The following is a 107215-nucleotide window of genomic DNA, read 5'->3' as shown; positions in this document are numbered from 1 at the left end:
TTTAGCTCTGATCCTGCCATTCCAGCAGAGGCTGTGGAAGGGTAAGAAAGACCTAAATTTCTGGAAAACTCTGTGAATTGCAGCACATAAACAGAAGGAGCACCAGCAGAGATCTTCCTTTACCAGGGCATCAGCCAGCTGTTTCTGGCTCGAGTGCGTTTCATTAGTCCCCCGCAGGACAGCAAAGCTGTTCTGTGTGGGGACAGGGGATTTAGGGGGAAGCCCCTTGCTTTTGGTTGTCCTTTTTCTTCTTTTTTTTGTTCTTTTTTTTGGTCACTATTTCCCAGCTTCCCGGGTCAACTGCCTCCTTCTTTCCTCCATGAGCTAGACGGGAAGCTCGAGGCCCCTGCACAGTTTGGGCCAGGAGCAAGCATTCCTGCTTCCTCTCAGCTTCCCTGACACCTCGCAGCCTATTAACAGCATCCCACAGCTCAGCCCCCGCTGCAGGAGGACCTCCACCAGGAAGCACCGAGTGCAGCCCTGCCCATTGTGCACCCTCCCCTCACCAGACCAGTGCAGGCACTCTCTGCACCCCGAGCTCTGCACTGCAGCCTCCCCTCTCACCGGCTCTGTCTGGGTGCCTACGCTGGCCGCCGCCGGGGCAGCCAGAGCAGAGCTCCCGCACCGAGCCCTGCTCATACGACGAGTGCTCACCGTCCCGCTCGCCTGCCCGCGCGAACGGCTCCAACCCGCCCTCTTCGCCCGCTCTGTCCGCCGCGCTCCCCGGGGCAGGTTTTTACCCGCTGCTCCTGGCTCCGCCCCGTGTGAGTCAGCTGCTCGCTCTCGTCAGCTGAGCTGCCGGCTCCTGGGCGGGGCCTGGCGAGGGCTCGGGGCTCCCTCAGTGGCAGGCTCTTGTCGCTCTGAGTTGAGGCTCCTGGACGCTGATCTCCCCCCCCTGCTCCGGTGTTGAAGGCGTCCTCTCTCGGGCTACTCACCTCAGCAATTGTGCTTCTATGACTCCTTGAAGAGCAGTGTTGAATACTAACATCTATGTTCATGATCTAGCAATTTTGCATTAAGACACTGGTAATGATTCAAAAGGAAAGAACTACTAAATAGCCTTAGATGCTACCAAACACCTTAAAAGAACTATCTTGCTTCTATCTCCTGTCTTGTCCTGTCATTAAGCGCTGTCTCCCTCAAACCACTGCATAGCCTAAACACACATTTTTTGGCATTAGAGCTATTCATCCAGTTTTGAGATATTATCAAGGAAGAAAACAAAGCAAAAAAGTAATTTCTGTCAGAAGAGAGATGCCAGCCATGTAATGTAATCTTATTTATAATGTACTAATACAAAGAAAAGGTACTGAAGGCACTGGGGACTCATAGGTGGTAACAGTAAATGACTACCTGCTCGGTCCTGCAGTTAAACTCATTCCAACCCCAATGGGCAGAAGGTAGGGCACACTCATGGTGATGCCTTACTTATTTTAGTGAAAACTCCCATGCCTTGGGAATTACAGAACCTGCCCTGCCCATTTGCCTCTCAAGCCAGTTCCTGCAGGCAAACATTGTTTATGGCATAGATAATTCTGCACCATCCTGCCTGGAGACCCTACACGTCTTACTGGAAGAGGTGATGCACACAGCCTGCTGGTACTTGTTCAGCACGCAGCATGGCCTGACTGCTTTTATCTGGCCCATACTGTCCCATCTGTGCAGTTAACAGTGGCCCTTGGTGGAGTTAAAAATAGCACCTACCTCACAAGTCACACATCCATTCACTGTGTGGTTCTGAAATGAAGACAGTGCCTGAACAGCCTGCTCTGTCACCTCAGCGTGTATACAGCTATGGTTAAGAAAGCAAATTGCCATCTTTTTGGTCAGTAGATTGTATCTGACTGGATTTAAGTAAGTGAAGTATAACTGAACTTGCCTATAGAGGACCGTAATAGTTCTGTGGATAAAACATGAATAATATAAAAGAGAACTTAACACACCTTTTGTTTGCATAGAGGGGGCTCAATCTGCTCTTTTGCAGGCACCAAAAGCTGTAGCTTCTTTTAAAAACTCATCTAGGCAAGGTAATGGAAGTATATTAGTAGAGACTAAGGGATGCTACTGCTTTATCTGACTGACAGCAGAGAAAGCTTTGGTTTAAAAAACCCTCCCCATACCCTAATCTCGTGTGGCAACAGGAGGGTATAATCTTGTAAATTTCTTAATAAGCTCCCTTACGAAGCTGGGAGCAGCTCCAGGCTTGAGAGGACCTTGCTCCGCTGCCCTTGGCCCTGCCCTGCTTGCCCGCCTCACGCAGCCCTCGCTCCCACCGGCCACCGGGGGGCGCGAGAGCGCCTTTGGCCCCGCGGGACGCCGCCTTCTCTACCACCTCCTCCTCCTCTGCTGCCGCCGCCCTTTTGCTTTCTCTTTCCCGCAACTGGCAGTCGGCGGCGGCTCGGCCATGGACAATGGCAACGTCTACAACGAGACCACCGAGCCGCAGGGCAAGCCCTCCCGTTGCTTCGGATGTACCCTGCAGCACCTGTGGGGATGGCGGCTGCCGGCCAAAGCGCTCCAAGCGGTGAGTCGCCCCGCTCCACGCCGCTGCACTGCTCTCCTCAGCTCGGAGGGAGCGAGGCCAGCGTGGCGGTTGCGGACGGGCTGCCCGCGCGCTTCCACAGGCGGTGGCTGGGGTCGTGCCGGGACCTTGCGCGCAGCGAGCACCCACTGTCAGAATGGCTGCCGGGAAGGCGGGGAGAGGCCGAGAGCCTCAAAGGGGTGCGCGGGGCCGGGCGGCGGCGGGGTGCGGGTGGGGAGAGCAGAGGGCGCGGTTCCGCTCCGCCGGCTGGGCGCGCTCCCGCCGTATCATCGCTCCCACCCGCCTGCTCTGCAGGTCTCCCTGCTTGCCCACAGGGTAGCGCTGGGACAGGAACGGGTGAGTTACGGAGACCTCCGGCTTCAGTGCAATCTCCCGCCGCTTACAAGTGAAACTCTGCCCTGGCAAAGTGCAGGCCGGTAAAGGTGGACGTAACTTCAGGTTGTTAGTTGGTTATGTGTGTCAGGAAAGGGCTCGCTCCACCAGGAAACCTGACTTTAGGCGTTGCAGAAGCAAAGCCTGCCGTTGTTGTTGGTCAGTAAAGCTGAACAGACTTGTAACTTAGATGGAAAGCAGATGTGGTCTCTTACAGTGCCGTCATCTCTACAGGTTCAGATTAGGTTATGGTGGTGAAGTAATGGGCTTGTTCCTGTTTCATGTTCTAGCTACCAGAGCAGGTGCTGACATCTGATGGTTGGTTGACTAAGGTTCATGACATTTGATGGTTATTTGCACAAGCTGCGGTGCAGCTGCCTGCTGTCATAGTGGTTTAAATGAAAGAGAAACCTCTCAGGAAACTTTGTATTTTCTTCTTGGGGCCATGTTGGATTCAAAACAGAAGCGTTTGGTTGAATCTCAGGGTAGGACAGTAAAGCTAGGAAAAGCTTGCTGAGTTGTCAGATCCTAACCTCCCTCTCTTGCTGCTCCAGCACCCCATTTATAAGCTTTTCATGCTGTGCTAGCCCTGCTAAAATCAGAGCACTCATTTCTGCCATGATTCGTGGTAGAAAATTGCTCTAGAAACGTGCAATGTTGATGGTGGCCTATTGCATGAGACTTTGCAGTGCCTCACTTCATGTTGGATGGTCCTGTGCCCACTAGGAAATAGAAGACTTGCATCCTGCTTGCGTTTTGCTCAGGAATGTTATTCCTGAATGGATTCAGCAGCTGGGCACATGATTCAGACTGCTGTCTGTTCGGTGCTCAGCGGTGGGCCAGTGTGACTGCTGGTAGGAACACAAGGAGCATCATTCTTGAGTACTGGGGGGGGAGGCAGTGAAACCTACAGCAGGAAAGAAAGGGCAGTTGACCCTAAGTTATCTGTTAGGATACATTTTTCAAGCAGCAAAGTGGCTTTTTAGTCAGATGTCTCATGTTCAGGGGAATCGTAGGTGATTTCCAACCCTTTCTCGTTACTGCAGCGTTGCAGAAAAAGGGATGTTTGGTTTTTAAACTTTGTCTCACACACAGTCAGAGGCCTCAACCAGAAACGTAGTATTCTTAAATCCTTGTAAAAGTAACAGTAACACTGCCAAGAAAATGTTGTCTGAGATAATAAAAAGAAATCACATTTGAGAATGATTTAAATATGTAAATAAAATAGGACATAAACTTTTACATCAGGTACTGGAGATTCATAAGGTAAGATCTGCAGCTAGATAGATCTGTTGCTCTCAGAGCATTTATGTAAGTAGGCTTACCAACTAAAACTATCACACAAATGTACTGGTGTACTAAAGTCTTAAACTGTTTACCTGAACAGAGGCATTACCTAAAAAGCTTTCTGGGTAGGAAAAAAAGGAAAAATATGGTTATCCTAAATAGGATGAATAGGTGCTTGATAATGCTTCTAAAGAATTAGAAATAGCACTTTATGGCCTATACCTATGCTTCAATGAGAGGAAAATGAAAATGGAGTTATAGTCATTCACCTCCTAATTTCCAACATTTTCCCCCTCCTTTTTTGTATCCCTCTATCAAAATGCACAGATCTTGGAGTTCTTGGTCAAAACACTTTAAACATCCTCAGAAATTCCTAAAGGTGGAAGCCTCACTATCTGCAGTCAGAAAAATGTTACTGTTTTGGGAAAGTGATAATTTTTGGAAATGCCAGCAATGATGCTGGTCATTAAAATCTATTAGCCTTGTGTCACAAGAATAGTGGCAGTTATTGTGATTATGCACTCATAATCACTCATGTGGACTGTGGAACAGGGCATTGCACTCAGAAAATCAGTGGTCCTCATTATAGATGTGACCAAACCCATGTTTTCTATATTGTTTTCTTCTTTTTTTTTTTTTAAATAGGTGAAATGTTTTTGTTAATCCATGTCTGGTTCAGATTGTGCATAAAGGTAAATGGCACAGCACATATTGTGCCAAGATTGAGGTAGAAACAAACTCTTACCTAAAGCAGAAATCCTTGTCATCAACTATTGTTTGACTTCACCTAAAATGCCCTAACTGGAAAGGAAAATTGTAATTCAGTCTTAAACATCTCTTTTTCTAAGTTATTCTCTTCCTATAGTAGGAAGTCCTGATTGTGGAGACTTACAGGATTAGTATGTGCACCCATCTGAATGAGACGATTCTGTACTGGGAATAGCACTGCTGAGCATTTTCACAGGCCTGCTGGAAAGTTCATTGATATGCTTTATTTCCATAGCACTCATTTATAGTCTTTCACTTGCTAAATCTACTTTAGAAACTTGACACTTGTGTAGAAACTTCCAACATTAATGTCAGTATTAATGAATAACTTCTTGCTGGTAGGGGGCAGATAAAGATGGTTGATTTCTGGTATACATATTGACAGGTAGGACTAAAAACTGTGTCTCCACCCTGCAGCCTGGGCAGGCTCTGAACTGTGCCCTGACCCATGTGCTGGGTAAGCTCTGCCTGCCCACCAATGCTGGTAGTGCAGGGCTCTGGGCAAGAGGGAAGGAAGGTGGCAGCTGTCAGGTCTTGTCTTCAGGTCTTGCCCTGGGCTTCAGGGTGAAAGAAACTCTGCCCAGGTTTTGCTCTCAAGAAAATGAGGAGTCGCTGACCTGCGCCTTTTCACTCTTTATTGGCAGAAGCAGTAGTGATATTCTGGGCATTGCCTGTTATGGCTTCTCTATGGGATTGGTGTGGAGAAGGCAGATAAAAAAAAAACAACAGAAGGAGCTTTGGCTGCTTCATGTAAGCCTGTAGAGGCCTGCACTCATTCCAGGACTAATGCTGATGGACAAAGTTGGATCACTGGCAGAACAGTTCTTGGGAAACTGAATGAAATGTGGAAACTTCTGGCTTGGTTAAAGCAGCAGTATATCTAATAGCAGGATGTAACTAAAATGCAGATGAGTACTAATCAGAGACATAATCTTCTGGCTAATACTAGTAAAAACTTCTTGCTATATTATATAGCTGTAAGCATATAAATTGAAGTTAGGAACTATTCTTTTAGTGGTATTTGAAACTATTCTTTTGTTGTAGTAGAAAAACAGTAATCCCTTTTGTTTCTCATACTGGTATCAAGAAGCAAGTTAAGAAACGCAAGCAGAGCTCTCTGGCAGCTTATAAATGTGCTGCTGATACACTACTTTAATCAAATTTCTTGAAGCCAAAGCTTTTTAAGTATGTACTCTCTTTTGTTATTCAGCTTATCAATGCAAAATGAATATTGACTTGGACAAGTCCCACATAGGACTCCAATTGCTAAATCTCATGTATTTTATACTGAACCCTTTATAGCTTTTCTCTGAGTGAGTCTTTTTTTCTACTTGTTTGTACACTCAGTGGAGAAGGTTTTTTTTCAGTTATTTAGTTCATATTATGGTTATCTGGGCTTATAAATTCTTTTAAGGGGAGGTTTATTTCCTTTTTTTACTGTTGCATCCTAGGTGAAGGGAATGGCATTCAGTTTTCAGTGTTAATAAAAAGAGCTAGAACTATACCTGAAAGCGTATCTCTCACTTCAGCTGACCTTGTGGAAAATGTGAAAGGGAAAGTCATTGGACACAGCTGAAAGCAAATCTTTTGAAATAAAAATAACACTTAAAGATTGAAAATTCAGAGTTCAACATATTCCTCACCCACTGTAGTCACTGGCTTAGGTATGAGAGCTGCTGAAGAGTTTGCTTTGCCAGCTGCTGTGGGACAGAAGGGAAGTATGTGGAGGCCTGATAGTAATATTGCAGTTTCCCAGCTCAGGTTCTTCCCCTTTCTGAGATCCTGTTTACTTTATGATCAGCATTTTGAAAACATGATGCTTTGAAGTGTTTTGCATGGTCTGGCTTAGCTGGGGAAGTTTACAATTCCCACATGCTAAACTGTTGTTATTTTTGTTGTCAGAAAACTGAAACCCAAGGCTGGTGGTTATTTTCAAGAACAATTCTGAATTTTAGAATTTGATTATTTAAGAAAACCCATCAGCTTCATCATTGCCTATATACTCCTACTAAAAATATGTTCTTATACTCTTATTAAAATATACTTTTATTAAAAGTATGATCATCATCCTTGTATCAGTCTCTATTTTATGACAGAGTCTGATTCCTACTACTACTACTTGTTTTAATTTTGTGAACTCCTTACTATAATGCTGTGACAACTCTATGGGATCAAGGAAAAGCAAGAAGTGGCCAAAATCAGAGAACGTTTAAATAAAGCAGTATTCCTGTATGCTAAAATAGTAGAAAATTCAGCAGCAGATGAATGGTGACTGTATAGGAATGAACTTGCATTATTCCCTCAAAACACACAGTAGCACGAAGGTGAACATAAGCTTCTGCATAGCTTAAACACTGTCCAGCATAGCTTAAACATAAAGTAGCAGCTGAGCTGCTGTTGTTACTGAGTTATTAGGTACATATGCTTTCTTGGAAGTGTTAGCAAGGGTGGTAACTTCAGCTGTAAACTCTCGGGGGAGGGAGCTGACTGGGTCAGTACTGTCCAGTTTCCCCCTCAGCCCTGGACCCAAATGCATTTAAAATTAAATGCAGTTGTAAGTAGTGAGCAGTAGCATTTGAGCCTGTTCAGAGCAGGATGTGTGCCTTCACACTGCCTTCCTCATCTGCCTCCAACTGACAGTTGCACAAACCCACAAATCGTGAATCTTGACAGTCTAATCAAAAAGCCTGTATTAGGTGATGTGTGCTCAGCTCCTCTGAATGTAGTTTACTGACCAACTTTAAGAGCAAGTATAAACCATGCAGACAGGCTGAGAAAATTGGGGCTGTTCAGCCTGGAGAAGAGAAGCTGCATGGAGACCTCATAGCAGCCTTCCAGTATCTGAAGGGGGCCTGTAAGGATGCCGGAGAGGGACTCTTCATCAGGGACTGTAGCAATAGGACAAGGGTTAATTGGTTTAAACTTAAACAGGAGAAGTTCTTTACTGTAAGGGTGGTGAGGCACAGGCACAGGTTGCCAAGGAAGTGGTAAATACTCCATCCCTGGCAGTGTTCAAGGCGAGATTGCACAGAGCCCTGGGCAACATGGTGTGGTGTGAGGTGTCCCTGCCAATGGCAGGGGGCTTGGAACTGTGTGATCTTGAGTCCTTTCCAACCCAAACCATGCTATGATCCTATGAAATAATTATTTCCTGCCTGTAAGAAAATAGTGCAGAATTTTACTGGGTTCTTTTGTACATGGAGGATTTTCCTTACAGCTGCCTTTATTGATGTTCATATCATATTAATGTTTGTGTAAGATATTGGAGACTTGATCCAAGTCAAGCATGTTATTCATTTGCAGATTCTCTCTCTTCTGGCTGTTATTTGTGAAGAAATGGTGGAGAATTGTGTCAACTGTGGTGGACTTTACTTCTTTGAGTTCATAAGCTGCGCTGCCTTTCTTTTGAGCCTTCTGATCCTGTGTGTGTATTGCACTAATGCATATGAAGTATTTGGGAAAGATAAAGTAGGGAATGTGGTAAGGATTTAATTTATTTTTATTTTTTTTTAACAAATCTTATAAGTGCTGAAAGACTACTCTGGAGTAAAAAGGCTATGCAGAATGGATCTCCTTTTATTCTCTATTTAAAGGGTAGATTAAAGTAGATTATTTTTAAAGATTGAATCAACTTTGAGAGTCCCTTTTATATTGACTTTTCCAAATTGTCGTGGTGGTTAACTGCAGGATTTTAGGACCCGTGTGGAAGTTTCTCACACAGACTAATACTACTGCATAGTAGTCACATCTATGCACGTATATGGAGCACAGTTTACTGCCAGCATGATACTTGTAACTTGCCTGTTTATCTATTTTCATAATTGATGTAGCCTAGCTCCTTTTTAGAATAGTCATACTCATTACAGTTTATGCTCTTTTGTATTTCAGAAGACCCAACAGTGGCACAAAGGTGCATTGTAATGTCAGTGAGAATATTGTACTGTTCTACGAGTGTCCCTTCCTATTTGTCTTCAGAGCAAACAGTAGGCTTTTTTATGTGAAGATACAGATAAGGGAGTGTAGTAAGAGATTTGAATGAGCACATTTACAGGTTTCTGATTTCCCAGATGTTTTACATAGGGGAATAATGGTTGACCTGAGCTTGAGTTTGATTGTGAAAAAAGTTAGATCAAATGAATGGCGTTCTTGCAGAAGACAAAACCAGGGGCATATCTAATGCAGGCTCTTTTAATTAGTTGTTAATATTGAATGGTTTTTGGGATGTAGTTGTAAGATGTATTTTTCTGAAGCTTGAGAGTTTCAAAGCATAAGTTCACTGGTGGGATTAACTCAGCTGCTGTTATGATGCTTGTTCTTTTTTTCAGGTAGAATATCAACAATTCTGTAACACTCATCTTTTTATATTTGCAGAACATTTGGCTTGTGTCAGCCATAGGTGTCTGTTTTCTGATAGCAGCAACAGCACTTAGTGCGACCAGCTCTGATTCTGCTGCTGGAAAAGCTGCATGCGTAAGTCTTCAAATTGCACGATTTACCTTGTATTTATCTTGTATGTGAATTTCTCTGCCCTCTAAACTTTACTCAATTTTCAGGGAAGAAACTGGGCAGGGAACAGAACTCAGCAAAGTATAATTTTTCAGGAGGAATTAGCTATTTCAGACCTTCCAGAAACTTACCATAGGAAATCCAAACAGCAGGCATTTCTCAGGATTTCTGGAAAGCTCTGCATCCACTTGCAGCTCCTCAGCATTTGCAGCTTGCTTCTGGCTTCCTCAGATCTCACTGCCTTGGCTCCATCAGTATTTTGATGTTGGCATCTCTCACAGCTTACTCAGTTCTCACATCCCATTTCTGAAATGCCTACTTTTCCCTCAATTGTTCTTCATAATTCCACCCCTCACAAAGTCAGCAAGAAACCATGTCTTTTGCCAGGTGTTATAAAGTGTATGTGGAGAATGCTGACATGCAAAGGCTGCAGTAAGAGCAGCAGTTTCCTCAGTGCCAGAAATGGAAGAACAACAGGGCATGCATCTCCGAGGGAACACTGAAGAAGCTCAGGGCAAGGCACTGAAGAGGCTTTGAGATGCTGTGGATGTCAGTTCCTCACTCATTTGACACTTCTGTTGAATAACCTTGGAATTGTGAATGTGTGAGATTAAAAGATCAAATTTTGAGTTTTCTTCTTGAATGAGAAAAAATGAGTTAGAAAAGAAAGCAGAATAATTCTGTGTACAGGCAGAAGGAGCTATTAGAGATACTCATTTTTGTGCAGTCATCTTCTGTGATGTTGATACATTCGCCCCTAATGGTTTGAGTATAAAGTCTTTTAGGATTGTGTTCTGGTTTTGTGGTTTTTTTTTCTGGAGCTGGGAAAACAAAGACTATTGTGATTTAAGACTTACTGGTGTCAAATTGCTTTTGGGCAAACCAGGCATGTAAAATTAGAATAATGTATATGTTTCTTTCCTTGTTTGAAAGAAGCTGGTAAAACCAGCCTTCTCCTTACCGCTATCTTGCCATGTCTAATGAAATATCATTAACAGAATGTCATTCTATCTGCCCCTTGCTAACCCAGTAAGGATTTGCTTAGGCTCTGCAGATCTGATGGCCCCTCACTTTCCACGTGGTACTCTTCTTTACATAATCCCTTTAATCAGCAGCAATCTCTTGGCAATAACTCTACCACAAGTGCCATGCTGCTTTAATAACTATTTTTTTGCAATAAAATTAATATACTTTTACTATTAAGGGCTGTTTAGAACATATTGTAAGTTTCACACTTGATTAAGAAAATGAGAACTTAAAAAGCTTTTGCATTAAGTGTGCTAGAATTACGATTTCTGATCTGAAACTCCTGATTTAAGGACTGTAATCTTCTTATATAAGCATTACGAACGTATGGAAGTAGTCCAGCAAATCTCTCCGAACAATGTTAGAATACTGTTAATGTTTACATATTTTAGAATAATCTATTCCTTTTGCTTTCACAGGTATTTGGATTTCTTGCAAGTACTGTATTTTTAGCTGAAAGTATTACAGACTACTTTCACTGTTGGAAACAACACGTCGATGGACACTCTGCAAATCCTGCCCACACTCCGGGTGCCACAGAAAATCAGCCATTAAATCAGCAAAGCTAACTTTCTGGAATTCATTCTTTTCTGGTTTTGTTTGTTGTTGTTGTTTTTTTTTTTGGACTGGGGCAAACTAAAATGAATTTTCAGTGCGCTGTAGGTAACAACTTCTCTCTCTTCATTCCAGTCTATTTTGTATGCATTGGTCATTGCAAATCTTGATAGATCCTTAGGTCAAGTAATGGCATCCTGAGCATCATGTTCTAAGGTAACTGGTCCTGCTGCCTGTGTAGGTGACATAGACTAAAACCACTCATGTCTAAATAGAGTAGCTTAAGGACAACGATTTGCTAATCTGGTTTTGACAGAGGAGACTAATGTGTGTTAATGTGTGATGCGTAAATTCTGAGCTATATCCTAAAGACATTTTTCTCTATAAATGGACCAGATATTTCTGTTGAGAGTTATAAATTAGTATGGCAGAATTAATTTTTATACTTACTGGTCAAACTGTGAAAGAAAACAGATACCTGACTGGAGCCTTATAGCAGTGCTTGTCCTTAAATGAGGGCTTTTGTTTATACTATTCCTACATCTTAGTTAAGTCTGTGGAGATCAGTTCAATGGAACAGCAACTATAGGGTTTTTATGGGGAGGGAAATGTAATGGTGTATTAAGGAGGCAATTTTGCACCCTATTATTGTCAAAGTTTGCACTTGTGTGCCAGAATCTTCTTTCAGATTCTTTCAAAAGCTATATAAGTTGCAGGAAGAAGCTTGAAAAGCCAGCTGTGAGAGGAAAAGGTGAAGAATAAGTATTTTCACAAACTAACCCCAAAGCAACGATCTGAACATCAGTGGGAATATTGTTGTACATTGATAGTGGTGACTATTACTTCCCAGGTTAATACCATATGCACCTTTTTCATGCATAGATAATGGTAAGTTCTGCCAGGATGGCTATGGACCCCACCATTTTCTTAGGTTATAAATATGGCACTAGCTTGAGACTTTTTGCTACTGATAAGCTCAGGTGGTAAACAAGGAAATAAGCATTGTACCTTTGATTTGTCTTAAAAGTGACTGCAAGAAAACACTACTGATACAACATGTGACGGACGTGTTGGGCCACATGTTGATGGCTGCAAAGAAAATGCAGTGATGAAAAGGTATTTCTCACGTGTAAGATAGAAGCAAGACTGCTAGACTTCACTTAAGAGGAAAGCTCTTCAAAAGTTGAGCAAGTTTCTGTAAGCCAGGAGATGTTCTAAAATACCAAAGTAACTGAGAAAAGGGCAATTATGCAAAAACAATTCTTGTTTGAGTGCTTGTGACATTTGCCATGTCTTCCAGGCAGTAACTCCATTTCATCAATACCCTAGTCTGACAAATTTATTCTCCTGTAACCTACTGTGGCAGGATTGAGACTAAGCCCTCCAGAAATTGTCTGAGCAAGCTGTATTTGGAAAAGGTTGAGGAAGCTGTTGTAAGACAAAGGACTGCAGAAGAAGGTCAGAGTTTTTTTCCAGTGCTGCCACTTTCTGATGCACGTGAATTTGTGATGTTCTCTCTCTATGGTCTGAGACTTAAACCTAACACTGCACTTTGCTTGGAGGATGTAAAATTTTAGCAAGTGGTGTGAAGCATCAGGTTTTAGCTGTAGTTTGGTTTCAGAGCCGTGCATAAAAGACAGACTTTACTTCATAGAATTTCTTGCTTTGTGAAGAAAAATTCTTTCGGCAGGCCTTTTAATTTATTTTTATTTTGTTGTCCGTTTGTCCTAAAGCGTGATCTCATTCTGGGTGTACAGAGCTTGCTGTAGCTGCCTCTGAATCATAGAATCAACTGGATTGGAAAAGACCTTTAAGATCATCAAGTTCAACCATTACCCCAGGGCTGCCAAGACCACCACTAACCCATGTCACTGAGGGCCTCATCTACACGGTGTTTGAACACTTCCAGGGACGGTGATTCCACTGCTGCCCTGGGCAACCTGTTCCAATGCCTGAGCACCCTCTCTGTGAAGAAATTTTTCCTAATAGCCAACATAAACCTCCCCTGGTGCACCTTGAGGCCATTTCCTCTTGTCCTAGTGCTTATTACCTGGGAGAAGAGACGGACCCCACCTCACTGCAACCTCCTGTCAGTTAGTTGTAGGGAGCAGTAAGGTTCCCCTGAGCCTTCTCTTCTCCAGACTAAACCCTGCAGTTCCCTCAGCCATTCCTCATCACACTTGTGCTCCAGGCCCTTCACCAGCTCCATTGCCCTTCTCTGGCTCCACTTCAGCACCTCAGTGTCTCTCTTGTAGTGAGGGGCCCAGAACTGAACACAGGATTTGAGGCGCAGCCTCACCTGAGTAAACTGGGTAGATTAGAGACTTTTGCAAGCAGTGTTACCGGTGATACGAAACTTGCCTTGATGTCTCTGCTGTGATTTGCAGTGTCTTACTCTGTGGACTGTGTCCATATCTACAATTAACATTCTAAGATGGTGGTGGTTTTCCTTTTTTTTTTTGTTATTGACCAGGTTTCTACTGAATTTGTTTCCACATCAAAATGTCTGTAGTCTCTAAATCTTGATCTATAATTAAAAGCTGTAAATACAGTATTAATAATACTGTGCTGCTGACGTTTATTAAGCAGTGCAGCACAATGACAGGACTTTTGAGATAATTTTTCCCATGTTTTTTCTCAGTTTGAAAGGCTGTGAATAGAGCTCTGGGTTGTGGTTGCCTTTCTGTGGACTCTTCCCCTCCTGAGTGCTTCGTTACCTCAGGTCACCTTTGTTACCTGTATCTGTTCCTGAATTGGAGATGCTGGTACCGTAAGGGATCTGTAGAGTCACCTTTCTGCCTTGGCCTCCCTGTCTATGATATCTCTGCTGATACTTCAGGGAGAAACTGAAATACAAAGCAAGTTATTTTTATTAAAAGGTGCCACAAGGAGCTGGTGTCAGAAGTGACTCTCAGATCTCCTGACCCCTGTAATCTGACTATTAGGCCTTTTGAAACAAATACTGCCAACCTTTGCAGAATGGTTTGATGGATTCTTCTGCTACATGTATGCTGGCATCCCTGGCATGTTTTTAGAATGAGGGGAGTTTGGCATGTGTTTTGTTTTCATTTTCAGCTGTTCAAGCAGGTAGTCTATACACATTCTCTCACCAACTGGCTGATCCATGAGATTTGAGGATTAGAGTCCTTCTCTGACTGAAAAGGATGTAAGTGTTGCTATCGTCTAATGAAAACAACAAACAGCAGTCTTTGAGAAACTGATTAGTTGTTTTTCCTTATGGCACAGGAGCTTACAGACAGGAAGAACCCTGCTATTCTTTACACCAATACATATTGCTCCACTCCAGATACAGCCTGTCACATAGTAGTTAAATACTACAAGGAAGTCATATATTGGTTACAGGTTTAAGGAAATTGCAATATTGTGGTTTACAAACTAGTTGGTTAACTAGTTTCTGCACAGTGGTACTATTAATTTTAGGCTTTTAAGTACAAAGTGATTCTTAAATTCTTCATGATCTGTTTCAAAATAGTTGTGAGGCAGATTTGCCAATGTGTGTGCTGCTCTCTGCTTCATGTGAGGTCATTTTTTTAACTGCATTATCAGCTTCCTAAGATAAAGCGGCAAGTGTGTGTCTTTCCTGGCTTCTCTGCCCTCCCAGCTAGGTGGGGGAGAGACTTCCTTGCTGTAGTGGCTGAGCAGATGGGTCTCCTGCAGTATTGCCATGTCCCCTTTGATGCATCTGGCGTCAGATCCAGGCTTTGAGCATACCTTGTAATTGGCCTGATACCAGAGAATGGTGTTGGAGCTGGATTAAACATCAGGAGCTCTATGCATGTTGCACTGTGGATGGCTCTTACCTCTCCTGTGCTCTGTCAGCGAAGTGGTCTGTTGGTTTCCAAGCCTGCTTCTGATGAAATCAGCCTGCTTTATTTTAATTGCTTATGGTAAGGTAGCTGGTTTTGGCCAAAGTGGATTAGGGGTTGCTCAGTAGAGTGGTGGGAGCTCTGGCAGAAGTGCTATTACAAGCAGCTGTCCAATTTTCTTCTTCTATTTGCAAAGTAAACATCTCTGCACAATCTTAACTGGTAGTAAAACCTGTGGGAAGAAGCAACTGGGCCAGTACATCTGTGTGGGGATTGTCTTCTACAACACTGTGCCTGGCACTGGTGGTGTGAGCTTGCTCAGTCGCATTAAGAGCTTTCTTCTTTTCCAGCTGAGGCCATATAAAAGTATTCAAAGGCTCTGCAGCCGCTTTCAGGCTTTGTTTTCAGTGCCTTGAAAATCGGTGAAGAAGTTTCTCCAGGACACGTGAGGACTCGTTAAGTGGCTGGACTGTGAGTTTCTGCTCTGAAAATCTGTACAGGTATTGTGCAGATTGTGAATGTTAAATTTTGTGCGTGGCATTTAGCCCACATGAAAATCACAATTCTACCAGTGTCCTTTGAGTTCTGAACATGCGAAGGAATTGTGCCTTAGTGCTTGCACTCCATGCCTAAAAATAGCAGGGAAGGGCTGTGGTCTGTTACAATTGAGTTTTACCTTTGTACCCGCTAACTTGAAAAAGCCATGAGTTCTCTCAAACATTTCTCAGAGCTGTGCACAAGATGTTTTTGCATAATGGCCACCATGGTGATCCTTGTTCACATTTGTGCAATAAAAATACCAAGCTTTCTAAGCTGAAGGGAAAAAAGTAATATTTTTTGAGAGGTTATATCAAATTGTAATGAATCAAGATATTGGAAGTGCCTTTAAGATAGAAATTCATCTTTGTTTTAGTTTATTGCTGTAAACGTAAGCAGTTCTCTAGATATTAAATTTTATGCTGTTCGGAACTATCACTTTTATTACCTTAGAGAATTTAAGTGACTTTTTAATGATGATGAAATCAGGATGATAATATAGTGGGTTTATATATATAAAATAAAAATTTTATACAGTCTTGTTGCCTTGAATTTCCATAAAAAATAACTTCAAAATGTGTATTTTTCCATTCTAAACCTTTTTAAATGTGTTGCACTTTTTGTGATCTTGAGAACTTTCTAAAATATTTTAGTATTTTTTTTTTAATAAAATATTAGTAAATAACTTCTGTTCCTCATTTCTGCTGCTGTGATTTGGTGTTACTATGTAGTTCTCCCAGAGCCATAGGAAATAACATCATTCTTTGTTCCTGGTTTGGAGGAAGGAGCTTGCATTGTGTTTGCCTGTTACTGGGGAAGAGGGTCAGACTTGCAAAGGTGGATATTCTCACTGGAAGTTTCCAGGAGGAAAGATCTGATAAGGTCAGTATTCCCTTTTACCACAGGGTCCAACCAAACTAGTTTGCAATAGCGTTTACACCTATCATGGTCTGTAGGTGACTCTGGAAGCATTATTTGAGTGCTGCTATCCTATTGTCTTGGTTACATGGAACTGAAAAAAAATACAGTGGCAGACTTGTTAAAGGAAGGAGCACAAACTAGGAAAAGATGTGAAAGGCAAACCATTTCTGCTGGTGTAGAAAAATTCAGGTGACCAGGTTACTTGGTTGAGGGGGAGCTGCTGATACTTCATAAAATGTTTGTGTGTCAGTGGTAGGGGGAGAGGAAAAGAAAAACCTGCTTGCTTTCTGGTAGGGTAGCTTTTCTGTTTCATAGTCCTACACATTGCGTATTACCTGGTGCTCATCTTGTAAACAGGAGGAGAAGCAGCACTTCCTTCATTGTTGGCACTGAAATTGGAGTGCCACTGTATGTTTTTCTTTATTGCAAAATTGTCTCTTTGAAGTTGCCAGAGATGAGTATAACCATAAGGATTCCTAAGGGAAAAAGGGGATGCTCACAGCATGAGAAATAAACTCAGAAGTCCTAAGAAAGATTAGTAACAATTTACTAATTCAGAGTATGACCACACAGTTCAAGGTGTGTTACTGCTCAGGTTGTGACAACTTCTTCCTCAGGAGCATAACCTAAGTTAGCATACTGTAACTGATCAGAACAGTGCAGCAGGGCAGAAGGTAGGCTGGTGGACTGCAGCTTTCCTTTGTGAATGCACAGGCACCATGTGGTTGCTGCTGTCTGTGCATCTGTTGTTCACCACACGTCTGTGTTTCCTTGTTTTCAGGGGGGTTTTCTCCTTACCAGCCACCGTGCTGTCCCGCAGGAACCGAGCAATGTTGACTACTTGGCGGGGTTTGGTGCTTGACCTCTCTTTGGATTCAGAATAGCTATTCTTTGTGTGCTAAAGGAAGCACAAGAAAGGCCAACGATGGCTTTTTCGTTCTTTTCCCACCCTTCACACAGTGCGCTCTGAACAGAAATATGCTGAGAAGCTGCAGGAGAGAAGTTTGCCCACAAGAGGGCAAAGATGGTCCTGTGATTGAAATTACTCGGCCTAGGGGACTTCACACTCTTCCTGCCTGCATTTTCAGCGGAGCTGAAGCCCCCTTGCCCTTTTTTGTCAATGTGGCTATAAATTAAACTGTGCATTTTAGTGATACTGTTTCCAGTCTTAGATTATTTCTGAAAATGTAATCTGAGGGGTTTTGGTAATACAGTCAGATGAATATTGTCTCAAGGAGATACTTTGGTCAATTTGAAAGGGGTTTATTCCTTTTGTTCTGTAACCTGTCAAGGGATATTTTTAAGAATTCACGTCAAGCTTCAGCTGCATGACTGCACCTCCACCTATAACATTGCACTGCAGCTTTGGAGGTATCTGTGGTCTGCTGTGCTGTGGTTTTCAGTGAAAGGTCTATGGATCATGGGTGGGAGAACAGAGGAATAGGGAGTGCCTCGGCATTTCCTGGACTCTCAGGAACATAACTGAGAGAAGTTTATTATTCCAAAATGCATATTATGCATGCTGGAAAAAAAATTAGGGTCCACAAGCAGCACTGCTGGCAGAGATAGCTGTAAAGCATGCCCCACAGGGCTTCTTGCCATTCCTGTCCTTTGCAGGCACCCCAGTGAAACTTGCTTTGACCACACTGTGTCCTGATCACTCACACAGTTTGTTTCTCACAATCTATTATGTCTGAATATTAGAACAGCACTGGGAAAATAAACCAGACTTGGCTGTTTTGAAGTTGGCAACTCCTGAGGTGAGAGTCAGGGCTATGCAAGGAGGTGACAGTGTAAGCACATTCTTCTGACTCCTGGGCTGCCTGGTGAAAACAACTGTCCTGTCGGATGTCTGTTCCTAGATGTGTGGCATGACAGCATGGCATTTTCTGCAGTTCCAAGTCTGGGGTGTACATCAGAACTCTCTCTTTAGTCTGTATTTGTACATACTGAAAGCATAATATTGGAAAGACAAAAACCATGGCAACTTTTTGACTGCCATATGCCCTACCCTTGCATAGATAGTGGTAGAATGTTGCTCAAAATAATGCTGTCTGCACTACGGCCTCCTTTTAATAGCTTCCTTTGCACCAGCTGTCACCCTACCAAAAATACCAGTGCAGACACAATTTCAAAATCCCTGTTCATGTTGAGCTGTGGGTAAGGAAGGAACAGTTACTTAATTGTTCCGTGGTCTCTGCACACCACTAACTAAAGAGGTGGAGCTGCTACCCTGGTGTGAGCAACAAGGCACCCTGACAGGCCCTCATCGCTTGTGTTCTATTGTTAACACCATTTTCATTCTCCTGTGCCTGTCTGCTCTGTTTCAAAGGGTGCAGAGCAGTCGTTATTGTTACATTGTTAAAGCTCCGCTTCCCATTCCTGTCCTTCAAATCTAAACTGAACCTCCCTATCAGTGCAATCCATAGACAGAGCTTTAGCCGAAGCTCTTGTTGCTGCTAGTTTCTTCAACATCTGGGATAAAGTGTCTATGAAGGTCTATATTAGGGGGTACAATACAGCTCTAGAAACAACTGTCTCGTTCACATAAGCCTGTTTTCTGCCTCAAAGTCCTCTTGCTCAGAATGGCTTGTTTTATGAATGAACATTTGTTGTCCTTTACTTGATGCAGGTACTTTTTTTTTTTTTTAATTGTAAATGCTTGTGTCTAGCAATTGTGCCTCTTACTTGAGGGTAACAAGGACATAATTATTCAGCTGTCATGCATCACAAACTGCTGAGCATGAGGTATTAATGGAGTGCTTTGCTGCCACCATAGCTTAATAGCTACAGCTGCAGCATTGCGTTCTTGTTTGGCTCAGGTTCATGAAAAAGGGGGATGCAGATCATTAAGTTTTATGTAAGAGTGATTTACAGATGTAGAAATAACAGCAAACTGTGCTAGATGGACAAACCACTTTGATTTAAAAGGAATTATACCAGCAGAGCTGTGATTCATACTTGGGGTGGTACAAAGCCACCAGCACTGGTATATCTCATATAATCCCCAGTAATCTCAAGAAAAGCAAGTTGTCTTACTGTAATTGTGTGTGTTGGCAGGGCTGTACTGAGGGAAGGGGAGAAAATCATCCCTGCCCTCCAACTAGCTAATAGATGTAATAAAAGGAAGTTCCAAAGGGATGATTTTGGCTAGCTACAGGCTCTGTAGTTATATATAACGCCTAGGCTGGTCTCCTCCCAGCCACCCACCTATCCCATTAGTTCTGTTAAATGCTGAGAGACAAGTGCTGAAATTAAGAGGTGGGTTGTTGTCCCAGCTCCACGTGGGAGAGGAAAAGGGGCATCTCCTCAACCTTACCCTGAGATATTCCAGCTGGGAGGCCAACACAGACTGGCTGATGGAGGAAGAGGCACATCTAGAGGGTGAATCAGAGGTGAAGGGTAACTCCTGCACTCTTGAGTCACTGCTGCTGTGATTCACTCTTGCTCTCCTCTTTCTCTGAACACACAAGGGAGAAGGGCTGGATATTAAGGTTAGTCCCATGTAAATAATCTCCAAGACACACTGTGCTTTTCCCAGGGAGAATGGTTTGGGCTGTAAAAATAGGTGCAGGATGAGTGCTGTCTCCAATCTCCTCATCTGTCCCTGTCTGCCTAAGGGTTAGGTGCCTCTCAGTCTACACTTGTGTTTGGTTTCTTTCCCAAGGTTTCTAGTATTGCTACAATTCCTCCTATGGCAAAAGGGCTGCTTGCACAAGAGCAAACAGGTAAGTAAAAGTGGTTCAGACATACTTAATTTAGCAATGACTCTACATTAGTAGTAGTCATTAGGCTTGGGGATATTCACCCTTGTGGGGAGTAATGCCCCACCACTCTGCTTGGCTTACCATGTCATCCACACACACCAGCTCTACCTCAAAAGTTGGCGTAACCTTCCTGTCTTTCTGGTAGCCACAGAAAAATGCAGGTGTTTCCTTCACCACCACACATTACTTTTTTTCTACACATATGCAAAGCAGAAAGCACTTAGTCTATTCCTTGCTTCTGTGCTGTTCCCTCTTTTCCCCAGGCTTGCTGCACAGCTGCCTGTCCGCCCTTGCATAGTCCAGCCTGTGGACACGCCTCTCTGGTGTCATAGACAAGAGGGGCTCTGAAAGTGATGCACATGCCTCTGTACACCAGGCAGGGCTGAAATCATTTTAAGGCCAGAGTAACCTGGGGGCTTTGTGGCAGTATGTTGGCACTGGGACCCCTGTGCCTTCTGGTGTAACTTCACCCTGCTGCCTGAATTTCCTGTCACAGTGAGGAGAGCAGGGCTGATGCTCTTCTACTAATGATTTAGAGGTTGAAGTAATTTTCTGTATGTCCTAATCTTCTTCTTCAAGAGCTGAGGGAGCTGGCAGACATCATTGCTAGGCCATGCTCAATCATCTTTGAAAGGTTATGGCAAGCAATCAGATGTGCCTCAGGACTGGAAGAAAGCAAATTGTCACTCCAGTCTTCAAAAAAAAAAAAGGAGGACCCTGCAAACACCAGGCTAGTCAGCCTCACCTCAGTCCCTGGAAAGGTGATGGAATGGCTCATCTTGGAGACCGTGTGGAAGCCAATAGGGAGATCAGGAGTAGTCAGCATGCATTCACCAAAGGGAAATCATGATTTATCAACTTGATTGCCTTTTAAGATAGGACAGCTGGCTGGGGGAAGAGCAGCAGATGTTGTCTACCTAGACTTCAGTAAGGCTTTTGATACTGTCTCCCATGACATCCTCATAGGAAAGCATTAGAAGTGTGGGCTGGATGAATGGACAATGAGGTAGATTGAGAGGTGGCTGAATTGCAAGTCTCAAAGAGTTGTGGTCAGTGGCACAGAGTTTTGTTGGAAGCCTGTAATTAGTGGTGTCCCCCAAGGGTTGATACTGGGTCCAGTATTGTTTATCCTATGCATCAATGACTTGGATGAAGGGACCGAATGGCTCCTCAGTAAATGTGCTAACGATACAAAACTGGGAGGAGTGGCTGATACCCCAGAGCTCTGTTCTGTCATTCAAAAGTATCTGGACAGGCTGAAGAGATGGGCAAAGAACTGTCTGAAATTCAATGAAGGGAAGTGCAGGGTTCTGCACCTGTGGAGCAATAACCCCCCGCACCAGTACAGGCTGGGGGCTGACCTGCTGGAATGCAGCTCTGCAGAGAGAGACCTGGGAGCTCTGGTGAGCAGCAAGTTGTCCATGAGCTGGAAATGTGCCCCTGCAGCCAAGAAGGCCAATATTATACTGAGCTGCATCAGGAAAAGCAGGACAAGGGAGGTGATCCTCCCGCTCTACTCTGCCTTGATTAGATCTTACATGGAGGACAATGTCCAGTTCTGGGATCTCCAGTGCAAGAGAGACATGGAGCTCCTGCTGCAAATCCAGCAAAGGGCTACTAAAATGATTAAGGGTCTGAAGCATCTCTCCTGTGAGAAAAGGCTGAGGGAGCTGGGCCAGTTCAGCCTGAGTAATGTGCTCTAGGTGATATCGCTTGAACAGGGAGGTTGGACTAGATGACCCCTGAATAATTCTGTCCAACCTCAAGCATGCTGTGAAAAGCTCTGGCCTTCACAGCTGGCTCAAACATAAGACATACTCTGCTCAAACACAGAGAGCAAACCGGAGAGCCCATTACCACTTACCCAGTGACAAAACTGGTTTTGAAAATATTTTTCTTGTGCACCTTTTGGTAAAGCTGCAGTTCAGCAACGTGCAAAACCCAGGTGCTGGTGGAGGTCATGTCATGTTCAGGAGGCATTATGAGAACATCAACCTGGGGAACAGCACAGTTAGCTGCTTGCTCAGGAGATGTCAGGTAGTTCTGCTACTCTGCACTGGCCCCTTGATTTTAGCTTCTTCATCTGCACTTTATTTTTTAGCTCTAACCTCCTTATTGCCCAACATCATCACCCCAAAAGGCAAGGTCCCTCTCAGCCTCCTTGTTATGATCCTTCCCTCTCATACTACTAACTGCTCCAGCACACAACAAGCAGCCACAATTTCATGCCTTTGGCAATTCAACACTGGCTTCTCAAAGCCAAGCTTTCACAGTGCTAAGCCAGAACAATGTTGAAGATTTTGATACCTAAATTCTGTCTCCATGTAAAACTGGAAGCTTGTCTTGGCAGGAAACTCCTGTCGTGCTGCAACTCCTTTTATTTCTTCTTCTTTTCTTTTTTCCTAACTTCCAAGCTTCCAACCTGTGTGAAGTGCTGCTTCTGGGCATGGCCAGAAAGCTCCAATTTCACTGTCGGAGCAGCTCAGACAGAAGTTTGGTGGAGGGCAAAAAGAAGACTTTTTTTTTTGCCAAGTGCCCCAAGGCAGAGGGGCTAGTCCAGGCAGGAGATGAAAGCTTGTTTGATACTTAATAAACTGGCAAGTCATGAACTCAGTAAACCAGTGCAGATATGAGATAATAAGAGGATAAAGGTACTTCATCAGTTGTTTATATATATATACATTTTATGTAAACTCCTGGCTGGTGGGAACCACTGTATGTGTGTTATCCCTAGTAATAATACTTATCATACTGCTCAGGAGAAACCAGAGTGCTGGCCCAGAGGGCCAGACAAGGCTGATAAACTCTGGGCTCACGGACAGGCAGACCAGAAACAAACTCTGGAGTAGCAAGCTGTGGGCAACCAGTGACCTCTAGAAGGGACAGGTGTAGGACAGGCCAACAGCATGTATTGCTTTTCCTGTTATTCATCTCTCTATGTGCTGGAAAAAAGGAATCATCCTCCTCCAGGAGAGGAAGATTACAAGCACCAGTGTGACTTTCTGACCTGCTTCCATGTAGCAGGTTTAAACAAAAGCTGTCTGTTCCCAGCAGGATGGCCTCGCAAGAGTGCAGCCCTGTATATCTGAAAGGTAATCCAAAGGTGTGGTGCCTGCACCTGCACTCCAGTCTGAACACTGAAACAGTCTGAACAGGAGAGTGGCCTAAAAGCACCCTACAGCTTTGTGGTGAGGACTCTCCTGCCACCTGGGTGTAAATATTCACTGACAGAAAGAACAGGATGTGAGCCCACTCTGGTACCCACCTCTTCCCATCTTGTACAACCAGCAGCACCTCATGGTTGCCATCCCTATGCCAAGTTGATTAGTAGGGCCCAAAGATACCTAGCCCCAGCTTTCCTTGGCTTTCAGATGACAGTCTAAAAGCAGATCTGTATTTTTGCCCCAGCTGAAGGGATGGCCAGCGCACAGCCTCTCACCGTCAGCAGCAGTGTTTTGCCTCATCCTGTCTCTAAGAACAGTGGAGCTCTGAGCAATTTTAAGTTAAACAGGGCAGAACATGTGGAAACTTGATGCTGTGTTCCACAGCATCTGGGTCAGGTTTAGTGCATCCACCTGCAGCTTTAGTAGCAGAAGAAAATCCCAGATAAAACCCCATGAAATGTGCACAGCAGGCAAGCAGAAGAGAGACTTTTCTATCACTACAGGCAGGTCTGCCCTTTAAGTATCAACACTGACAGAAACTGTTAATACCTGCCAGCATTTCTCATAAGCTTTCTACTAACTTTTGTACCTGCTTTCTTGTATTCTGCTCTTTTTTTTTCTAGTAAGTTCTTAGTCCTCTTCCTTGGAGCATCACCCAACAGCCAGCTCCTCCCAGTCTTTCATCAGAGCTTACCATTATCCAAGTGTCCTGCTATCCCCTCTATACCTGTAAAAGACTGATCTGAAATGAGACTCCACTGTCCATTGTCCCAAAGATCGGTATGAGAAGCTAAGATGGAATTTCACCAATCCATTGTCTCGAAGGATTGGTGTGAGGAATTGAAATGGGGCTTGTTTGTGTCTTTATTTCACACTGGGATCACGAATGAAATAGGGTCCAGCACTGGGGTTTTCTCCTGTCAGACTCTGACAATACCCACAGTTCCCAAAGTCTTTCAGGAGCAAAGAACCCATTCCTTCGTAGTTTACACAATGCAAAACACAACTATTTCAGAGCAACAAAGTGTGCAAGCTGTCACCTAGCCTGCAGTGCTTTCATCCAGGACTGTGGTTCTCAAGCTTTTCAAAACTACCCTTCCTCTTTTAAAAATGTTTAATATCCCCTTCTCGTCTTCCCAGTTTCTACCCAACAAAAACACTATTCACTCTCTAACTTATCTCAGGCCCCCAGAGCAAAAACATAAGGATTTTGTTGCTGTTGCTGTTCAGTATGAAACAGTTTGCACCACCTATTTTCTTTCTTCCAATATTTAGATTTTGATTTTCAGTAAAACTGAACCCAAAACTCTACTTCTGTTGGCTCGAAGTGTATGCTACACTCATCTTGGAGCTGAAGAGGATGGAAGACCTTTGGGTGGGATAGTCAGAGATAAGCACATCAAAACACAAAGGCAAGGCAACAGTTTTTCGGTGGCTTCTGCCTCTCATCCTGCAGTTACAGGACGTATTCTGACACTCCTTAGAAAGTCACTGCTCTAGTAGAGGAAGGACAAAAATGAACAAGACAACAATGTGATTCTCAAAGCTGTCACACCATCCCAATTGCAAACATAGTTTATTTCTAAAACAGCTAGAATCCCATATTTGACAAAGCTGCAGACAGATGGAGCTTTCAGAGAAAGATTGACACTGAAGGAAACTTAAAACACTTTTGCTGGCAGAGCTACAGTAGTGAGGTGCCAAAGTCCATGCCAGATGGAGCTGCCATTCAAAGACCCCCTGCAGAGCTGGTGATACCAGCAAAACCTGTGCATTTCTTGGTAGGCTTGTTTCACAAGGAGGCTTTGCAAGGAAGCAAGGAAGTTTTGGCAGCAGAGATGTCAGTTTTCCAGCCCGAAAGCATTCCACATTAAGACCATCTGTTGCGTCTGTGGACCCAGCCTTGTCTGTTGTAACAGCTAAAGCTGCAGGCATACCTTAGGCCTATCCATAGGCACAAACCCTAAAAGGGAACTTATCTTGATTCAGTATAAACAAGTGCACTTGCAGCAAAACATATTCTTTGAACTATGATCTCTGTGATCGTCCAAAGATTCTTTGGTTATCAGACAGCATGAAATTCCCCCTAATTTTTTTTTCCCCACTTGGTGACAAGTGCCAAAGTGATGTGGGAGGCTGAAAAAGAGATGCTAGTGTAGTGACAGGAGAGGGGGCATGATTCCAGACTGTTCTTTGCAAGCTCAGTCTCCAGCTGCAGTCCTTAGCAGGCACTTCTCCACACTGCCACAGCAGCTCTGAGGTCTCAGCTGCATTCACGCTGTGTGTAGAAAAACACTGGTTTCCCAAGGATTGCTAAGGGGCTTTAAAGCTTGTAGGAAGATGCCTACTGTCTATCTGAGGTGATATCTCAAGAGGTGAAAGAGAAACAGAGCCCTTTTCTCTGGGGGAATAGAGGAGGTCCTACCCTTAAATATCTACCATGTCAGTTCAAATTAAAGCCAGAGCACTGGTTTCTAAAAACTTTAGTTAAGTCAAGTCAGTCTTGGCAGGAGAACTGGTGCTCAAGCACCCCTGTTGCAAAAAAATACATCTAGAGATACATGTGTGTGTACCTTCTGCAGCTATTGTCACTCAAAGTACTCAAAGTCCTTGGTCATGTACATCCTTCGGACCAGTCTTGTGCTAGCAGGGCAAGGAAGCCTGAACTATCACTGACTGCTGACAGTGCTTCCCTTTTTCCTATAATTTCCAGGTCACCAGAGATGGACTGCAGAAGGAGAGAAAGACAAAGGTGCCAAGAAGGCATTATCTCAGCCTTGAAGTTACATAGAACTTCAAGGCAATACCAGGTTGGACCAAACTGTTCTACCTGTCCAGGCTCTGGGCAGTCTCCAAAAGCACGGATCCCAGTAGAGGCAGAGGAAGGGACAAACCACATGTAAGAGAGAGAAAGAAGCACATTGCTCCACTCACAATGGGCTGTTCATAAACACTGTTAGACGCCAAAGAGAATAATTTATAGGAGATGCACAGGTATTTTCTACAGAACAGGTCTTTCAAATACCCATTTACAAAAGCGTATTTGTGAAAATGAAAAAAAAGATCCCACAAAACATTAAACACATATTCCTGGATATGTATTTTTCTGTATTTTGCAGAGGGAAGTTTGTAAGAATAATCTTTGATTGTTAATAAGCTGTAAAACTTCATGGGGAAAAAACTGATTTCATCATGTCTTACTGGGGTTAGGAGGGACTGTTCACAGTGATGTATTCAAGTTGCAGTTCATAATTTCTGATGCTGGCTGATGTTAGAAAAAGTCCAGAGTTTTCATACAAAGAGGTAACAAAGACTTGGGTCAGCTTATCCAGGCACAGATCAGTTTGTAACAGTTCCTTTGTTAAACAAATCATCCTTGGAAGTTAAGAATCAGGTAGGAATTTGCAGGATTTCCCTTCTATAAACAGATGGAGGAAATCACAAGCATTTTTTCCATCCCTCTGAAAGGAGAACCAAATGACCCTCCAGATGAGTTTTAAATGCACTTATTGCAAATATCTGGAAGTGACCACAGCCCAGCTTGTGAGGCAGAAATTGTCTTTCTATGTAAAGCTCATAAAAAGCCGGTTTCTCCATTATAAACTTCTTTGGGGGGGGGTGTGGGGGGGGGTGTGGGGTGTGTGTGTGAAGCAGAGAGAGCAAAAAGACGTTGGTTCACAACATTCTTTTGCATAGATATTCAGGTAGGTCTTCAAAAGCTACTGGCTGTCCAGGCTAGTAACAAAATACCTATGCTCTTTCCTCAGTAGTGGCCGCTCCTCTTTGGTATCCGGTTTCGTAAGGCAGACATCTCACAGTGATGAAGAAGTCATACAGATGCATCTTTGAAAAGGAAGGCAGTGTCATTTGTGTTGCCACAAAAAAATTAATCTACTTGATTAAAGAACACACAGGAAACCTTTTGGTAGGGGGTGGGAGAGGGAGAAGAGGAAGCACTGATACATTCACCACTTGCTAGAAGCAAGTTATTTTGCCCTTGTAATTAGTTAACAGCTGTTGGTAGTTGTGGTAATATCTCTGTGTTGACAGAAAATATGGAATTACTACTTTATGAGTAATTTTGAGTTACAAGCAACAGGACGTTAATAAATCCTTCCAGGCAGATACAGCCCTGTGTCAGAAAGTATAAATACTCATTTGGGAAGCATTCCTGCAGTTACAAAGTATGATACTTACTGGTTGACTGCGTGATGCACGAAACCTTGTAGGAAGACCATATGCTTAAAACACAAAGGATGGTAGCTAGGAACCCGAAAGTCTGGAGGTGAAAACAAACAAACCACAAATACATTAGATGACACATATTCCATGAATGTATGGACACTCCTCTATATCCAGCTATGTATTTTACGATGTTAACTGTCTCAAAAATGTGATTTTTTTTTTTACTCTATTCTGCCAATATAATAAAAAAATAAGCGTTTCTGTACTGTAATAAGCAGTTACGTCTTATCAAAACAACAACAGAAAGAGAGATGGAGGGTCTTATACCAGGGGGGAGAAAAAGCTGGGCAGCAGCATAGTCTCTCCTTGTAGACTTCTGGGTTCTGCAATAAAGAAAAGACTTTTTCTCACATCTTTGATTATAGTTCTTTTACTGCCCCATTCAAACGAGTCTTTCCCTGACATCTGCCAAGTAAACAAGTCAGGTAAAACAAGTCTTCGTCTGTTTACATCATCAAGACTAAGTTTCTGAAAGCAATTATTTATTCTGGAGGAGTTGTATTTCAGGTCCTGCTGCTGTGAAAATGCTGCTGTGAAAATACTGCTGCCCACACTCAGAAGTCATTCCTCTCTCTCTAAAGCCAACAGAGGCAGAGAGTATCTTTCAGTAAGTCAGCCCAGAAACTCAGTGGCTTTTAGCTCAGGAGAAATGATCTTGAACAAGGCTCTGTTCAAGAGCAGGAGGTGTCAGAAGCTGAAGACTGGGGTGAAATCTTTTCAGTCACTTCTAGCTGCTGCAACAGCCATTTGTCAAAACTGAATTGTTTCAATTCTTCCCTAAACACATTAGTTCCTATGAGTTAAAGTAGAGGGCTTTTGGTTTCAACTCTCTGACAGGAAAAACACCCACTTTAGTGGTGAGTCTGGAGTCTCACAACAAAATGTTTTTGTTGGCATTGAGCTACAGAGCATTCACTGAAATGAACTAGCAGGTAGTTTACCCAACCAAGACACAAGCAAAGCAAGTTTGTAAGAAAATTATATTACAAGTAATAGATTTCCGATGTCCTACATAATATATATGGCAACCAAAAAAGTGTCAGTCTTACCGCTCCAGCCACAAGTCCAGTCAAATTGTAACTCTTGGATGCTGCTACAATCGATGCAATGAGAAGCAGAATTGTACCGATTAGATAATGAAGAAACTCCTGTAAAGACAAGCACAGCCTGCATCAGAAGGGAAGCTGATTACGAAAGCATTTTGATATGCCTCAGAATGAAAACAAGTTGGCAGAGGTTACTCAAACCCAGAGGACAAAACATCAGTCAAAAGAAGAAAAAGAGGGAAAAGGAGTGAGAGAGGGAGTGGAGAGAGACACATACCTTGTGAGTGGATTTTGTACCATACTGAACTTCTGTTCAAAAAAAGATCAATCTTCAGGTCTACTAATGTCACTGGAATAAGATCTGCTTACTGGTATGGATGCAATCCTTTCAATTCAACATGGTACATTACTGAGGGTGAAGCATCAAGTACACACCTTGAGTCAGCTCTGGAGGAAGGCAGAAGCCTTAACGGCATATTTCTCTAGCCTATATGAAATGGCAATAAATAGCTAAAGTGGAAAACCAAATGCTCCTACTTCTGATAACCTTAGAAAGTAAGCAGCGGATCTACTGCTGGATTTACTAGCAGCTTACATCAACCAAGACTGGAAGCAGAAGGGAGGTCATGAGAAGCACAACACAGACACAGACACTCATAACCAACACCCAGGCTCCTAAGTCTGCAAGGGCAGCTGCAGTAAAACATGATGCCATGGGCTTTCCTGAGAGACCACTGAGGCACCACGTGTAAGCTCCTCTCCAGTGTGACAAGTATCAGTCCAGGAGTCAATTTCACCTTGTTATAAGCAAGAGTTATCTATGTATTTAGATTATGAATCCTCAAAGGTTATGGCAACCAATATGGGTGTTTGCAAACTGAACATGGGTTGCTTCTTTTGCATGCTGGGGTGAGCAGGAGTGCTTCCTTTATCTGCATTGCACCACCAGCATGAGCCAAGCAAATGCCGTGTATAAGGGAGAGGAGAGATTCTGTCCCTAAACAAATGAGAGAGAAAACAGTTTCAAAAGGAAACTATCCAAGGAAATCCCAGTGTGTCATACCATAACACGATTTCCCTCTGCTCAGGTGTTTATAAATAACTGAGGAGGATCTTTGCCATAAATTAGGCTCTGAGACTGCAACTTAATTTCCTCATTTGTGACTTTGTTTCAGGTAAGTAAGAGCTCAAATCTTGCTTTTGCTAGAATAAATTATTTTTGTAAGGAGGCTTCTCCACCAGGTAGCAGGCAATTTAAGCATGTCATTGCCTCCTTAGAGACACCAAATAACAGAGTGTACAGTGTACACAGGCCATTATTTTAAAGGAATCCAAGGGATGGGCAAAGGTGCAAAAGAACCCTCAAAGGCAAAATTAGGTGGAGAGCCAGCCCCTGGCATGATCGGGAGAGTGCCCCTCTGGAGAAATACTTCCCAGTTTTAAAAGCTGTCAGTGATGAACAACCTTTTGAACAACTGCAACTTTAACTACTGCAGATAACACTCCTGACTGCAATGTGGAGACCCCATCAGGAAACTCGGCCAAACACTAGCTGTAATTTCCCAGAGGCTCTTGCAGGTCTTCCTATCCTGTTCTAAAGATACTTATATATGTGACTGAAAGGGGGTTTGGTTGTAAAAGAAAAGCAGTGCTCAAGCATCACATTCCATAAAGCTATCTGAAGCTGAGTAGCCCAAAATTGCAAAGCCTTAAACTCACTAGTGACTCTGGAACATTTAGGAATGATTAAACACACAACAAGAAACAAAAGCAGCCTTTGCATAGCCCTGTAACAGCAATGCACACATTAAATGCTGCTTTCCAAAGCTGTCATTCATTGCTGATTTCAATCCCTGCATCTGTATTATCTCTAAATAAAGAAGTACTTTCTAGAGACAGATAGTGGTGGTACACATTTAAGAAAATAAGAAGGGGTGCAAGTATAACCATATTCTTTGGCTAAAAAGAAAAAGAAAATTAATATTTCCCTCTGGGTAGCAGTAGATGGACGGACAAACAGTTCTCTTAGATTTGTAAACAGCTTACACAGCTTCCATTAAACGCCATACAACCACTTCCTGGATTTCAAAACCCCTCTATATCTCTCTAGTTGGCTTTCCCCATCCCTTTGGTCCTCCCTCTGTGGAACTGACATGTTATTATGCACATAAGGGAGACGTATTCTACAGGGTTATTAAAATCTGTTATCCCACACTAGGACACAGGAATCTTTTCTGTTAGCTGATCTGACCCGAGCTACTGAGGAAGTTCAGGTCTCACATTTTCTGTGCTGCTTGTTAGTTCTCTGCTAAGATATGAGAGATGGATGTGCAGGGGAAATGTGGGAACAAGGTAGGAATATCCTGCAGGATAGCCCAGGAATACCCAGGCTATGGAAATCAGGCTGAGGTTCTTATTTCTTGCTATTGCTTAGGTTACCTAAAACCATATCAAAAAGAGACACACTTGACTTACATAGCACTCACAGACTTTATTTTGGGAATTCTAATGCTATGATTTAGTTGACTCTACCAATCTCTTAGCTACTATAAATAATCTGGGACCCATCTGCTGAAGGCTTGATAATCAGTAGCTTCTTTTCAATTGTCTCAGAATAACACTATTGCCTTTCCTGGAGTAAGTCTGTATTGATATCTGTGTAAAGGAGGGCAGGATCAGATCCAAATCAGCTTAAAAAAATAACAATTGCAGCATGTGCTCAACTGAATATTAATAACAAAAGCAACAAAAGGTTTTGCATCAAAGATGAAAAAGAATGATGTGTTATAGCACAAGAAAATGGACTAAGTAATCAAGCCATCAACCCAGAGAGGCAAGGAACCCAGACTATCTTAAGTGGCTTACTGCAAGTGGCCAGCTAACGCAAGTGAGCTTCCTGTAGATTCTGAAGATATGGATAACGTAGAAGAACAAAATCATAACCAAGTCACACATGGTCACAATCTGAAAGTAGCTGTACACGCTGTAATCTGTCCATGGAGAATTATTCACACTGATAAATCCAACCACCAGTGAGATCTGAAAGACAAAAGGCACATTAAAGATTTTTACAATGGTGCCTCAGAGGGCCATGAAGATGATTTTAAATGCAATAAAATGCCACTTAGAAAGAGAGGACAAATATCTAATGTAAATTGGCAGGTCTCAACAAAATGGAGGACAAAGTAATGAGCATGGTAATAATGTTTTAAAAACTGCTGTTAAAATGAGCTATAACAACCAGGAAGAGTGGGGAAAGCGCCAACTGCTAGAAGGAAAGCAGCAGTTTCAGTCTGAAGAATACAACCTGAAGAAGTCTCGGAGAAGCAGCATTGAATGCCTGCAGTTGTACCAATGGCTGAAGCATCTAAACCTCACTTTCAGAAGGAAATCACTGAAAGCTGTGAAAATGAAAGTGCCCCTGGCCACAGGCACCTTTACTGCCAGTTGGTGAGATTATTCACATGCAAATTCAGAGGACTTGAATGCAACTAAATTAACAGTTTTACCCTTCCTTTTCTACCACCTACTGAGAAGGAGAATAAGCAGACTATAAAGTAATATGAGGGCAAATAACATAAACATTTGGAGGAACTGATTAATTCATCCCCTCCCCCCCCCCCCCATACAATAGCTATAAAGTTTTGATACTTTAGCACTGTCACAAAAAAACATACAGCATTATTGTGTATCTATCTTCAGGCTTCAGGCTTGCAAAGCACAGAAGCTATTTTATTTCACTTTTTAATCTAAAGCTAGTTGTTTTACTGATCTTGCTGCTTTGCCAGCCTGGCTAGCTGGGGTGATAAAAATAAATTGACCCAGCATATACCCAAATATTTTCTTACTACAGACTCTGTCAGTGCTTTCAGCCACTGTAATTTTTAGTTCATCCAAAGCCATCCAGAAGCAGTAATGATTCACATTTTAACTGTTTCACTAAGACATTAAAAAACTGTCTGAGGAAGCCGGTACTTCAAGACTGTACCATCCTGTCCTGCACACTCATTTCAAACTCCTAACCAGTTACATCCATTATTGGAATAATTTCCTTAAGATTAAAAGGGAAAAAAAACCCAAACCCAACACCCAAAACAACATAGCCTAGATTTTCCCTGTTGTAATGTTAACTAAGTTTCACTTTCCCAGTTTTATGCAGACAGGCCAAACACATGCAACCTCAAGGGCAACCGAAAGCTCTATACACACGTAAAAATTTCGCAAGAGATAAGAAGATACAAGGTACCAAAGTAGTCGGTGGGAATCTGCTCAGCTACTAAGAACAGGGTAGAAAGATGAATCTGAACAAATGTGCTTTCCATTTCAGAGGTACTTTACAATTAATTCCAAAACCAATTAGTAAAGAACATCCCTTCCTTGACCTTATATGTGCTTCAACACACAAGTAGGGAGAAATCAGTGCACGGCAAGAGATGGTATGTCTTTCACAGATTTCCTTTCTTGGCATAAATTTCACAACATGAGATTGATGTTCAGTTTCTAAAGAGGGCTCTCTGATCAGAGGCACATAATGCTATTTCACAGGACCATATCAACAACTTTATTTAAGCTATATCATGTTTGCCACACTATATTGCCTGCATGGCTAGCAGGTACAGTCTGAGTTTAAAACTCATCTGTTGAAAAAGAACGCTAACAAATGTAGGAAATAGAGCCACATAATATTGTTTTCCTTTAAAAGTGACAATACCAAAGTTCCTTCACCAGATATTGGCTTATCACGATATACTGGGTGATGACTGTTGGATTTTTCCCCCTAGAATTCCCAGAATGCTCCCAGAGAACTTGAAAGATTAAATGATTAATATGTAACTGTCCAGGAGACAGTTCAACATGTATCTTAGAAGTCAATTTGTAGCACACACAGAGAGAAAGAGAAGAGAAATGAAAGGCAAATCACTAAAATCATCAAATATTATGAGTGTTCTTTATGTATCCATGCTCAGGGGAGCAAGTTAATGCATCTTGAAAATAAAAACTAGATGCACAGAAAAATCAGGGCACTGCCACTTCCATTTCAATACAGTATTTCACAGACTGTGAGAGCAGCAGACATGCATCCCACAGCCAGCAAGCCAGTCAGACCAGAAGTACAGGTCAAGGGATGGTCAGTCTCATTAGAATATTTGAATGTGCTCCACAAATATATCCAGGCTTCAGACCTGCATTACAAAAAGGGTGAGGGCCACATTGCAGGACACTACTATCTACGTGTTTTCTTATTTCTGAAAAGCAAAACAAGCATCAATCATCTCCAGGGAGGGATTTTTGATTTAAATGAAGTATTTACTCTGTGTCACAGAAATCAGTTGGTTTAAACTAATCCACTTCTTGACTTCCCATTGGACCAGATATTTGAAGCAAGGCATGAGTTGTGTTTAGGAATACTGAAACTATGGCACAGTGAAGACAATGTGAGCTAAAGGCAGTCAGCAATTGCCAGGAGGTACTCAAGACCTTACCAGATGGAACAGGCATCATAAAGGGAAGATGGTAAGAGCCTGCACTCTCTTCCCTATTTTGAGCTGGAGGCAAGGCAACCAAATCCTTTGCAACATGCCTGTGGAAAATGTTGGCTCTTGAATAGCACTGACATAAGTTCTCAAGCCTAAACTCCATTCTGTTTTGTAGTGAGCACAGCTCTATCAAAAACAAAACATAGTTTACTCTTTTTTATCATCTACAAACTGCTGAGGGTGCAAGACCATCCACCGTGTGCCAGTAAATACGGAAGAGCCTTGGCCAAGCCAGCAAGTTCAAAGCAGCTCCAAGGAAGGGGCAAGCAGATGTGCATGCCCACCAGTCAAGAGATTACAGATACAACTGTCCACACTAGTGCCCTGAGGGTAATGAAGGACCCATAACACAAGAAAGGACTTGCTTTGCTGTCTGTGTGCCCACAGGCCAGCTGGCACCACTGAGCATTTTCTGACCATGTGGTAGAAAGCTGTAGTTTGTCAGACAGCAGAACAATTTTATAACTCAGGAATCAATTTGTGCAAGTGCTTTGTATTATCTTTTTTTTTTCTACAGTCCTGCTCTAATGGATGCAATAAATAACACTCTGGCTTTATTGCCAATACTTAATTCTTTTGCAGTATTTGGAGAGAGCTAAATGTTTCTCAGACACAGCTACCTGCACAAACATAAATCCAGCATGATCTCCAATATTAACAAGAACCTACTCTAAAGGAAAGCCTAATGCTCTGAGCATTACAGACACATTTCCACAGACAAACAACGATACAACAAGGGAGTAATTGAATGTCACCGGCTCTTACATTCTGACCCCAGTTTTGTAACCATCTTACTGTTTGAACTCCAGTGAATCATGGATTTTGCTGCTTCAGCTCTCCCATTTGCCAAATGACAACTAATAAAGACTTCACATGCATTGCACAAAATTTTTTCACCTTCAAAACACTTCAGATATGTAAATACGGCAAAGATTTTGAGCACCGCTAACACGCATCTAGGTCAAGGTGACTGTTTTCCTTCATAGTGTGAACTGACACAGTAGGAAAAGGTTAATCTTTGAGGGCTGCTTTTTCATTGATTTGTTGCCGTGACACCACACAAAACAAACAACGAGAGCCCTGGCTTACCGTGAAAATGGGAATTGCTTTTTATTTCCTAATAACTGTCACTTATTTATTTACAAAAGGCTTTGTTACCATGTGTCATAAAACCCCCACAACGCACAAGATATTGCAATAATCTTTGATGTTAAGGATACTTTACAATTCATGCTCTTGACCATTCTTGACTGTTCTGTACCACACATCATCACTCACCCATATCCAGCTTTCTTTCACATCTCTATTAATGACTGCGAAGTAAGGGTGACCTTTTCCCACTGTGCCTGTACAACACTCCGTACAGTGGCGATGTACTGGGTGTAGCTGGGATAGACTTAACTGCCTTCACAGCTGCTTACATGTCACTGTGCTTTGCATTTGTGGTTAAAACACTGTTGATAACATGTCAATCTTTTGGCTGCTGCTGAGCGGCGCTTGCACAGCACCAGGGCTTGCTTTCTCCTCCCTCCCTCATCTCAAAGCAAGTAGGCTTGTAAGAGGGTGAGAAGCTGGGAAGAGACACAGCCAGGACAGCTGTCTCCAACTGACCAAAGGGATATTCCAGACTATATGATGATAAAAGCTCAAGAAAAGGGGAAATGTTCAAAGCTGCAACATTTGTCTTCCGAAGTGATCATTACACACACTGAGGTCCTGCTTTCCATGAAGTGGCAACACTTGCCTGCCATTGGGGAGAAGTGAATGAATTCCTCTTTTTGCCTTCCTGGCATGTGCAGCTTTTGTTTTCCTCACAAAATTGTCATTATCTCAATCCATGTGTCTTTTTTGCCTCCCTTCTATTTTCTCCCCAATCTTCAGGAGAAGGGAGGGAGTGAGAGGCTTGGTGTGTTTGGCTGCTGACTGGGGTTAACCCACTGTGGGTAGCTCATTCTTTGCCTGGGACTTCCAGCTGCTATGGTAGTACAAAGAACATTACAAATCTTCATTGCACAAAGGAACTGAACATGGTGTTTGCAAATCCCATGATCATATACTGAACTGACAGGCTTAAACTGCTGTCTGATTGTGTTAACTATTAACTATGGATAACCATTTTCTTTTCCTGTATAGAAAAAAGATGTGAAATGCCAGCTAAATAGCAGGGAGGGAAGATAAAGTTGATAAGAAGCAAAATAGCTTCGAGGTGCCCAGTTCTAGAGAAACACTGTAACTCTTACCTCAAAGATTCACCATAATACTGTGACACACACATCAGCATGTATAATCTACCCAGGGCTGCATTATCTTTTACTGAATCGTTTTATCATGCAGTGTAAAACCACATTCTTGCTTTTCTCAGAGTATTTTTTCTTTCTTGACTGCACTCACCTCTGCTACACTCCGATAAGCTGTATTGTGACTTTTTGTCTCCAGTTTCTCCTTTCTGCTCTTTATTCCCCTTTCCTCTCCTTTCCCTACATTACAGTCCAAATTCTGCTGCTTTATACCTCGTTCTCTCCCATCCAGATTTCCCTCTATACATGTGAATGCACCATAATTCTACCATTAACTCATAGAATGTTTCCTAGCTCTCTTTTCCACTGCCTTGCATCCAGACATGTGCTGCAATTAGCTAACTAAAAATTAGCACCATTCAAAGGAAAAAGGCCAGGGAACATGGTTCAGCACATCACTAGACCTGTACAGAGACTGCAGGCAGAAGCTCTGGTTTACCAGTCTCCACTTGGTAGTAGGTAATACCTGAGAGTGCATTTCCTTTCCATTCTTCTCTTTAACCCCTGGTTCAGCACATCACTAGACCTGTACAGAGACTGCAGGCAGAAGCTCTGGTTTACCAGTCTCCACTTGGTAGTAGGTAATACCTGAGAGTGCATTTCCTTTCCATTCTTCTCTTTAACCCCCTAGAAACAGCTTTTTTGTTTCCCTAGATGCTGTAAAACAGTATTAATAAGGGAGCTTCTCCACTGCACTTGCTGAAGCACTGATGAACCTTTGTACTGCTTAACATCCCTCTTCCTTAATCTGAAAGGAGAGGGCCACAAAAATGATGAAAAAATAGTTGATTTCTATTCTTAAAACCTACACAAGCTCTAGTGCAAGCAATAGTACAGAAACTGTGTCTGCAGATTTGGAGCAAAGCACTGACTCTCATGCAGTTTTACCACAGCCTTTAAACACACCCCCCCCCCCCCCAGTATAATAACAGCTAAATGCTTTTTGCATTTGAATGAAATAAAAGTCAAAGTTTCCAGCTTGTGACACCAGCCAAGATAGTAAGTAGAATTTTCCACTTGCTTTTCCTAACCAAGCCTATCAGGAGAACCACGCCCTGGAGAAATGTCACTGACTGCAGCTGTACATGTCTGAATATTGCACCTCAACACAGTGAAGCAACACCTATACATTATTAAGTACATATTTCTGGACAGAATAGAACTTTTTTGTTTAACAGCTTCCCAAAACAGAAAGATGAGTGAAGCACAGACCAAGGTTACAATTGTAGTTCATGCAAGACTGGTTTGCCTAATTAAAGCAACAGCATTGACTGCTGCTGTAATTGAGATTTCCTTCTTCCAGGGTGGCATTGGAAAAGTCAGCTATAACAGCCAATCCCCTTTTAGAAAAAGAAGATAAAAACCCCAGCCCATTTAAGACTTCACTAATGACAGGTTGAATCAGCTGCCTCCAAGTGCATGGCTCTGTGAAGCAGTCAGATTTTGGTTGCACAATAACCTCTCAGCCCCTGCGTCTCAGCAAATTTCCTTCTTGTCTGGCTGCTCAGCTAAAATACGGAGGCTGCCTGGCCTCTGATAGGTGACTTCTCTTGTGTATCACTGTCCACAGGGCATTGATTGAAGATAAAAATGGTGGGAGGGTGACAAAAGGCAAAATAATCTTATTCAGACCCTCTATGACTCAGATAAGAGGACAATTCTAAATACAAGCAAGTGGTATTCTTTATTAATAAGAAATTATCTGCCTGCTCAGGCACAGTCCTCAGTCAGAGGTAGAAACATATGTGGGGTAATCACAGAGCTAGCAGATGAATGACATTATTGAAGAGCCCTTGTTACAGGGTGTTAGCATGGTCGTTAAAAAGGCAATTCTTTGCACTGACTAGATACAATTCAGTTCTGCCTACCTACACAGTGTATATGTGATATTTCAGTCCCACCACTGCCATCTTAACTACCGCGCTACCTCAATCTCACAGCTGCCTGAAAGGTGCACTGAAAGGCACCATACAATCCTCTGTGTCATTAACTGAAAGCAAAGATTTTATAGTCACATGGCAAAGAGTACATTATATTCTCATCAGTTAATTAATTCATAAAAAAACCCCACACTTAAATCAACTTAAATTTAAAACATTTCAACTGTAAAAGCATTATCAGTTTTTCCTATCTACATAAAAGATGCAACACTCAAAATACTGCAGCAACCTAAGTGATAATTGAGTAATACTGCACAAGTGCCATAGCAATGTCACAAACAATTCCCAAAACACATGAAAATCATTGCAAAACAATATTAATGGCATAGCTGACTATTGCATGTCTGCAAAGGATAGGAACAGAATTCTAAATGCAGCAAATGCCCTAGCAGGGTTTTAACTCTGGCAAACACAGCTGCTTTCTGGTTTGGAGGCATGTGGCCGGCAGGTCAAGGGAGGTGATCCTCTCCCTCTACTTGACCCTGGTGAGGCCACATCTGGAGTGCTGTGTCCAGTTCTGGGCTCCTCAGTACAAGGAAGACAAGGAGCTACTGGAGAGGATCCAGTGAAGGGCAACAAAGATGATGAGGGGTCCGGAGCATTTCCCTTACAAAGAGAGATTGCAGGAGGTGGGCTTGTTTAATCTTGAGAAAAACAGACTGAGACAGGATCTCATTAATGCACATAAGTATCTCAAGGGTGGGTGCCAGAAGAATGGTGCCAGGCTGGTGCCCAGTGACAGGACAAGAAGCAATGGCCATAAATTAACACATAGGAAGTTTCACCTCAGCATGAGGAGGAACTTCTTTATACTGAGGGTGGCAGAGCCCTGGAACAGGCTGCCCAGGGAGGTTGTGGAGTCTCCCTCTCTGGAGACATTCAACACCCACCTGAACACATCCCTGTGTAATCTGGTCTGTGTGGCCCTGCCTTGGCAGGGGGCTGGACCAGATGACCTCCAGGGGTCCCTTCCAACCCTTGTGATTCTGTAACATTGTGATTTCAAACAGAGGCCTATGTCCTTCTAGACACCTGCAATGACTGGAGGTGCTCCTCTAGACAAACCCAGGAGACCCCTGTACTTTGCAAGCATGTTCAGAAATTGTACGATAAACTGTAATTGTTAACTTCTCGTCTTTGCAAGGCAGATCTTCCAACATCTAGATACTCTTGGAGAGCCATATTGACAGTTCTTTTGGTCTGGTAAACCCAAAAGTCATGCAGAATGACAGAATAGTGTGAGTAGGTTTGTGTAAACAGAGAAAGACTGCCTCAAGCACACAACGTGCTTCTGAGGCAAGAAAAAGACCAAGAGGAGGAGACCCATTGGCCAACAAAAGTGGGTTTGAGAGAACCTAAAAATCAAGAGGTCTTAGCTGCCTTAAGGAATGGCAAAATAGTGGCTTTTGATGGCAGAAAGGAATCCAATAATGATGTACAGGAATATACATGCTCATGGAAGCATAAAGACACCTAAGGTATGTAAGCATTGCTTGAGAACTTTGTTCTTCAAGGTTGCTACTGCAAAAGCAGCAACAGAGCTCACCAGCCCTGGGTCTGGAGAGGGAGCCCTCCTTGGGACAGGTAGATGGCCACCTCACCAACCATACTTGCTTTAAGTTAGCTGGGAAGAAGAGCTTGTAGGAGCAAGGCACCTCTAAAACCACTACTCTGAACAGTTCTCAGATACATTGTTTGGGTTGTCAGTATTGTTTGCCCTTCAAACAGTCAGAAAAGCCCCGTGTTATCAGTAATATACAATATGGAAAGAGCTTAATCCTTAATTGCAAACTATAGAGCTCTTGTAGATAAAGTTCATGGTTGTCTAAATATAGATTTACCAACCATGCATGGCAATGCCACCTACAGAGAAGGAGCCCACATTGGCTGCCCAGCCAAGCTTGGCTCAGACTGGCTGACTGCTTGAGCCCAGGGTAAACAGTGCTTACTAGTAACAAATACCCACCAACTTTGTAAGGCAAGCTGCAAAGTTTGCCCCTTGACATGGACATCCAATACATATCTAACATATACATATCTACATATCTAACAGCATATAGGTACTTAAAACTCAAATATGAACACGTAACACAAACCAACACCTCATGGCAATGATCATTCCAGTAAACTATCAGTCTAGATGCACAAGAAATTAAAAGCATATGCAATCTCATCTGCCTGAAAAATGTTACCAATAAGGAATACTTCATAAACCTCCCAGTGCCTACAGCTGCTAACCCTCAGCAGGCAATCTGCTCATCACTTGTCCTTACAGATGCCGCTCACAACACAACCTGTTCTCACTGTCTGAGGCATTTATTGCTTGACTGATTTAAATCTTCAGTTAACACCTGCCATAGCTCCCCATGCCCCAAAGAACACCACACTAACATCTGGCAGTCGCAGAAAGCAGTTGAAAAGTTCGTATCTGTCGTCTCCAGCAAAGGCAAGGGAGCCTTGAGCAAGATCTCCTTGAATCAAAGGAGGACCTATTTATATCACTGAAGACCATGTTGGTAGCTGCACTGGCACATCATAATGGTAAAAACAGGTGTGAGTTCCCAAAAATGCTAACATCATGACAATTTCCAGAACAACAGGCATCATCACAACCTGGCTGCCGGATCAGACTGGGCCTTAGCACACAAAAGAATCATGCAAACACTTGATACTTGGTGAGGTGCCAGAGAAGTGAAGGGTGATGAATAAGGGGGGAAAATGAGAACAGATAAGATTCCCCAGTGGCACTGTTGCAGCTGACAGCTTTCAGTGTCTGCCTGAAGACTGGCAGGGCTCTTAAACATACTGGAACAGCACTCCTGTGTGTACTAGGAAGCTTGACTCAAGCTATCTACAAAAGGCTCAATTAGCCAGCAGGTGACAAGCAGCAACTGGGGACTGTGTTTTTCCCAAACGGATAAGGGAGCTCTTGAAGTGGTCTTTCCAGAGCGTAATTACAGACTTACAGGGAAGCATGCTAAGTTGTTCTGTAGTTCTGCTGGTGTTTGTCTCAGACTAAGAGCACAATTCTCTCCCAGCAGTCAGTACTTCTTTCTTGAACTCACTAATGGCTTTCTTTTAAATAAAAAAAAAAACAAAACAACCCACCACAACCATTCTAAGACAATTCCCCCTTGAAGAAGCTTCTCAATCTTGTCATCATTACACTTTCATTTTCCTTACGTGAAGCTGTTATCAGGAGAAGCCATAAGTGCTGCAGCTGCTGCTATTGTTGCAAGAAGAGCAGCTATATTTGCTTTGGCATTGAAAGCTGCAGTCACCTAATTTTGACCAGTCAGACACATCTTTACTCACTAACACATTTGTCACATTAGAGCATCACAGTGCTGGGATTTGTTTCAGTCATGATGATCCCTTAAGAATCCAAGTTATGCAAAAGAGAGGACGCTCACAGGTAGGAGAAAGGAAATCACAGCTGGTTTAAAGTTTGATTTCTGTGTACAGCATGTAGAAATTTCTGGCTGCAGTATACTTTACATTTCACCACAAAATAGGAGGACAAGGCCACAGCGCATATGACATCACAATGGCACAAAGGAGAGAACCCAGCCGCAGTACTGAGTGAATACTTCACATGGATTCCCCAGGGAAGGGAATGGAGGAAACACTCACAGTAAGCAAACACTGGTTTTGGGGGACAATACCCCAGTAATGCAGAGCATTACTTTGTTAAGTAGAGCCTCATGGTCAGGTATACTTCCCTTACTGAGGTATGGCCATGGCTTTACAGGGTCATGATGAGACACAGCAAATTATTCCAGCACCTACACTCCTGGAACCCAGTGAAGGTTGCTTGGCAAGATGCTCTTTAACACTTACAGGCTTTGAGCAGATGGAGACCACATTTGGCATGAACGAATCCCCTGGTTTCTGTTTCTCTGTGGCAGGAGAGTTTCAAAGGGATACCATCTCCAAAGAGAGTGAAGACAGGGAATACCCTGCACTTGCCCATCTTAAAGGAAAGTCAAACAGCAGTAAGAATCATGCTTTTCACCACATCTTATTGTCCATGGACACCATGCACACTTGATTAAGATTTTAAATGGCATTTGCAAATTTAACTTCCTGTAAAACAAATGTGTCAGGAAACCATTGCCAGTACTTCACTCTGCTCTTTCAAGCATGCCAAACACATCTCAGGTGATGTGGTAAATTTCTAGGCTTCTTTTTTTTTTTTTTGTTTCTTTCTTTCAGAATATGTATTTGCTACCCCTGCTTAGTAACCTCCTCCATACAACTGCCTCTGAACAAAGAGCACTACATGCACTCAGGTTGCTAATGAATGAAAGTATTGCAGCAAAGTCTAATGGATAGGTCAAATGAGCAAGGAAAGGTAGCTCCAACTCCGTGCTTTTAGGAAGCCTCCTTTAGCAGACAAATAAAGCCTTCACTGACACATTCAGAACAGATTCTTTGGTGTTTAAAAATGAATATAATTGTCTTTTCACAAAATGTACTGGAGCTGATTTTTTTTTTTTTTTTTTTTTTTAGCATTCTAGAGCAGTTTCAATGTCAGGAAAATTACTAGTTTCTTTTTTTGCTGAAAGAGATAGAAATTAAAACAGATGGTACAAAACCTTTCCTTGCCCAAGAGAAAAAGGACTACATTCTCAGTTTGTGGTTTGAAGCACATGGAACCACTTCAGTCTTATGTAGTTCCTGCCCTTATGTGCCAGACACTTGGTCTTGCTGACAGTAGTCTCTATGGCTGCACTGTTCTTTAAAAACTCTTACGGAAAAAGAAAGCTGAAGGAGAGCTGAAGTAAAACTGTATCAGTTCCCTGGTTTGGTTTACTGTGTAACTTTGTGAACAACTGCATCAGTGCAGCTCAGAATGACTGCATGGAGGCAAGACAGAAAGGGAAAATTCACTAAACTGATCAAGTTTTGCTTGTGGAGTTTTGTCTCATCAAATAAAACTGTGTCAACTTACCATCAAGTGCTTCCCGGTTAACACACACAGAACACACTGTATGCTCCCAGCTCTTAAGCAATTACCTGGGCAGAAACTGTAAAATGGCCACCCAGAGCATGGAAAAACCACAACTGGCCAAGCCAGCCTGTTTGTGTGATCTTGGCATGGGAGTAACAGGACTTCCCAGACTTGTTGGTTTTAGTTACCATTCTTGGACATTCCTCACTCAAGTGCTCCTTGTTACTCTCAAGACACCTAAGACTTAGATAATTTTTTCTCTTTGCTCAGCATGTCGAGCAAGGTCCTTTTACTGCAGCTTCTAGTAGAATAACAAAAATAATTGGCAGCTACAACATACAGCTCTGACTTTGGCTTGAAAATAACTTCAGTGCTAAAAAAACATGTCCCATTTCTTATTGCTCTGCCAGTAGTCTATCACACAGTTGCAGACTGAAGACACCTGCACATTCTTGGCGTGGTTTTCATCAATTATTGTTTTCTTTGCAAATATAAAATGCCTCCTGAATGCCTCAAGGTAAGACTTTCTGTATAATACGTCATGACACCACTGATAATTCTTATGACATTATTTTTCATGTTTTCTGCTATCAGCCAGATGAAAAGTCAAGCAGAACACAGAACTTTTTGAATCTAAGCTTTGTAGGTTAGCATCCAGCAACTTTCACCACACTTGCTACTTTGGCCATTATTTTCCTTAGGAAGAATTATAGACAGAATGATAGTATGGGAAAGTTGAGAGTGGAGTCTGCACAGGACCCAGAGACAGGCTTACAGTTTCAGCATATCACCATATCACCAGAATCCCTCTCTTCTGACTGAGCAGCATTATTGCTATACAGGCAAAATCACGCATTACTGACGTGCTGCTGCAAAGTATGAGACATTTTACTTCAATTACCTCCATGGACAGAAAGGTGTTTCAGGCCCAAGATCAAGTGAGAGGATATAAGTAGTTCTCAAATCATTCCAAGCACCATCTGCTTTTGTGTATTTTCTTTTCTTGTACCAATGGTTTTTATTAATTATTGTTTTCTTCCACTAAAATATTTTGCTTTCTTTTCATATTTTACCTTCCTCTGAATACAGCTCTCCAGCAAATTTGTGTGTTGTCATCCAACACCTCATCCAATCCAGAAACTGATTGTGGCTCCAGCAAATCTAACTACAAGCATTTTCTAGTTTTCAGTTTTAGATGTATTAATATTCTCTTGAATACTATTATTCACCTGTATGTCAGTATGCAAATAATGGAGAGAGTTTTCAGCACACTTCAGAGTTACTCAGAATTACAGACTGTCTACTTGACCATTCACTTGTGAAATATGCAATGGCTTTTGTCAAGACATGCTTAGGAAATTACACAGATACTCAGCAGAAAAGCTTTAACTATTACCTTAGCATTTTTAAAAAGTTACAATGATGTTGTTAAGTCAACTTTTATTGAGTTTATCCTTTATTACCTTGCAATTGTTTGTGTATTTTTTTTCTTCAGCCTTGAGAAGATAATTTTGATTTTCTTCTTTTTTGTCTGGTGAATCTGCTCTTTCCTGGTTCATTTTGAGCTGAAAGAATCAGCACTGGTTTTAGCTTCAACCACCCTGTATTCTGAGGCTGTACTTACTGTGCCAGAACTATTGTCTGCTCAGTAACAACAGTGTCACTGTGGGAACAATCACCTTCAGTCTGAACAGTGGTTGGTCCAAGTTAGCTTGGCCCAACCTGAAGGTGGCGAAAGAAAGGCAAAAAAGTCAAAAAAGTCCAAGAACAGTTTGAGAAGCCCAAGAGACCTACACAAGCATGGGCTGTGCTGGCTCTCCTTCTACATATGAGCTCTCAACACTTCTATCTTTTCAGTCTGTATTGGTCACACTCTTGCAAATCTCTGCATTGGACCCTCTGGACAGGTGATACAATCACAGCTATTCCTACCAGCCAGCTTTCTAAGATGGTGGGATACCTCTATAGGCTCCAGTGTCAAACATGGGCTGTACTGAAAGCAGGACCTAGTCCAGTACACTGTCTATGGCATCCTCCAGACTTCAGCTGTAAAAATGCAAAAAGGTATGTAAGGGCTCCACAAGAAATTCTGCTGATCAGACTTGCTTCAACCTATGAACACTGCTACTTGAGCCACCCTGGTGACAATACAAATGCAAATTCATACTGCTGTCTCTAAGGGCACATAATGCCCCAAAAGGCTACAAGGAACCCATCTACTGAGAACTTGCCAAGGTAAGTAACATATGTTCCTACAAAGTCTTACAATAAAACTAACCAGCAGTAGCATGGACACAGAGCAAACGTGTTTCAAAGAGATCAGCATGATTAGGTGGCATACTGAAGATGAACACGTATGTTGATTTTGCCAAGCTGGCTAAAATTAAAGTTATTTACTTCTCTGGTGTAAGTGAATTGTGCATACTGACACAGACCCACTCACACACTTAGTACGCTGCTGCTATAGAACCAAGGTGGCCACAACGGGATCCTGCATGTATCCCTGTGAATATGAGACCTTAGCAAAGCTGCAAATACAAAAAAATAAGGAGGGGTGGGAGGGGGAGAGGGAAAAAATAAGGTGTGGAGGGAAAAAAAAAAAAGAAAGACAAGGCAAAAGCTACATCAACCACCATCAAGCTAAACCAGGTGAAGTGGGTTAGATGTTGAAGATACTTGACAACTTCCTGTTAAAACCAAAGCATCAATTTAGACCAGAGTTTGAAAATGGAGCCCCTACTAACATTAGTAATACAGCTTTCAAACTGTCTTACTACGATGTAAAATACACAAGTCACAGAACTATGCTTTCTCCTCCATTTTATCTTCAAAATATTTACAGACCACTCCAAAGCATTAGAAACCCAGGCACCCAGTGCATAAAGTGCATGTTTGCAAGGTTAAAGAAATTCTAAAAAAAAAAACCAACAAAAAACAACCAACCAACTAACCAAACAAAAAAACAGGAATTAGTGCAGGCTTACAGGTAAGAAACATGTTTTACTTCCTAATTTCATTCTATGCCAGACACCACAGCACTCAGGATTTAAAGAGAAAGCATTGGTAACATTTGGATATTAGCAACAATTCAGTAATCACCAGATCACTGCACTATCTCTTCATCTTGTCCAGGACTGCTGAATTTCAGTCCTTATGTTATGATCTTTTGCACAGAACAACAGCTGTATCTTCCATTTCCTTTGTGTGATTTCCATAACATATTGTTGTCATCTATTAGAATTATTTCATGCACATGCCCATACACATACAGTGATTATTTTTTTTTAGCTTGCAAACACTGCAAACAGCCCTTAATATTACAGTAAATGATGAAATGTTTCTTTCTTGTTCTCTCTCACATCCTTCTTCTTGGTCAAAGGGATTGAGGAAGAAAGAGAAAACAGAAGCAGTAATGCTTCCTTTTCAAAACCACGGCCATTCAGAGGCCCAGTATGCAGTTTAATGTGATGTCCCTCTAACCCAAAAGATTTTACTGCTGTCCCCTGCCAGCATAATGGTTCTCCTTCTTAGCAAGACTGCAGTGCCACCAGCCACATTAACACTAATGCAGGAATGTTTATAGATTTAGCATAAAGAGTTCTTTTCAAAGAAAGATACTGCAAACACTTCTTACTAGAAGAACTTAATGCTAATACAAATGGACCCATGGATACAGTGGAAATACTGTCTGAAAAGAGATAAAGGAGAGATATGAAAATATTTATCTCTACGTATTTTACCAGGTGCAGAAGTTAATCTAAAACTAAACTATACTGATTACTTCTACCCACTGCAGCATGAACGTTTAGTTTTCTTAGGAAATTATTTGAGAAAAGGACATTATTGTGAAACCATATTAAAAGAAGTTAATTTGCCAAAAGTTCCTTAGATACCTGAGGTAATTCCTAATGATGTTATTTACATGCAAGCTGGAAAGCAGAAAAATGTAGGAAGGTGAAGCTGAAAGAGTCCTAAGGAGAACTAATTTACATTATTTTAACTCCTATTAAAGTTACCACAGAAAGCTGCTAGCTTAAGTTCTGATTAATTTTATATTGAACAGTATTGATAAAATATTACTTTATGTAAAGTATGTGAAGCATTACACAAAATTACATATTTTTACATAGAGTACAGAAAAAATATTTATAGACACACTCTATGTGCACCAGAACCTGAAATTTCAGCACAAATATGCAGGCCTCTGCTAGCTGTGTCACAGGTCATAGCTGTAGTGACACCACAGCAGAGTGGAGAGCAGAGAGGACTAGGCATTTCTAGTCCATGAAAGGAACTGTTCTTTCCACAGTGGTGAAAGCAAAAGGTAAATAGACTTATACCTCATCAGCAAAGCACAAGTCTACCCTTTTAGGACTATGTGTTCATTTGCAACATAGACACATGCTTAAAAGAATGTAATTTGTCTCCTAAAAAGATACTCTAGGCTCAATTCTAATGGCAGCTGATGGCTGTTAAAAAACTGGAAGAAACTGGGTGGCTTTTAAAGAAAAACTTTATTTATCTTATATTACTTCACAGTAACCTAGAAGAATGATTCCTAACTTCTAATGTCAATTTAGGAGTCTGGATGCTAATAAGTTACACAAGTTTAAAAAAATGACTGGACAAATAAAGGCAAAAATGGATTTTGGGGAACAACTGCAGCATAAAATGTCATCAAAGTACAAGTTTTTGCAGAATGAGAATGTATGTGAGGAGGTATTGTTACACATTGTCTTTCCTAGCCATTATTCATTGCCATTATTGTAATTAAACTGACAAATCACTCTGTAGACGATTATGTGCCATAGAAATGAGGAAGAGAATATCTGCCTCTTAATCCTCTTTGCATTTGGATGGAGCAAAATCTCCTGCATTGAGTCAAGTTAAGGCATCAGCTCGGGTCCTGGCAGCCCTCTACTATCCATTTATTTGGAATTTCTGCTTTTCAGCTATACGTCTCCCACACCCCTCTCTATCTGAGGTCTCTGACAGACAGGGCATGGAGCCAGCTGGACGAGTGGTGCCCACCTCAGCCTAACACCTCAGCCATGGTGCCCACCCTTACCAGACTAGTGCACGTGCTGGCACTGGCACTTGGCCTCACTTCCTTCCAAAAGCTCACCCATGCTAGGGAATGAGGTGTTCCACTGGAGCACGATGTGCCTTCGCATCATGGTGTTACCATTATTATTACTGGCAAAAAGTTGTTAATACTCACCGTCGCCACGCTACCATTATCAAGGTAGTATCACTTGGTGCTTCGAAAAACTGGCGTCGCTCTGGGCTCACGTGGGTTTGTCTGAACAGAAGGGCGTACTTCTGACAGACCCTAAAGCTTCGTTTTGCAGAGGAACCTGGATTTATTTCCCTCTTTCCCGCGAGCAGCGAGCGGCAAAACCGCCGCGGTCAATGCAGCAACGAACGGCGACCCTAGCTACGCCCGATGGGCATCCCCACAGCCACCGCCACAAGGAACGCCCAGCGAGGAACAGCGCGACGCCCGAAAACGCCGAGGGTCCCAACGGCCATCCCCTGCCCCGCTCGTCTCTTACCATCTGGGCCACCTTCAGTATGCCGGCGCAGGAGCGGAAATAGGCGCCGTCCATGAGCTCCGCATCCGAGCCCGCTGAGGAGGAGGCGGCGGTGGAGCCCGGCGATGCAGCGGGACCCGCGCTGCTCACCCCGGTTCGGATCACTCGCCCCCCGTGAGACATTGCTCCCTCCCGCGCTCCTCTCGCCGCTGCCTGGCCCGGGACAGGGAGACCGGACAGACGGGCAGGCAAGGGGCGGGCGGCGGGGCGGGCGGGGGCCGGGCGGAGCGCAGCACCTCCCCGCCTGGCGCGGCCGCGGGGCAGGGGCCACGGGGTTGGAGGGCGAAGGGAGACCGCGGGGGTGACCGCGGGGGGGGGGGATGCCGCCGCAGCCTCAGAAGCGGGGCCCGGGGCGCAGTCTCGCGGTTGGGAACAGGAGCCGCGCTCGGGCAGGCGAGGGGCGGCCCCGGCACTCCCCACCCTGCACCTTTCCGGGTCGTCCCCGTTTGCCGCTGGGTGACATGAAAACAGAGGCCGGAGGGAACGTTTGCAAACAGGGAGAAAGAAGGACGGCTCTATGTACATCGTGTGGGTGAGGGAGGGTTGCTCCGCAGCGAACCAGCCACCATAGTAGCTTTACTCGAACGGTGGAAGACGCCGTCGGCGTGTCAAAGTTTGTCGGTGATGTTGTCGGAGGGGAGTTGCTCCGGTGCTTCACTGTGGAGGTACAGCTGCAAACGGGCTCTGCCCACGCTGCGTTTATTCTCACTAACAAAAAAAGTCTCAAACCGTCTGATTCATGATCTCGTAAAAAAAACCCAAACCATTTGCATTAAATGGGCAGCAATAGGCTAACTGTAACGATTGTTCCAATGGCTCAGCCCCAGTTTCTGAGTTAAATCATGCAGAGATAACTAACAAAACTCAGGAAGGAAGCTATACATTTCCTCAAGTTTAAAAATAATTTGGTTTGCTTTTTTACAAGTGAGGTAATAGTGGGCCTCTGAGCTGGGCATGTGCTGCTGTTATACTTACGAGAGTAGTAACCCAGCTTCTGCTGCTCTGGTCTGCAGTTAGGATGCACATTCTGTTCACATTTAGTATTTAAAAGCTCCTTCAGTGAATTACATTGGCTTATGAGGGAAGACAGATAATTTCATGTGACCTCCAACACAAATAAGGGACTAGCGTAAGGAATTTACATGAGCAAGCCAGGGTTTGCCAGTTTGGGTAATGGTATGTAATCAACTAAGCAGAACATAGTTTTGGGCTTCTATGAACCCTGCTAGTAGTTCCAATAAAAGATATTACACATCCCACCAAATTTTAGGTCATGTCATTAGATAATCAAAGCTACAACACTTGCATTTCCACAACACTAAAATGCTAGCTGCTGAGAAAGAGGGGTTTGGTTTGTTCTTCTTACAGTTCAAATTCAGAAGCATGCACACTTACAGGCTTTTTTTGCAAGTCCTGTAGAGGAAGATTCTAGTAACTTCTGTACTTCCTATTAAAAAATACATTTTTTCTTACACACTGATTCAGCTTCACTAGTTCTTAACTTCTTTTGAAAGTATGCATATAACTGGGGCCTTGCTAATCTGAGTTCTGTGCAGTGAAACAGAAATAACCTTTAAAGTAATACAAGTAGAGCAGCAGTCATTTGCTACCGAGAAGTCTTCTGTAAACTACTGGCACAAAGTCAGTCTAAACCATGGCTGAAGTTGAAGTTTTATTACAGTTCTTCTGCTATTTACTTCATGCTTAGTGCATCACATATGATGATAAAAGGTACCGACAGCTCCTTAATAAATGAAATGTGATGGCCATAAGTTGACACCAAGTATCTGACTTTGGTTTTTCAGAGACCGTTTGTCTGAAACAAGTTATTTATAATGTCAAATCCCTTCACTTTACAAATTGGTTAGCATTTTGTTTATTCTTATAAATATCTGTATTAAGAATTTCACTAATGATTTCATCACTTACTAGTTATTCTTTTTAATAAGGTTTCTTTCAATCTTATGAACACTAAGCAATGCCTTCAAGCACAAATCTTGTTTTGTTACAAGATAAACCACAGCTAGCTTATCTTTATCAATATTAGAATATACAAATGCATAAGTCATAGCTTGCAAGTCTGTATTTAAGACTAATGCACTGAAGAAACAGATAACCTTTTTGGTGCTTATGCATTTCTTCAGGCCTGAAATAGGAGGAGCAAACTTTAGAAGTAATTTCCAGCTTGTACAGATTCCTCCAATTTTAACTAGATATTGAACAATTGAAAAACAGCCAGTTGGTATCTGGGCAACAGATGAGAAGTGAGAGAGATGAGAAAGAGCACAGGAAGCAAGATAATTATCTTTCTAAAAGCAAAGAGCAAGGCAGGTAAGTAGGTAAGTTATGATTTGCAAAAACAAAACCAGCACATTTTCCCCTCAGGATGAGCATTGAAGACTCAGAGAGGAGGTAGATATTTTATGAGAATAATTCCTTATCTGGTAATAATGCAGGTTTGTCCTTCACTAATGGGTTCATTAATGTCCTTCATTAATGTCCTTCATTAATCATAAATGTAACACACAGTTTCCATGACAGTTCTTGGTAAACTGGATGAAACATATTACTCCCTTTTAGCTCTACTCCTTTTTACTACCTTATCAACAAATGTCATCTGGGTTGTGACTTTACATCAGACCATCACAGTTACCACAAATCATGAAACATTTGTGCAAACATAGTCACATTCTTTGGACTTAAAATAGGTACATCAAAGAACTTTGAAAAGAATTTTGAAAGAATTTTTATTACTACTAAAGCAGTATCTGAAGGGGGCCTACAGGGATGCTGGAGAGGGACTTCATTAGAGACTGTAGTGACAGGACAAGGGGTAATGGGTTAAAACTTAAACAGGGCAAGTTTAGGTTGGATACAAGAAGGAAATTCTTTCCTGTTAGGGTGGTGAGGCACTGGAATAGGTTGCCCACGGAGGTTGTGAATGCTCCATTCCTGGCAGTGTTCAAGACCAGGTTGGATGAGGCCTTGGGTGACCCTGCCCATGTCAGGGGGGTTGGAACTAGATGATCTTAAGGTCCTTTCCAACCCCAATGATTCTATGATTCTATGATTATTCCTGATGAGATTTTAATGCCACTATATTTCTAGTCACATTTTATCAGTTGACATTTGGAACATTTTTATGCCTTTGATTTTTTTTCCAGCAATGGAAAAGAGCATACAGGATTTTAATGGCACGTTTTTATCTGTGTAGATAATATGCATAATTGGTAGCCCTTCTTTCTCACAGCTGGATAATTTTAGCAGCAGCAGACAGCCTGACCTTTGTTGTGCGGGCCAGATGCAATGTGCAGACAAATACAGGTTTTTAAATAATATCTTGGCTTCCCTTACACTGAAATCCTGTGACTCTGACAGGTAATCAGGAGCAAAACAATGTGATCCAAGTACAGAATTAGCTGGCTGTTGATAAGTCTTCTTTGCTACAGGTCACACACATAAGTAAGTGCATACCATTTAGTTACAGGGAAGAATAAAGAAGTTCTTTTAAGCAGTAAGATTTCTCTGCTACCAAATAACTGTCCAACTAAGTTTTGGAAGACTGGAAAGAGTCCAAATCTTCTTAATCCAGCAATAAAAGATTCACCAATAGTTTTATGTGAGGATTACATACTATAGGATTTAGAAGCTCAGATTTTAATTAGGACAGATTAATGGCCTAATCTGAGGAGAAAAGAAATGAAACACCATCCCCTGAGAAACAAAATGTGTTACCTTTTGTAGGTGTTTTGTCACATTCTCAGTAGGTTAAACAATGAGCACCAAGGGGCTGTCGTCTAGGCTTAAGCCTTGGAGCCTGCTGGATTTATGAAACCTGTTAAGGTAATGTTTTTCAGGCACAATATTCCTTCAGCAAGCTTCAGACCTACAGTTACAGGTTCCAAAAGCAATCTCATGACTGTGAGAAGCTGTTAGAATTTGCAAACTGAGGGGTTCATCAGACTTCTCAGTAGCATATCTTTCACTATGAAAAAGAATTTAAAAAAGCCTTCTACTCCCAGGTTACAAAACATGCACAGTTGGGTCATTTATTATTTATTTTAAAAGTTTTGGGTGGTATTTTTCCTGCAGTGTCACTTTTTATACATAATAACAAGACAGTATCCATCTTAGTTTCAATCTGTAGCATTACATCTCAAAAGTATATCTGTAACATTTAAAAAGTTACATTTAAAAAAATTGGCACATTCTTCCAGTAAGATTTATTAAAGGTTTAGTAACAACATCTATACAATGTCTAGAAAAATATGGTGTTAATTTTAGAAGAAGCAGTAAGAAATTTTACTATGTAGTACAGTGTTAGATGTAAAGATGGTATTGTACTATAAATAATCATTTAATCTCAAAGAATATAGTGTCAATTCTAACAGAAATGTTCAAAAAGACCTCATCCCTCTTCCAAGCTTTTGCCAAGAGTATAATCCTCAGGATATTTTATACTACAGATTTCATTGTAACAAAATAGTTACTGCAAAGTTCGTGATTGCCAAGATATAAAGCTAAAATATGTATTTCCAGCATAGCAGGAGGTAACCACAAAGGCAAAGAACTGTAGAGAGAAGGGAAAAAAAATACGTATTAGGAAAAAATATATATTCGAGAGCACTGTCATTTCTATTAAAGAACAAGAAAAAAAAAAGAAAAAAAAGAAATAGATATGGATTTGGAAAAAGGAGAAAACAGGCTCAGTAAATGGCACTTTTCCACCTTCTTGTACTTGTGTGGCCATCACAGCCACACTATGTAATCAAGATTATATTATACACAGAAATATGGCCCTAGAAGCAGTCAGAATATGGCATATTTCAACTCATATCTCCACATTATACCGCCTCAATATGGATCTTATAGATCGGACTCCCACCAATCCTAAATTTGCTGCTTTTAACATCACTTGCTGGTAAAGACTGATGGTTAGTCCATGGGACAGTATTAACTCAAGCTAATACTCCTGCACTGCTGCTATGTTCCAGGAATTGCCTACAGCCCACCTGTACCTCAGTATGGCACACTGAGTCAAAACAGGTCGGTTTCCTGAGCAAAATGTGGATTCAAATGCAGGCCCAGACATGTTCTCAAACAGCAGTACCAATTAGGTTACCGATTCCAAAGGTCCTCTACTGGTGACTGAAGTATTCCTCAGTGCAAGCACTGGTGACAGCAATCACTTGAGATATTACCACTTTGTCAGAAATTGGTTACAGAATAAGCCTTCTGTAGCAGGCTAGATTTATTTTATGTTTAAAGATTAAAACTACACAGTATTGGTGGCAGCATATGTGCAAAATATGCTGTGAACTATTTCAGTGGTACTGATAAAGCCTAGCTCAGTGCCAGTGGTTAAGTTCCTGTTAATCACTACATGTTGTTCAAAACAGACTATGTTCAAAATGGTCTTATGACAAGCCCAGAATATTTTGTGCTGGTAACTGAACCAAATAAAGCTGACACTGCAAATAGAATTAATGCTGCTGTTCTTAGAGGTGAGAAATAATAGGATGAGAGAGAAAAGCATAAGTTACAAGAAGGGACATTTCAAGAAGGTATTAGGCAGGGAGGAAATCACAGTGAGAGTAATCAGACATGGCAACAGAGGCTCAGAGGCACTGTGAAAGGCTCAGAGGCACTGTGAAAGAGCCATCCTTGGAAATACTCAAAACTCAAGTGGACAAGGCTACGACAGCCTGATATGAGTTAGCCCTGCTTTAAAGGAGGGAGAATTGGACCAGACAACCTCCAGAGCTTTCTTCCAGCCTAAAAATATTTTATGATTCTACCAGTGTTTCTTGCTAATATACCATCATTGGTCTGGGTGGGCACTTCAGCTCTGAGAGCAGGGCGCCACTAAGCATGCATACAGGCAGCAAATCTAAGACCTCAAGCAGCAGGCTCTTGGTGAGTCTTGTTTAATGTAAATTTAATCTGTGGCACCAAAACCTGTAGATGATGATGTGAAATCTTATTGCAATAGAAATTTGTAGCAGTCACCTTCTCCAATATTTTTTTTTTTTTTTAATGAAATAAAAGCTCCATCTAAAATCTTTAACAGAATGACTGTTGGGGATAGAGGATTTGCTAAATTCTCACACATGTCTAACCATGAAACTCTTAATGTGTTTAGAAATCAGGAATCTGCATTTAATAGTTTATTTAGACATTGCATCAGATAAGCACTACTAGGAGGTATTAGAAGAGATACCAAGCATCCCATGAGACACTGAGCATCCATGCATTTTGCATAAAACCTAAATCAGCATGGAAGCTTATCTAGCAGCAAACAAGTTCCTGTCAACAGCAGTGGCTGAGTAACAGACCAATAGTTACAAACTGTCAATGGCAGAAGACCCTGAACACCTCTAAGATGACAGGGACGTAGTTACTAAATTCCCAAGAAAACAACACAGCAGGTGTTCTTCAAGTCTCTGTGTTCATGGCCACATACAATAAGCTTCAGAGAGAAGACAGGATTTGTGAATAGTCCAGAGAGGACAACTGCAGAAGCATGGACAGTCAGCAAAGTAGCTGTAATTCAGAACTACTGTTTACAATTTAATTTGACACTGTTGCCACAACGTGCAAAAAGTTCTTTTACAACTCCCTTAACTTGGCTAGAGAATGTGCTCCCCTACCCAGCAAGTGACAAGGGTGGGATTTTTTTCCTTCACTCCCTTTGACTGACTGCTTTGGATTTCCAAATCTAAGTAGTAAGACTAATTAATGATTTACATCCACACTGGGAAGTTACATGATGTTTCAGGCACTGCTCACCCAACTCAGAAGAAAGACTATCAAAGGATGAGGCGGTAACAGGAAGATCACTGTAGAAACAGCAATACCACTTCGGGACCTTCCCAAAGGCACTGTATATATGGCTTAGCCCACAAAAGCTGAATCGATCTTACCCACATGCATGCAGAGTTAGCTGAGTCAGTTTAAACTGCTTTTGAAGTTGTCCAAGTGCACTTAAGTGACTTGGTGCTTATATAGTCTGTTTCACTTACTCTGATGTGCAGGCTGTAACCTCTGTCAGAGAGCTAGTAACAAAAGGGGGCAAGGGAGGGGAAAAGCAGTATGATCATAAAAACATTACAGCCTTTTCTGATCTGTCATGTCTTGGTGGAATTTCTAGTCACAGCCAAAAACCATGAACTAAATTACAGCTACCTACAGGTTTTGTGTGTGAGCTCCTGTGTCAGTCTGCAGATTTTCCAAATCCAGGACACGCACATTTCAACCCACACTTCCAGTGAGCACCTTTTGATACAACTTTACTGGATATAGAATTGATTTAAACAAAAAATGAACTCACTGAAGAAGCTGCCCAGCTGTTGTAATTGTGACTCTCCAGTTCCTTGGTAACTGAAGATGCATCTACAATGGCAGCAATGAGATACAAAATGAAGGCACTTCCGTTAAAACACAGACCCTGTTGAAAAATCAAATGACATAATTAATAGACACATGCATTTGATACCATTTCCTATACCAACATTATACAATTCTCCCCTAAAATATAATGCATACATGTAGTATACACAAGAAATGTGATTCATAACTATTTTTACCTTCCTCCAAGTTCCTATCTGTAAGATTAAAAACTAACTGCTTGAGGATCCATAAACATTAAGGCACCTTTCAGACAAACAGTTCTCTCCATCACATTAAATCCAGAAAAGTTTTAAAGCTGGTGTGTTTTTCTCTTTTCCAAAAGTGAAAATAAGGACACAGTTTGGTTATCACAATCTAAGTGTTGGGCAGTAAGAATATGACCTTTCATGAGAAACAAAAGTGAATTTGTTTACATTTTTAATCTATGCAAAGATACACTGTAGGAATCAGTAACTTGTGGCATGTGAAGAATATTTGTAAAGCTTCCAAATCTTTTTTCCACTCTGAAGGATATAAAGAGGGTGTAATTGTTTTCCAGTCATATTCTCACACAGTTCAGTACCTTTCCCTTCTGCCTGATTTAGAGGGGAGAAAGAAACAGGTAAATCCAAGGAGAACAGTCTGAATAGACTATATGGGTCAGCAAAACCCATCCAGGGCAGATGATGCATCTTCTCTTCCAAGGAGCAGTTAATATTGCAGGGTACCTATGTTGATTACTAAGAAAGAAGCAAAGCCGATAATGTTGATCTCAGGTAACAGTACAGCCAACAAACAAAACCAGTTTGTTCTCGTTTTGCATGTCAGAGAGAACAGGAAAGGAAGAGAGAATTGAAGCCTAAGAAGATGAAAGACAGATAAGAAGGCATGAGGGTTTTTTTAAAGTATGTTATTTTAATACTTTGTCCTTTACTCACTACTTGGCCATGGCTAAAGGAAGTTCATTCTTACAAAAAAAAGAAATCCCCTAAAACTCCACCCTGCTGCTTACCTAATACATATGAATTTGGCCATACTTTTAGCTCACTGGAACCATGTTTAAATGGAATACTTGTGACATACTTTGCACCTAGTTACAACTGCAAGAATTGGTAACTCAATTATACCAGGTCCTAGTGATGTATGTGATCTGCTCCCTTCAGCTTTTGGCCCCATGTATGCACTCCACAGTGTCACACATATATCATTAACCCTTAACTGTTTCCTTGGCTGTCTCTAAATGCTACCATACTAATTCAGCTCCACTTATTAACTTCCATGGTGTGATGCAGTGGGTACTAGGAATATATGCCAGTTATTCCTTATTGACTTCACTAGTCACCAATTCTTGTTAGAATCTTAAAAAAAGAAATTCAGAAGGGGGCAGTTCCCACAGTTCCCCAAAGCACTGATCAACAGCTTGAAGTGTCTGGTATGGAAGCACCTCACATCCACCTCCAGGACATTTGATTCTGGCAGAGTTTACTTCAGACTTGGTGGAGTGTGGCTCACTGCTGCAATCTCCTGTGACACACAGGGCTGAAACCTTCCTGAAGGGAAGCTATTCCCCAAACATGCTTCCTCAACTGCAGGCCCCTCCAGGGAGCAGCATGCTGTGCTGTCATCTTTCCACACATCAGTCTTCAGGTCACCACTGGCTATGTGAGATTCCCCATGCAAAAAGCCTTCTTACAGTTTTCAGAGCAGGCTGAAGGACATACATGCCTGTTACCCTGTGGCTCCTAAGTCCTGGCAACTTAAGGGCATTTGGAAAAGAGCCACTTATCCACTCTTCTGCAGGTAAGCACTTAGATGGAGTCCAAGGCTTGGCACTTGAGATTTGATTTACACATTTATAAGTGAGGGGGTTTATCTCACCTTTATCAGTTGATCTAATAAAAGGTACTATCTCTATCCACAGATCTGGCCTCTTATTTTATTTGGGCACTGCAGTAATAAAACAAACTGTCAATTTTAGGATAAGGTATCAGCAATTGGCAGGTTCAGGTGAATTTCTGTAAAGCACTGATTTTCAAACTCCTAATTTGGTTGCCTAGAGTATTTGTTGTGGTGGTTTTTTAGATTTCCCATTCCAAAAAGACTCAAATACCCTGGAAAGCTACAAATTCACAGAATCATAGAATATTTAGGGCTGGAAAGGATCTTAAGATCATCGAGTTCCAACCCCCCTGCCATGGACAGGGACACCTCACACTAAACTATGTCATACAAGACTCTGTCCAGCCTGGCCCTGAACACTGCCAGGGATGGAGCATTCATAACTTCCTCGGGAAACCTATTCCAGTGCCTCATCACCCTCACAGTAAAGGACTTCCTCCTTATATGAAATCTAAACATCCCCTGTTTAAGTTCTAACCCGTTACCCCTTGTCCTATCACTACAGTCCCTAATGAACAGTCCCTCCCCAGCATCCTTATAGGCCCCCTTCAGATACTGGAAGGCTGCTATGGGGTCTCCATGCAGCCTTCTCTTCTCCAGGCTGAACAGCCCCAACTTCCTCAGCCTATCTTTGTATGGGAGGTGCTCCAGTCCCCTGATCATCCTCATGGCCCTCCTCTGGACTTGTTCCAACAGTTCCATGTCCTTTTTATGTTGAGGACACCAGAACTGTACACAACACTCCAAGTGAGGTGTCACGAGAGCAGAGAGTCAGGATCACCTCCTGATCACTGGTCACACTCCTTTTGATGCAGCCCAGGATACGGTTCTGGGCTGCGAGCTCACGCTGACAGCTCATGTTAAGTTTCTCATCGACCAACACCCTCAAATACTTCTCCACAGGGCTGCTCTGAATCTCTTCTCTGCCCAACCTGTAGCTGTGCCTGGGATTGTTCTGACCCAGGTGTAGGCCCTTGCACTTGACATGGTTAAACTTCATGAGGCTGCCATCAGCCCACCTCACAAGCATGTCAAAGTCCCTCTGGATGTCATTCCTTCCCTTCAGTGTATCAACCGAACCACACAGCTTGGTGTCATTGGCAAACTTGCTGAGGGCGCGCTCAATCCCACTGTCCATGTCACCAACAAAGATGTTGAACAAGACCGGTGCCAACACTGATCCCTGAGGGACACCACTTGTTACTGGTCTCCAGCTGGACATTGGGCCATTGACCACAATTTTTTGCATGCAGCCATCCAGCCAGTTCTTTATGCATCGAGTGGTCCACCTATCAAGTTGATGCCTCTCCAGTTTAGAGACAAGGATGTCATGTGGGACAGTGTCGAACATTTTTGACAAGTCCAGGTAGATGACGTCAACTGCTCTGCCCCTGTAAATTACTGCAATATCTTGTCATATAGATGAGAAAAAAAGCACATAATTTTTGAGAAGTGCTGCTCTGGGAAATAACACTGTTGGGGAAGATGGAATGCAGTGCAAGCTGATTGGGCCTTTACTGCCAATATATTACTCAAACCAAATGGTTCATGCTAAATTACCATCTGCTTCTTAAGTTCAAGTTGACGATATTTTAAAAGTTGCATTGATTCTTTTAGCAAAGAACATGCACTATTAAGGAGAGTCAGTTTTGAAGCACATCCTTTGGGTTAATTTGCAGTAAAAGTAACTGCATCTTAAGCAATCTGGTAATGTGCTTGAGCTGCAAAAAGTGAATTTATGAGAGAGAAGTCCAGATGTAATTTCGGATACTACATACAATAGGCATCATTTGAACTAACTGTTGCCTAAGGAGGCAGAGCAATAAGTAGCAGAGACTGAAATTCAGGATACTTCAGAGAATGGGATAAGATGGACATAATCTCACTCGCTCAGATAGGTGTATATCATGCTGTCTTGACTGAAGACATTAACAGCATCTCTCTGAAAAGAGACCCAGCCTCTCTCTTGGCCAGACAGGAATGGCAGAGGTCAAATTCAAAGGCTGTTCCCAACAGCCTTTACATTTTACCTTAGGGGAAAACAAGCTGGAATGCAAGCATCCTTTATTTATTTTGCATTTATTTTCTCTTCATATTACCCTTTTCTATAAAAGATTACCTTTTAGACCTATACTTACGTGAGCTTATCTACAGTATGTCTGGAACTCAGAGCAAGAAATACACTCAATATGAGGTAGAAACAAATCAAATACTCCAGCTTGCCCACTACACAGATCAGGGGCAACTTACTGATGTGCACATGCTGTCTGAAACAGTTAGTGTTAAACTGACAAAATAGGGGCAATGACTAAAACTATATACAAGTGGATACAAAGATGCTTTCCTTTTGAATGTACTTTACTTACATTTAATGCAATGGGGAAAAACCAACCAACCCACACCTTCAAATGTACCCAGACACATAACTGCTGTAATCGAAATAATCCAACATTTCTATAGCAGTGTTATAGCCTTAATGGCAATTGCTGGTCATGAAACTTGAAAACAGAGAAGCTATCTAAACATAAACTTAGCTGTTCTTATTAGTAATTGCTATAGCTGGCTATTTATTTGTCCTGGGTTCAGCAGTAGCAGTCATGTTTTTCCTTTGTGTTAGCTGGTGCAGTGCTGTGTTTTGACTTCCAGCCTGAGAACAGTGTTGGTGAAGTCGATATTTTCAATTGTTGCTAAGTGATGTTTACCCTGACCAAGGACTTTGTGAGGCTCATGCTCTGCCAGAGAGGAGGGGAAGCTGTGAGGAAGCAGGGACGGGGCGCCTGACCCGGGCTAGCCAGGGAGGTATTCCATACCACAGCACGTCATGGCTGGGGTGGGGGGTAACTGGGAGTTACCCGGAAGGACACGGGCTTCTGGGTGGAACTCGTTCTCTTGGCCGGTGGTATCGTATTCTCTTCCCTTGTTATTTTCCCTTATCATTGTTGTAGTTGATAGTAGCGGTGGTGATTTGTGTTGTACATTGGTTGCTGGACTGTTCTTGTCTCAACCCGTGGGAGTCGCACTTTTTTTTTTTTCGATCCTCCTCCCCGTTCCTCCGGGAGTGGGGGAGAACCCCGGTTGGGGGGGGGGACGGGGGACACGGACCTCGATTGCTGTCAGCTCGGTACCACTCACTGGGAGTGAGTGAACAAGTTACCTGACTGGGTTTAAACCACAACAGTTCTTTTTGGCGCCCAACGTGGGGTACGAGGGGTTGAGATAAGAACAGATCTGACTGGATTGATAGTCACTTGTCACAATGCTGATTTATTGGCTCTCAAGGTTGTTCCTCTTGATCTCACAGTTTCAGTATATAGTATCTTACGTCCATCCGGTATTTGCGGTATTAATGTTTTTCAAGTGTGGGGCTTGGGCTAAGGTTTTTATCCCATTGTACTTTATGGTAATGACTTGTAATACAATAGAATCATTGATCATGAAACTGATCTGGCTTATGTTCCCAGTGTGGTCACCACCTTTATACTTTGGGAGGTATATGATGGAGGTGGTTAGCAATTACACATCTTTTTTCTCCTTCTCAGGTGCTCAACCTGTGAAGGAGACATTCTTTTACCCTCCCAGTTGTCCCCCCAGACCATTTACATTTGAGAGTTTTGAATTTTTTGAATGGCATTTTAATGCTGTTGAGACTTGTTTGCTGATGGTGATGGGAATCACCATGCTAACACGCATACAGAGTGTGTTTTACCCACTACTGATTTCAGGAGTTAAGCAGAGTCAGGTTTGGGTCTTGTCTGGGGTCAAACGACGATGTAGGAGGACCGAGAGATTTTCCCTGAGGCTGGACAGCCATGAGTGGCAGGGTGTGTGGGACAGTATGGGCAAGTATCTAGGTCAGTGGGCCCCTCCAGTACTTTGGAATTTCACTACCGAACAACTACAAAATCCAGAAGAATTAGTAAAACACTTAAATGAGGTGTGTGGTCATTCTGGCCATACCAGAGATGGACAAATCACGGCAACGTGCTGGGGCTTGGCATATGCTTATAGGGCCTTGTTCAACACTATCCAGCACCTTCAAAAGGAAAAGAATGTCGGCGGATCTGAGGGCAAAGCAACAGTCGCTACTCAAACTTTGGCTGCAATGAACAGCGCAGCTACCCCAGCGGCAAGTACAGCAGCTGCTCAAACTTCAACTGCAACAGACAGCGCGGTTACCCCAGCTCCAAGCACAGCAGCTACACCACCCCCAGCAACAAGTACAGTCGCTACTCAAACTTTGGCTGCAATGAACTGCGCAGCTACCCCAGCGGCAAGTACAGCAGCTGCTCAAACTTCAACTGCAACAGACAGCGTGGTTACCCCAGCTCCAAGCACAGCAGCTACATCACTCCCAGTGATAATCACTGCAGCCAAACCAGAGGACCACTTTGTACCAATATCGGTTGCCCCTGTACGCAAGAGAACAAGTAAAAAGGAGGCAAAAAGGGTGAAGCGAGATGAAGAACCAATGAATTCACCACCCGGTCCAGAATCTGATCAGGAGTCATCATCACATGACGAAGAAGAAGAAGAAGAGGTAACTTCTCGACCTCGGACCTCAACTGAGCTGCGGAATATGCGAAAAGATTTTACCCGTCAACCAGGGGACCACATTATCAGCTGGTTACTCCGATGCTGGGACAATGGGGCCGATGGTCACGAACTAGAAGGTACAGAAGCCAAGCAGCTGGGATCACTTGCTAGAGAAGGGGGAATTGACAAAGCAATTGCAAGAGAGAAAAAGTCCCTCAGCCTTTGGAGGCGGCTCTTGGCAGCTGTGAAAGAAAGGTTTCCATAGAAGGACGATGTTATGAGTCGTTCGGCCAAGTGGACTACTATAGACAAAGGCATCCAGTCTCTGAGGGAATCGGCCATCGTAGAGATGCTCTATCACATCAAGCCGAATAACGGGGATACACCTATAGATCCAGATGAAGTTGAATGTACACAACCCATGTGGCGAAAACTTACACGGAATGCACCGTCGTCATATGCCCATTCATTGGCAACAGTAACCTGGAATGACATAGTACCACTAACAGTGGATGAAATGGTTCATAAACTCCGAGAGTTCGAAGACAACCTCACCCCTTCCATCATCTCAGCTGTGAAAAAACTGTCCCAGGACCTTGAACAATTGAGGGACGATCTATCTGATTTATCCAGCTCCTCACGTGTACCAACACACGTCTCAGCTATTAACAAAAGGCGTCCTATTGTTCAAGAGAGGAGATACAGGAGGTATACGCCACGGGGTACCCTATGGTTTTACCTGCTGGATCACGGAGAAGACATGACAAAGTGGGATGGAAAACCTACTTCAGCTTTGGAGGAACGGGTGAGTGAACTGAAGAGGGGAGCAAGGGCCAAGACTGATCATCCCATGAGAGCTACGGCTTCAGTTTCTGGTGAGCAGTTTCCCAGATGGAATGGAAGAGCTGATTTTACTCCAGCTCCTGTGATAACGAAGAATAATCCCTTTCACCACGACTTAAGTGTCCAACGCTGTGACGACCATTAGAGGGGCCCTGCCTCCAGCCAGGTGGAGGTAGGGGACAATCGGATTTACTGGACTGTGTGGATCAGATGGCCTGGCACATCAGTCCCACAGAAGTATAAGGCTCTAGTAGATACCGGTGCACAGTGTACCCTGATGCCATCAAGCTGTCAAGGGGTGGAATCCATCTATATTTCTGGAGTAACAGGAGGATCCCAAGAGTTGACTGTGCTGGAGGCTGAAATCAGCCTGACTGGGAGGGAGTGGCAAAAGCACCCTATTGTGACTGGTCCAGAGGCTCCATGCATCCTCGGCATAGACTACCTCAAGAGAGGGTACTTCAAAGACCCAAAAGGGTACCGGTGGGCTTTTGGTATTGCTGCTTTGGAGACTGAGGAAATTGAGCAGCTGTCCACCTTGCCTGGTCTCTCAGAAGATCCCTCTGCTGTGGGGTTGCTGAAAGTTGAAGAACAACAAGTGCCAATTGCGACCACAACAGTGCACCGGCGGCAATATCGCACCAACCAAGACTCCCTGATTCCATCCATCAGCTGGTCCGTAGACTGGAGAGTCAGGGGGTGATCAGCAGGACCCGCTCACCCTTTAATAGCCCCATATGGCCAGTGCGAAAGTCTAATGGAGAATGGAGACTAACAGTAGACTATCGTGGCCTGAATGAAGTCACACCACCATTGAGTGCTGCCGTACCGGACATGCTAGAACTTCAGTATGAACTAGAGTCAAAGGCAGCCAAGTGGTATGCCACGATTGATATTGCCAATGCATTTTTCTCAATCCCTTTGGCAGCAGAGTGCAGGCCACAGTTTGCTTTTACTTGGAGGGGTGTCCAGTTCACTTGGAACCAACTGCCCCAGGGGTGGAAACACAGCCCTACCATTTGCCACGGACTGATCCAGACTGCACTGGAACAGGGGCAAGCTCCAGAACACTTGCAATACATTGATGACATTATTGTGTGGGGCGATACAGCGGAAGAAGTCTTTGAGAAAGGGAAGAAAATAATCCAAATCCTGCTGGAAGCTGGTTTTACCATAAAACGGAGTAAGGTCAAGGGACCTGCACAGGAGATTCAATTTTTGGGAATAAAATGGCAAGATGGACGTAGGCAGATCCCCACAGATGTGATCAACAAGATAACAGCAATGTCTCCACCAACTAATAAGAAAGAAACGCAAGCTTTCTTGGGTGCAGTGGGGTTCTGGAGAATGCACATCCCGAATTACAGTTCGATTGTAAGCCCTCTCTATCATGTGACCCGGAAGAAGAATGATTTTAAATGGGGCCCTGAGCAGCAACAAGCCTTTGAGCAAATTAAACGCGAGATAGTTCATGCAGTAGCCCTTGGACCAGTCCGGACCAGACCAGATGTAAAAAATGTGCTGTACACTGCAGCTGGGGAGAACGCTCCTACCTGGAGCCTCTGGCAGAAAGCTCCAGGGGAGACTCGAGGTCGACCCCTCGGCTTTTGGAGTCGGGGATATAAAGGATCTGAGGCCAGCTATACCCCAACTGAGAAAGAGATACTGGCAGCCTATGAAGGGGTTCGAGCTGCTTCGGAAGTGATTGGCACTGAAGCACAGCTCCTCCTGGCACCCCGGTTGCCCGTGCTGGGCTGGATGTTCAAAGGCAGGGTCTCCTCTACACATCATGCAACTGATGCTACATGGAGTAAATGGGCTGCACTAATTACACAATGAACTCGAATAGGAAATCTCAGTCGTCCAGGCATTCTAGAAGTCATCATGGACTGGCCAGAGGGCAAAGATTTTGGAATGTCACCAGAGGAGGAGGTGGTGCGCGCTGAAGAGGCCCCACCATATAATACTGTCAGAAAGTGAAAAGCAGTATGCCTTGTTTACTGATGGCTCTTGCCGTATTGTGGGAAAGCATCGGAGATGGAAGGCAGCTGTATGGAGTCCTGGGCGACAAGTTGCAGAAACTGCTGACGGAGAGGGTGAATCGAGTCAGTTTGCCGAGGTGAAAGCCATCCAGCTGGCCCTGGACGTTGCTGAACGAGAAAAGTGGCCAGTACTTTATCTCTATACTGACTCATGGATGGTGGCAAATGCCCTGCGGGGGTGGTTGAAGCAATGGAAGCAGAGCAACTGACAACGCAGAGGTAAACCCATCTGGGCTGCTGCACTGTGGAAAGATATTGCTGCCCGGGTGCAGAACCTGGTAGTGAAGGTACGTCATGTAGATGCCCATGTACCCAAGAGTCGGGCCACTGAGGAACACCAGAACAACCAACAAGTGGATAAAGCGGCTAAGATTGAAGCGGCTCAGATGGACTTAGATTGGCAACATAAAGGTGAATTATTTTTAGCCCGGTGGGCCCATGACACTTCAGGCCATCAGGGCAGAGATGCAACATATAGATGGGCCCGTGATCGAGGGGTGGACTTAACAATGGACACTACTGCCCAGGTTATTCATGAGTGTGAAACATGTGCTGCAATTAAACAAGCCAAGCGGTTAAAGCCTCTTTGGTATGGAGGACGATGGTTGAAGTATAAATATGGGGAGGCCTGGCAGATTGACTATATCACACTGCCACCAACCCGCCAAGGCAAGCGCCATGTGCTTACCATGGTGGAAGCAACCACCGGGTGGCTGGAAACACATGCTGTGCCCCATGCCACTGCCCGGAACACTATCCTGGGCCTTGAGAAACAGATTTTGTGGCGACACGGCACCCCAGAGAGAATTGAGTCAGACAATGGGACTCATTTCCGGAATAACCTTATAGATATTTGGGCCAAAGAGCATGGCATTGAGTGGGTATATCACATCCCCTACCATGCACCAGCCTCTGGGAAAATCGAACGGTACAATGGGCTGTTAAAAACTACACTGAGAGCAATGGGTGGGGGAACTTTCAAGCATTGGGATACACACTTACCAAAGGCCACCTGGTTGGTCAACACCAGAGGATCTGCCAACAGGGCTGGCCCAGCCCAGTCAGAACTTTTACATATTGTAGAGGGGGACAAAGTTCCCGTGGTGCATATGAAGAATTTGCTGGGGAAGACAGTCTGGGTTATTCCTGCTTCAGGTAAAGGCAAACCCACTCGTGGGATTGCTTTTGCTCAGGGACCTGGATATACTTGGTGGGTAATGCGGGAAGATGGGGAAGTCCGATGTATACCTCAAGGGGATTTGATTTTAGGGGAAAACAGCCAGTGAACTCAATTGTATGCTGTTGCCTGCTGTGTAATGCTTTTATAGCCCATCAACTAGATGTCTCCAGGTCACCAGCGACTGGCCCTGACTTCCCTCCAGCCATCATCCCAACAGAGAATGAACTTTGAACATCATGGACCGAATGGACTCGGCAGTATTATAGGGATTGGTCCATGCACTCTGAAAATGATTTTTTCCTCTTGGTCTGTATGTATATGGATGTATATATATGGGAGAGCGATGGTGTATTGAAAATGTGGGATCTGAGCACGACGTGAATGGTATGGAATAAGGGGTGGATAATGTCCTGGGTTCAGCAGTAGCAGTCATGTTTTTCCTTTGTGTTAGCTGGTGCAGTGCTGTGTTTTGACTTCCAGCCTGAGAACAGTGTTGGTGAAGTCGATATTTTCAATTGTTGCTAAGTGATGTTTACCCTGACCAAGGACTCTGTGAGGCTCATGCTCTGCCAGGGAGGAGGGGAAGCCGGGAGGAAGCAGAGACGGGGCGCCTGACCCGGGCTAGCCAGGGAGGTATTCCATACCACAGCACGTCATGGCTGGGGTGGGGGGTAACTGGGAGTTACCCGGAAGGACACGGGCTTCCGGGTGGAACTCGTTCTCTTGGCCGGTGGTATCGTATTCTCTTCCCTTGTTATTTTCCCTTATCATTGTTGTAGTTGATAGTAGCGGTGGTGATTTGTGTACATTGGTTGCTGGACTGTTCTTGTCTCAACCCATGGGAGTCGCACTTTTTTTTTTTTTCGATCCTCCTCCCCGTTCCTCCGGGAGTGGGGGAGAACCCCGGTGGGGGGGGGGGATGACACGGACCTCGATTGCTGTCAGCTCGGTACCACTCACGGGGAGTGAGTGAACAAGTTACCTGACTGGGTTTAAACCACAACATTATTACAGCAGCAAATGGGAAGACTAAAAGAAAAGAGTATTCCATTTTGGTCATGTACAAAATGCAGTCGATAACAAGCTGTTTGCAATACAACAATCAAATATCACCAAAAATAACAGAATTCTAGTCAATAATCTTTAGCTAGTATGAAAAAAAAAAAAAGCAAAGAAAACAGATAACATCATCTCACTGTATCACACAAATGCACAGCTAAACTTTATAGTAATTTTTAGATGAGTCCCAAACAGCCAGTTGACTGAGATGACAATGACTTTTAGGATCTATTACCCTGAACACCAGCCTGTTATGAAAATCATGTAAAAATATACCATTGAGAAGTTCAGCTAGCCAGGTTTGATCCATCCATTAAAACTGGATCTGAATTTTAAGTGCATGAGAAATTTTTCTGTAATTACATTAGCTGTTTATCTGACCTGCATTAAGTCTTGAGCTCAAAGCAAATGATTATGTAACACATATTTAACATTTATATATATAACACTAATTTTCAGCACCATTTTCACAATAGACCATATATGGATTCTCAGACTGCTGTCACCTCTGAACCACCTTTGCTTTTACTGTTTTAAAAGCCAGGGTCCCACTTCCAATTCATGGTGTTGATTCAAATAGGGATTTCTGCTGTTTAAAACATATGGCTAGGTCTGCTAGCTCAGAGGCAGGAACAGACTTATTTTTCACGGGATGTAATCACTACAGGGATGAAAAAAAGCCACTGTGCATAAGTATCAGTCACGCATACATCATTAAAAATCAAGTAACTGCATCAACCACTGAAAAAAACAGTGAAACATCATAGGAAAAGTGTTCTAAAAGTGTCTGGGTAGTATGAAGGTTAAACATTGCACGTATGCAGCCGCACAGTAATTAGGGAAAATTCTGTAAAAAGCACAAGTACAGTTGGATAACTACACCCATAGAATGCATTAATATTTTAGTCTCTTCATAATGAAGCAAACCTGAATCAACAAAGAAGGGGTGTATTTACCACCGTGGTCCATGGCACCTGGGGAATCCTGGTGTAGGTCATTGTCATGTAGATGATCAGAAAGAAGACTGTGAGAACCCAGTAAAACACAGCTACAAACATCACCCAGCCGAAGGCTGGATATAGAAAGTATTCTGTTCCAGCAATCAAGGTCCACACCAGAAGCCCCAGTACCTGCAAAAGTTATGGAGAAGAAAGGAAACTGTTACAGTCTTGGACCTTGTACATTTGTCCTAGGTCAAGGAACAACACTACTGCCATTCACATAACTACTTGATGACCTGAGCTGGGATGCTACACTAGGAGAATACTAATCTAACAAAAAAGAAAATCATATAAAACTGAATTTGCTGTGGCAGGGTGTCACAAAGTGAAAGGCAGAATGAGGTGTCCCAGTGCTACAGAATCATAGAATAGTTAGGGTTGGAAAGGATCTTAAGATCATCTAGTTCCAACCCCTCTGGCATGGGCAGGGACACCTTACGCTAAATCATATCACCCAAGGCCTTGTCCAATCTGGCCTTGAACACTGCCAGGGATGGAGCATTCACAACCTCCCTGGGCAACCCATTCCAGTGCCTCACCACCCTAACAGGAAAGAATTTCCTTCTTATATCCAATCTAAACTTTCCCTGTTTAAGTTTTAACCCATTACCCCTTGTCCTGTCACTGCAGTCCCTAATGAAGAGTCCCTCTCCAGCATCCCTGTAGGCCCCCTTCAGATACTGGAAGGCTGCTATGAGGTCTCCACTCAGCCTTCTCTTCTCCAGGCTGAACAGCCCCAACTTCCTCAGCCTATCTTCATATGGGAGGTGCTCCAGTCCCCTGATCATCCTCGTGGCCCTTCTCTGGACTTGTTCCAACAGTTCCATGTCCTTTTTATGTTGAGGACACCAGAACTGCACACAATACTCCAGGTGAGGTCTCACAAGAGCAGAGTAGAGGGGCAGGATCACCTCCTTCGACCTGCTGGTCACACTCCTTTTGATGCGGGGCGCGATTCTTTCTACGTTGTCTTTTCTCCTCAAGACTAATTCTGCATGTGTTCTCAAAGGAGACAACAGCATTATGTATGGTGTGTCTCCAAGTCTCCTGATTGGAGGCCACGGTGGACCACTGATGGTAGTCAATATGGCCAAGGCTTAGGTATTGCTTCAGAGAGTCCTTATATCTCTTCTTGGGGCACTTCTCTTGTGGCAACCAGTGGCAAGTTCACCGTAAACCACAATCTCAGGGAGGCGGTGATCCTCCATCCTAGAGACGTGCCTGCCCAGCGCAGCTGCAATTTCAGCAATATGGCCTCGATACTGGTGACCCCTGCCTGTTCAAGGACAGTAACACTTGACACGCAGTCAGTCCAATGGATGTTCAGAATTGTACGGAGGCAGCTCTGATGAAAGCATTTGAGGAATTGCTGGTGATGGCAGTAGATAACCCATGATTCAGACCCATATAAAAGAATAGACAGTACAATGGCTCTATAGACACTGATCTTTGTACTTTTCTTCAGGTGTTTATTGCACCAGACTCTTCTATGGCGTTTTCCAAAGGCTCTATATGCCTTTGCTATTCTGTTATCTATCCCTTTGTTGATCGTGGCATCTGAGGAAATAATGCTTCCCAGATAGCTGAACTGCTGAACTGACTTAAGCTCTGACTTGCCAGTGGTAATGTGGGGATGATGATAATCTTCTTGTGGTGCAGGTTGGTAGGGAACTACTGTTCTTCAAGCTGACTTCCAGCCCAAAAAGCTCAGCTGCCTTCGCAAAGCAAGATGTTAAACGCTGTAGAGCTGCTTCTGTGTTGGCAACAAGGACGGCAGTGTCAGCAAAAAGCATTCACAGACAAGGTGATTTAGTGTCTTAGTGTGGGCCTTCAGTTGCCTTAGACTGAACAGACTCCCATAGGTATGATATCGAATATAAATGCTGTTTTGTTTGTCTAGGTGTACCACAGCCCTTTGGAGCATCATGCTGAAGAAGATTGTGAATAAAGCTGGTGAGAGAACGCAACCTTGTTTCACACCATTGGTTATTGGGAAGGGCTCAGAGAGTGCATCGCCATATCTGACTTGGCTGCACTGATCCTCATGTAACAGAATAATCATTTTGGGGAACAACCTAATCATTCCAATATCAGCCACAGACCTTTTCTGCTCACAGTGTCAAAAGCTTTGGTGAGGCCAACAAAAGTTACATAGAGCCCCTTATTTTGTTCTCTACACTTCTCTTGCAGTTGTCTGAGAACAAATACCATGTCTGTGGTACTTCTATCAGCTCTGAAACCACCCTGACTTTCAGGTAGAAGTTCTTCTGCGATAGCGGGTACTAGTCTGTTCAATAGTATTCTTGCAAGGGTTTTTCCAGCAATGGAGAGCAGAGTTACATACCTCAGTAGCTTGAGCAGTTTTGACTTTACACCTTTTTTCTTATACAGAGTGATGATGATTGTGTCACGAAAATCTGACGGTAGTTTACCTTGTTCCCAACAGTGCACAACTAGCCATTGTTATTTAGCATGAAGTGCTTGGCCTCCATGCTTCCAGATGACGGTGGGATTCCATCAACCCTAGCTGCCTTGCCAGTTTTCACCTGCCGTATTGACTTAAGTAAGAGTCTCTCCCATGGTAGGGGCTATATCCAATTTGTTTTTCACCGGATGTTGTAAAATGTGCTGGATTCCTATGCCTTAGACTACAAGGTTAGCACTAAAGACTGTTTGAAAATGTTCAATCATATGTACTATTTAATGCAAAGTTATCAGTTCAGCAATGCTTCCTGTAGTTAATTTTAACTCTGGTTCCAACAACATTTACTAATAGCAGCAATTCAGTTAATAATGCCCCAAATTGCATGAACTCCCCATGATTAGATTAATACCCAACTCAATTTTAGTCTAACAACTGAGGATGAAACAACCTTGATAAATTAATAAAATCAGCTAACAAAATACCATTTTCTTAGGATACAAAGTTGCTTTCCATTGTGCCCATCCACTTTAATCCAAGTTTAAATTAATCATCCAGAAATTATACCAATGAATAATTGTCTCACACTTGCTAAGTAGTAATTAAAGACAGATTTATCCTAGATCTGAATACCGAGTAAAATACCATGCACAGAAACTTTGAAGATAACACAAAGAAATTAAGCACCATTAAGCACCATAACCTACTGACAACAGGGTTGGGTTTTAGAAAGCTTTTGAAAATAGAAGTAGACTTTCTCATAAAAAAAGCACAAGACTATGAAAAATGCTCAATACTAAATTCAATACCAATAAGATTGATAAGAACATCTCAGAGATTATATAATGGATTATTTCTGGAAAGAGTAAAAACTTCCCAAGCAGCAAATGATTAAATCTTAAAAAGGGAAAATTTGAGGTTACATGAGACCACTAATCTTATATTATCACACAGCGAAGCTAGCAAGACAGTAACTAGATGACTGGTACTCTCACTGGTCACTGTTTTTTTTCCAGTTATATTCTAAACTGGTGCTATCACCTCTCTTTCAAGATCATTTTAATACTGAAGTGGCTGTACACCTCACACTTATTCCAAAGAATTACTTTGTTTTTACAAAGTTTTTACATGTTTTTAGCTAGCCTGTATCAATGGCAGAACAACTTATCTAAACAACTGTGATGCACCATGGATGTTACAGATTTATATTCCTAACCAGTTCCTGGGTTCATATGCATCATAACTTTGATGGCTTGCATATTAGAGTGCATATGACATTTTCAGTTACATCCAGATACTCTTACTGCATATTACTGGAGCTGACAGGCTAAAATAATATTTCAGATTTCTTGATTAGACCTGAAAAGGCCAGATCAGCTCATGGTCAACGATTCACTGTGTGTAGTTAAATGATATGGCAAATGGTTTTATTGCATATATAAACATATACAATAAATTGATTTAAAGCTCATGCATCTACAAAATACCTAAGGAGCCAAAGGAACACAGACACCTAGGCAAGTCTCTCACGATAAGCTTGTAGTCTTAGCATATTAAATACTGAGATAGCTTCTGCAGTGTTAAAAGCCTGTCTCGTAATATTCTCATTGTCCCTTACACATTTGCTGTTCAACAAACTGGATGACACTTGTCCATCTGCTGGAGCCAAGAATGCTGCTTTTCCTGCTGATTTGATAACAAACCTCCCCACTGGGAATAACTGGACTATATTCAAATGCTATTTCCATGAGCATCTAGTGTACAGAGTCTGGCAACTGAGTGACAGGTATACGATACTGTAAAGCAAAGACCAGCAACTGCAATACCTGGGGAGTGCCCATAGTGATTCAGTGTGCACAGCATATACACAGCTACCTTTACTGCTTCAGATAAGCTGAAAGACAAGGGAGAAAGCCCCACGCAGTAAGTGGGAAAGGCCTGCATCTCTTTATAACCAGGTATGCTACAGTGTGTTAGTTAATAGCTAAGTATGTAATTTATGAGCATGTCAGACTACTGGGCTTATTTAGAATTACAGGATCATACTATGATCCTGTCAAAATGAGCCTGAGTAAGGGAGGAAAAGGAGTTAAAAAGACCAAAGAAAATAATACATGTGGTAGTTGATGAGAGGGGACACTGGGTCCTGAGACTGTAAGGGTTCCAGTAACTGGGTCCAGTTTTTCAAGTCAGATGGGAGCCAGGGATTTCACTCAGTACATAGTAAAGGCCAGCAGTTTTCCCTTGTTTACTGCAGCCTCTGATTTCAACTCAGACGCTTGTTTTGTGATCATCTGGCAGCTCCTGCTTCATCAGGTACCTCCACTACTAGAATGCATTAATATGTGAAATGTACTAATGCATGCTTCAGCAGTTGGCAGATACCAAAAAAATGGAAATAACTTTGTAGCAAAGTCCAATAATATTGAGTGTGAAGGTTTAAAATATGATGCTTAATTGCACATTCCAACCCTTAAATAAGCACCATAATTTTTCCATAGTGCTGAGAACTTCGGAAGTATCAGACTATTTAGTCATTTAAAAACCAATAAAGGCTTTGTTGCCTAGTAGATGTGACATATCTTGTCTTCTGTCACTGGTACAAATCAGCAGGTATGAAAGCAGGTGTGAGCTTGAATCTGTGCTTCCACTTTTTCTGTTTGAAGCAGCTTAAAAATTGCAGAACTGAATTTGTACTTGCAAACTGTATTTAAAAAGCCTAAGATGTAGTGACCTCTCTTCAGTGACACTGGTGTTACACATTCTGCAGCATTCATCTTGACTGGTTAACTCAGCAACACAATTCCTTTCAAAGGAAAAAAGAGTCTCATTGTAGCAGAACTGACAGGGAGGAAACCCCAAGGGTCATGTAGTTTCATGAAATAAATAAATGAATAAATAAAACAAACAACAATACCCCCCCACACACACACACACTATTTGGCATGTTTGCCTGAAGCTTTTCCTATTCTTTATCCTAGAGATGCTTCCTAGGACTTAGTTCTTTCTATGCATAAGTATTACAGGATTTATACAGAGTTGCTACTGGCACAGATGGAATTTATGGTAGAAGGAGACTAGAAGAGTTGTGCATTTGCAGCAGCAATTGTCTCCTGTATTCAAGACACTTAAACATGGACAGAATCCAGCAAGTAGAAAGCAAAACATCTTGCATCTCCTTCCCAAGAAAGGAGATTTACAACTAGAAGAAAGACCATTCTAAATTATTGCACAGCATTATTTCACATTAAATCACAAGTTAGGAGCTGCCTCAGCAGCAGCACATGCAGCCTGTGAATGTCTCAACCTCAATCTTCTTCCACTGGCTATTTTCTGCAGGCAAAAAGAAAACCAGGGAGTCTCCTGTGGGCAGGGAGTGCAGGAACATTTCTCATGCTTGCTCCCTAGTTTCTTATCTCACCTTCCATGGCCCTTTGGAAGACATGTTGGAGATGCTTTTCATCAGGCACTAAGGGGGTAAGCAAGGATTCCTAAGGGCAGCCAGACCAGCAGTTCAGCACTACAGGGGCTCCACTTATTTGATGTTGATTAGTCAACACCCCTTGGGTGTTTGTAAACACTTGGTAAGACAAGCAAACATTCTTCCAAACCTGTCATGACATGGATCACACCAAAACACAAGCTCTTATACTGCGAATCAAAAACAGAGAAAGAGAAAAAAAAAAAAAAGGAAAAGGGACATTCTTCTTCTATTGCTTCTGGAAGACATGTCCAGGACAACCAGTCGTAAGAACAGGCAGATTTAACTGTCTTATATTTGACATATACAGAATTATTTGCCTTTTTTTTTCCAGCTATGTCTAAATGGAGAATTTGCACTGCACTTAAATAATGTCTTTACATCGAGCTTTTGTTCTCTAACACCCGACCTACGAAGTGACATACAATGATTCCACCTTTTGCCACTAGAGGGAGCACAATCACTGCTTTTTTGTTAGAAAAAGCTTTACGAAGGGGGCACTTGCAGCTTCAGATGCCAGCAGAAACATCAAAGAGGTGATTTGCACACAGTGCCAAACCCCTGCAAATTAAAAGGGAATGCTCAAAAGAAGCTAGATATATACAGAAATCTTTCATAAGGGTTATACTAAGTTAGAGGGCCCACACAAAGCAACTGTGATAGGTTCACTTCCAGACTGGGTACTACAGCAACACCAAAGGTAGGTTTATCCACAAACTGCTCAAAATAAGGAACATGTATTTGTTCTAGAAAAAAAAATAATAAAAAATTTCCATACTATTTACAAAATTGTATTTTAATGCTCATGGAGGAAAAATAAGGTGAAAGTCTACAAGTACTGGATAAATCAATCAAATATCAATCCAGACTAAAATACTTAAATCTTGTTTGTTCAGCCATCAGACAAAAGATGCTAAACATGTTTTAAACCTTAGTTTTTAAAACTGGAAGGATTCAAACTTAAATAAAATTTATATTAACAGTGAGTAAAGGATGCAAAGGTGAGGAAATCCAAAACCACCTTTCAGCTACATTTTTTAGATATACAAGATCCTTGCTTAAGTGCCTTTGAAGTTTTGAGGACCACATTAATGTATGCTGTAATAATGTAATCACTACACTGCCTTAGCCTACTGCTTCTCTTTCCCAGTCTCTTTTTTAACACTTTCTTAACACGAAGCCTTACAACGAGTTGACATCAGGCAGTTACTACTGTTCCCCTCCTCATTACTGACAACACGGTACTCTGCTTTTCTTCCCTAAACATTTGGTATCAGCAGCAGTTGGAAGCATTTACTTTGTCAAAAGCTCCTAGGTGGAGGAAAGCTTTGTGATTCATCTGGGCTGTCTTCTGGTGAGTCAGTTTCACATAAGAGAACCTGTGATCTACACAGAAACACAGAATGGTTTGGGTTGGAAGGAACTTTTAAAGCTCATCTAATTCCAACCCCCTGCCATGGGCAGGGACACCTTCCACTAGACCAGGTTGCTCCAAGTCCTGTCCTACCTGGCCTTGAACACTGGCAGGGACAGGGCAGTCACAGTTACTCCGAGCAGTTTCAGTGTCTCACCACCCTCACAGTAAAGAATTTCTTTCTGACATCTAATCTAAATCTCCCCTCTGTCAGTTTAAAGCCATTTCCCCCTGTCCTGTCACTAGAGGCCCCTGTAAAAAGTACCTCTCCAGATTTCTTGCAGGCTCTGTTTAGGTATTGGAAGCTGCTCTAAGGTCTCCCCTGAGCCTTCTTTTCTCCAGGCTGAACAAGCTCAGCTCTCTCAGCCTGTCTCCGTAGCAGAAGTGCTCCAGCCTTCATAGCCCTCATCTTCATGGCCCTGCTCTGGACTTGAGGGTAAAACCAAATTCCTCTGATTTCTGTATGTTTTGGAAATTTGTACACCAAATAAAAGGAAAGGCTGGTGTTTTTGCTGAGACTTTTCAGGGCTTTGCCTTTCTATCAAAATTAAATAATCCACAGTGCTCACAGAAACATGCCAGTGGTCATAATAAACATACCAATGCAGTATCATATCATTTATACAGTACAACTCTTAGTGTCAAGCTGAGTAGCAGCTACAGATCTCAAGTCTCTCCTACCTTTGAAAACACGCCTATCTGTAATAAAACTGTGCAAAATCCACTCCTCTACATTCATAGTATTTCTAAAAATTGGCTGAATACCTTTTGAATTATTTTCAAACAACCAATTCCAGTGTTGAAACTTCCCACAAGTCTTCAAAGTTGTCCTGGGTTTAGCAGTAGCAGTCAATTTTTCTCCTTCACAGCTCTGGTGCAGCGCTGTGTTTTTGACTTTCAGCCTGGGAACAGAGCTGATAACACCAATGTTTTTGTCTGACCAAGGACTTTGTGAGTCTCATTCTCTGCCAGGGAGGAGGGGAGGCTGGGAGGAAGCAGGGACAGGACACTTGACCCAAACTAACCAAAGAAGTATTCTATACCACAGCACATCATGCCTGGGGAGGTAACTGAGAGTTACCTGGAAGGGCACTCTCTTCTCGGTCAGGCTCGTTTTGGCACGTGGTATCGTATTCTCTTCCCTTGTTATTTCCCTTATCATTTTTATTATTGGTGGTAGCAGCAGTAGTGATTCGTGTTATACCTTAGTTACCGGACTGTTCTTATCTCAACCTGTGGGAATTACATTCTTTCGATTCTCCTCACCATCCCTCCAGGAGCTGGGGGGGGAGAAGGAAAGAAAGAGGTGGGAAGTAGAAACTGTGTGGCTAACTGGGTTTAAACCACAACAAAAGTTTATCATGTTCTTACTTCCATGGAAGCACCAGCAAGTACCCCTCACTACAGACGAAATGTGAGGGCTTGAAATACTGGCAATACAAACCATCACTTGAGAGGTCTCAACCAGAAAGTTCGTTTTTAGAATGGATTTCCTAAGAAAGAAAACTACTGGGAGCAGCATATGTCAAAAATATGCTCCAGAAATACATCTTCACTATAGACTGAACTCACTCCAAGAGTCTAGTCCAAATCTGATTACAAGCCACAGAAAAACCACCTGACCCAGGCTTGAAACGAGTCAAGGTCCAACGGGCAGACATTCAATTCAACAGGGAGCACGCCTGTTCTCAAGTGAGAATTCACATCAAGCCCTTCAACAGCTGACAGACCTCTGGTGCCTTTCCCACAGCTCCACAGAGCAGAGAAGTCCTCCCACATCTACCCTGGCTTCCCAAGAAAGAGTCCAAGAGCACCTTCACCTAAAAAAACTTGGCATTGAACCAGTCCTGCTGTTCAGACAGTGATGCTCATTATCCAGATCAGCCATGGAGTGAGGATGTACTGGCTTCAGCACACACAAATAAGGGTGTCAGCGTACACTTACGAAAGTATTCACACCGAGAGGCAGAGCCAGCTTTCAAGAGCACCCAAGAAACTTTAACATCTCATTGGGAAGAGCAGACGGAGGTGGGTAGCGATGGGCATGCAAGTGGGAAACTTTCTGGTCAGAATGGGTACTGCAACACTGCAGTGCTGCCTAGGCATAAAGCAAATAGTCCCTGAGCAAAATGCAGTAGCACACCCCAATTTCATGTTATAATGAGTCTATCACCTACTAAAATGAATAAATCACAAATGTACTTCTCCAGCCTCCACTGACCACACTGAAACTCATGCATGAGGAGCCTTCTGTGATATGGTGCTCTGGCTCACTTCAACTGACAGCTAAGAAAAGTAACTCAGGGGTGGGAGAGAGTAAGGAAACTGTACTGTCCATCCCAGCAGCATATTACAATGCTCAAAGGTTGCTTCACCTGAAAAAAATGCACGGAATGTGTGAGACCAGAGCTAACCCCAGTAATACAGATCAAAAGATAGTTTAAATAAAAACCCAAGAGATGTTTTCTGGAAAACACAGACTGTCCCATCTCCCATTAAAATTGTGAAATCACTACAAAAGAATTTCTGTCTTACAGTTTCTCAGGCAGTATGGTCCAAAAAAAATAACCAGAGGTAGGGTTGATCAGGGATAATCAGGAGGTAAACAATAAATAAAACCAGGTTTGGATTGTAAATTTTGTTCCATGTAATCAAAAATGTCACAATTGAAGATTAGAAACTGTTAGGAAAGGAGTAAAATAATAAAAACCTCCACCAAACAGAAAATATCACAAAACTTCATAAATCAGTGGTGTACTCACACACACTATGTTATCTTTATTTCTTTCTCCCATTTCTAAAATTATTCAGTTGGATTATGCAAAGCTCAGAGAATGGCTCCTCCAAGAAAAGAAAAGAAAGTTAAAAGTTGGAAAAAAGTCCAATTTTCTATTGAAAACTTAAGGAGGTCATGAAAGAAGTTTGCAGAATGTGGGTGGCATGGAGAAGGGAACAAAGGACTGGATTAGGATTCACAAGCAGCACCCAGTTAAATTTTCAGGAAGAAAATAGAAAAAAAAAACAAACCAACAACCAGAAGTGAGTGGTATTAAAAAAAAAAAAATCCAAAAGAAGAAAAAACGCAATACATAACCAAATTTCAGAATCTGTTGCCACAGGAAACATCACACACATTCCTGGAAGACAGGCTGGCCGCCTCTGCATATATTACGTATATACATGATAGCCAAGATGTAACCTTCAGCTCTGCAAATTCCTAACCATGCAGTTTGCTAGCAGCTAGGAAACTACGGCAGAGAAGAATCGTGCTGTATGTGGTTGCTCTTACACTCCTCCCTAAGTTTGAAGCATTAGTCATTATCAGAGACTGAATATTGGACTAAACAGACCACTGACAAGACCCATTACAACCACCATTACTAACTTCCGATTTTAATTTGCCTTACTTTCCTGCAGGAGACTCTGACAACTAAGTACTGTAAATTGCAAAAGCGTTAATAGAATAGGATGGGATAACTACATGCCACATCAATATACCATTTGTTTCTAAAGTAGGATTACAAGGAATAATCTCGAACAATGGTGAAGAAACCATTTTGAATTATATCATCATAAAATCTATTTTCTTGGCAGAGTAGTGGTTGATCATTAACAGGTCATTAAAATGTGTACAAAGCATAAAGATTGGTCCTTGTCCCAGGGCACTTTCCACATTAAATACTTTTAAGGTTTGAGGGCTGCATGCAGGAGCACACTACCGTTTACTGATGCCGGTAACTTCTAACTTAAGGCTTGCATTTTCCCTGAGGATCTGAACATCCACAGACATTCATATAGGTTATTGTGTACTATGCATATATTAACTTGTGTACCCTTGCTAACACAGTGCTACCCATCATTGTATCTACACAGACACTAACTCATCTTTGCCCATAATGCTTTATTATATGCTGAAAGTACCTTTATGCAGAATACAGTGTGATGGGCATGTCCCAGGTCAGTCAGGAGAAAGACAGGCCACCCACCAGCCTTATAGCTGCTGTACTCACTGGGAATGCACTGGGGTTACTACTATCAACAGCTCCATCATGGTCACTGTTTAATGTAAAAATAAAGAAGGATAGTGCAAAATACCACTGAAGACAAACAGCCTGTCCTAAAAAGCACTCACCTCTCCAGAAGGGCACCCTGTGAAACAGTTGGAAGGCAATGACCTCCACAGTGCTTACCTCTATAAACATGACCTCTGCAAGGAGACCACTTGGCCTCTTATCTAACAATCATGAAGGATGCCAATAAAAGAAATGCTGCTGCTCCCTTTTCCTTCTATTTCAGGAAGGTCTGGCTGAGGTAAGGATTACTCCCACTACCTAGCATTTCCCAAGAAAAAACACCTTGTTATTGTGCAGCAATGCTGTTGATTTCAAATTCACCGTCTCCACAGTTTCCTGACAGAGTTGGGAGAAGTGATATTGCTACAGCAAACACCATGGTATCATGGAGCTGGGAATTACTGCTTTGCTCCTCAGCAGCAGAGAACGAAAAATGTAAAGCAATAGCATTTTAGACCCAAAACCAAAATAATCTGCCTGAAAAGGCAGATGACTGAGTTACTTTCTGAGGATGTTTTCACTTAATACTGTTTTCAAGTATAAATTCTAAAGTAGGCAATTACAAAGCAATTTAGGCACACAGAGACACACACTGAACTGGATACCTATTTCTTTGTTTCCTAGTTGCTTTTGTGCAGCCTCTAGAGGTGTTTTTTGGGGGAAAAAAACCCTGAAGATTCACTACAAACACCTTCAGATTTAAAACTAGCTAGTTATAAATCATTTAGGTAGGTGAAACTACATGGTTAAATATTTTTGATTTAACATTCAAATATTAATGCATTTTGGGGCTTTGAGTAGAAGTTATAGCTGATTTCTTTAAGAAGTCACATTCACAGATTGGTCCTTTGAACAGTCCTGTCCCTGTACAGGCAGCAGAGAAGCAAAAATACATGTTATATGACCCACATGAGACACAGGGTAATTCATTGAGTGGGTTTGTGACGAGTCTTATCATCAAATTAATACAATGCCATATGATTTAGATTGATATAACATTTCAAGTATCTTCATACTACAAAATTATGTGTAGATTTGAGAGTTCGTATTAGTAGGGAACATCAACTACTTGATGGAAAGACTTAAAAGGAAAACCATACTGGCAGGCTTTTTGAATTCTTATTTTGAGACTTGAAGCTGAGATCTGGAGAAAGGAAGTTTCCTCACATTTAACAAGAATTTCAATTGATGAATTTCTTTTCTCAAGGCAGAAAGTGTTTCAAGAGTGCAGTTTAACTGTGGGATAGGGTCTGGATCCTCTCAGTCTAAGAGTTTTTGGGAGGCATTCCTTGGCTGGAGGAGATGGCAAGCTTAACATACTACCACATGGCTGGTTCACAAACACTCAGTTTTTCCAAGAACTGCTGCAGGCTTTCAAGTTCAGTAGTACAGGTGTATTTCTGGAGGTGAAGATATGGTATAGCACTTGTGCTCCGAATACAATCTCTTTTTACTTTTATTATTTAAGCTGCAAAAGCTCAGAAGTGGATTTTGAGTTCAAAAGATACAGGGTCATATATGTGTGTCTGTATCTGTCTTCCCCAATGTGGCTATTATTATTTTTATTACTACAACTACCACTTTTCTTAATGGAACATGATGGTAGGAAGGGTATGCTCAATAAACACATATAAGTAAAGTGTTCTTCTACCTTGATCTTGCCTCTTCTATCTACCCATAAAACTTTCCTTTGTAAGAAGTTTTATAGCACTCTATCTTACTTTATCCTGTCTTTCCTGAATGGATGCAGCTCCTGAAGGCAGAACAACACCAGTGTCTCAATAAATAGCAATGATTTGTGTAAGTTACTTTTAACATTTGGTGTATGTGTCCATGTAAAATACATACACCCACAAAGTCATTCTGCCATTATTTGTACATTAATAAGGTGAACTATTTTTAAAAGATAATTCCTAACAATAGCTACTTCTCAATTATGACTGATTATTTATGTACTCCACTTTGTTTAAATGGTGTCTATGTTCTTCAAGAGAACAATGCTGTATACAGCTGCCTTATTAATGTCACTGCCTCTTTGTTGCTATTTTTACATCTCCACCTTCCTGTTAGGCCATGTAAATAGAGATGCCTATAATTAGCGGACACACAGCATTGTTTTGCAAATCTTAGCTGTTACCTTAAAATAGAAAACTTATTACATATTTGGGGATAAACTGTATTTTGCCCTATACTTAAGATACACAATCGTAAAGCCAGATATGATGCAATGGAGAAATCAGAGTACCTGCTAAGAAAACCTATTGTTGCATTATACATTTATTTAAACATGACGAAAATGTTAACTGTTCATTCAAAAAAAAAAAAAATTAGAAAGAAAGTATCTTTTCATTTCCAGTTGAACACCACAGAAACTGGTGTTATTCAATATTGATTCCTTCCGCCCCCCCCCCCCCCCCCACTGTGGGACAAAATCCTCTGGTCACCAGAAGTTGAAACAGTTCCCCTTGCCTGACAAACAGAAGACATGAGAAAATAAGTGTGAATCCAGATCTGTTGTTGTCTGCCTATTTAAAAGCTTACTGTACCTCTTGATTATATCTATATTGAGTTCCAAATAAAAAAGTCCAACCCAAAGAACAATTATTGATTTTTTAGATAAGATTAAGACTTTTGTAAAGGCTGATCCACATGTTATAGAAGTACCTAGTTGAAAAACCTTTTTCCTTCTGTGGTAAAATTGTTTTATTTCCTGAATACATTTTGCATTAACAACATAGAAGAACAGCATGCCTATAAATATGTAACATTTGCATATGTTTTTTTGTGTTCAGAGACTTCACAGTCAGGAAGGAACATTCTGGCCATGTGAGCAATGGTATAAAGACTTCAACCTACAACATGCTTTTTGGAAAGAGGTGACATCTTGGCATAGCCATTGCAATGACAAGATTCCTCTTGTCTCTAAATAAGCTGCCATAATGCCTACTGCTCCCATTGTTGAAAAACCTCAGCCTCGCTTCTCATCTGGATTTGTCCTGAAGTCAGTTTCCAGGCATGTTATTTTCTTAAATCTCCATCTGTCACTGATATATCAAAGATAACTTTGTACTAAGAGCTGTATTTAAAATTGTTGACAACTCAAATAAACATAACATCGCTTCTGCCAACAAGCTATGCTTCACACCCCACACCCCCCTGCTTTTTTTCTATTCCTCCTTCATCTCTTTCTCTTTTTCCTTTTCATGGTAGTAGCAAAATGAGTTTACTTTGAAGAAATCAGGAACGGGGCTAATCCAGAATTGAGTTTTCAACAGAGACCTATTCAAGAGTTGTTACCACTGTCCAACAATTACTGTTTGCAGAGAAGTTTAGGGTACAAAAGCAACTTTAAGATGAATTAATTATACAGAAGTGAAAATATTAATGTCAGAAGAAAAAAAAAAATTAATTGGACAAACACATAAAAAAGACACTGCAATGCTTTTAGAGAAGTCCTTGTTACCCTGCTCCACAACTTGATTTTTAAGGTTCTGAAGAAAAAACAAAATATCCACAAGCCTGAATACTTCCCACAGCCTGTCTGCTCTCCATAATAAATACTCCAGTGGTGCATGCAGCAGAAGAGAACAAAGTAAAAAGCTCTGTTGGATACGGGACACTTTAAATTTAAGGTACCCAAGTCATAAATCAAGTATATATGCCTGTGTGTGAGGCAGGGTATTACGTTCTCCAACTGCTTCAATGGGCCTTGTGTAAACAAAACACAGAACAACTGGCTGCAAAAGTCAGCTTTCTGGTGCAAGGGAAAAAAAAAAGTCTCCATTCAAGAAGAAAAAAATTCAGTATCTGAAGATTTTGGTTTATTCAGATTTAAATAAGAGAGCAGAAATGATTTAATGTCCCTCAAACGTCTGCTCTGCTTTTCTGCTAGAGGTTGTTGCTTTGCAAGGACAATTGCATACAAAGCTGCTCCTGAATTATCACACTCTACCGTCCAGTGTACCGAGGTAAACAAATCATTGGTTTGAGATACCACATACGCTAACCTGTGAACTGCAGTGAACAGCGAGGTGCGGAGACCTTTGCAGCTGTCTGCATTTAAGAGCTACCAGACTGAAACCAGAACTTCTGTATTTGCCTCCCATAATACATAAGCACAGAAAAGTCAAGAAACAAGCAGGAACAAGTCCTTCTTATTTGCTGCTCTCACTGTCCCCATAATACAGCTAACAGATTTTGAGTTTTCAAACATTCTAACTTCCATTTCTTTCTCTAAATCTGTTTTTTCCAACAGATGTCAGAACTGCTGCAAACTACAAGGACTGCTATAGATTAGTGGTTCTCCCATGCCCGAAAGTGCTTAAAGCAATTACACCTCATAGTAGACAGATATTCCCCATGCATTCTCCTTCTAGCTCCTCCGCAGGCATAGCACTTTGCTCTGGGAGACGAACATGTTGTTAGACTGAAAACTGGTACAACCCCCAAACGTACCTAGCCAAGTGCACCCGCAGTCCTAACACATCTTAGAATCTTGCCTTAAAATTGAGGCAAATTTCCTCAGCATAAGATCAAAGTATAAGCGCTGCTTGCTTCTCATTCCATTCAACCTCCCCCATCCCCTGCATTACAGAAGCTGAATCAATAGATCAGGACACTGGCTCTGTCATAGGGCATGACCTCAATGCATAGGCACAGACTGACTTGTGAGGATAACGGACAAGGCCATGAACCACTGGCAGATGAGTAAGGCTGATAACTACAGGGCAGTCACTTTGTCAGCCTTCAGCACCAAGATTTGCAACTGCTTACCAGTCAACTGCCTCTGCAGAGCCCAGGTCAGAGTCCATCATGGTTTAAGGTGAAGGGAACTATGACTGGGTCAGCAGCTGGTTCAGTGGAGGTGACCACATCCTGACCTGGCAAGCAGCTGGCAGTCCCAATAGCCAAAAACGCAGCAACTGACTTTGTCAAAAAATATTAGCATCTGACCTGCAATTTATTAGCAGTAAGTGATGCAGCCAAAGTTATAAAGAGAAAAGCTCTAGGTAAGGTAATAAAAAGGCAAGGTGCTAAGTGGGTACAGGCTGAGGGTGCGCTCTGAGCCAGCAGCAGGCTCCCTTCCCACTCAAGTGATTCTTCTGTAAAAACCCAAACCTTTTCCTGTAGTTCTGTTTATATTCTACCATCCCAATCTATACAATCAACTAAATTGTATTTACTTAGTTAACTGCCACACCTTTTCCCCTTTCTCCTTCCTCAGATTTGTATCACAGCTGTCTTCTGCCCAGTATTTTCTTCCCTAGAATGGCAATAATGCAGATACAATAATGAGGTGTTACCAGCCTTTGTTCACATACTCTTTGTTGAGTACTTCAGCTATTCACCTCCCACTCAGAAGTTCCTGTTTTCCCACTGAGAGGGGAAGGGAAAGGCCTAAACCTGTACAGTGATATGGCAGCTTTTTGTTTAAAAAGTCTGTGTGCAGCCAGAGATAGACAGTACATTTCCCACCCCCCCACCCCCCCCAAGCATGATATTACTAGTTTCAAAGCAAAGAGGGAAAATTTTTTAGGGAACTAAAAAAAAAGATTTGACTACAAAAGTAGGATTTTTGCAGGTACCCTTCTTTTCAAGCTACCAACTATGGCAGCATCTAAATGCTCAATCCACATACATTGAAAACTCAGCCCACTATCATGAAGTGTGCACAAACCCAGAGGCATGTAATGTAATCTCCTACTGCCAACAATATTACAGGTCTTAGCAAATAGAACCAAAAAAGCAGAAAAGAATTAGGCCACTGAAAGGCATCCCTAACTGAGCTTTGCTAGTTCACACAAAGGAAAAAGTAAAAACACAGCATGCATAGGGATTTGCCTTTGATACAGAAGGCATATGTCATGTGGTAAGGCAGAAAACCTATGGGACACACACACTGGACTGAAGAAACACGTTTAGATTGACATTTGTGATGTTAAGCTGTTTTGACACCTAGGATTTAACAGTATCATGAGGTAATGGTGATGTGGATGTAATAAAATGACCAAAGATTCATCACAAAGTAAGATATCTCCATGTACTCTGAGATACATGACTACAGGGAGCTTTAAAAGGAATACGGAAATTAGACATCTGGGTTATAAAAGGGCATGTCCAAGGAATGGATTTGCTCAGCTTCCCCTTTTATCATCTATCAGCTGCTCTGTTCAAGCCAAAGAAACTGTGCATATTAAACAGGTAAATAAATCGGTAACAGACAGGGCTTTGGGGGGGAATTTTGGTAACAAGTGGGTTAACTGTGCCTTTCATTTTACCTAGAGTCAGCATTTGCACAGCAGGTCAACTCAAAACAGATAAAAAGTGTTAATTAGGCTCCTCCTGATCAAAACCTAATTTGACAGCAAGTACTCTGCACAGGGGTATTTGAGAGGAAAGGGACATGATCTCCTATTAGACTAATCCATGGAACTGGCAAAAGAAACAAGTGGGGAAGTTTCTGGGCATACACTTTTCTTCAGCTCTGCAAGGAAGGAACAACAGAACTCCCCAATAAGTGGATAGGAAATCACTATCGGACAGGAGCTGATGATCTTTAAGAGCCCAACAAACAATGTAAGGACGCATTAGCCATACAGCCTTCCAGGTAGGTAGGCTTTCTGTTAAGGTTCATGCTCATTGCATGTGTAGGTATGCTGGGATGACTTAAATAAATGGGAAATTTGCAATAGGTTTTAACAGCATCACAAATTTATTCATTATAACATTATTCATTATAACCTCTTCAAAACAATATTATTTGTGTACATTAGATCTTAATCTGATTTCGTTCCCATCAACTCATCTGTTCTCTATTTGCACCTCTTCTCAGGGTCATTTTCTTGTTTGTGTACACTGCCTCATCTTACAGAAACAGAAATGACCGCAAGTCAAAATTAAGTGTTCTTCTAAAATGCACTTCTTTACCATGTTTTCTAACTGAGACCTAAACTGAAAAGGCATTTTGAAATAAAGCTCAGGTCTGTAAGTGAAAAATACTTCAGCATAGTTTGAGGAGGGTTGCTTTGGGTGGTTTTATTTTTTGGTGGTTTGTTTTTTTTTTTTTCCTGAGGCTAGCATTACACTGTCCAGCTTAATAAGAAAATGAAAAAACAGATGTAACCAAGCTTAGAGAATTACATCTCTCTTATTGGTGTGTACTCAGTTTAATTTTAACTTGGGCTGGTAAAACACTAAGAGACTCCATCTCACCTTTAATACATTATCTTGACTTACTTCAGGCAAACATTTGCTAGATAGTTCTCAGTTACTGCATAAAGAGAATGTCAAGTTCTTTATATAAGTGTCTGGTCATGTCTCATAATTGACAATGTCTAGAAAGAAATCCCAAGTTTGAACAACATGTGTGGAAACCTTACTCTCCTGGCTAAGATTCCTACCCTTTGTACCCTTTGCTGAGAAAATAAACAGGGAAAATTCTTTGGATGTACAGAATTGAACAATGAAGGTGTAATCAGTAACATAAGAAGTTGTTTATCATTATTCCACTCTTGCTAAGTCTCATTCAATTATAGTTCTATAGGCCTGAGTCATATGTCCAAGACTGGTTTTGTACATCCTCAGATGGAAGTCACAATTCAAACAGAAAACACCATAGAGAAGTCATCTCTTCAAGTAGATCATTACTTAACTTTACAAGGCAGTGTGTAAGAGGAAAGTCCCATCAATGTAAGAATCTATTCAAGAGAGTAAAATAAGAATTGTGGTTTTCCAAAACTAGACATAGTAGTTTCCCAATGACAATGGTTTTTCTGTTCAGTACTAATTTCATTTTACTTTTGATTATCCAGACTCATTCCTTTGCATTAGGGGAAGAAAAAAGTGCACTAATAATGTATTCATTTGTACTGTGCTACATGTTAGTAACAGCACAGGGAAGGAGAAATATTTTCATCTTGGAGGTCAACTGGCAATCCACAGTAGTAAATAACTGCTCTAACTGTATTGCACAGTCCAATGAGTGTGGCTTATGCATACAGCAAGGTTTTCAAATATCAATAATAAATCCCAACAGAGATCCTGCTTTTCCATGCATCTCAAATTTCTTACACTGAAGAACTTTACAGCCTTTTTCTAAAAATCCTTCATTGAGGTTATCACAAGATTGTGGTAGGTCTGACAAAATCCAAGCCTGTCCAACCTGCTCTATGCCTATGGCTCTGCCAAAAGCATTTGTTTATTTAAAGAAAAGCAGCACATTCCACAATGCAAGAACCAAACACAATATTCCCCAATAACCGCCTAAATCACTGTATCAGTATTTCTAATACTGTTCTAAAATACTACAGTATTTTTCATAGTTTTGTCCACCTACAGCTTTATGAAACCATTAAAGATGAAGGCCTCATATTGAGAAGAGCCTGTTCTTTCAGTTGCCTCACACCTCCTATCCGAAGAGCCCATTATGCCAAATTATTATAGTAGGTTCTGCATCTTTCTATGTTGACTATCCGTGTCAAATCTGAAGAACAGCAGACTGGATAAATACCATGCAAAGCAGATCTCCGCAAGTTGCCCTGAGCAAGAAGGCTTGAATGAATGGACACCCCCCCCCCCATGACAAAAAAAAAACATCCAACAAAACAAATCCACAACTTGGAAGATTGGGACAAAGAGGCAGAAGAGTGGACAAGCGAGAAACAGGCATAAATATGTGTTGAAATCCTTTCAGTTAAGTATGCAACACCACTGGAAATTAAGTACTTCACACATCTTGATTCTTCATTAGTTATGTATACATTATAACCTGTAATTACATGACCGCAGACTTTCCCATTCTCTACAACACCTGCATGCAGCAACAGAAGGGAGAGCCTTCTTCAGAACTAATGCCTTCCACTGTTTTGCTTTCTCTTTGTTTAATTGCGTGGCATGCAGACTTGCTCCCTGCCAGCAATTCAGAGTCTTTTATCTGCTTGGACGCTTTAAAAGTACTTTGTTACCTGAATTATCTTGCAGGTCATTAGTAGACTATTAAACGCATTTCTGAGATAAACAAGTATGGTATTCCGACTTTACAGCCAGTGCACTAAAATTAAGGTCAAGAGTACTTCTTGCCAGATTTCACTAGAAAACTTTCCTCCCTCCATAGCACTCAATATGGCACTGCATTTTGCCTCTTCAGAACTTAGCTCCTACTGACTACAGCCACAACTGCTATTTCTTTTGCACCTCAGACTCAAAGTTAGGGATCCAGAAAACAAGGACAAAAGCAAGCACACTGAAGCTTACTTGCCTTTATCTAGCATCCCATGGGAACACTGGTGCAAGCATAAGATAAAAATCAAATTTTCCAAGGAAGCAATTAGCCAGGAGACCATCTTTTCTTTTTCAATAATCCCTTTCCTTACTCACATGCTTTCCTCCCTGTATGCTGTATGTACGGGATCCTGGTTAGTCCCAGAGAAACTCTCCTGTGCAATGACTATGACAGAAGTTTCTTCACAAAAATAACATGACCATGCAAGTTTTGACTGGCTTCCAGTGTCCGCACACAATCTAGTATGAAACCAGCACTGCCAGGGTGAGCATCAATTCTAGCACTTTTTAATGGCCAAGGCCTTCAACTATACTATTTTTTTAATGGTCTCATCTGTGCCTGCTACACACACGAACTCTTTGAAACATGATGTTACTGGCAGCAGGGTACCGCATGGTTTAGAAATTAAACTAAACCCAAACCATAGAATAGCTAGGGTTGGAAAGAACCTCAAGATCATCTAGTTCCAACCCACCTGCCATGGGTAGGGACACCTCACACTAAACCATGTCATCCAAGACTCCGTCCAACCTGGCCTTGAACACCGCCAGGGATGGAGCATTCACAGCTTCCTTAGGGAACCCGTTCCTGTGCCTCACCACCCTTACAGTAAAGAACTTCCTCCTTATATCCAATCTAAACTTCCCCTGTTTAAGTTTTAACCTGTTACCTCTTGTCCTGTCACTACAGTTCCTAATGAAGAATTCCTCCCCAGCATCCTTACAGGCCCCCTTCAGATGCTGGAAGGCTGCTATGAGGTCTCCATGCAGCCTTCTCTTCTCCAGGCTGAACAGCCCCAGCTTTCTCAGCCTATCTTTGTATGGGAGGTGCTCCAGTCCCCTGATCATCCTCATGGCCCTTCTCTGGACTTGTTCCAACAGTTTCTTCCATGTCCTTTTTATGTTGCGGACACCAGAACTGTACACAATACTCCAAGTGAGGTCTCACAAGAGCAGAGTAGAGGGGCAGGATCACCTCCTTCGACCTGCTGGTCACGCTCCTTTTGATGCAGCCCAGGATACAGTTGGCTTTCTGGGCTGCAAGCGCACACTGCTGGCTCACGTTAAGTTTCTCATTGACCAAAACCCCCAAGGTCCTTCTCTGCAGGGCTGCTCTGAACTTCTTCTCTGCCCAACATGTAGCTGTGCCTGGGATTGCTTCGATGCACGTGTAAGGCGCTGCACTTGGAAATCAATGTAGATGCCATTATTTTGGGGTGGTTTTCTTCCCTTCTAAGAATTGAATAAAAGCACCACCCTCCCCAGCATGTATCACAGTTATGCTCTGCGCCTGTAGAGGGCAACTGTGCGTTTGTTTATGCTTTCCAACCTACAGGAGTAGTAGCAGGCATCTAACCACTGGTTCACCCTCCCCTCCCCTGATCCTTGTCAGTCTGCCCTAGAGAGGCTGTCTCCACTTGGAGACAACAAAGCCTGATATTATCAGTTGAAGTATCATTTTAAAGACAGACACATTACAGAGGTTTTCCTTACATTGGAGGCTTTTTTCTTTTTTTTTTTTTTTCCCTGCTCCGCTGCCCTCAATAATTCCTGCCTGCAGCACTCTCTGGATCTGCATTTTAAAGTTTCGCCTACAGTTTCTCAAAAGCACCTTCAGCTGTTACCTACTGCAGGAGCCTCAGACTTGGTAATAGCACTACTGTTGAATAAAGAGGGCAGATGCTAAAATACATATTAAAGAGACTTTCATATAATCACTATACACACATACAAAGGGAGGGGAAGGAAAGGAAGCCGGCTAGTGGCTGCATAACTCAGGCTAAATAAATGGATTCTATGTAAAACAGTGGCACCTTCAAATTATTTAAAAACAGACGTGGGCATAGCAGTCACATTTAAAGCTCATAATATGAACCAGTCTGTTTGAGGCAAAGGTTCCTGACCCTTGTAGCTGTCACATCAGGCCATCAACTAAACACAAGCAACAATTACCAAAGTAGTATCAGAGAGGCTGCTTTCCCCACATGGCCTCTTTCCAGTCCTACCTAGGATTTTTCAATGTATTTAGTTTTTGTAACTAGATTATGATGCATCCAAAGACTGACAACATCTTGCTGATTATTACCATGCATACTCAGTCCTACAAAATCTGATTTTAGAGCATCTCATAACAGACCAGAAACATTGTGGCTGCCCAGAACAAACTCCTGGGACAGCATCACTGTAATAATGCAAATTTTTTGAAACTGGTTTATTTTTGCTTTGAAGATTTTTGTCTCAGCAAATTTGTGGTCGCATCAACATCATCTGCACACCCATACCTTGCAAAAAGGAGCAGTGTAAACACCCAATATTGTGTTCTATTGGCAAAAATGCAGTCCTGAACCAGGACTGATCCAAGTCTGCGTAGCAAAGTTCTATCAAAGCCTGGATCCATTATTAATGAATACTGAACCAAGACCCAGCCTTTTACAGTTCACTAACATAAGCTTAACACCAAACGTTTCTTGGACCAGACCCAGCTGCCACTAAAAGTGGTGACTTGATTCTTTCCTCAGTGCCTTCTTTACTCAAGTTTTACCAGTCTTACACCTGAGCTGCTCCTTTTAGAGATAGGTGCATCGGTGCCAGCAGCTTCCACAGGAACTGGCTCTAGCCACATGAACAGAACTTCTTTGCCAAAGTCTGATGGATACTAAAGTCTGTTTGCTATTTATTTGACCCTAGAAAAGAGGGTGTCCTGGGTTCAGCAGTAGCAGTCATGTTTCTCCTTCTTGGTAGCTGGTGCAGTGCAGTGTTTTGACTTTCAGCCTGGGAACAGAACTGATAGCGATGTTTTGGTTTGGCCAAGGACTTTGTGAGCCTTATGCTCTGCCAGGGAGGAGGGGAAGCCAGGAGGAAGCAGAGACAGGACACCTGACCCAAACTGACCAAAGAGGTATTCCATACCACAGCACGTCATGCCCAGGATGTAACTGGGAGTTAGCCAGAAGGGCTGGGGGACTGCAGGGTTGGAGGAGGTATCGGTCGGAGCCTGGTTGGGCTGGGGGGGCAAGTTATCGGTCGGCTGGTGGTGAGATGATGTATTCTCTTCCCTTGTTATTTCCTTTATCATTGTTATTATTGGTGGTAGCAGTAGTGATTTGTGTTATACCTTAGTTACTAAACTGTTCTTATCTCAACCCGTGGGAGTTGCATTCTTTTCGATTCTCCTCTCCGTCCCTCCGGGAGTAGGGGGAGGGAAAGAAGGGGTGTGTGTGTGTGTGTGTGTGTGTGTGTGTGTGTGAGTGAACGAGTTACCTGACTGGGTTTAAACCACGACAGAGGGCTTGGCCCTCTCTGCAAGACACACTTTCTGCTGCTCTTATGGAATTGGAGCAAGTGCAGAAATACCACACTGTTAAAATATGTACTTTATCCAAAAGGAAAACAAAGCTAAAAATATAAGAACAGGATCATTAAGAAACACAATATATGACACTTGTTATTCCCAGGAGAGAACAGGAAAGAACAGCAGGCTGAATGAGAAGACACTCATCAAACAACAGCAACACACCATAATTCCCTCTACACTTCCCACTCAGAAGGGTTCAGAATCCCCAACAGAATTTCTTTCTCTGTAGTTTTAAGAATTCCATTTTTAAGACTCATCCTTGAGCCACTGCTGCTCCAACCCTGTCTTTTGCTGTTATGCAGTCAGTGCAGAACATGGCACAGAGCAGACACATTCGCAAGTTCCCCAGGTACACTGAACTGCTCCCAGAACCCTAGGCCAGGAAATGAAAGGCATCTGCTCTTGCTGTGGAAGCAGCACTTTGTTAATGCTTAAGACCAGGAGTCAGAAGCCTGGTGACCATTTGTGCAAGAGTGCTGTGTGAATCACACTCAATTACCCCTTCTTGTTTGCATTCTTTCCCTGCTTGCATTTTTATTACTTGGCCAGCAAATACACCTCTTCATCATACATGGCATGGAAAATGTTTTTTAGATAGGCATAGACTATTTTAAGATCCTCTAATTTGAAGTCTTAACATTGTGTAATAATTCAGTCCAAGGAGAAGGCAGGAATCCCATGCAGAAAGAGGAAAATAGAATATAACACAAGGGTAGGAAAAAAAAACAACAAACCAGCAAACTAACAATCACAAAGAAAAGGGGCAGAGACAAGTCCAAGATTTATATCCTTTCTAGGACAAAAGGTAGCATCAATTATCTCCATCACTTACTGTATTTGACAATACCGCTTGTCTTCTCAAGCAACTCAGTTCCCATAGTGCAACTACCCAGGGATATAGGACTTCTGGGGAAACAAAATAAAAAATCTTCCACATGATTTTTACTGGACCAGCTGGCATAGCTGAAAAAGGCAGTTTTCAGGGATGCAATCCCAGTCTCCTTCTAACTATATTATCTACCTTTGTCGTTAGATCCTGATGGTTTTAGCTTCAGCACTCATCCTCATGAGTCACACACCCAAGCACAGCATCATGCAAAGCTCCTAGGAAGCTGTGCCTATTCCATTAGAAATAATGGGAGGACTGAATGTTTCACCAACATACAGACTCAGGCTGCTTTAGCCCCCCCAAGAATCTTTAAAATTAGCTTTGTAAGTACAACATTTTTGTAGGTACAAAAGAAAGAAAGAAATTGTTTTCTAGGGTTTGGGAGGGATGAAGGAAAAGGAATCCTATTCACTATCCATCCAAGAACAAAGCTGATGTTTAAGTATCTCTTTAAAGCATTCTTCTTGTGAAGAGATAATGACATTTCATACATATTCTACCTTAACCTTGAGTTATTGATAATATTTTGCATATCTGACCTTTTGTAAAATACCTGCATTCAGTCCAAGTGGCATTTTCACCCTCTTGCCCTATCAGTGCTAATACTGTTTCTATCTGTGCTTGGAGCTCATTCCAGACAGCACTTTCCAAAGCTTCTGTCTTCTTGTGTCCCCCAGACAATCCTCTCTTCCCAAGGAAACATCCTGATCTTGTCCAGGAAACCAAAAGCCTTTAAGGAAACAGAACTTTAAATAACTATATGAGAATTTTAAACAACTTCCTAGAGGAAGACAGAAATCGTGTAGATGTGTGTATTTCCTACACTAAGGACAGCTAAACTAAGGGTTAGCATTGGAACAACAGAGCACCTAAAAAAGGGAGAACTGAAACCTGACTTCAGTGGGAGTTTTGTCTCATCAGGAGCAAAAGAGAGAGCTTAGACTTTATATTGTATGGAGGTTTTATTCATGCACAGGAAAATGAAGCTACTGGATGGAGTGACTGACTAGTGCAGGATAACGTATTTTCACTCAGTAAAACGAAGTGTATTAAGTCCATGCATATGTACATCTCCTCTAGGTAAAACACTCATTCAGCATGTCAGAAAGTGCCTCAAGTTTTATCAGCTTCATGCAAGCAGGGATGCTATGACTAGAGTAAAAATTGCATTAAAGAAAAAAAACAAAACAGAAAAAAAAAATCTCTGCTATTCCTGAGAGAAGAGAAAGTCTTGCTGTTACTCAGGTGAGGAAAAGGGCTTTATGAAACTCCTTCTGTAAGCCTCAGGGCTATTCCAACAACTGGGGGTGCAGGAGAAGCATGGAATCTATATACAAAACTGTGAACTGCAGTCAGAGAGGGCATAAAACTGAAAGAAAAAGCTAAATACAAGAAGAGCTTTAAAAAACAAAGTAAAACTTTCGGCTTTTCCATAGTACATGTCCCATTCCATTATTTCTGTTTTTGTTAACATTTATTATTTTTATTGATAACTTAATACAAAATTTGAATATTTGTAGATTATTTTGGTGCATCTCAGAGGAAAAAAAAAGGGGAAAGCCTACTGAATAAACATTTGGACATACCCAGTTGTTCTGGATTGGTAATCTCAATATCTTAAATCTGACATACCTTTCAATGTCTATTTAATATTCAGAGGCTCACCACATTACTAGAAGAATAAACAAATTCAGTAAGATTTCTTTTCTGAATTAACCCTTCAGAAATCTTACATATGAATAATAATGAAACAGTGATCAAAATTACTTTCCTTGTCCAGAAATGTAAATTTGAACCGTAATTTTATGTGGTGCTAATAATGTAAAGTCCCTCCAGTCAGGTTTCTATTTCAAGTACATATCTTATTCTAAGCATTTCACTGAAAGAATAAAGAAATGCAACTGTAATTACAATTTACTATAATTTACAAGATCTCACTTGCAGCAGTTAGCATAACAACCTTCCAAACCTTTCCAAGCTATGGAGTATTTGCTTTGTTAAGGACACAAGCCTTAAAATTACGAGGGCAAGTTTTAAAAGACTGCATCTAGCAATACACCAGTGTGAAGCAACAATCTGAAGTAATTGGTGTCATCATGGTAGAAAGTAAATATTTTTATAACTACAACCATAGCAACCACAAAACTCTCTACATCTCCAAAGTGATCCATAATGTTTGACTTGAGAAGCTGATTTAGAGGTCTGAGGAAGTATCACTAACCATCATTTATCTTGGCCATAAAATACCCAGGAAGACAAATATATAGCCTTTCTGGGCCATCACTGTACAGAAAAGAAACACTCAAAAGAAGTCTCTGGAAATGGCTGTATTCTCTTCTTTTCAAACTACAAATCCTTCTGGGGGCTGGCTGTTACACTATAGAAATTAGTATCAACTATCTTCTATAGGACGTATTTTTACTGAAGTGTCAACCCAGGTGATGGACATCCAAATTGAAGACTTTATGTAACACTGCTTATGTCTTATATAGTAGTTTTCACGAACAGATCTCAGTGTGCCTTACAAAGATTTGTATCCACATTCCATGAATAGATAAGGCATTCAGAGAAGTCAGATGCAGATAAATTCACTGTCAGTAGTCACTGGCCAGCTAAAGCCAGTGAAACCAATTCTCCAGAGCCAGAATTCCCTGCCCTGTTCAGCAAGCATCATTACTTCAGTAATAAGTATTTTTGATAAGCCAGTTCCCAAATGGCTCTCTCAGAAACCCAGTGGCATTTTCTATTTTCCTCTTTGCACTGAAATAAACTAACCCCAGTTCTTCTCCAGTGAGTGACAGGAAACCTTGTACGCTCTCTTGTCACAGAGGCAGACGTAGAAGGCAAAGGAAATCTGGCAGCACCAGGTAATTCAGCCTACACTTCAGGCTGCGTTTCTGGTTCATTCATACTTGATGTGTGCAATGCAACGCCAAATGCATTGCAAAATTAAACTGAACTGTGTTTGGGTACATCACTCTATTACTGCTCAATATGCACAGTCAATCTCATCCTAGATTTATGCTGGCTTAAAGCAGCTATATAAAGAAGAGATAATACCTGATCCACCATAAAACCCGTCATTATAAAGGTAACTCATTTTGAACAAATTGGAAACGGCAAACTGAGTTAATGACAGACCAGTGTTTTGCAGCACTGCAAAGAATCTCTTAGTAGAAGCAGTTAAACTGAATTTACTGTCATTAAACCACAACACATGTGGAAATCCATGTGGCAGTTAATTCATCTTCACAGCACCCAAACTAGGGAAGTAAGAGCAAAACCTGATCTAGATCCTTCATTTAAGGGGCTTTAAGATTTAATAATGTGCTTTTCCATTCTCTTTGGTTGAAGAATAACACAGATTTGCCCTTTGCCTATACAGAGAAGAGAGCTCCAGTTTCAGAGCCAGGGGTGACAGACTGCTCTTCTTGCTCATACACGTCATTGACTGACAGCAACAATAATCAAATATTTATGCAGCCCCACAGTGCAAACTCTCAGAACATTTAGCACTGTTGTTTAACACCCCTAGCTTAGCTTTAACATAGTATCCTAATGGGGGTGGAGGGGGGGGGGCAGGGTCTGGCAGATGAGCAGCTATAGCAATAACAGCGTATTAACTAAACCCAGCCCTCTTCCCTGTCCATCTTGTGGGTGTCTCCAGAACAGGGGCAGCAGAAGCAAACTTAATGCTCTTATGACAAAATGATCCACTGGGCTCCAAACTCATGAGGCTGAATTTCAGACACACACAAGTCTGTCCTATTTGCAGGTTTGCAGATCCTTAGCAGAAAGATCATGCTCTGAGCTGGGGGATCAGTACTGAGGGTCAGAAATAACTCAAAGAGCCAATCTGTGCAGACAGGCCTCAACTTTTATATATATAGGATGACCAGAACAGTCAGGAACTGACTGTACAAAAATCCATTACAGCTGAATAGCACAGCCAATTTTGAAACGGAGATCCTGTGTAAAGCTAGTAATGCTCTCTCCCTTAAAGCCCATTTTCTCCCAGAATAAAAAGAACATACACAACTGGTGGAAGAGGCTTGCCCAAAACCAGTACCAAACATCTATATGCACACACACATACATCACTCACTCACTGGATTTTAATAACAGGTTTTATTTCAGTTAATTCCACATCAAGATATTCACTAATACATTTTTCTTTCCCTGTAATTTCACAGAACAGCTGTTCTACCTGCTTTAAAATAGGTGAAGAACCAGAAGTATTTCCTCGAAGGCAGTATCTAGCAATACTCTGCTTCTGTAGGGCCTGCCTTATTGCTTTCAACTTAGAATTAAAACCATTCTCCATTTTCTCAAATACATCATCAAAACCCAGTATAAGTTCATCTACATTAGAGACTTCTGTTAGCTCCTTGGAGCTGGCCAGAAACTACGCATCTTCACACTGTTGATCAATAAAAATACATATGTGGAAGCCTGTAATGAAGACACAACTCTACACTAGCCTGTGAAGTTAGGTAGTGCTGAAGTTCTTTCTGAAGCTGGTAAACATGTTCTCAAGTGCTTACGAAACTTAAACCAAAGCTTGCTCTAAATGTCAATATTAACCAACTCAACAACAGTGGATTCAAACCTTTCAAAAATGGTACCTGAAGAATAGTTTTATAATTATTCCAGGGGTCAGGAATGGCTGATAGAAAGTCCCCCTAAACCCCAACATCACTCTGTTTAGAAAGGTAAACTATACATGTATCACCACCTGTCAACACAAAAAACAAAAGCCCACTTCCAACAAAGAGTAAGCAAGAGCGTGTCTATGCCCTATGGCCATGTAGCTCAATGTAGTTGCAGCTGATGGAATATTAGCAGGTTGGCTGAATATACCACATCCCAGCAGGGCCTGGGAAAAGCCCCGAGCACCTTTAGTCCATAAATGAAGACTTTTTTACTCGCAGATCTACCAAAACCCTTACAGTGCCTTAACTGAAACGAGCCTACAATCACCTACCTGCTAAATATTGCCAGAATTCCCAACCATGCTGGCATACAAGGTACCTTGTAGCAGGCTCTGACTTCACACTCACCACTACTGTCCTGCACAGTGGCTGGCATCTCAGTGTGCATCCTCCCTCTCACGGCACTGTTCCTGCCTTAGGTCCTACACTGTACTTCAGCCTGAAGCTTCACATGGTTATTTTAACTTTGTAGTCAGCAAAATCAACAGTCATTCCGCTGCTCTGGTGAAGCACAATGTTTTCAAGCCCTGAAAATGAATCTAAAGCAAAATCACACTGGAAACTCAAAAAATTAGGGGGCGCAACCAGCCCTTTAACTTCCTTAACTACTAATCGTGTAGATAAGCAAACCTGAAAGAAACACTGGCTTTCAGGGGAGATGCTGAGTATCTACTGCTTAACACAACAAGAGTAGGCATGCTCTAAGTAGAAGTAAGACCCTCCTACAACTAGGGTTGTATTGTTAGTGCGAACAGTACTAAAACAAGGGACCAAACCCTATACTGCCTGGTCCTCTGTACATTCATTTACACATTATAAAGTACCTCCAAAAGTAACACCACCAAAAGGTGTTAGTTCGAAATCCGCTCTGCACAGTGACATCTAATCACCGAGGACATAAGGAAATGGTTTTTACTGACCCACAGAATGAAGGTAAGTTACCTAATGAACTTTTAAGTAATGGTTATCTGTGCGCTATGAAGTACAAAGCGTATAAAACAATGTAGTCAAAGAAAAACCTCCAACAGTTCCTGGTCTGCCAAAACATATTTCTCCACTACGAGAGGTGATGACACCGCAAGCACTGCGGGAGACTAAAAAAACAGTATGTGCCCTGTGTTACTTTTGCATGTGTCAATAGTTTTGAGGCAGGAGCACTGTGTGTATCCCCCCCCCCCCCCCATAAAGCCGCCCTTGTTTCCTCACCATCTCTTCCCTTCGGACCCACAGAAGCCGCATCAGGTGATGAACCGAGGGGAAACATCCCAAGCTCCAACCCATAGCGAGGACAAAACCTGCCCCTCTGCGCACCCCCCGCCCCGGCTCCTCTGCGGCCGCCGGCCGCCCGGGGCCACTCACGATCTCGGTCACCATAAAGAGCCCGGGAAGCGTCCGCAGGAACTCCCTGTCGTAGGCAAGGGTGCTGGAGCTGGCGGACAGGTTGGCGGTGAAGGAGCTGCTGGTGGTGGTGACCGTGTGGGACCGAGGGCGCGGCGGCTGCTCCTGAGGCTGCGACACCGGCGGCTCCATGGTCGGCGCCGCGGGGCTGCCCCCGGCCAGCGCCGAGCCTGGCTGCGGGGCGGAGGCAAGGCTGGCTGCCTCCTCACGGGCGGCGGGAAAGTGCCTGCCGCCGCCGCCGCTTTGTGTGTCCCCAGCGCCGTGAGCAGCCCCTCGCCTGAGCCTTGCGGGCACTGTGCTCTCTACCCGACCCCAGGCAGAGAGGGCCGGGCCTGGCGGGAGGCCACCCGCCCGGGAGCCAGCTCAGCCCGTCCGGAGCTGCCCCTCGGTGGGAGCAGGGCGGAGACCTCATGGGCTGCGGACCGACCGCCGAGGCCGGTGTGGAGGATCTTGGTCCTGGATTGCCTAGCGCCAGGGAAGGGCTATCTGAGGGAGGCCCCTTCCCCTCACCTCCCGGCTTTTATACACATGGAGGCCTTGGGACCAGTGCAGCTGAGGGGCCAAGCTGAGCCAGACCTCGTCTGGAAAAACACCCAAGGGAAACCTTGCCATAGCCTCATGGGTGAGCATGGTTTGGGGTCCAGGCGCAGCTGCCTGCCATCATTGCCCATCTAGACTGTCGCCCACGCTGTGGGTTGTTGTCCCCACTGGCTGCCATTGCTCCTCTGTGGCAAGGTGTTGGAAGAGGAACCACCATAAAGTGCAGCAGGAAGGGAGCAGTAGGCTTAGGAGGTGCCACAGAGTCCCGAGAGCTGGAAATGAGGATTTAGCTGGCATTTGCCAAACAACCAGCTGTCTCCGTGATGAAAAAGATTTTTTATAAAGCCATGAATGTCACTGGAAATGGAAAGTATGAGGTCACTATTGGCCACCACTTGACAGCTTCAAGCAGTTCCCTCGCCTATATTTTCTAGTAGTTTTCCAGTCTAAAGTGTCACATTTAAAAAATAAATAAATAATTTCCAGGTAATTTAAAAGCTGCTAAAGTGATCTTCCATTCCACAGAAAGTACGGTGCTTCAACAACAAGTGGTAGGTTTTTTTCAGTGTGTAGGAATTCTCATTGGCAAAGTATTTGCATGTGTCAGCTCAGTGAAAATGAAGTGCTTTCCATATGCCTGGTGGCTGTTGTCCTCGAATTGTTTACTGCTGCTCTCCTGCTGGCTAGCAATGGAAAATTTTGCAGTATTACCTTTCAGCAACAGGTTGAAACAGCTGGGAAGGGAGAAGGAGGATGGCAGCATGTGAATTACCGAAAGGAACTGCTTCTTGTGCAGGATTGTGCTTCTGCTCACAGTGTGTGTCACAGCACAGGCTCCTTGGTCTTCTTGGAATGTGTGTCTTGTGGAGCCTCATTGTACTCATAGGCACTGGTGACATTTTTATAGAAGATGGCATAAGAAATATGACAGAGTTTTGCAAACATGAACTGCAATGCAGGTCATCAGAACGAGATGCCAGCCGCTCTGCTTGATGTGATACACAGATCATATGAGGTTTTCTTTAAGAGAAAAAAAAAAAGACCATTAGCAAACCACACACTCAAACCATTTAACACAACATTTCAATCATGAATGAGGAATTTTACACTTCCTAGCAAAACCTTCATTTTTTGTGGAGTTACCAGCATTTCTGTGCTGGTTGAGTTCCTGTTTTATCCCTTTCTCTTAAATAAGAGCTGAGATTTTAAAGTAACAGAACACAGCTGTGCACCAATCTGTTTAGAGACCTGCTTCAACTGGCTGTAAATGAAAAGTGCTTTATCTGATTGTTCAGCACTGCCAAGCTTCCTTCCAGTGCCAGAGAGCTCCTGCTGCTCTTTGAGAGGAACCATTATAACAGCATGGAGTTTCTTCTCTGAAAGACTCTTGTCTCCGGTTTCCCACTTACAAGATCAGTAAGTAAAACTGAGTAAATCTGGGGTTAAAATTCATGCCAGTAGCAAAACTAACACCAATTTCAAAACATCTTGAGTCATTTGCATCACTTTCCTTTGGAGAGCTGATTTATTTTACACTAGATGTGTATTCTCACTGTGTTTCCAGTACCTTATTCAGTGGTCTCAGTTTCAATGCAAAATGCTAAAACTCTTTAACATTATGTAGTATTTATTTAGTTTTTAGTATTTATTTTGATCCCTGAACTTCTGAGGTCAGTGTTGTTTCTCTTTCAACCATCATCAGAGCAATAAACTTCATTGGTTTTGATCTGCACGTCTATCGTTTGAGAATCCCAGGTCCTGTGGGGAAAAAGTAAAACAAAAACACAGATAGGGAAACATTTGTTTTCTGTTTCAACTATATTAGACCTATTAACATATCATAAGTTGTCAATGTCTGTTACAGATGTTTAGTATCATGACTAATTCAACAAGAACTGGATAGCTACATTCTGGGCAGCTTCTCTGAACACTGGGTGACTTTGACTTCCTTAGTTAGCACATTTTTCTCTGGCAAAGATATTCAGAGAATAAGTTTTCACTAAAAACAGGGGGCAAACACTCCAGAAGCTTTTCAATGTCACTGGTATTCCTAAAAGCAAATTTGCTTTTTTAACTTGACAACATAACACTTTACATTCTTAATGCTAACTGTGAGGCTCTAATTTTCTGGTTTTGCACCCTTACACTGAAGGCTGGAACTGGAAAGCCTGCAGGGACCATCTGAGCTTACCCAGATTTTTTTACATGTAGATAGCATCAGAAACAAAATAATTGAATACTGCTACTTGAACAATCAACCTTTTATTACAGAACTACCAAGAGAGAAGAAGGTGGCCCATTTTCTGTATTTCAAATTAACCTTTCAATGGAAGGATTGGGGAGGCTTTTAAATACCAGTCAAGATTATAACCTTTGTTATAGGTTATAATGAAGCTGCTATAATGAAGTAAACTGTGATTGGAAAAAAAGTGTGTAATTTGATGAAACTTTTAAATGTAAACATTCTAGTAAAAGCAAAATAGCTGATACAAATATTACCAGGTTTCAAAGTAAAAAACCTCTTGATATCTAATGAACAGTTTCTTCCATTTAAGCCAGGTTGGTTCTCAAATCCTAAATTATCAACATTTTTGAGATTTCTGCTCCCTAGAAGTACCTTCTTAGCAGCAACGTGGCCAATTGAAAGTGCTAATTAAAGTAGACTCACAGGCCCAAGGAGTGGACCTGACTGGAATTTCCTGAACTGGTTTTCTGCTTTTGAAATACAGCTTCCCTTTCCCCCTCCCAAATCCCAGAATTTTCAAATGTCAAAGCTATTCTGACTTCGGTGTTTTTTTTTGGTAAGTAAGCAAGTAAACGTATAAAAGGAAAGGTCATTGAGATTTTTCACTTGTCATCAGCAGCTATCAACCAACAACAAAAACACACTGGTTTTGAACCACCCAGAAGTGATTTAAGAAAGCTCAGGGAACTTACTCTGAAGAGGGCAAGAAAGGAATTATACTGGGTTCCAAAGTACAGTTGTCACACGTAAGGTTGGATTCATGTTAGATGTCCAGGACAAATATTCTCACCCTTGACATCCCACTGTGCTTATCTGAGAATGAGATATTTTTACTTTTAAACCAAGAAATGTTTGGAAGATTTCCTAGCAGCTTTTTGGAATCAGCAAAACATAGGCTTTGAATTACAGGCATATGTGAGTATATATTACTCTTTGGTGGCTTATGACTATATGGTCAAAGATGATTTATGCTAAACCAAAACAGAAATACTTGATTTTTACTTTGGTAGTGACAAATGCTACATACAGGCATGCCTAATGATCAATCAAGGAAAATGACTTTTTGTATGAACTGGTATTTTGCAGAGTAAGGATGGTTTTCATGATTGAGATACTTGGATGTCCTAATGTTCCTGCAACAGAGAGAACAGATGAGATACCCATGTGTTCAAAATGGCTATTCTGCAAATCTGTAGAGGATCTGTGTTTGTACATAGGTTACTGAACATAGGCCTTGTTTGGTTTTGCAGCTTGGGCACCCCAAAATTGACAAATGTAAAATCAATATGAACTGAAACTGCAGTCCAACTAATGACAGTGCATGGGATTTGATATCAGATACATGAGTTACTACCCTACTGCTGGAAAATGCACAATTTAGCTGTTTATGTTCTGCACTCCTTTTCTTGCAAATATTTCTCTTTACATGAAGGTTACTTGAATTATATGGACAAAGATCTGGCTATAGACACACAGACATTTTACCTGCCAGAAAGTTGTCTTAGAAAATATGTACTGCCATACAGAGAATTAACTCCATGTGTGAACGGTAATATACTGACTTTAAGTTTTTATTTTTCTAGTTTTGAAACGCATTATCATGACACTAATAAACTATTTGGTGTTGGAGACTGTGCTAAGAAAAGTAACCACAAAGTACATAAGCTATGTATTTACTGTGCATTAGACTTTCACCAGCCATTTTATCTCTTCTGAGGGTCTAAAAATCCCTCCTAGCCCTAAAACACAGCCCTGTGTTAGACACTGTGCTGAGGAAATACTGTTTACTTCCTCCCTAGCCAGTCTGCACTTAGAACGCTATGCTGTACATGTATGCTTAACGTCAGGGCGGAGAGCACATCTACGCAAGAGTTTGTAATGAGAAGTGTGAAGCCTATGTACAAATCTCAGAATGGGGGTTGTGGTTTCCATACTTAGGGGTCAGGGGCCTCCAATCTGTAAGCATCTGCAAGGGAATGCCTATATTGTATGTCACAGGCTGCTTTCAGCTGCCTTTCACTGCAGTGAGCCTGCAAACACAGCTCTGAGTGCAGCTGGTGGCCTGCCCTTCTCCCACCTTTAAGTCGCAAGTCACCTGAATGCTCAGGAGTGTCCAGTGTCATGTTAGGTGAGGAAGGCGCTTACTCTGCCTCTGAGCACGTCAAGATGGGCTGTCCCTGCAGAACACACTCATAAATACTTTCATTGGGGTCACCAGTCCTCCATAGGCCTTTAAATATTACTATGATTCAAACACGTACTAATGATTGCAGTAGTTGAGAATATAACCGTTTCCACTGAAGACATGTATATTTGCTACTCCTTAAGGATAGTGCTTGCCTAAGTGTTTATGTAAATCACAGCAGATAATGTTTATACAGCTCTGTGCAAAACAACTGGAGGCAAAGACGACCTTCAGCAACTGTCAATGCCATATCTCATTTTAGATAATTAATGAAAGAATGAACAATTCCACCATGGTTTCATCACAGCATCATCCATGTTTAGGGAGAGAGTTTACAGGCACCTCCTAACTTCTATAATCAGCTTGCTTATACAGCAGGCTGTATTAACAGGCAGCTGTCTTGCTGTGCTGTGCTTGATAGAACTCCCTGAAACATGCCTGTGTCCTGAAGTGTGCCTTATATTATGCTAAATTATTAGATGACTTGAACATGCTGTGTGTGTATACAGAGAGAATTTGTCCTGTAGCTGGCAGGCAAAAACCTAAGTAGATACCATGCTGAAAGCTGGAGTTGCACAAATTCAGCATCTTAGTTGTTTGTTTTTTTTTTAATTTATCTTTTTAATATAGCATAATTAGCTGTTTGAATAATTTATTAAGCAAAGCAGTAGACTCTCCATCATTTTAAATCTATGATTCAAAGCTATGGATTTATTTAAAATACACTCTTTACCAAGCTTACAGTGACAAATTTTGTTGTCTGTATTATACAGCACATGACAAGAGATGACCCAAGTGCTTTGAAAACCCACAGAAATTAATTCCAATTAATTCCATAAAGCTACAACCTTGTTCACAGTCTTGTCACCCAGCTGCACAACAGGCATGTGGTACCAGTGCCCAACACATCATCTCCTTGTCCTGAAGCAGAATAAAGCATCTCAAGAACCTCAGTGGCTGGGCTGCGCCTGGCTGACAGTTGGGTAATGGAAGTGCTGTATGGGAAGAATCACTTTCATGCAGGTGTGCTGCAAGGTTTAAGGCTGGAAAATCTTCATCCAGAGAAAGTAAAAAGGCTGGTGGGCTGACGTGCTCTCTTAGGTGTCTGAGGTGCTGGAGAGGAAAACCTGCAGCCTGGCAGGGCACTGACCTAAGTCTGGAGAAGACAACAGTGGAAGGAGAAGGTGAAGAAATGCAGGCAGGTGTTTTACTGCTCTTCGCACTGGTTTGCACAGCCATTCTGTTAGTATGGATAGCTATCCATTAACAGAAGGAGAGCAAAATGTTAACAGAAAACCCATTATACCACATAATGGTCTGAAACCTCCAAGTGGCTAAGCGGTATGGTATCAGTATGTTCAAATCAGCAGTTTATCTTTACAAGTGCCAGAAGACTTCTATGAACACAAAGAACAAAATGACCCTGGTGTTTGTATTCATGGAACAGTCTTAACCCTGAAACAAAACAAAAACTCAGAAACAGATCTCCCTAGCATACAACATAGTCAAGTTCAACTCAAAGTAGGACACACAGGGGTGCAGGCACTTATGGTTTAGAATATACAGAACACTGCTGATGAATATGAATATGTTGTTGGATGCTTTCATGGCATTAGTGTTGCAGATGTGCACAAAACCAGCCTGCAAAGTTGCTGATACCTGTTAAGTCTTGTGTCAGTGCATAAAAAAGTAGCTGCAGTGATGCAAGGCACTTAGTGCCTTGTTCAGTTCTAGGTTCCTGGAAGCAACTGTTGCAACAGAAATACAAGCCTGGAGAAAGAAGAGGTAAATAGGAGAGAGTGATTTTTCTGTTATGGCTGCATGTATTTATGGAGAACAGAGTGTGCTGTCTCTTGGCAGTCTAGCAAAATCTTCTGGGATCTTTAAATGACTCAGAAAGCCAAATTTTGTTAAAATGTCTCAATTCACATAGTTTGCTTTGAAAATTGCAGGCTTTGGGCTGTGTGGGATCAGTGAATGCTATCAGACTGTAGAGCAGTCAGGGGGTGGATGATGGGCTGCCTTTGGAGGGACTGAGATTTCTCAGAACAAATTTATGACATGTCTTGAGAAAGCTTATCCTGTCAAGTCATTTATCACCCTACTAACTAGCTACTCAGCATGGATAATGCTTCTTTGATAGATCAATGAGGGGAAAAAAGAATTTCAGAAGAAAGGAAGGTTTTCATTTGGGGATTTTAGGAGATTGGGAGAGGAGCTGATAGGAGTTAGGCTATCTAAGCTCTTTGAACCATGAGAAAAACATACCAAGAAGGATTTTAGTAAATGCTCATAGTGCAGCTAAAATACATCTGTTCTGCTGAGGGCAACCTCATTACTTTGGTATTTAAATTATGTGAATTGGCACAGCCCTGTGGCTAACAGTATTAG

The 107215-nt window shown here is 42.2% G+C and overlaps 3 protein-coding genes and 1 long non-coding RNA gene across 5 annotated transcripts; 1 reads left to right on the top strand and 3 right to left on the bottom strand.

The window, feature by feature from the left end:
- Positions 1-2324: 2324 nt before the first annotated feature.
- On the top strand, positions 2325-11071 carry CMTM6 (CKLF like MARVEL transmembrane domain containing 6). The gene is made up of 4 exons (XM_062603587.1): positions 2325-2524; positions 8273-8449; positions 9341-9439; positions 10921-11071. The coding sequence occupies exons 1-4, from the start codon at positions 2405-2407 to the stop codon at positions 11068-11070; spliced, it is 546 nt and encodes a 181-aa protein (XP_062459571.1). The 5' UTR covers positions 2325-2404; the 3' UTR covers position 11071.
- A 15847-nt stretch (positions 11072-26918) lies between these two features.
- On the bottom strand, positions 26919-49086 carry CMTM7 (CKLF like MARVEL transmembrane domain containing 7). The gene is made up of 5 exons (XM_062603572.1): positions 48847-49086; positions 31429-31602; positions 28567-28665; positions 27470-27551; positions 26919-27115 (listed from the first exon to the last, which is right to left on the bottom strand). The coding sequence occupies exons 1-5, from the start codon at positions 49006-49008 to the stop codon at positions 27102-27104; spliced, it is 531 nt and encodes a 176-aa protein (XP_062459556.1). The 5' UTR covers positions 49009-49086; the 3' UTR covers positions 26919-27101.
- On the bottom strand, positions 47787-48572 carry LOC134155911 (uncharacterized). Its single transcript, XR_009961771.1, has 2 exons — positions 48373-48572; positions 47787-48335 (listed from the first exon to the last, which is right to left on the bottom strand). It is a non-coding gene; the product is annotated as an uncharacterized LOC134155911 (long non-coding RNA).
- Positions 49087-53089: 4003 nt separating the features above from the next.
- On the bottom strand, positions 53090-100133 carry CMTM8 (CKLF like MARVEL transmembrane domain containing 8). Of its 2 annotated transcripts, XM_062603570.1 has the most exons (4): positions 99816-100128; positions 68787-68960; positions 56216-56332; positions 53090-53455 (listed from the first exon to the last, which is right to left on the bottom strand). In XM_062603570.1, the coding sequence occupies exons 1-4, from the start codon at positions 99984-99986 to the stop codon at positions 53372-53374; spliced, it is 546 nt and encodes a 181-aa protein (XP_062459554.1). In that variant the 5' UTR covers positions 99987-100128; the 3' UTR covers positions 53090-53371. The 2 variants fall into 2 exon arrangements, with proteins under 2 accessions (XP_062459554.1, XP_062459555.1); XM_062603571.1 differs by lacking the exon at positions 68787-68960 and having other exon boundaries at positions 99816-100133.
- Between the last annotated feature and the right edge of the window lie 7082 nt (positions 100134-107215).

Source organism: Pezoporus occidentalis, unplaced genomic scaffold (genome assembly GCF_034315485.1).
Source record: "Pezoporus occidentalis ecotype Australia unplaced genomic scaffold, CSIRO_AGI_Poc_V1 ctg80, whole genome shotgun sequence".
Classification (NCBI taxonomy): Eukaryota; Metazoa; Chordata; class Aves; order Psittaciformes; family Psittacidae; genus Pezoporus; species Pezoporus occidentalis.
Note: the sequence above shows the minus strand (reverse complement) of the source record. Positions and strands in the feature narration are given on the sequence as shown.

What these genes read in the sequence shown, in the direction of transcription:
- CMTM8 (XM_062603570.1), bottom strand. Translation starts at nt 99,986, where the DNA reads ATGGAGCCGCCGGTGTCGCAGCCTCAGGAGCAGCCGCCGCGCCCTCGG. An exon ending in AGGTGCCATGGACCACGGTG is followed by an intron (nt 56,333 to 68,786) that starts GTAAATACACCC and finishes ATTTTTCAACAG; the next exon opens with GGTCTGTGTTTTAACGGAAG. An exon ending in ACAGCTGGGCAGCTTCTTCA is followed by an intron (nt 53,456 to 56,215) that starts GTGAGTTCATTT and finishes TTCTCTCTACAG; the next exon opens with TTCTTTGCCTTTGTGGTTAC.
- CMTM6 (XM_062603587.1), top strand. Translation starts at nt 2,405, where the DNA reads ATGGACAATGGCAACGTCTACAACGAGACCACCGAGCCGCAGGGCAAG. An exon ending in CGGCCAAAGCGCTCCAAGCG is followed by an intron (nt 2,525 to 8,272) that starts GTGAGTCGCCCC and finishes ATTCATTTGCAG; the next exon opens with ATTCTCTCTCTTCTGGCTGT. An exon ending in AAGATAAAGTAGGGAATGTG is followed by an intron (nt 8,450 to 9,340) that starts GTAAGGATTTAA and finishes TTATATTTGCAG; the next exon opens with AACATTTGGCTTGTGTCAGC.
- CMTM7 (XM_062603572.1), bottom strand. Translation starts at nt 49,008, where the DNA reads ATGTCTCACGGGGGGCGAGTGATCCGAACCGGGGTGAGCAGCGCGGGT. An exon ending in TACTGAAGGTGGCCCAGATG is followed by an intron (nt 31,603 to 48,846) that starts GTAAGAGACGAG and finishes TTTGTCTTTCAG; the next exon opens with ATCTCACTGGTGGTTGGATT. An exon ending in GCGTTAGCTGGCCACTTGCA is followed by an intron (nt 28,666 to 31,428) that starts GTAAGCCACTTA and finishes TTGTCTTTACAG; the next exon opens with GAGTTTCTTCATTATCTAAT.